This window comes from Moschus berezovskii, chromosome 18 (genome assembly GCF_049115385.1).
Source record: "Moschus berezovskii isolate FMDL1 chromosome 18, NW_MosBer_1.0, whole genome shotgun sequence".
NCBI lineage: Eukaryota > Metazoa > Chordata > Mammalia > Artiodactyla > Moschidae > Moschus > Moschus berezovskii.
In genome coordinates, this window is record NC_142477.1 from 35,938,317 (window position 1) to 36,082,495 (window position 144,179).

A 144,179-nucleotide genomic window follows, 5' to 3' on the forward strand; every position below is an offset into this window, starting at 1 on the left:
TCTTCCTGACCCAGGGATCAAACCTGTGTCTCATCTCCTGCATTGGCAAGCAGATTCTTTACCACTAAGCCACCTGGGAAGCCCCTTATCACCTCACCACACCTGATTAAAACAAATCCCAGGTACATTTTAGCACACCTTCTTTCTCCCCTTAACTGTAAGCATCCAAACGCTGCCTGGGGTTCCAATTCTATGCCTACTCTCAATACGCTTTCCCAGTTTATAGCAACATCCACACAGGGTCCGTTGTGCATCTGAGGTTTTAGGATCACCGAAGCCCTGAAGCTCTGCATACTGTGTGGGCAAGGTTTCTTCCATAATACAGAATGTCTTTTGGGTATTGCAATTTGTTTTATAGTTTTCTTGAGCTAGATCTTCATAGATCTAGCTAGTTTTCTCTTGTTCAAAGAATAAAACAATCTATTATTTTGCTTCCTCATCTTTGAATAGCTATGACGAAAATACAACTCCCTCAATGCAAATCTTACACAACGTGAATCTTTCCCCAAAGCCCAGTAACTGGTCATGTAAAAGATGTGTCAACCAGAGGCTCCATTTGATCTCTGTAGCTCTAGCAGCTTAAAAATAACTCCCGTTGATAAATAGAAGGGTGGCTACTCACGATGACAGTGGGGAACACAAGGACTTTGAAGAACAAGTGATTCACTAGGAGAGGATAAATCAAATAGAATCAAAACCCCATTAAAACAATCTTTTCCTAAAAAAATGAGCTGTGAGATTTTGTAAAAAAAAATGACTTGATAAAATTCAGAATTTAGAACATTTAGAAAATCAGGTCAAATACTCAACAATCACTGAGTAACACCCCCACACACTTCAGGCTCAGAACAAAAATGCTCAAAGTTCTTAATAACATAATGAATGTTGAGACAAGAAGATGTATCCTACTGAGGAATGACAGAGTCGTGATGCCTTAGTTCTTGGTTTGGCTTCCTTGGGCCATGCACTGAACTTGTGATGCTCTCTTGTGTCTGTGAAATAAAAAGATGGGACTGGCTGAATTCTAAAAACCTGACATGTTAGTAATTTACTTAGAATTCACTCTATGACTATTCCATGCTCATTTTTTAGGTCTTACAACAGAAACCCTCAGTAGTAGAGACCTTTCCTCTTAATTATTAGCGGTACCTAACTCTTTTGATGGGTTCCCTTGCTGGCTTAGTGGTAAAGAATCTGCCTGACAATGTAGGAGACATGGGTTTGATCCCTGGGTTGGAAAGATCCCCTGGGGGAGGAAATGGCAACCCACACCAGTATTCTTGCCTGGGAAATCCCATGGACAGAGGAGCAGTTCATGCTGTTGCAAAAGGGTCGGACATGACTTAGAAACTAAACAATGATGATACTTTTAGTATATGTTGAAAAATAAATGCATGCCCTTACATTTTGTAATAAATGAAATGTGACCTGAATTCCACAGCAATGAGGCAGAGCACTGAATCCTACCTATATCACCTTAAAATTGAGAGGAGTGGAGGCTGGGGAAGCTGTTAGGGGATGAAAAAGCCTGATGAATATTCATTGCAGCCAGCACATTGGCCTCTCAATTTTCACCCTCAATAATATCCCCATATCTCACAGCCAAACAAGAAAATAACCTAACATGGGGAGTTGGTCCTTATGTACCTACAAATGCACAGAACAACTCAAATCACATCACTGGTCATAGTAACAGGATTCTTCATCAGAATTTCTTTTTTAAAAAAATTTATTCGGCTGGGCCGGGTCTTTGTAGTGGCGTGAGAATCCTTAGTTATGGCATTTGGGATCTAGTTCTCCAGCCAGGGATGGAACCTGGTTCTCTTGCACTGGGAGCTTGGAGGCTTAGCCACTGGACCCCCAGGGAAGTCCCAGGATTTCTTGATAGGGTCCATTATTTCTCTAATTCTGTGGTGTTCCCATCTCAATATTCCACAGCTGATGGGCCACATTGTAAAGTCATCAATATGACAGTGGGGCAAGCAGAGAGAAAGAAAAGCAGAAAATAGGTGACATACAGAAACGCACACGGGATAGAAAGAGGAAGGAGACATGAGTAGAGATTAAGTCCCTGTATCTGTGCCGAGTCAGGAGATTGCAGTCGGGTTTAGGGACTTCACCAAGTCATGGACTCCTGGACTTCAGTCAGTATCTCAGCTTGTTAGTGCTCTTCACTCACTGAGTTGGCCCCAACCTTTAATTCACAGAGTCTGATTCCTGGCTCAGATATGCTCCTGTGTCTGTTGATCACTTGTATTAATGTGGGAGGAGGCCCCTTCTGGGAGCTCTTGGATTCCATTCATATTTCTCCTGCTCATGCTGTGTTTCAGCATACTGAGTTCCCCTTGATGGTCAGGATCAACCTTTCTGGCCAATTCAGGACCAGTTTAGGACTTATCCCATTCTTTGCTTGTTTACCCATTGGTATGAAGATCCCGAGTAGCCACTGTCAATTGTGAAATCACTCCTTCCTAGGTTCAAAACCAGCAGAACCCAGAGGCACAGAGATGGGAGCGTAAAATTTGAAAGTGGGTCATTAGGAGTAACTGCAAGGAGATCAAACCGGTCAGTCCTAAAGGAAATCAATCCTGAGTATTCATTGGAAGGACTGATGCTGAAGCTGAAACTCTAATACTTTGGCCACCTGATGCGAAGAATTGACTCATTTGAAAAGACCCTGATGCTGGGAAAGATTGAAGGCAGGAGGAGAAGGGGACGACAGAGGATGAGATGGTTGTATGACATCACTGACTCGATGCACATGAGTTTGAGCAAGCTCCGGGAATTGGTGATGGACAGGGAAGCCTGGTGTGCTTCAGTCCATGGGATCGCAAAGAGTCAGACATGACTGAACTGAACTGACTGACGAGTAATAACGAAAGGTGACAATACCGTTTCTGTTCCTTCATTCCTAGATCCATGTACTTTGGCTGTGGGAGCAATAGCAATGTGTCTTGACTGAAACTCAAATAGGTCATTCCTACATACTTGAAAACCTGCTTCTGATCAGTGGTGAGCATATGATAAAATCTGCAGATCCCATGAGTGAGATTATTACCTATCTTTTTTCGTTGTAAAGTTAATTCCTTGGTCATAAGGGAGGGTGTATGGGATACCATGACAGTAATTCCACAGATGGTGGAGCTGGCAAAAGCGTTGTGAGAAGGAGATCAATCTAAATACAGAATAAATATACATTCCAGTGAAAATACGCTGCTACGCAGAGGAAGGGGTTCAGTATAGTTAGCCTCCCTTCAGAGAGGTGAATGGCTCACCCAGAGAATGGTTCCTGCTGCTGTCAAACTGGGTACTCACAATAGCACTAGTTAAGTCAGTTTTGCCAAAATGAAAGCAATGAAAGTGTTAGTTGCTCAGTCATGTCTGATTATTTGCAACCCCATGGACTGTAGACTGCCAGGCTCCTCTATCCATGGGATTTTCCAGGCAAAAATAGTGGAGTGGGTTGCTATTCCCTTCTCCAGGGGATCTTTCAGACCTAGGGATAGAAGCTCGGTCTCCTGCATTGCAGGCAGATTCTTTACAGAGTCACAAGGCAAAGTCTATTTTGTGGCGCTATGCATGAACTCTGCTCCTGACAGCACAGGCACTTATGAGTCTTTTGAACAGCAATGGAATGACTGGGGAAGGGAGCTTGTAGATAAGGTCATCTTTCCCATCTGAATAACTAAGAGTGGATCTGGAGGGGTAGGGGGTGTCTATAGACCCACCAGTGAGGAATGTCTTCAAAAGACTTTTTGGTCTTTTTAAAAGCAAGTTTTAAAAAGCCATACAAATAGCCCAGTTTACATAATACAAGTTATTCTACCTACTTTGATATGCTAGTTAGCATTAGCATTCATATGTATTGACCAAAACTCAAAGAACAGCATAAAAAATATGAGTTGATTCACTCCTGTAAAAGAAGCCTGCAGGTCTATCACTGGGCACTCAGACGCTGATTTTTTTCTTTTCCACCATCCTGAGCATAAGGGTTCCATTCTCAAGTTCATTTCATGGTTTAATATGACTGCTGGAGCTCCAGTGATCATGTACATTTTCCAGGTAGGAAGAAGAGAAAGGACCATGGGCTTCAGTCTATGCCCTTCCTTTAGAAACAACCTTCCTGAAACTTTTACCCAACGACTTCTACTTAAATTTGATTAGTCAAACTTTGTTTCACATGGCCATGCTAAGTGTCAAGGGAGGCCGATCAATATAGTTTTTAAGCAGAGAAGATTGCTTCCTTGAATAAAATGGGGTTCTAAGGACAAAGGTGGAGAAGGCAATGGCAAGCCACTCCAGTACTATTGCCTAGAAAATCCCATGGATGGAGGAGTCTGGTGGGCTGCAGTCCGTGGGGTCGCTGGGGGTCGGACACGACTGAGCGACTTCACTTTCACTTTTCACTTTCACACATTGGAGAAGGAAATGGCAACCCACTCCAGTGTTCTTGCCTGGAGAGTCCCAGGGATGGGGGAGCCTGGTGGGCTTCCGTCTATGGGGTCACACAGAGTCGGACACGACTGAAGTGACTTAGCAGCAGCATCAAGGACAAAGGGAAGAATGAACATTGGATGGACAGCAGCCCTGTTTGCCATAGATTGCTTCCATGGCTCAGAAAAGCTGTTCAATAGATGTCTTTCAGCTTTAAAGAGCTGGCAAAAGCCCAAAGCCACATTGCCTGTATTCTGTCTGTACCTTGAGCTCCTTTCTGGAATATCCATGATGTGGAGCTGTCATGTCACGTCATCCAACATGGGGAGCTGTCATCTTAGAACCCATCACCTCAGTGCTCCTTCAGTCTCCCAGGGTGCCTCGAGCCAGAAGAGCCAACTTTTTTCTCTGGACTTGTCCTACTTGGTTTCAGGTTTTGGCCAGGAAGTTGTATCTCTTCCCTAGGTGACTCTCAATAAAACTCACCATTGTAAGGTAGTATGCTGTGGAAATATCTATCTTCTAGCATGGTAGATTAAAAATTTTTTTTTATTGAGTTATAATTTACATTCCATACAGTTCACTTTCTTTACTTGCACAATTCAATGATATTTGGTATATTCACAGAGTTGTGCAACCACAGTCACATGCAAAAATTTTTAAAAATTTATTTGTTTGGTAGAGCTGCATGTAGGATCTTAGTACCTTGACCAGGGATGGAACCTGGGCCCCTTACTTTGGAAGCATGCAGTCTTAAACTCTGGACCACCAGGGAAGTCCCTGGTAGATTCTTATTTTAATAGCCACCAATGAATCATGGAGGGCTTCCCTGGTGGCTCATCAGTAAAGAATCTGCCTGCAATGCACAGGACACAAGTTTGATCCTTGGGTTGGGAAGATCTCTTGGAGAAGGAAGGAGAAACCCACTCTAGTATTCTTGCCTGGAAAATCCCATGGATAGAGGAGTCTGGCAGGCTACAGTCTATTGGGTCTCAAAGACTCAGACACAACTCAGTGACTAAACAAGAACAATAGCAGTGAATCATGCATCTGGTACTCCTTCCCTTATGTACCTCCTTCCCACACTGACTCTGGCCTTGGCCATGGGACATGCTCTGGCCAATGAGACATCAGCAAATGTTGAGTCAGAGACTTGCTATATGCTCTTGTACTTGCTCTATGCTTGTGTTCTTGGATCACCTCTGTATAAGAAACCCAGGCAATCTTGTTGGAGAGGTTAGCCCCAGCTAACGCAAGTGACGCCCTCTTGGATTTTCCAGCCCCAGATAAACTACCAGACGATGGTAGCCATGTGAGAGACCATAGATGAAAAACCCCCAGGAGGACCACCCAGCCGAGTTCACTTGTAGAATTATGAGTAAATAAATGGTTGCTGTTCTAAGCCATTACATTTTGAGGTGGTCTTTTATGTAGAAACAGAAAACTGAGGCTTATTGGATATTGCTCAGAGAAGTTATGGCTGGGGTGAGGGTTATGGGTTGATCATATCCCCTAACCACAAGGCTGTAGTTTTAGGAATATATTCTTCAGGGAGCACTTGTTGTTTTTGGCCACTCAGCATCCATTTCACCCTAGGTAAGAACACTAAGATTTTACGCAGGGAAATCAATTATTTAATTCTCACATGTGATTCTTTTGGCCACAGTGTTTGGACGACTTGAGGTAGATGACTTAATTCAGACAATTAAAGGTCAGGTCTAGGACTTTTGGTCAGCTAGAAGGCAGACTATGAAGTTATGAAGGATCTGAGGATATTGCAGCCCTCCACTTTGGAAATGAATGCATACCAAACAGCCACTGGAAGCATACTAAATTTTTACTGTAAAGAAGTTCCTGAAGGAAGCCTTCTTGTAGAGCTAGCTGGTGGGAGTGTAAATCGATGCTGCCCTTCTGCTGTAATAGGCCATAATAACCAAAGTAAAAACACATATACCTTTGATGAAACAGCATATACTCCAGGGAAACGCTCATGGAAGTCGATAAGGGAACACAGATAAAGATTTTTAAAGAGCAGTTTCTTGTGGCAGAGAACTAACACAGGTATCAAAAACTAGGAGAATGGAAGTTCCCTGATCGCCTAGTGGTTAGGATTCTGCTCTGTCACTCCCGTGGCAGATTCAATTCCTGGTTGGGGAACTGAGATCCAGGAGGCCGTGCAGCTTGGCCAATATCGAAAAACAAACAAACCAATCAAAAAATGGGCAGAATATGAACTCTAGAAAGATGGTAGTGACGAAACTATTTGTAGAGCTGCAATGGAGATAGACATAGAGAACAGACTTGTGGACATACTCGGGGAAGGGGAGGGTGGGGCAGGTAGAGAGAGTCGCGTGGAGACATATGCACTCAGTTCAGTTCAGTCGCTCAGTTGTGTCCGACTCTCCGTGACCCCATGAACCACAGCACGCCAGGCCTCCCTGTCCATCACCAACTCCCAGACTTCACTCAACCTCATGTCCATCGAGTCGGTGATGCCATCCAGCAAAATAGCTGGTAGGAATTTGCTGTATGACACAGGGAGCTCAAATCTGGTGCTCTGTGACAACCTAGAGGGGTGGGATGGGGTGGGAGGTGGGAAAGAGGTTCAAGAGGGAGGGGACATATGTATGTCTGTAACTGATTCATGTTGATGTATGGCAGAAACCAACACAATATTGTAAAGCAATTATCCTCCAATCAAAAATAAATTAAAAAAAATGGGCAGAAAATGTAAATAGACATTTCTCCAAAGAATACATACAGCTAAACAAAAGCTCATGAAAAATGCTCAGCATTGTTAATTATTAGAGAAATGCAAATAGAAATTACAATAAGGTTTCACCTCACACGGGTAAGGATGGCCATCATCAAAAAATATCTGCAAACAATAAATGCTGGAGAGGGTGTGGAGAAAAGGGAACCCCTCTACACTGTTTATGGGAGTGTAAATTGTTAAAAACATGATGCAGTAAGTATAGAGGGTCCTTAAAAAGCTAAAACTAGAGCATATGACCCAGCAATCTCACCCCTGGGCATATACCTAGAGAAAACTAATTCAAAAGGAGACACGCACCGCAATGTTCATTGCAGCATTATTTACAATAACCAAGAAATAGAAGCAACTAGAATGTCCATTGACATAGGAATAGGTAAAGAAGATGTGGTGCATTTTTGCAATAGAATACTACTCAGCCACAAAAAAGAGTGAAATAAGCCATTTGCAGTGACATGCACGGACCCAAGAGATTGTCACATGGAGTGAAGTAAGTCAGACAGAAAGACAAATATCATATGATATTGTTTATATGTGGAACCTAAAAGAAATGGTACAAGTGAACTTATTTACAAAGCAAAAATAGAGTCACAGATGTAGAAAACAAACTTATGGTTACCAAAGGAGAAGAGGGTGAGGGATCAACTGGGAGACAGATTGACAAGGACAGAGAAGCCTGGTGTGCTGCAGTCCATGTGGTTGCAAAAAGTCGGACATGACCGAGTGACCACACAACAACAACAACAAATATTACTGTATATAAAACAGATACTAATCAGAACCTGCTCTACAGCACAGGGAACTCTACTCAATACTCTGTAATGATCTATATGGGAAAAGAATCTAAAAAAGAGTGGTTACATGTATAACTAATTCCGTCTAACAAAGGTCCGTCTAGTCAAGGCTATGGTTTTTCCAGTAGGCATATATGGATGTGAGAGTTGGACTATAAAGAAAGCGGAGCACCGAAGAATTGATGCTTTGGAACTGTGGTGTTGGAGAAGACTCTTGAGGGTCCCTTGGACTGCAAGGAGATCCAACCAGTCCATCCTAAAGGAGATCAGTCCTGGGTGTTCATTGGAGGGACTGATGTTGAAGCTGAAACTCCAATACTTTGGCCATCTGATGCGGAGAGCTGACTCATTTGAAAAGACCCTGATGCTGGGAGAGATTGAGGGCAGGAAGAGAAGGGGACGACAGAGGATAAGATGGTTGGATGGCATCACCAACTCAATGGACATGAGTTTGGGTAAACTCCAGGAGTTGGTGATGGACAGGGAGGCCTGAAGCTCATGGGGTCGCAGAGTCGGACATGACTGAGTGATTGAACTGATAACTGATTCACTTCGCTATACACCTGAAACTAACACAACATTGTAAGTCAACTATACTCCAATAAAAGTTAATTTAAAAAAATCTAGGAGAACGAACAAGTAAAATATGGTAGAACACTCTTCATTACTCAAAAGTAATAAAACTTTTAAAAAGCTGAGGGCCTCAGTATATGCCCTCCCTTTAGAAACAACCTGAGGTAGGCCAGCAACATGGCAGGCTGGGAGGTCCTAATGCTTACCTCCCCGATAAAAACAACAGTATATCATGTCATCACATTGTACACTTTAAATATGTATGATTCTGTTTGACTATTATTCCATGCTAAAATTAGAAAAAAGAGATGACCAGTTCTAAAAATTAAGTAAAACAAAGCTAACTATATGTAGAATTTTCTTCTAATAGTTTTGTTAAGATCTATCCTTGATACTCTCTGCGAACATAAGAAATAGAATAATACAACTTCTGTACTGGAATAACACATGTATGCACAAGAAACACTCTTTTTCAAGAATATAGACATATATCTATGGCATATATGGAATGTGAAGGGAGAAATGAAGGGAGAACTTAAAATAAGACAAGAACCTTGCAGACTGATCATGAATGTGCCAAGAATGGAGGATATGGTTAATTACATGAAGTTAAACAAAACCCCAAGGTGATTCACTAGAACATGAATGACTCGCAATTTGAGACAATTTGTACATTTATATACACTCAAATATGAGAGATTACCCAAGAGGAGAGTCATTTCCATATTCTACCTCCAGACTTCCAAGAGCAACAGGGTTCAAATTAAAATAACTCTTACTATTTTCCCCAGGGAAAGGGAAAAAGAACAGAAAGACTGAAAAGGGAATATTTTTGTAGGAAGGATGAAGAGAAAAGAAGAGCATTTAATGTTAGAGGAGTTACCAAAAACTGAAGTAACAATGTTAGCTTGATTAAACAGTTTTCTCCATTAATGTCAGGGCGAAATCTGATGTCACAACCTGATCACCAAAAATACGAGAGGGCAAATGTCAAGAATTTTCCTGATGTTTTCCTCATGGCATACTATTCTATTTTAGTCTTATGCATCAGCTATCCAAGATTTAATACCTCATGGAATGTACTTGCTGGAAAGAAACAAAAAACTGTATCTCACAACATTGCACATGATGGTAACACAAATTTTCCTCATCATCTTTAATTACTGTTCATAGCATTATACAAGATAATGATTTAAAAAATTTTTTAGGATACTGCATTTTTCTCTTAGCAAGGAAATAAAAATTAGGTATGAGTGATGAGGTGCTGGTATATCAATGGATGAAGACCTCTTGAAGTTAGTATTTAGGATCTTTGGCTTCTTATATTGCTTGCATAATCATAAGTACAGCATGAGGATATCTGAATGTTTAAAAAATTATTTTAAAAGTTATATCTATGAATATATAAATATGAGCTAATTTCTCTTTGAATTACATTTTTCCTTTCACTGCTTTATTATTTCTCTTCTAAATTCTGTTTTATAGGAAACTTGCATTCTTTGGGTTTATTGCTGGTGAAGTGAAATTTCAAGTGCCTACTTCATCATAGAAGATTAAGGAAAAAAATAATCGCAGCTCTCATGGAGTTTATGTTCTAGTGGATTAGTGTTGATTAATTTGTAGTATAAACTGTTCAATATCATGACATAATAATAACAGGAAAATTACTTTTATATGATTTTTTGATTTTCACAAAATGTAATAAGATGTCCACAAGGTGAACTTTGATCTATTTTTGTCCTGATAATGTTTCTTTTAAACATTGTACATTTGACTATTATGACTGACAGTCACACAGATTTAAATATAACTTGGGTCAGATCATATCTTTGAACAAAAACAAGTGAATGTCTGATGCAATAGGTTTAAGCTATAGAATACCACCATCCTTGACACACTGAAAGTCGCTCAGTCGTGTCCGACCCCATGGATTATACAGTCCATGGAATTCTCCAGGCCAGAATACTGGAGTGGGTAGCTGCTCTCTTCTCCAGGGGATCTTCCCAGCCCAGGGATTGAACCTGAGTCTCCTGCATTGCAGGCAAATTCTTTACCGTTTGAGACAGAGGAACATGGTGGGCTACAATCCACGGGGTCACAAAGAGTCAGACATGACTGAATGATTGAGCTTGCATGCATGCAGGCAATATTCCACTGTGTATATGTACTACATTTTCTTTATCCATTCATCTATCGATGGACATTGAGGTTGCTTCCATGTCCTGGCTATTATAAATAGTGCTGCTATGAACATTGGGGTACATATTGCCCTTTTCAATTATGTTTTTCTCAGGGTATATGCCAGTAGTGGGATTGCTGGGTAATACTGTAGATTAATTCCTAGTTTTTAAGGAATCTCCATACTGTTCTCCATGATGGCTGTATCAGTTTACATTCCCACCAACGGTGTAGGAGGGTTTCCTGGAGAAAGTAGCATTGACCAGCAGACACTATCATGTGTAAAATAGATAGCTGGTGGGAAGTTGCCGTATAGCGTGGGAACCCAGCCTGGCACTCTGTGATGACCAAGACGGGTAGGTAGGGGGAGGGGAGGCAGGCTCAAGAGAGAGGGAACATAATTATATATAATATATAGTTACGGCTGATTCACGTTGTTGTATGGCAGAAACCAACACAACATTGTAAGGCAGTTTACCTTCAGTTAAAAAATAAATTAAGAAAAGATCCAGCATGGCCAAAAATAAATAATTTAGCAACTAAACAACAATAAATAAATACATAATATTCTATTTTAAAAAAAGGTGTGAAAAAATAAAAAAGGTGTGAAGGGCAGCCGTGGGATAACGTCAAAGTGATTTGCCAAAGAGTTCCTCCAAAGAAGCCACTATTACAGAGCCTTATTAAGTAGTCTGTTGTGATCAGGCAGTAGATAATTCCAAAAAGGTATGCATAAGCCATCTTGGTTTTGGGTTTTGAGTTCATTCATTCATTCATTACATGATGAATTTATGGATCATTGTTCAAACACTTACCTGGTATAGTGCTCTTCACCAGGCATTGAAGAGAATGTAATAGCAGCTGCCATTTATTAATTTCCTACTTATACAAAGCACTGTACATCCTTTTTTTTTTTCTCTGACTTTTCTACAACACCAGGACAAGATTATTATCTCCATTTTAGAAGGGGAAAACTGAGGGAAAGGGGAAACTAAAGGGCAGATATGTGAGGAGATAACCTTGGGACACATTGTGAGGCTTCTAAATGCGTTTTATTCCCACAGGATATCACCCTGAGAACTGGATCCCCACCCAGACTGGCTCCTTGTAAATGGAAATAAAATTTCTAGAAATAAAATCGCATGTGATCACGACCCCAAAGGATGCTGTGGGAACTCAGCTGGAAGAAGTGATTGTTGCTGAAGCTTGAAATAGTCAATAAAACCCTAAGAAAAAAAAGTAGGAGAGTAGGATGCAATGGCTGTGCAGTTTGCCTTGAGGAAAATTCTCTAAAATTCCATTTTATATTTTTACATGCCTTCTTAAGTTCTTTTTGACATAACACCATGTACAACTATGTAAACCAATTAAATGGAGTCAGAATTGGCATGGATGAAGTTGAGGCACATACATGTCTCTTTGTGAATCTCATGATTTATATTAAATGACTGGTCTATAAATCAACGGTGAGAATTCTTGATGTAGCTTGCCAATCCCAGAAAACCTCATGCCAGAAACTCAGACTAAATCACAGATGAGTTCTACATTTTTCAGAAGTGTTTCTAATGTCATTCTATCTCAGAACACCTCCAAAGAAATGAAGAGAGATTGTGGTTGATGGAAACTGAGGAGGACAGTTACAAATACAGAAACAAATCTGACCATAAGGACGTAAATCTGCTGGAGCTGCATTTTCAAAAGGGTCCTTTGAGACCACATTTAACTGAATTTTCTGATGAAATTAAATCATGTTTGAATTTAAATAAATATATGTAATTTCTATTATTATAGTGCTGGGAAAAACCTGTAGATTTGTATAAAAGAAGGGAAGAGATCAATTAACAAAGTCTCTGCTAAGGAAAGCTAAAACCTAGAGGCCAGTTTTCAATTTAATTTTTTTGGGGGGCCATTTATTGATTTTCTTCCCATATCTTCCTCTAAAGAATCAATTGTAGTTAAAAACAGAATCTCAGCACTCATTGAATTACAGAAATGTTGTTGAATTACATGTAATATTCTTTCATGTTTTCTGCCTCTAGGGGGAAGTGTGTTTTCAACAATTCTGTTCCCATAAGATACTTTCTTTGTGGGCTACAGGCTTCATAGCATTATTCTTCAATATGACTTCAGGGCTGGCTTAACAAGGGAGAGGAGAGTCATTCTGAAAGTCACTTACTTTAGAAATTGCCGCCAGGCTTCTGAGGGAGATGGTACAGACTGTGACAACTGGTGGAGAAAACTTCCTTCTGATGGCATGTATATTTCAAACAATGGCTGGTTGAGGTTCCCTATAGAATGTTGTTTTCCCTGTTGGCAGAGTAATGCCATAGAGACATGATTTCATTTCACAGATGGAAAACAAACAGCTGAATACTTTATAGAAAACTTGCCACTTGATTTTAGTAAGAAAGTTAAAAAATATGATTTGTAGATATTGATGAAAATCTTATTAAAAGTATATTAGTTTCTATACTATCACATTTAGGGCTAACATTGCTTTTCATTTGGCTAGTTTTATTTTGCAGTATTTCCCTGTAACTTTCTTTTGTTTGCATTCGGCATTGTAGTCAGAAAGAATGCATTCAGTGAAAAGGTTAGTAATCTATTGAATGTTAAAGAAAGTACTTCTCCTTCCCCCTCCTGCCTCCCGTTTCAGTGTTTTATAGAGTTGACGAGAATAATGTTTAAAAATTGAGTCCAAGGCATGAGTTACTCCTGCTTTTTTCTTTTCTCTTACCTACATGGTTTGATTCATATTTATGATCATGATGCTGCAAAAATTAGACGGGAAATAAATGGGGAAACAGTGGAAACAGTGTCAGACTTTATTTTTGGGGGCTCCAAAATCACTGCAGATGCTGATTGCAGCCATGAAATTAAAAGACGCTTACTCCTTGGAAGGAAAGTTATGACCAACCTAGATAGCATATTAAAAAGGTCCGTCTAGTCAAGGCTATGGTTTTTCCCGTGGTCATGTATGGATGTGAGAGTTGGACTATGAAGAAAGCTTATTGCTGAAGAATTGATGCTTTTGAACTGTGGTGTTGGAGAAGACTCTTGAGAGTCCCTTGGATTGCAAGGAGATCCAACCAGTCCATTCTAAATGAGATCAGTCCTGGGTGTTCATTGGAAGGACTGATGCTAAAGCTGAAACTGCAATACTTGGTCCACCTCATGCGACGAGTTGACTCACTGGACAAGACTCTGATGCTGGGAGGGATTGGGGGTGGGAGGAGACAGGGACGACAGAGAATGAGATGGCTAGATGGCATCACCGACTGGATGGACATGAGTTTGAGTGAACTCCGGGAGTTGGTGATGGACAGGGAGGCCTGGTGTGCTGTGATTCATGGGGTTGCAAAGAGTCGGACACGACTGAGCGACTGAACTGAACTGAACTGAACTATTAGTATCTTTCTTACTACGCTGCCAGTGTTCAAAACAGCAACATATAAAATAAATTTTTGATATAAAACATGTTACTCTTAAATGGCATTTAGGTTTGTTCCCAACCCTTTTTTACATGGTATAATAAATATTTGTTTCTAATTCAGTGCCATTAAAAAATATCTTCCAGGGGGTGAAGAGGTATATAAGTATGATATTTATATTCTTTAGCCTAGATTCCTCACGTAGAGAACAAAATGTCTCAGGTTAGGTGACTTCTAAAATTTTTCTAGTCATAAGATTGGAAAACTCCATGATATTCATGATGCTCACACTCACTCTCATCTGCCAGGTAAGTCTGGTGGAAAGAGAATAAACTGGTAAGTCCATATACTTATATTGGAAGTTCTTCCTATAATCTTGTGCCTATTTTCATTTGAAAAACTTTAAAAAAATCCTAATTTCTATAAAATGATTAAGTCATGGCGATGTAATGTACAGCATAGTGACTATAGCTAGTAACACTATATGGCATACTTGAAAGTTGTGAAGAGCAGATATTAAAGTTCTCATCACACAAAAATTTTTGTTTTCTAACTCTATATGATGACAATGTCAACTAGAGTTGTGGAGATGATTTCATAGTATATACGAGTATCAAATCATTGTGTTACATCCCTGAGGTTAATGTAATGTCATATGTCAATTATACCTCAATAAATACATCCTAATTTCTGCTCAATGGAAAAATGTAAGGGGTGTTTTGAGGACCGGATTCTCTGGTTCAGCTGCCTAGTTTGCGGACTCTTCCCTTACAGGGCTTAGTTTGCCAGGGCTCTTGAATGACAAACTGGAAGCTGAGAACTCTGATGCAAAGGCCACTCAGAGGCTGTGATACTCACTCCACGTAAAGGCATTGCCCTGCCCGTGACCCTTGGCGCGAATGGGTAGCGCCTGCAAGGGGAGAGGCGTTCTCGCCCGGGGTCAGCCTAGCCTTTCCGACTAAGCTACGATACACTGTGCGCAGCATCAAATCGCCATTGGCCGATGTTCCCCAGACACAGAGCAGAGCGATCAGTAATAGCAAACCCTGGTTCCTTCACGTCTCCTGGCAACCAGTTTCGAAATCCATTAAGACCCTTGGAATTCGGGATTTAGCCTCTCTCTCTCTTCCTCTCTCCCTTCCTTCTTCCTTTGCTCTCTCTCCTTCCTAGGAGTTCAGGGGGGATTTTTTTTTTAATCACTGCGAAGTTCTAAACCTTAGTTTCCAGTGTGTGAAGACTACGTTTTTTGTGGAATTAAATTGTATACGGATGTCTCGTTTACTACCGGTTAGTAGCTCTAATAAAATAAATGAAAGTTTTCACAGGAGTTAGAAGATGCTACTTGAAGATTCCGGGACCGCAGTGCATAACGTGAAATCTAAAAGCCCTGGAGGGTGAAACGTTACTCATCATTATATTTATGGTGCCAGAAAGAGCGATAAGGAGGGTGCTGGTAAGGCTGATGAGCGCTGATGCCTGAAGTTGGAACGTCTCCGGAAGCCCCAATTTGCCTTTTTCATCCTCATAAATGAGAGCGATTGCTCTTTGAGGCCTCGGCGTTCAACAAAGCGAAAAAAAAAAAAAAAAAGACCAAAAAGGCGAACTCGGGATGATGGCATCGGGGATACAAGTCGGCTACAAGTTTCTGCCGAAAGAGGGCGTTGGTCTAAGACGAATAGAAATTTGTGGACACGGACGCCCAGTCAAATGAAAGACCTTTGAAAACATTTTCTAATTTATTTTAATTCGTGGGACTTAAATATCAGAATTAACTAATCCAATATAGCACGTTCATTCTGCAAATGACCTCGGCGTGTTACCACGATCGAAGGGTCAAGTTCCCTTCGAACCTTCCCTGCAGCTCGGCGGACCCTGGCGAGGCTCCTCCGGCCACCGACTTCTCCACGACCGTGTCCATCCTCGTTTCCCCCGCTGCTGTGCCTGCCTGTGACAAGTGACAAGCGACTAAGTCTTGGCAGCAGGTCCTTCCTCCGCATTGCAGGACCCGGAGCCCCGGGGAGAAGTCTTGGAATTTCCGAGCGCACGGATGGCCGCTGATGACGCGCCGGCACCCGGGGGACCCTCAGGGGTGAAACTTTAGGGAGAAGGTCTGTTTAGTTACCTGACTTAGCACATAAAGCCCAGAGGACGCCTTGGAGATGCTTTTCAAGCTTTCTATTTGCTACCTTCAGAAGAACCGTTTTTCCCTTTGGAAGCAACAAGTTTCGCTTTTCTGCTCGCCGCGCGCCGCGGGAGATGTGGGTGCGCTGGGACACTGGATCCCGCGCGGCACGGCGACTCCGGCGCGAACCCGCGCGGCTCGCGGGGAGGTGGCCGCCACGGGTGGGGAGCGGGGGAAGGGGTGCGAGGACGCCCGGACAGTTGGGCGTTCCAGGCCCTCGACCTAGCCATCTGCCTCGGGACCTTGGTCCCTGTTTCCTGACCTTGCCCCAGGGGACCGTGAAGGTCGAGAGCCTGTCCCAAGGTGGCGCGTCTGGAGAGATTGTGGCTGAAGTGAGAGAGGTGAGAGCAAACGGGACCCAGGGTGTTTGTTTGTCAACCAAACCACCAATTTCTGGGGCCATCCCTTTCCCTTAATCCTGTTTTTTTTTTTTTTTCAAGGCGTGTGTGTGTGTGTGTGTGTGTGTATGTGTGTGTGTCTGCGCGCGTCTCTTTACTTTCAAACACATTTCCATTTTTAAAGCCCGGAGTTGGAGACAGAGCTGCCGCCTGCTGGGCCAGGGAGAGGCGGGGACCCCGGTGGCGGAGTAGTTCGGTGGGGGCTTCCGCGGCTGTAGAAGTGAGCGATTGCGGCTTTAAGGAAAAGGCAAAAGCGCTGGCGGGGAGTGGGAGTGAGGGGCAGGGAACGGGTGGGAAGAGTAGGGGTGCGGGGAGGAGGAGCCCTGATGTAAGAATGTTAATAAGAGACTCCCCTAGCCCAGCCCCCACCGCTCCCACCCCCACCCTCCCCACCCGCTGGAAATACCAGCCCGGCCTCTGCGCGCCTTGTGTGGTAACACGCTCCGCCGCTGCCACGCTATTTAAACGCGGGTTATGGATCCGGGAACCGGCGCGAATCAATGAGATCAAACGCGAGGGAGATGCACCGTCAATTACAAGCACTTGGACAAGTCTAACTTTTTCTTCTTTTACAAATGCGCTTTCCAAAGCAACCTTAGCAACGCCCATATAAGAAGCCACCTCTAAGCAAAATAGTATATATCAAGGGAGGGCTAATCTATGAATTTATAAAAAGTATATATATAAATATATTATAGGAGTACAGGTTTACACCGGTTAACTTTTTCTTTCTGTCTTCTTTGTTTTTCTTTTTTTTAAAAAAAGAGTGGCATTGCAAAGGAGGACTCTTCCTCTCTTTTGGCTAGTTAGTGAAGAGGGTATTCTTTCATTTTTTCTTAGAGCGCCCAAGGGGGCGCAGGGACCTCGAAGAGGAGTGGGGAGGAAAGAGGTAGGGTGGGTGGGGGGCAGAGGGCGAGTCCGCAGCGAGGGCAGGCGCTTTCCTGCGGCACGATGCCGTCCCTACTGGTGCTCACTTTCTCCGCGTGCGTTCTGCTCGGTTGGGCGTTACTGGCCGACTGCACTGGTGGCGGTGGCGGCGGGGGCGCGGGCCCGGGCGGTGGGCGCCGGGAGAGAGAGGCGCTGCCGCCGCAGAAGATCGAGGTTCTGGTGCTATTGCCCCAGGACGACTCTTACCTGTTCTCCCTGGCTCGGGTGCGACCGGCCATCGAGTACGCGCTGCGCAGCGTGGAGGGCAACGCGACTGGGCTGAGGCTCCTGCCAGCCGGCACTCGCTTCCAGGTGGCCTACGAAGACTCGGACTGCGGCAACCGCGCACTCTTCAGCCTGGTGGACCGCGTGGCGGCGGCGCGGGGAGCCAAGCCGGATCTCATCCTGGGGCCGGTGTGCGAGTACGCGGCAGCGCCGGTAGCCCGGCTTGCGTCGCACTGGGACCTCCCCATGCTCTCTGCCGGGGCCCTGGCAGCCGGCTTCCAGCATAAAGACACGGAGTACTCGCACCTTACGCGCGTGGCACCCTCGTACGCCAAGATGGGCGAGATGATGCTCGCCCTGTTCCGCCACCACCAGTGGAGCCGCGCCGTGCTGGTCTACAGCGACGACAAGCTGGAGCGGAACTGCTTCTTCACCCTCGAGGGGGTCCATGAGGTCTTCCAGGAGGAAGGCTTGCACACGTCCGCCTACAATTTCGATGAGACCAAAGACTTGGATCTGGAGGACATCGTGCGCCACATCCAGGCCAGTGAGCGAGGTAAGCAGCAGTGCGCCCCAGGTCCCGGGTCCTAACCCAGCCCCTTTCCGCGGCTCTCCCTACCTGCCTGTCTGCTCCCCTGAAGACCCCACTACTCCCTGCTGCACTGAGGGATCAGAGTAGGGAGCGCCCACCGGGACTCGCCCGAGTGTGCGTAGTCTGGCTGCGACGACCTTCGACCATCACCCATGGTTATGGTGGGGTGTGCGTAGAGGGTCCTGGGGAAGTGATGGAGGCTGTGGGTGGGGCATGTGAGCAGGCAGCCTTCTCGGGCTCGTGCCCTGGTCCAACAGGTGCTGTCAAACCTCTTGGGTTTTTTCTTTCTCGTTCTCCTGTGTCCGGCGCCGGATTAGGGGCTCACTGCGGGTACCCGGCTCTAAGCACGGTCTCAAAGCGTGACAAGGGCCAAAGAACTTGTTACCGGGTCCTTTTCCGACGTGCGCCCGCTCCTAGCGAGGAAGCGTACACTGAGTTCCACAGCCTGCGCGCCGCCTCATGGTCAGGACCGGTCTCCGGGTTTCCCTTGCTGCGCCTTCCACAGATCTCAGCTTTCTTTTAAAGGCTCATTGTATTGCCCTTCTCATTCCTTCCATGGCCCCTCTAGCCCCTTATAAACGGGCTTCTGTGGTTTCCGTAAAAAATGCCTCGCAGTGTCTGGACCCTGGCGACACCCATTGCCCCCGGCGCGCTCAGCGTTGTGGTCTCCAGTGCGCCAGCAGCTAGGCTTTGGGAGAGCGCGCGCGCTGGAGAAGCGGGCATTGGACCTCCTTTCCCTCTCCACTTTTCTCTGTGGGTCTGTGGGGGTTTGAATAACCACGAGACTGGCCAAAGAGTTCAAGGTTGAGGATAGTGGCTATGGTTCTAGCGGATAGGAGGAGAAGCGGGTGGTCCCGGATACAGAAGCGCAGAAGCCCCCACTGCGGCTCATTTTCCTGCCCAGTAGACCTGTGCGAAGGCGGGCGGAGAACCCAGCACAGCGCAGTTCCCTCCTTACCAGTGTTAGGTTTGGGGTGCAAACGCTCGCTCGCGGGATCCCGCCGGCTCCCACTCAGCGCTCACGTGCCTGGATTGTCAGTGGCGCAATCCCAGTAAAGCTCCCCACAACCCACGCGGGGAGACGGAAGGGGAGAGGGGCAGAGCCAGGCGCAGGGCTAGCCTACGACTTGGCACGGCTGGTCACCTGGGCGCTGGCCGTGGGATCAGCGCAACCGGAGGCAGGGGGTCTCGGGAACAGGTGAGAGAAGGTAAAGGCGCCGCGGAAGAGGGCGCTGCGGCCATCCCCTTCCCAATTTGGCCACCCCGCACTCGAAGTGAACGCACTCTTTAGAGTGAAGAGGCGCTAGGTGTTGACAGTGGGGAAGCATGGCCAATTTTTGAGCGTTCGTACTCCAGGCTGTCTGCGCCGAATTCCTGCCAGCCAAGCAGGCAGGGCGCCGGCTTTGCTGATTATGAAAAGGGGCACTTGTATCCAAGGGCGGCGGATTCGCCACGCCGGGCCGAGAAAGTCGTATCTACTTCTTTCCTGTTCTCAGTCCCCAGGTCACTGCAGACCCCGAACAGCGTTCTTAAGCTCTCTGCTCTCAAGGGCTTGGAGCTAGACTTCCCAGCTTGGGCTGGGGATGGGGGTGTGTCCCCCTACCGGCAAGAACCGCGGTTGGCCAACCTGTTTGTGCTGCAGCCGCCCTGAAGGTCTTAGTGGCGGCCGTGACCCCCTGCGCACGTGGCCTGGGATTCGTGGTCGAGGTCAGCCCGGATGAGGGCAGATCGAGGCCACCGGGGGCCCCTCGGCCTCACATGGTGTGGCTGAGCCAGGGGGTAGGGAGGGGTGGGGCTGGGGGGCTTCGAAGAGCTTGGGCTACAGTCTGCTGCTGCTGCTGATTGTTTTTTCAATTCCCAAAAGCAGATGTTCCCAAGTCTCTTTTACGTTTTTTCTTCCAAGTTTGAATTTAGTGGTCAAAGTTTGCTTGGCAGACCTGTATGTTTTGCAGGTGATAAAGTTACGATTCTTACGCTAAAAAATATTTCTGACGGTGACTTGGCAGATGTTCAGAAATGAAAAATCAAAATAATTTCTCCCTTTAAGCCCTCCTCCCTCAGCTGAAACTCCCTGCAGAGCTTTGGTAACAGCTCTTTCTGGGGGTCTCTTTAAGTTTTACTGATCACCTTTACTTCACCAAAAGTGGTTAATGGGTTAAATAGGGGCCCAATACAATGACTGAGCAGAGTTTGAATTTTCAGAGCTCTTAGCCTGCCTCAGGCATTCACTGGCCAGGGAGCTTGGGCTGCTATAAGGCTCCAGTTATAATGGGGGTAGCCAAGCCACAGTCTGTTGTTAAGTCGTGTCTGACTCTTTGACATCCTATGGACTGTGTGCAGCCCGCCAGGCTCCTCTGTCAATGGGATTCTCCAGGCAAGAATACTGGAGTGGGTTGACATTTCCTTCTCCAGGGGATCTTCCCAACCCAGAGATCGAACCCAAGTCTCCTGCTTGGCAGGCAGATTCTTTACCATCCAACTGCCAGGGAATCCCCAGTCAGGGCATATCTACAGAGATAATCTCCTTTCCCACAAAGTGAGACCATACCGTGGGAAGAGAACCCAGATGTGAGAAGCAGACCCTTTGGATCTGGCATCTGCACTCAACTGCTCCAGGGCCTGCCCAAGTCACTTCCTGACTTTCTCAGAGACAGAGGTGGGGTGAGAATTGGGCCTGCTCAGACCAGTGTTTGGTTGTTCGGATTTCTGCTCAAGTGTAAAATGGAACTGTTTTTGTCTTTGAAAATTCCACATTAAACATCATAGAACTAGGGAGTCTTTTCCCTCCCTCTGTAGGAGATAAATTTTTAGCACGTTTTTTTTGGACTTGAAGTTCATCTTTAAAATCAGATCACAAAAGTTTTAATCTCTTAAAGGGTTAAACTAATAATGCCACCGTCTTGATAATATGACTAAAATTTAATTTGGCTATGTGTGTGCTATAGAACGAAGCACAGAGGTATTATTTATTCTTTTTAGGGATTTACTATCAAAGGCAATAATAGACATTTTTTCTCACAAGTCATAGCCAATGTATATCACTAAAATACATGCATGTGAGCATACATTGTTTTTAAAAAGTCAACTACGCCCTCAATATTTAACACTCAGTAATACATTTATTTTTATAAAGGGGTGTATTTAAAAATATTTTTCCAAGCAGTAAAAGTCAACAGTTGCTTTGTCATACATCTCATAAGATGCAGAACCAGAATTATTGTGCACACAACATTTTTGTATGAAGAACTGTAGTTTCATCTTTTTTGGTTATTAATATGTCACTATTTTTGGCCTGCATAACAACTATAGTGATAATAGCATTTAATCAATACAAGAGTGATTTATTTTTAGAATAGGCTGGGGTAAATGACCAAGCAGTTGGTCAGAGTTTTTAACCAAAGATGTTAGACTTTCTGATTCAAGACTCTGTTTTTCTTATCCCTTTTCTTGTATTTACCACCTGTCATTTAAAAAAAAGTTCCTCTTAGTTATTTCTTTGGCTACTCCCAAATACTGCTGAGTTTTAATTTTAAATTTCTCCTGTCATATTTTCAATTTGCAGCACATGGCATATCTTGCTTTGCTTCCATGGGACAACATCTCTTTTCCCTTCTAAGTTTAGAATTAAGTAGAAGATGGATGCAGGCATCAGTTGGAGAATATGAAAATATTTTTATTATTGATAAAAAACCTATTGCAGAACATGGATTTAGATCAGTTACCAAAAAGGGCCTGCCTGCTATTATTTCCAAGAATTTGGCAGGGTCATCCACTGAATCAGAGCTAGTACTGCACACCCCACTCCAGGACAGGCCTCAATACATGGCGAAAGTTGCCCATGATGTGTGCTCTCTGCAAGCAGACGCCCCTCAAAGAGGAAGGAAGAAAGGGCTGAGTCCAGTATGCCCAGTTTTCTCTTCTAGATTCAGCCATCCGACAGTTCTCTCCTTTTCCTCTAGGAATGGGAAGAGGGGGATAAATGAAGGCACACAGAGAGATGAGGAGTGTCCTTCTCTTAGAGATTGCTTCAGGTGGAAAGCTGAAATGGGTGAAAGGGTATCTCCCTCACTCAGATATGCTTCCTGGATTGTTTCAAGGGTCTCCAAATTGACTTCTCTAGCCACCTCTTCGCAAGTGATTGCAAGAATGTGTTGCTATAGGGAGAAACCACTTACAGAAGACATTGTGGGAATCAGGGAGTGGAGGGTGACATGGAACCCCACAAGTTCTCCAGCAAGGAGGGAAAAATGGAGCAAAATGATGAAAAGTCTATCTGGAAACTTGGACTCACACCACCATTTCCTCTTTTAGAAGTTTTAAAAATTTGACCCCAAAAGTTAGTATTTGTATATTTAATATGCTTAAGTATATATTTACATACATACATTTAAAATCTATTTAAGTACAGAAGGAATTATCTGAATTGACCTCCACTTAAGTAGCTTTCAGGATTAGCTGATGCTCTCCTTTTCTCTATAAACTTTTTCGGCTGATGGTGAAAGCTGGATAGCTAGTCTTGCTTCTCACAGGTCTGCCAGCATACTTCTCACAAATCTGTTTAGACCAGTTGTACTTATTATAAGTATGCAGTTTAATTAGTCATTATGTAAACTGATGAAACACAAGAAGAAGAGAAAGCTATTTTGGTGAACACTATTTTAAACCTTCCAAAATATTGTGTAAAGGCATGTTGCTAAAAATACGTGCTGTTGAATTAGGCATGAATGAAAAAGCCATGACAGATTGGGGAGCATCCCACAAATCTAGAAGGACTCTGCGTTCTGACTGCTCGGCCAATGCTTTTAAGTGTTTGCTCCAGCTTAAACTGGGTGACAGTGTGCACTATGGGTTTTCTTTTACGGGAGGAAAACAGTACCTCGCCCACGAAGTTGGGGGTTAGGATTTCCTTTTGAGAGCTGGACTCCATTTGTCCACATGTCCGTTTCATTTGTCATGAAACGGCTGAGATCTAAAATAATTCCAGTCTGTTTAGATAGGCCCAGTGCTGCTCCAGGTCACTCTTGCTCAGTTTAAGCAGGTACTGACATTTAAAGAAAGAATGTGCCCATTGGAGGGGGTTGGTCTTGGTGGTGATGGGGAAAGAGAGAAGGAGATGGGCCAGGGCTGTAAAAATAGAAAAGAAGTGACAGGCCAGTGTAGGGCACGGCCCATCTAGGGCTTGGGGAAGCATGTGCTCCGGCCTGAGGACACAGACTGTTCGGACCTGAGCCAGGTGTAGCTCTCCGACGGATGCTTCAGGTTATCAAGGCCTGATGCCTTTGGATGCCTGGACCCTCCAGCTGACCCTCCTCATCCTTCTTGTATCCTTACTAACATCCTGCTGCTTATAATTTGGCTCCTTAATTGGCACCTCCAGGTCTATATTGACACAAACATATTTGTGACTATTTTGGTCCTCATTGAAATTAATCTTCATTTCAGATTAGCTAAAAATATCTAAGTTAGGTTATTAGAATTCTTCTCTCCAAACACTGACTCTACACTTTGTATGCTAACAGAGTCCGGTTCTGTTTATGGGAAGTGATTTAGAAGTAGACTCTTGACTATGATCAGTTGATAGAAAAATGATGATGGCTGCAGTTGGACAGTCAGCCAGAGCTTCCTGGAGCCTCTTGGGATCTGCTTGTCCAGCCTTAGTTCAGGCTGTTTTGTGGGACACCTCGGCTCTTTTGTCTTCCCAGGTGGTGCTAGGGTAAAGAACCTGCATGCCAATGAAGGAGGCTAAGAGAAGTGGGTTCGATTCCTGGGTTGGGAAGATCCCCTGAAGGAGCGCACAGCAACCCACTCCGGTATTCTTGCCTGGAGAATCCCCTGGACAGAGGAGCCTGGTGGGCTACTGTCCATGGTGGTCACAAAGAGTCAGGCTTGATTGAGGTGACTTAGCTCGCACACATGCATAGGCTCTTATCATTTAAGGGACTAGAATCAAATCAGAGCAGAACAAACATTTAGGTCACAATGAGTAATGAGAAATTTCTTCAAAAACTTCATTATTGATACATCTTGGAATTCGACTATTTATTCTAGATATATAACTATATTTCCAGGCACAAACAGCACTTACTCCTGCAGTTAGACATCTTAAGAAGTTTGGTAGGATTTTAAAAACTTGCTCTGCAGAGCTTGCAGCCTGTACCCTGAGCTGTTATGTCGTAAGAAATGTCAGAGTCATGACCTAACACTCTGAATTAACCTGTGCAGTAAACGAAATGTCAGCAAGCGCCTGGCCCTCGGCGCAGGTTGCCAAGGCGGCTTTGGCACAGCCTGAAGTTTGTTCTGCATCATTCCTCACCCGTGCTTTTACAAAGAACATACACACGGCACAGGGCTGGCGCGTGTGGTGATAATGCGGTTATGGCACCCAGGCCTCTCCTTTCCTCTGTGTGTGCAGAAGAGCACAGCGGGTGCTGTCATGGGGGTCAGGGGCCATCGACAGTGATCCAAATAAGTGGGTGAAGGCCAGGTCTCTCTCCCCTTTTGTTCATTGTAGTTGTTACGTGACAGGGAACAGTATTCTGCAGCTGCTTAAAGCCTCTCGGCTCTGACGGTGTGGATGTGAACCGAGAGCGTGTGGGAAGGGACCTGGAATCTTGGTAACTATTTCCTCTACGTGTTGAGACGGCTTTAATACAGCGTTCTCCATTCAGACATCAGAACGCCTGTGCCACCTGCTGCATCCTCTGATTTGCCAGATGAAAACCCTTCAGGTTGTTTTCTGAGGAAAATGTATTTACTATGCTATGCTGTGCTAAAGTTTCTTCAGTCGTAGCCGACTCTTTGCCACCCCATGCACTGTAGCCCACCAGGTTCCTCTGTCCATGGGATTCTCAGGCAAGAATATTGGAGTGGATTGCCATACCCTCCTCCAGGGGATCTTCCAGATCCAGGGATCGAACCTGTGTCTCTTATGTCTCCTGCATTGGCAGGCAGGTTCTTTACCACTAACACCACTCTGCTGCTGCTGCTTAGTCACTTCAGTCGTGTCCGACTCTGTGCGACCCCATAGATGGCAGCCCACTAGGCTCCTCTGTCCCTGGGATTCTCCAGGCAAGAATACTGGAGTGGGAAGGTATAAAAAGCAGTTGACATGTCTCACTCTCTTATATTGGGCCAATCTGGGAATTTACTTGAAGTATTTTAAAAAGATTTATTTTGAAATAATCTTGTGTTTTTGGAAAGGATGTAGGAAAGTATAAAGCACCTCTGTCTTGCCTTCACACAGATTTTCACTAGTGGTAAATGTTCTGCCACTGTGCTTTGTCATTCCAAATCTCTCCCTTCCCTCCCCACCCCTTCCAAATATATACTCATGTACATATATATGCACAAATATTGCTATCTTTTAATGAACTATTTGAGAGTAAGTACAGTTATCATGCTCTTGTACCCCTAAAAATTAAAGTATGCACTTCCCAAGAACAAGAACATTCACTCATAGGACCACAGTAGAATTATGAAAAGCAAGAACATTAACACAAATATAATACTATTATCCAGTTTATAGACCTTATTCAAATTTCTCCAGTTGTCTCAACAATGCCCTTTATAGAAAAACTTTTATTATTTTTAAGGCCCAGGATCACACAGTGCATTCAGCTTTCTGTTTCCCTGTCTCTGCTAGTCTAGAACGTTTTCTCAGGCCGTTTTTGTTTTTCATGAAAGTGAACATTTTAAAGGGTGTAGGCTCACTCTTCTAGTCACTGTCCCCCATATTGGGTTTGCAGCTGCTTCCTTCTGATTAGATTGAGGTGGCCAGTTTTGAGGTTTGGGGCCCCTGCTGTGTTGCAGCAGGGGGCTCATGAGTCTGTTCACGTGGTGGGTACCATTGGCATCACCTGGTTGTGGAAGTGACAGATAGCTTTCTCCACTGCCAAGTGACCCTTCTGCCCTTTGTAACTCATGGGTAATTTGCGAGGATTCTGTAGGACCTTAGCAGCGCCCTGGTCCACGTCAGATGCTGGCCTCTGTGCAGGGCCATTTCATGCGTCTGTTTTTCCTCCCCACAGTGGTGATCATGTGTGCGAGTAGTGACACCATCCGGGGGATCATGCTGGCGGCGCACAGGCACGGAATGACCAGCGGGGACTACGCCTTCTTCAACATTGAGCTCTTCAACAGCTCCTTCTACGGTAACTGCCTCCGGCTTCCCCTGCTGCTGCTAGGCTGTCAAGAAGGGGTTGGGAGACAGGGCCAATAACTCATTTCAGTCGATACGATTTCCATACATGTTGTTGTGGAGTTGCTCAGTCGTGTCAGACTCTTTGCGACCCCACGGACTGCAGCACGCCAGGCTTCCCTGTCCTTCACTATCTCCCGGAGCTTGCTCAAACGCATGTCCATTGAGTCCGTGAAGCCATCCAGCCATCTCATCCTCTGTTGCCCCCTTCTCCTCCTGCCTTCAATCTCCCCCAACATCAGGGTCTTTTCTGATGAGTTGGGTCTTTGCATTAGGTGGCCAAGTGACTGGAGCTTCAGCTTCAGCATCAGTCCTTCCAGTGAGTATTCAGGGTTGATTTCCTTTCCATAGATAGGATTTTGGAAATGTGTGATTCTGAATACTCCCACTCCTCCTAAGTTCTCAAGCTTTTCTCCACTGAGAATTCAGAACAGAAAGATATCACCACCTGTGAGGTTATGGGACTAAACGATCATAAATCCAGGCCCTGAAGATTCCTCCCCAGTGCATTTTCAACTTTGGGTTGCTACCATGGTGGACTGTTGGAATACTTTTATCAAGATGGATGGAATTTTCAGAAGCATGGAATAGACTAACACATCAACATAATAGAACATGTCAGAGTGTGTCACACATAGCATACGTATGGTTTCATAAAGCTTGCAAGTAATGTGATTGCATGTTTCTGTGGATATATTTATGCATGTTACATATATGTTTGTAATGAACCATAATGTGAAACAAGAAATAAAATGACCATTTCTGTAAACTGAGGTAAAATATTTTGGAAGTTGCTGCTCCTGAGCCCTCCTCCTTCCAGACCATTGTTGTTGTTCATTCACTAAGTCTCGTCTGGCTCTTTGCGGCCCCATGGACTGCAGCACGCCAGCTTCCCTTCCAGATTCAGTTCAGTTCAGTCCCTCAGTCGTGTCCGACTCTCCGCGACCCCATGAATCACAGCACGCCAGGCCTCCTTGTCCATCACCAACTCCCGGAGTTCACTCAAACTCATGTCCATCGAGTTGGTGATGCCATCCAGCCATCTCATTCTCTGTCGTCCCCGTCTCCTCCCACCCCCAATCCTTCCCAGCATCAGAGTCTTTTCCAGTGAGTCAACTCGTCGCATGAGGTGGCCAAAGTATTGGAGTTTCAGCTTTAGCATCAGTCCTTCCAATGAACACCCAGGACTGATCTCCTTTAGAATGGACTGGTTGGATCTCCTTGCAGTCCAAGGGACTCTCAAGAGTCTTCTCCAACACCACAGTTCAGCTTTCTTCACAGTCCAACTCTCACATCCATACATGACCACTGGAAAAACCATAGCCTTGACTAGACGGACCTTTGTTGGCAAAGTAATGTCTCTGCTTTTTAATATGCTATCTAGGTTGGTCATAACTTTCCTTCCAAGGAGTAAGCGTCTTTTAATTTCATGGTTGCAGTCACCATCTGCAGTGATTTTGGAGCCCCAAAAAATAAAGTCTGACACTGTTTCCACTGTTTCCCCATATATTTCCCATGAAGTGATGGGACCAGATGCCATGATCTTAGTTTTCTGAATGTTGAGCTTGAAGCCAACTTTTTCACTCTCCTCTTTCACTTTCATTAAGAGGCTTTTGAGTTCCTCTTCACTTTCTGCCATAAGGGTGGTGTCATCTGCATATCTGAGGTTATTGATATTTCTCCTGGCAATCTTGATTCCAGCTTGTGCTTCTTCCAGCCCAGCATTTCTCATGATGTACTCTGCAAATAAGTTAAATAAGTAGGGTGACAATATACAGCCTTGACGTACTCCTGTTCCTATTTGGAACCAGTCTGTTGTTCCATGTCCAGTTCTAACTGTTGCTTCCTGACCTGCATATAGGTTTCTCAAGAGGCAGGTCAGGTTACTCTCTCTTAAATTTCTCTTATAAAATGTTCAGGAGCCACTAACAGATATGATCCAAAGCATTTAATTCCTTAAAATGGGTCTGGAGAAGTTCCCAAGGTACCTGTGATGGAGGGTGTTTAAGTCATCAAGATCACAGGTACACAACATTTCCTCCCAAGTGCGGTTAGGATTCTCTCTGAAGTCAACAGTGTGTAAGGCTGTGGAGCATTTCCTCAGGTACCACACACTGGCAGTTCCAGGGAAACTGTCAGTGCGTATATCACAAATGGCATATTTACCTGGAGCTCCACTTCCCTGCTATTGCAGTCGAGGTATAGTTAGATGGGATCTAAACCTTAAAGCATGTGCCTCAGTTTCCTGCTTTGGTATACTGGCTTACTTAAGCAATCAGTTCAGGTCAGTCGCTCAGTCCTGTCTGACTCTTTGCGACCCCATGGACTGCAGCACACCAGGCCTCCCGGTCCATCACCAACTCCCGGAGTTCACTCAAACTTGTGTCCATTGAGTCGGTGATGCTATTCAACCATCTCATCCTTTGTTATCCCCTTCTCCTCCTGCATTCAATCTTCTCCAGCATCAGGGTCTTTTCAAATGAGTCAGTTCTTCGCATCATGTGGCCAAAGTATTGGAGCTTCAGCTTCATCAGCATCAGTCCTTCCAATGAATATTCAGGACTGATTTCCTTTAGGATGGACTGGTTTGATCTCCTTGCAGTTGAAAGGATTCTCAAGAGTCTCCTCCAACACCACAGTTCAAAAGCATCAATTCTTTGGTACTCAGCTTTCTTTATAGTCCAACTTTCACATTCATACATGACTACTGGAAAAACCATAGCTTTGATTAGATGGACCTTTGTTGGCAAAGTAATTTTTCTGCTTTTTCATATGCTGTCTAGTTTGGTCATAACTTTTCTTCCAAGGAGCAAGTGTCTTTTCATTTCATGGCTGCAGTCACCATCTGCAGTGATTTTGGAGCCCAAAACAGTAAAGTCTGTCACTGTTTCCATTATTTCCCCATCTATTTGCCATGAAGTGATGGGCCAGATCCCATGATCATAGTTTTCTGAATGTTGTGTTTTAAGCCAGCTTTTTCACTCTCCTCTTTCAATTTCATCAAGAGGCTCTTTAGTTCCTCTTCACTTTTTGCCATAAGGGTGGTGTCATCAGCATATCTTATGTTATTGATATTTCTCCCAGCAATCTTGATTCCAGCTTGTGCTCATCCAGCCCAGCATTTCTCATGATGTACTCTGCATATAAGTTAAATAAACAGGGTGACAATATACAGCTTTGACGTACTCCTTGCCCAATTTGGAATCAGTCTGTTGTTCCATGTCCAGTTCTAGCTGTTGCTTCTTGACCTGAGTGCAGATTTCTCAGGATGCAGGTCGGGTGGTCTGGTATTCCCATCTCTTGAAGAATTTTCCACAGTTTGTGGTGATCCACACAGTCAAAGGCTTTGGCATAGTCAGTAAAGCAGAGGTAGATGTTTTTCTGGAACTCTTTTGCTTTTCCTATGATCCAGTGGATGTTGACAATTTGATCTCTGGTTCCTTTGCCTTTTCTAAATTCAGCTTGAACATCTGGAAGTTCACAGTTCATGTACTGTTGAAACCTGGCTTGGAGAATTTTGAGCATTACTTGCTAGCATGTGAGATGAGTGCAATTGTGCGGTAGTTTGAACATTCTTTGGCATTTCCTTTCTTTGGGATTGGAATGACAACTAATCTTTTCCAGTCCTGTGGCCACTGCTGAGTTTTCCAAATTTGCTGGCATATTGAGTGCAGCACTTTCACAGCATCATCTTTTAGGATTTAAAATAGCTCAACTGGAATTCCATCAGCTCCACTAGCCTTGTTTGTAACGATGCTTCCTAAGGCCCACTTGACTTTGCATTCCAGGATGTCTGGCTCTAGGTGAGTGATCACACCATCATGATTATCTGGGTCATAACAATCTTTTTTGTATAGTTCTTCTATGTATTCTTGCCACCTCTTCTTAGTATCTTCTGCTTCTGTTAGGTCCCTATCATTTCTGTCCTTTTTTTTTCCTATCTTTGCATGAAATGTTCCCTTCCTATCTCTCATTTTCTTGCAGAGATCTCTAGTCTTTCCCATTCTATTGTTTTCCTTAATTTCTTTGCATTGATCACCGAGGAAGGCTTTCTTATGTCTCCTTGCTATTCTTTGGCACTCTGCATTCAAATTACTTAAGCAATAGATCGTTGTGAATGAATGTAATAAATCACACTTCTCATGGGGATAAAGAAAAGTTGTTGAAGCAAAAGTAATTTTTTTCCCTGTAATGGATAAAACTGAAGACTTGTGGCTTGCAGGATAAACACCCAGTTTTTCTCTCCTTGCTCTCATTATTGTCCTTTCCCCTCTCTTTATATAAGCAGAGTGTCAGTTTTGCTTCTTGGCCCAAGATCAGAATGTAACTACATTATTGAATACAATTTTGAATTCATTGAAATAGTGGTAGAAACTTGTGACAAATGAAAAAAATTTACTGAGTTTAGCAAGTTGGCTACTGCAAGCATAGAATTTGGAGACAGTGCGTGAGAATGCAAGTACACAAAAAATTAGGTACTGGAATTCCTTTCATCTCTGGATAAAGCTTGCATTACTTTTTCCTGCTCATTACAATACATGAGTATTACAGAAATTTTGAGAAATGTAGAAAAGCACAGGGAAGAAAATAAGTGACTGCAACTCTACTATCCAGATAAAAGTACACTGATAATATTAAGGTGTACTTCTTGTCTGTTTCATTAAAAATATGTATTTATGGAAAATATTTTTCAATAAAATGATCACATTATCCATAGTATAGTTACATAGTATTTTATAATGCTAATATGGCATCTTAATCAGTCTTTTAGTTTTCGGTATTTATGTTGTTTCCAGTTTCTCATTATAAGAGCAATGTTATACTGAGCTGCCTTGCTGTGGGGATGCATTTGTGCATACACATGCTGTCCTGTGCTTGGTCGCTCAGTCGTGTTCAACTCTTTGCAAGCCCTTGGACTGTAGCTCGCCAGGCTTCTCTGTCCATGGGAATTCTTCAGGTGAGAATACTGGAGTGGTTTGCCATGCCCTCCTCCAGGGGATCTTCCTGACCAAGAGATCGAACTCAGGTCTCCTGCATCGCAGGCAGATTCTTTACTGTCTGAGTCACCAGGGAAGCCCAAGAATACTGGAGTGGGTAGTCTATCCCTTCTCCAGTGGATCTTCCCGACCCCGAAATTGAACTGGGGTCTCCTGCATTGCATGTGGATTCTCTACCAACTGAGCTACCAGGAAAGCCCATACACATACAGACATTCATATGTATGTGTGTGTGCAATCTGAGCTTCTAGAAGCAGAATTTCGGGGTCAAATGTTATATGCATTTACATTTTGATGGATATTGCCAACTTGTCCCTTTAAAAGGTTTGCCAATTTACACTTCTGCAACAACATATAGAATGTCTGTTTTCCTGCATCTCTGTCAATTCTCCATCATCTAACTTTTAAATTATTTTATTTATTAAAATTTATTTTTATGTATATAGCAAAGTCTTGCAGGTTTCTTTATTTGAATTTCTCATCATTCTTGCTGAGTTCATTCTTAGATATTTAATGTTTTCTGATTGTTGTTATGATCCTGACCTCTTCCTATTACATTTTGTAGTTGTTACATAGAAACAGGAATTCTACATATTAAACCTTCTGTTCTAATAGTTTTTAAAATCATTTTCAAATAATAGCAATAACTAGCTGTCCATTTTGATAGTTGAATATTTTTTTTCATTTTTTACTCCATTGACAATAGCTTCCAGAATAATTTTGTGTAACAATGGTGGTACTTAATTTTTAGTATCTTGTTAGAAGTAGATGTTAAAATACTCCTTGGTTTATTAAGTGTGGTTTTAAAAAATTGAAAGTGAGTGATGAATGTTATCAAATACATTTTACCTGTACTGTTAATAAATTTCCTAGTATTGAGCCATTATAATATTCTTGAAATTAAACATAGTCTGCATTTTTTTTAGATGTATTGCCGATGTAAGTTTTTAGCATTTTATTTAGGATTTTTGAATCTACACTCATGAGTGAGATTGGACAATTTTCTTGCCCTTAGGTCATTTCAGTTCAGTTCATTTGCTCAGTTGTGTCTGACTCTTTGTGACCCCATAAACCTCAGCACGCCAGGCCTCCCTGTTCATCACCAACTTCCGGAGTCCACCCAAACCCATGTCCATTGAGTCGGTGATGCCATCCAACCATCTCATCCTCTGTCATCCCCTTCTCCTCCTGCCCTCAATCTTTCCCAGCATCAGGGTCTTTTCAAATGAGTCAGCTCTTTGCATCAGGTGGCCGAAGTATTGGAGTTTCAGCTTTAGTATCAGTCCTTCGAATGAACACTCAGGACTGATCTCCTTTAGGATGAACTGGTTGCATCTGCTTGTGGTCCAAGGGACTCTCAAGAGTCTTCTCCAACACCACAGTTCAAACGCATCAATTCTTTGGTGCTCAGCTTTCATTATAGTCCAACTCTCACATCCATACATGACGACTGGAAACTTAGGTGGTATTGCCCTATTTTAATAGGGCAATATTGCAGGCAGAAGATCCAGGGGATCTTTCCAACCCAGGGATCGAACCCAGGTTTCCCACATTGCAGGCAGATTCTTACTAGCTGAGCCACAAGGGAAGCCCAAGAATACTGGAGTGGGTAGCCTATCCTTTCTCCAACGGATCTTCCCAACCAAGAATTGAACCAGGGTTTCCTGCCTTGCAAGCAGATTCTTTACCACCTGAGCTATCAAGGAAGCCCTATTTTAATATCAGGTTAATATTAGCTTTATAAAATTAATTGGGACACTTTCCATTGTTTTTCTGCTCTAGAACAGTTTGTGTACCATAAGACTATTCCTTGAAAGATGGAAACAATTCAACTTTGTCTCTGGACCTAACTTCTTTTTAGAGGTAATTTTTGGACAATTAAAAAAACTTTTGAAATAATTTCAGATGTTCAGAGAACTTGCAAAAATAACACAGAGAGTTCATGTATACCTTTTGCTCAGATTTCTCTAGTTTAAACAATTTATATAACCATAGTACACTTATCAAAAGAAAACTAACATGGTACAATACTAAGAACTAAGCTATAGGCTTTTTTGAAATTTACCACTTTTCCTCCTAAGGTTCTTTTTCTATTCCAGGATTCAGGCCACTGAGTTGTGTCTTCTTGATCTGTGATAGTTCTTCAATCTTTCTTTGTTGTTTATGACCTAACACTTTGAATAAGTCTGTTATTTTGTAAAATGTTTCACATAATAAGTTTAATTTATACATCTTTGGCTGGAATACTACAAAAGTAGTGTTTGTCCTTCTCACTGTGTAATATCAGTGAATGAGAAGTCATATATATATAACTTACTGTTGGTGACTTTGGGACAACTTTCTAAACTTTTTTTTAATATGGAAAATTTAAAATGTACACAAAAGTGGAAGAAGTAGTGTAATAAATCCCCATGAATCCATCAATTAGCTTCAGGAATTATCAATACATGGCCGATCTCATCTCGTCTATATCATTCTCTTTGGGACAACTTTTTAAAAAATTAAATTTATTTTTAATTGGAGAATAATTGCTTTACAATATTGTATCAGTTTCTGCCATATATCAACACGAGGGACAACTTTTTAAAGCTTATTTTTTCACTAGCTCAGTTTTTCTGCTTGAAAATTTAACTGCATGGAGCTCTGATACAATCTACAAAGTATCCTTGGTGTTACTTTCTTTTTTAAAAAACAGTCTTTATTATTGTTATCTTTTATTAAAAAACATTGGCTGCGCTGAGTCCTTGTTGCAGTACTCAGGCATTCTCTAGTCGAGGCATGTGGAAGCTTCTCTCTAGTTGTGGTGCTTGGGCTTCTCAAGTCACCGCTTGAGGGCTTAGTTGCTCTGCAGCATGTGGGATTTTAGTTCACCAAACACGGTTCGAACCTGTGTCCCCAGCATTCAAAGGCTATCCTTGGTGTTTCTGACTATATCGCCTTTCTTTCCCCTTTTACAGCCTGGTTGCTTAGGCTTTGAGCTCAGCTGTCAATGTGCCTGAGAGGCTGTGCCACAAACCAGCTCTTGGCAAATTGATATCACCCTGCCCTCATCCTCAAGCCTTAGTTTCTTCTAATGATAATAACAGTGCTTATCTCATGGCATCAGGCAGAGTAATAAATGATGTGGTGTGTGTGAAATGCATAGAAAACTTCTTGGAACATGATGAGTGTTTAGTAAATGTTAGTTATATTTACTATTAATTTCAATTTACACCAACAGTTACATATAGTACTTTAAAAATGATAATTTTGAAAAAATACATCTGTACATTTTCCTGTGGTATAGTTTTATAGCTTGATTTAGGCCATACATTTTTCTGTTACCAGATTAATCAACTTTTGTCTAGTACCTCATAAGGACCTGGGTGCATTAGGAATTATATCTGTATGCAAATAACCAAGACTCCTAACTATAGTAATTTAAACAAATGTAGAGATTTATGCTCTCACTTGTAAGTAGTCCAGAGGTGGGCAAACCAGGGCAGAATGATGGTTCCATAAAGTCATCAGGGATCTAAGCCTTTTCGGGTTTTTGGCTACCTCAGTGCTAGTGAATGGCATCCATCCTCAAGATGATGAAATCATGGCTAGAATTCCATGGATTATATCTTAATTCTAGGGAAGGCAGAAGGGGAGCATGAGAGGCAAAAAGAGATCCTTTCAGTTGACTCAATTCTGTTTGAAGGGTTCACTGGAAGCCCCATTCATTATTTTTTGGTTACATATCATTTGCTACCCCTCATTGAAAGGGGGAGGCAGGAAATGTGTGCTTTTAGCTGGTTTCACTGGTACCCCCAGATCAATTCAGGAATCTATTACTAAGGGACATGGGACAATAGATGTAAGGAGGCAACTCTCCATGTTTGTCACAGTCCCTGAAGCACCTTTCCTCCTCAGAGCAGAAGCAGCAAACAGGATCTTATGGAAGGTACAGTGACCTAACCAAGGCTCTGGAGTCTGCTGCTCATAAAGGGCCTTCTCTGAGATTTTATATCCTAAGAATCAGTGTTTCCCGCGTGGCACAATGGTAAATAATCTGCCTGCCAATTAGGAGACACAGGTTTGATCCCTGGGTTGGGAAGATCCCCTGGAGAAGGAAACGGCAACCCACTCCAGTATTCTTGCCTGGAGAATCCCATGGACAGAGGAGCTTGGTGGACTATAGTCCATGGAGTTGCAAAGAGTGGGACAAGACTGAAGTGACTAAACCACCACCAACACATGTTCACGAAAAGTTATCCAACATCCTCCTCTCCCTGTGCTTCTTCACATGAAACTCTACACCACTGCTAGTAAAAGGCTCTATTTTAAATAACCTTTGAGATTTTTTTTTAAAGAAACATATTGATAGTGTGTCTGTATTTACTGATTATCTGATTGTTTTGGTGGGCACTCAAAAAAATTCTCAGGTCTGCCCCCAGTTATATTGTTATAGGAGTTCTGAATTTATTATAAGGAATTCAAGTGATGGAGAATAGATTGAAAGCATAGGTTTTCAAAAAATCTAGAGCTCTGAAGAATTTTGGATAGCACTTTTTGGCGTTTCCATTTCCTGGCATTGTCTTGTCTGGATGTAAGTTTAGGTGGAAAGTCATTTGGGTGATCCTGTCTGGGGCTCTATTGTGTTGTAGCACTTCTCCTGACTTCCTGAGAACTCAGAGCGCACTAGTTAAGGTGAGGATGGAAGTATCCCAGGGCTGGTAATGCACTTAAATTACTTGACTCGCTAACAGTAGGATAATGACAGAGAAACTGGGGAGGAATTGGATTTTATGTTTTGCTGTTTAAGTGATATGTTCCCAGGTGGTGCAGCGGTAAAGAATCCACCTGCCAATGCGGGAGATGCAAGAGATATGGGTTCAGTCTCTGGGTAGGGAAGATCCCCTGGAATAGGAAATGGCAATCCACTCCAGTATTTTTGCCTGAAAAATTCCATGGACAGTGGAGCCTGGTGAGCTAGTCCATGGGATTGCAAAGAGTCAGCCACGACGGAGCAACTGATCGTGAGTGCATGCATGTTCTAGTCAGTTTGGAGTAATGAGAAAAGAGAATTCTCACATAGTCCTGTGGTCTGTGTGGCTCTTGAGGGAGAGCTGACTATTGGAACAGCGGGAAAAGCTGACACCTTTTGTGGGCTATTAGCCAATTTTTGTAGCCTCAAGGCAAAGAAAATTACTGTTGGAAGGGTGGCATGAGGTGATTGGTTAGGATGCTATAGGGTGGGTATGTTTACCTAGTATGGAGTCAGGGAGCTGGCTGGTTTTGATCAGGGTTCTCAGGGCAACGGTTCCTATGCGGCTTGGTCTGTTTGGGAGATGACCTTGGTACAGGGCCTGGCACAAGGCTTTGTATCTGTGACCTTGGTACAGGGGTTGTTAAACCATGTTTAAACACTTCCTTTTCTAATTGTTCTTCCTTTGTTCCTTTTTTTTTTTTAAAGCATTTTTGTTCTCCCACTGAATTTGCAGTTTTATTTATTTTTAAAAATAATTTATTTTTGGCTATGCTGGTCTCATTGCTATGTGGGCTTTTCTCTAACTGTGCAAGCAGAGGCAAGTACCGAGTTGCAGTGCTTGGGCTTCTCATTGCCATGGTTTCTCTTGTTGCGGAGCGCAGGCTCTAGGGTTTGTGGGCTCAGTAGTTGTGGCTCCCAGGTTCTAGAGCACAAGGTCAAGAGTTGTGGCACATAGGCTTGGCTGATCTGTGGCACATGGGATCTTCCCAGACAAGGCATCCAACCTGTGTCTCCTGCATTGGTGGGCAGATTCTTTACCACTGAGCCACCAGGGAAGCCCCCCCCCCCCCCATTTGCAATTTTAAATCTTGGATCATCCTAAACTTTGATTAAGTGAGGAGGAGCAGGCATGGCACTGGTGTTTGGAGGCTGGGCTTGTGTTTGAATCTTGGCTTCCCTGGTGGCTCAGACGGTAAGGAGTTTGCCAGCAGTGCATGATACCTGGGTTTGATCCCTGGGTTGGGAAGATCCCCAGGAGGAGGAAATGGCAACCCACTCCAGTATTCTTGCCTGGAAAATCCCATGGACAGAGGAGCCTGGCGGGCTACTGTCCACAGGGTCACAAAGAGTCGGACACGACTAAGTGACTTCACTTTCTTTTCTGTGACCAAGTGACTTCAGGCAAGTTTAAGTCTCAGTTTCTTCATCTGTAACATGGGGATCATACTTCAGTATTTCTCATAGAGTGTGTATATATATATATATATTTATGGGGATTAAGTAATGAAATGCTCTAGGCAAAGCCGTTCACAATGGCTTTGCTCAGTAAGTGGTTCTGTTATCACTGATGGGAGGAACTGGACCAGCAAAGATCAAGGCAAGCATGTAACGTTTGGAGAGAGTGGCTTAGGCAAGGAGGCTGATGCTTTTCTCTTACTTGAATGTCTGCCAGAGGCCTGGAGCCACAGTGTTCCGCAGCCATCCTGGTTGTACTCCAGGCGTCGTTTCTTGACTGTGGTCTGTGATGTCTCAGCTTGTCGCCCAGCCCACATTTACCAAAGGCTTACTATGTGCTGAATCTTTGGTAAGTTTGGAGAACTACAGGATGACATGGGAATCCCAGTGTGGGTACCACCGGCCTGAGCCAGCTCCCTGGCTGCAGGATTGCCGAGCCTAGGGCTTGCTGCTGAGCAAGTTGTTTCCTCTTTCACAAATACTCTGTACCCTTCTCACTCGAAATGCAAGCCTGAATGCATGTGTGCTGTGCTAAGTTGCTTCAGTCATGTCTGACTCTTTGGAACCCCATGGACTGTGACCCGCCAGGCTCCTCTGTCCATAGACTTCTCCAGACAAGAATACTGAAGTCAGTTGCCATGCCCTCCTTGAGGGGATCTTCTTGACCCAGGGATCGAACCTGCATCTCATGTCTTCTTCATTGGCAGGCAGATTCTTTACCACTAGTGTCAGTTGGGAAACCCAAATGCAAGCTTGGACCTCCACAATGTTTAAAACCAAACCAAAGAAAGAAAGCAAATTCACTTTCCTTTATTCCTAAGAAATCTACCAGAGTCACCTTCTCTGCCTACCCTCTCATTAGCTGCCTTCTTTCATCTCTTCTTAATCCCTTGTTCAGAATGACTGTAGTAGTAAGACAATAGATCCACCACACCTCTGAGAGTGCTGGGTCACCACTGATACCCTCACCGCCAAAGCCATCAGCCGTACCGCAGACCACACTTACATGCCTCTAAAGCAGTGCTGGCCAGTGGAACCTTCTGTGATGCTGGTGATGTGCTATTCTGTGTCGCCCCATACAGGAGCCACATAAGACCATTGTACGTTTAAAATGTGGCCAGTGTGACTGAGGAACTGAAATTTTAATTTTATTTAATCTTGGTTAATTGAAGTGTAAATAGTCATGCATGTGGCTTGTGGCTGGTATATGAGGTCAGCTCTAGTTCTTGTCCTATTGCTTCTGTCCATTTCTTTCTGGAATCCCTGTTTTTTTTAGCCTTGGTGGCACAGCATTCTTCTGGCTTTCTGTTAGCTCCTCTCACTCCTGTGCCCAGTAAAATAGCACCCACTGGAAAAGACTCTGATGCTGGGAAAGGTTGGGGGCGGGAGGAGAAGGGGACGACTGAGAGTGAGATGGCTGGATGGCATCACCGACTCTGTGGACATGGGTTTGAGTGTACTCCGGGAGTTGGTGATGGACAGGGAGGCCTGGCGTGCTGTGATTCATGGGGTCGTGGAGAGTCGGACACGACTGAGTGACTGAACTGAACTGAACTGATCTGAAAGGCTGTGTGTTCACCCTCGGCCCTCTCCTTTTGGGTTCTGAGTGTAAGACACGTGGACGTGACCTCCAGCACTTTCTCCAGCCCTCGTTCTTCTTGCTGGCTTCAGACCACTCTTTCCAGCCGAAGCCTGGTGCTGCCACGTGGGTGTTCTGCAGTCAGTCACCTTGAATTGACCGTGACCCTAACTGAAATCACTGTCACTTCCACATCCACTAACCCGTTCCCGTCCCTCTGGCTCTGCTGTTTCCTCTGACAACCGTTGGCCTTTCCTCTCTGGCATCACCGGTGACGCGCGTCCTTCTCGGCTGTCGTTCACTCCCTCAGTCTTGTGGAGTCTTCACATTCCTCTCGCACAGCCCTCTGCATTCATTCTCAAGGGCTCGACCTCTTTTAATGATTCTAAAAGCACATGCTGCTGAAAATTTGCTAGATTCAGAAAAACACGAAAAGAAAAGAAAACTTGCCTGTGATTTGAACCACCCGGAGACCCATGTACAATTTTTTTTTTTTTTGGTGGGGGGGAAGTTGTGACTTCGCACATGTAACCTCTCGTAACCTCTTGCCTGGATTACTGTGGCTCTGAACCCTCAGTGTCTCCCCAGTCTAATCCACTGCTATTTCCCTAGGCATGAGTCTGATCATGTCATTCTTCTGTTCCGCTCGTAAATCTCCAGAGGCACCCAGTTGTCTGTTGAATTAAATTTGTCCCCACTGGTGGGGCATCACGCCAAGCTGACCTCCGCTTTCCTAGCTTTCAATGGCTCCGTATGGGAAAGGGTACTGACATAACGCAACAAGAAACTCGCTCAAAGCAGGAAGTCATGGTATCAGTTTTGCTTGTGACTATATACCTGTTTAATTTGGCTTACATTTATTAGTCATTTTTGTTTCCATTCTTTTTTTTCTAGAAAACAAAACTTCCAAGTCATTACCTTTTAGATTGTGGTAGACAGCTGTATTGTACCAAATTTCACTTCTTTAAAAAAAAAAAGCTTTTCTCCATATTATCATAGTAACTGAGATAGTTGCTATTTCCGGTTCTATGTGTATTTTCTAATTATGCAACAGAACACCTTATAGAGTTATTTCCTTTCTTGTGCCTTTGGAGAGGACTCATACCCAAAGCTGAGAAACACTGACTCCCTTTGCCCAAGAACCATCATTCCTGCTGACTCTTCATACCTTGAGTCAATTCAAAATGAATCAATAAACATGGATTGCACTAGAAGAAATGGATTCCTCCATGGGCTGAAGATCTTCTGGATGTTCTTAGAAGTTGGGGTCTTTCTAGCAAATGAAATTTGGCCCCTTGACAAAAGGCCATGTTGTCTGTGTCTTGAGCACCCAGCAGGGTTGACCCTGGCCTGGCCAATGAGTGACACACAGCTCACTCGCTCTCTGAGCACTGGCATAGCTGTAGCCTCATCGGGTTCAAGAGGTTTTGTCCGGGAGAAGAAGGAGGGCAACTTCATCGAGTTTTGTCTGGTGGCCTGAAATTTAATCTTGTGCTTATTGCGAACGGATCTAGCCCTTAATGAATTCTGTCCTTGGCTCTATCTTATTTATCTTTTAACAGCTCCTTGGCACATAGTAAGCAATTAATAAATGGTTGCTATTATTAGGATTATGACTAAAGAGAGGTCTCCACAAACAAATTCTTTGTCCCTGTCTTTTCTCCTGCTCCAGACTGAGGTTCCCAGCTGCCCACTGAATGTCATACATGTTTGCACCTTTGCCCGTGCCATTGTAGGTTCTGCCAAGCATGCCTTTCCATCCTCTTCTCATCTTATTAAAATCCTATTCACACATTTCAGGCCAGGTGGAAGCCTCTTCCTGGCATGAAACTTCCTTCATTGGAGCCGGTTGCCTCTTCTTGTATAAGCTGTGTGGTTTCCATGTACCACTGGCTGCCCTGTGTAGTAAGCTGTTATCTTGTAGTGACTTCAGTTTTTTACGTGTCCATCTCTAAATTCCTCTTTTGAAGGTGGTGGAGACCATTCATAATGTTTATGACGCCCACTCTGGTAGCTATCATAGAACCTTGTGTGTAGTTCAGTTAATCCATGTTTGTCTGGATTAAGCTATGATAGAAATTGCAAAGCCACCAGCTCGTCACCAGACATTTTCTGCAAGATTGGTGCGAGGCCCACGAGCCCTGGCTGCACATTCTGGAAACATCCTCACTGTCCCGCTGCTGGGCTCTGGGCTGCTATGGACTGTGGGCTTGGGGGCAAATAAATGACTTGGATGTTGGACTCCAGCCTGTTGAATTCCTTGCTGTATTTGCAGAGATTTCTAGGAATCACAATGATAATTCTCAGAATTACTGTCACTATGGTCAAAAGTCAGAGGTTCCTATTTCCTTTTAGGGTCCTACAAACTACTTCTTTTCTCAAGAATGAAATGATAAAGAGAAGAGGAATGATTCTTATCCATGTAATTTGCCTTTGCTTTTGTGAAAGGGAGAGCCGTAAAACAGCAGGTTTCTGAATGCCTTGGTTTCCAAGAACGCTGGAGTGGGTTGCCATGCCATCCTTTAGGGATTCTTCACAACCTAGGGATTGAATCCAGGTCTGCTGCATTGCAGGCAGATTCTTTACTGTCTGAGCCACCAGAGAAGATAATTGTATCCAATTATCTGTAAAATTGTACCCCCAAATCTGTAAAATTAATATGACCAACCTAGACAGCTATTAAAAAGCAGAGATACTACTTTGCTAACAAAGGTCCATCTAGTCAAAGCTATGTTTTTTCTAGTAGTCATGTATGGATGTGAGAGTTGGACCATAAAGAAAGTTAAGCACTGAAGAATTAATGCTTTTGAGCTGTGGTGTTGGAGAAGACTCTTGAGAATCCCTTGGACTGCAAGGCAATCAAACCAGTCAATCTTAAAGGAAATCAATCCTGAATATTCATTGGAAGGACTGATACTAAAGCTGAAACTCCAACACTTTGGCCACGTGATGCAAATAACTGACTCATTGGAAAAGACCCTGATGCTGGGAAAGATTGAAGGCAGGAGGAGAAGGAGATGACAGAGGATGAGATGGTTGGATGGTATCACTGACTCGATGGACATGAGTTTGAGCAAGCTCCAGGAGTTGGTGATGGACAGGGAAGCCTGGCGTGCTGCAGTCCATGGGGTTGCAAAGAGTTGGGCACGACTGAGCAACTGAAGTGAACTGGAATTGTACCTACAGTCACACAATCTTGAGAGGGTTAAATGAGTTTATACATATAAAGTGTTCAATGATGAGGCTTTTATTATTATTATAATATATATATATGCTCAATAAATGCTAGCAATTTTTATTTTGTTACTGCTGATGCACTGATGAACTTGTCTAATAAATAATCTTTATGATGTTGCCAGCACTAAAGAGATATAAGTTTTCAAGTTCACCTAAGCTACTTTTCAGCCTGAAGAGATTTGCGAAATAGTTCAATAATCTCAAATCTCTTTTTCTTTTAGTACCAACTTTATAATACTTTATAAATTCATTTTCATATGTAGCCATCCTTGCCTTCCACATCTGTATAGAACTGGGTTTATTGTAGCAGGTTAACAACTTGGTTGACCTTCACAGTTGATTGTAGGTATTGAATAACAAGTGAATTTGTTGTTCAGTCACTAAGTCATGTCCAACTCTTTGTGACCTCATGGATTGCAGCACTCCAGGCTTCCCTGTCCTTCACTGTTTCCTGGAGTTTCCTCAGATTAATGTCCATTGAGTCCATAAAGCTATCTAACCATTTTTTCCTCTCTCATCCCCTTTTCTTTCTTCCCTCAATCTTTCCCAGCATCAGGGTCTTTTCCAATGAGTCAGCTCTTCGCATCAGGTGGCCGAAGTATTGGAGCTTCAGCTTCAGAATCAATCTTTCCAATAAATATTCAGGGTTGATTTCATTTAGGATTGACTGATTTGATCTTAAAAAATAAGTATGAATGGAAAGGGATAAATCTACTTCTTACTCCTGCGGTGCTATAATTCTTGAGGGCCTAAAATTCTTGAGGGCCTAAAACTCCAGTTACGTGGTTATTATAAGGCAATGAATCTAACAGTGCTTTTCTCTCTGTCTCACGTGTCTTTGGAACACGTGTCTGTCTTTGGAACACGTGTCCAAAGGGCCTTATTTTCCCTTGATGATCTTAACATTGTCACTTTACACCCAAGTGCAAAACTGTGACAATACCTCCTGCCCCAGCCTCCAAAAGAAACATAGAAGCACATCATGGTAGAAAAGGGAGAATGGCCCCTTTGTGGTGACTGGCTTGGAATTATAAATATTTTTACTTCTCCCGTAGGAGATGGCTCGTGGAAGAGAGGAGACAAACACGACTTTGAAGCTAAGCAAGCGTACTCATCCCTCCAAACAATCACTCTACTGAGGACAGTGAAACCTGAGTTTGAGAAGTTTTCCATGGAGGTGAAAAGTTCTGTTGAGAAGCAAGGGCTCAGTGAGGAAGATTATGTAAGTGCTTGATTAGGAGCCTAGACCTTCAGCATCCCCAAAACAGTCGTCGAATTAAATCAGATGTGATAAAGCACCCTGTTCTAAATCATTCAAAGATTCCTAGGTTCAGGTCTGAATGTCACTGTTGCTCTCCCTGTGTGTGTGTGTGTTTTCCTGGCCAACTTTCCTCTCTCCTCCCCATTGGGCCCCCATCACCCCACCCTTCACTTAAACTTTTCCAGCTGCTTCAGGAAGAGAAATTGCTTTCTGTGGGTACTTGTGGTCATGCTAAGCAGAGGTCTGCAGACTTCCCTCACCTCTTCTGCTAGCAGCATGTTGGGGGAGAAGACAGAGGAAGGGTTGCCAAAGTTTGGCATGCCTCACTTTTCCAAAGCTTGGTGGAGGAAGGTATTTTGGATTTTAGAAGGCTCCTTCTTTTGGCAATCTGTCTTAGCTTTGTGGCCCATCTGCTTCCCTCGCTTGTGGCCCTGTTGCCTCTTTCCGCTGTGGGCTGTTTCCTACTGAAGTATTCCAGAGCATCCTACTCCATTAGTGTGGTTGTTACTCAGCATCTTCCAAGATGCATCTTCTAACTCCGACTGGAGTCAGGAGCTCAGGCCAGGCTCCGGATTAAGCAGCAGGACTTCTCACTGTGTGATCCAGGGCAAATTCCTCAGTCTTCCTCATTTAGACGAGGGTGGGAGGATCATAGATAATCTAGTGGAAGTCTTTAGCACTATCTGGTCAAAAAGTTGGAACTAAATGAATGGTGCCTCTTTTGTACTGTTGTTATAAGATCATACTTGTCTTTGTAGGAATTTGCTGTCCAGTGACATACAAAGGGTCTTATAAAGTAAATGGTCTTAAATGCCATGTATATACATGTATATAACACATCATTTAAAATATCTTTTGATTTTCTAAATCAGCACTGTCTTCTACATATGTAATGTGAACCACAAGTGTAATTAAAAATTTTTTGGTAGTCACATGTGAAAAAGTTAAAATCAGGTGAAATTAATTTTAATAATACATTTTATTTCACTCAGATATAAAAATATTTCAACATTTAATCAGTGTAAGTTATGATTGAGATTCTATATATTTTTTCTTATATGAAGTCCAGTATGTATTTTGCCCTTGTATGCTAAATTGTTTCAGTCATGTCTGATTCTTTACAACACTTTGGACTATAGCCCACCAGGCTCCTCTGTCCATGGGATTCTCCAGGCAAGAGTACTTGAGTGAGTTGCCATTCCATCCTCCAGGGGATTTTCCCGACTCAGGGATTGAACTCGCATCTATACCTTGTGCATTGGCAGGCGGGTTCTTTACCACTAGCACCACCTGGGAGGCCCATTTTACCCTTACAGAATATCTTAATTCAGCTAAAGTGCTTGACCAGTGGCTGCCATATTGGACATCATGGTCTGAATTATGAAAGAAGTAGTGTTTCTGCAATAGGGAGGGGGCTTCCTGGGTGGCTCAGTGGGTAAAGAATCTGCCTGCAATGCAGGAGATGCAGGAGACTCGGGTTCCATCCCTGGGTTGGGAAAATCCTTTGCTGAACTGACTGCAATACAGTAGTTACATTTGGGAAAGCCACCTCACCTCTCGGGCTTCCCTTGTGGCTCAGATGGTAAAGAATTTGCATGCAATGAGGGAGACCTGGGTTCCATCCCTGTTTGGGAAGATCTCCTGGAGAAGGGCATGGCAACCCACTTCAGTATTCTCGCTTGGAGAATCCCCATGGACAGAGGAGCCTGGTGGGCTATAGTCCATAGGGTCGCAAAGAGTCAGACAGAACTGAAGCGACTTAGCTCTCTGTAATAGAGCCCGAGTTTTTTATAGAAACCTATGATAGTTTTGTCATCCTCAGAATCCCTTGCCCCAGGAATATGGAAGGACACAAAGGGCATCATGATTCCTTTAGTCGTTCTGCCAGAGGTGGTCTGTGTCAATATTGAAAGCATCCAAGTCTTTTACATATGCCATTATAGGTTATTTTGCTTTACTAAATTCATATTAATTTTCTGCTTCATATTAAAAACTCAAAAATGGTGTCATCTTGTCTAATGACAAATTTTGTCTTCTTCCTGAAGTTGTTGAAGTTCAAATATTTCAGTGTAGGTTGGCCAACACTGATGATATTCAGTGGGTGAAAGTTGGCATTCCAGTGCTCCCCCAGGTATATCTTCTTGATCATTAGTTATCTTGTGTTCAGAATATTAAATCTTATTTTAATGGTGAAGTGAAAGTGAAAGTTGCTCAGTCATGTCCGACTCTTTACGACCCCATGGACTATACAGTTCATGGAATTCTGCCAGGCCAGAATACTAGAATGGGTAGCCCCTTCTCCAGGGGATCTTCCCAACTCAGGGATTGAACCCAGGTGTCTATATTAATGGTAGTCTGGGCAAGATCTTCCTGAAAGGTGTACCTACTACAGAGATCCAGAATACATTCCAATCAAAGACTGCTGCTTTAGAGATTATTTGTAGTTGTAGATTGTAGTACTGCTTTTCTTTGATGGCAGGATCATTAAAACAGATTTTTTTTTTTTGATACTTAGCATTGGTGTTTATTTATTTTTGCCACACCATGCAACAAGTGGGATCCTAGTTCCCTGACCAGGGATCGAACCTGTGCCTGATGCATTGGAAGCTCTAAGTCTTAACCACTGGATGACCCTGGATCTTACAAATAGATAAAAATGATAATGTAAAGTAGAAATCGGAGCTCCTCCTAATGACTTTGTCTTTCTAGTTATGTGTGTTTTAGCTGTGCTCTCTTGAGTGTCATTGCAGATGTTTGTCAGGTTAGTTTAGACAGGTGGTTGTGGTGAGTACCATGAAGGAGGGAGCTATGGAGCCTGACATTGGTTAGAGCTTGAACTCCTGCAGCAGGAGATGCTGGAGCAGACTAGCAGGACGTGGTGGTCTTCATCTTAAGGCTCAGCTCTTTCCTGGGTCTCTTTCTCTTGTTTGTACTAATGGGTTGTCTCATCTGCTTACCTGGAACTTCTGTTCATGACATTCATCATGAGTTTTGCAGTCCTGGCTATTGATCTCAAACCCAGCAACTTTGGTGGACTCTCTTGATTACTTCTGAATTTTTACTGTGCATTTCCTAAGCAATCACCAGAACTGTGAATGATAACAGTTTTGTTTCTTTCTGATTCTTCTTCCTTTAAGTATGCTTAAGAGCATACTTAATTACATAAGTATTCTGAATTAAAATTAATTAAATAAAAACCTTTAAGGATACTGGCTAGGATCCCAGTGCAGTATTGAATATAAGTAGTGGTGGTGGGTGTCCTTGCCTTCTTCTTAACTTTAAAATGAAGAGCATACCAGGGAGAACATTTTGGCAAGATCTTTCAAAGACACATACTTAGCAAATTTGTATCTAGGGATTTATCTTTTAGTATGTAAAGCACTTGGAACAATAAAGCAAGTGCTGAAGTATAAGCACTGGCATTACAATTGTACAAAGTATTCACTGCAGCATTATTTGTTATGGCTGAAAACTGGAAACAGTCTAATTAACTGCCCATCAATAAGGGACTGTTTATATAAATTATAACATATGCATGCAATGGGATAGGATAGAATTGTGAAAAATAAGAACAAATCTCTGTGTATTCAGGTGGAAAACCTAGTATGATATATTAAATGATAACAGCAAAGTGCAGAAAAATGTATAAATAGTAAAAAAAAAAAATGAAGAGCATATAACACTTTTCATATCTGCTCATTCAAGTGTGATTTGGGGAGAGAGTGGAAGTTCTCTTTTATTTTTATTTGTTGGTGAGTTCTGTTTTGGCAAAATGATGCCCTTTATTAGGATAACTGAAATAAAAATAGCACAGAAAACATCAAGATTCACGTAATGTAGATTAAGGGAAGGATCTGGACACAGATTTTTTTTTAATTGAAGTATAGCTATTTGCAATGTTATATTATTAATTTCTGATGTACAGCAAAGTGATTCTGTTAAAGAATATGAAAATGAATGTGTATATAAATATATATATAACAGAATCACTGTATTTATAGAACATAATATTATAAATAATATATTATAATATTATAAATAATAAATGAATAATAAATAAAATAATAAATAATAAAATATTATGTTCTATAAATACAGTGATTCTGTTATATATATTATATATATATTTATATACACATTCATTTTCATATTCTTTTTGATTAAGGTTCTACAGGATATTGACTATAATTTTCTGTGCTATACAGTAGGACCTTGTTGTTTATCCAGCCTATATATGATAGTTTGTATCTACTTATCCCAAACTCCTAGTCCCACTCCCCTACCCCTCCCTTGGCAAAAATATCTCTGTTCTCTATGACAGGACACACATTTTCATTGTAGGCATTATAAGCTGTTTGATATCCCTGACTCCATGTCATGCATATTAGCATTGTGGTTGTCATATTAGCATGTGGTTGGCATCTTTGGAAGGCTTGCGATCTCAGAATGCAAAAGTTTGAAGCTTTAAAAATTTTATAAGGCTATATTTAAACATTGGAAGGATGGAGTGGCAATAAAATAAAATTATTATTATAAATTTAAAATAAAATTATTTTATTTTAAAAATAAATAAAAAATTTAAATAAAACTATTGTTATATATTTTAAACTTACCAAATTTTATTATCAATGTGATTGTTTCTCCCCTCTTTCTCTCTTTCCTTCTCTCTCTCCATCCATCTCCAACTCTTGCCTTCTCTTTTTTTAAAGTGACTTTTTAATTGAGATAAGAGCAAATTTACATGTAGTTTTAAGATGCAATACAGAGATATTCCTTATATATAGTGCCTAGTTTTCCCAATTGGTAGCATTTTGGAAAATTTATGCATGATCACAACCAGGGTATTGACACTGATAACAAGGCACTGATTTGACTCAAATTTTCTCAATTTTATTTGTACTTACGTGTGTATATACACATGTGTTGGTGTAAGTTCTATGCAGTTTAATCACCTGTATAGGTTGAGGTGATTAAATTTTATCAAATACCTTTTCTACATTTGTTGAAGTAATCAGATTTTTTTCTTTATTCTTTTATAATGTGGTGAGTTGCATTACCAAGGTTTCCCCCCTGAACCCCAGTTTTATTGAGATATAATTGACATATAACAGTATAAGTTTAAGGACAACATAAGGATTTGATATTTATGTATATTGAGAAACGTTCACCACAGTAAGTTTAGTTAACACTGATTACCTGGCAGACTTACAAAATTTTTTCTTGTGATGGAAGTTATAAAAACTATTCTTTTAGCAACTTTCAAATTTACAATACAGTATCATGGTCATGTATGGATGTGAGAGTTGGACTGTGAAGAAAGCTGATCGCTGAAGAATTGATGCTTTTGAACTGTGGTGTTGGAGAAGAATCTTGAGAGTCCCTTGTACTGCAAGAAGATCCAACCAGTCCATTCTGGAGGAGATCGATCCTGGGTGTTCATTGGAAGGACTGATGCTAAAGCTGAAACTGCAATACTTTGGCCACCTCATGCGACGAGTTGACTCACTGGAAAAGACTCTGATGCTGGGAAAGGTTGGGGGCGGGAGGAGAAGGGGACGACAGAGAATGAGATGGCTGGATGGCATCACCGACTCGATGGACGTGAGTTTGAGTGAACTCCGGGAGTTGGTGATGGATAGGGAGGCCTGGCCTGCTGTGATTCATGGGGTCGCGGAGAGTCGGACACGACTGAGCGACTGAACTGAACTGACTGACTGATTGTTGACTACGGTCATCTTATTGTACATCACATCTCCAGAATGGATTTATCTTATAATTGGAATTTGTATCATTGGACCTCCTTCATTACTAGAGTTTTTAAATTTTAATAATCTCCACACAACCTGGAATAATATTTCTGCTCCCTCTCTCCATCAAGTCTTGGAGTCTTCTATTTCTCGGTTCTTATCTTGGAGAATATAATCACAGTTGAACCTATACACGTTTGTCAGGGTGGAGCTTTCCAGACCACTGGCAGCCTGTAGACTAGACTTTCTGGGTCAAAAGTCCGCTCCTGTCTCAATCACCTCTGGTGGGTGGTTGGGTAGGTATATGTGTGATAGGATGGAAAATAAGATCGCTCAGGGTTGGGCTGCTGTTGGGTGTTGTGTGTACAGTAATTGTCTAGTTATTAGCACTTGTATCTTATGACATTGTCTCCACCATCCCTATGGGTGATATAATAGTATTTATTTATTTATTTTTTGGCTGCACTGGATCTTTGTTGTGGAATGTGGGATCTCTAGTTGTGGCAAGTGAGATCTAGTTTCCTGACCAGGGATTGAACAGGGCCCTCTGCATTGGGAGTGTGGATTCTTAACCCCTGGACTGCCAGGGAAGTCCCCATAGTATTTCTAAAGTATATTTGTTCTTTTACTAGTGAATCTGGTGAAAATCTAATCTATTCAATGCGTCATGTTTTAATAGGGCCCATTATATTGGGAGACAGTGTAGTGTTTAAATGTGCCAGTTTCCTTTTCATAGACCTGGATCTGCCTCTCAGTGTTTTTATCCTGAGCATGTTTCTGAAACTGTGCCTTAGGTTTCTGATTATAAAGTGGAGATAATAATTTTTAACTGACAGGTTAAAAGAATTTCAGCATTGTATATAAATATTTAAATATATTTAACATAATGCCAGGCACTAAGTAAATATTCAGTGAATGGTAGCCATTATTTCTCTTCCTTTTGCTTTTTATATTCCAGAGCAGTGTAACCCACGTGTCTGAGGTTCCTGCATATAGTGTTCTTTTTAGCTCCCCTGCTCATCCTTCAGATGTTAACTCAAGTAACACTTTCTCAGGACATTTTTCCTGATACTCCAGACTAACTCATGCACTCTGCTCCATGACATCACAGCCTGCCTCTCTGGTCGTAACCACATGCCTGTGTGTGAGATTTTTAAATTACTTCTGACTCCCTCTACCACACTGGAAGTTCCATGAGATCTGTTTACTCTTGCCTCCCCCTTACTATATGCTTGACACTTAGGAAGCAGCCAATAAGTTATTATTGAACCAGAAGACATCAGACCCAGCCCCCTTCCTATTCAGTGGTGAAGACTGAAGCCCTGAAGGAGGTGAAGTGTGTGTGTGTGCTTTGTCGCTCAGTCATGTCCAACTGAGCCTATAGACCGTATAGATTGTGACCCTGTAGACCATAGCCCACCAGGCTCCTCTGTCCATGGGGGTTCTCCAGGCATACTGAAGTGAATTGCCATGCCCTCCTCCAGGGGATCTTCCCAACCCAGGGATCGAACCCAGGTCTCCCACATTGCAGGCAGATTCTTTACTATCTGAGCCACCAGGGAAGCCCAGGAGGAGGTGGCTTTCCCAAATGTAACCACTGTATTGCAGTCAGTACAGCACTGTTGGGTGGTGACAGAGTCCTATGCTTAGACCTTAGCAGGTGCCTAGCGCTAGGAGTTCAAATCCACTCCAACTGTGGGAGATGGTATTGGGGGGTTAGTAGTGGGTTTTTATAGTGGGGATTCTGAAGGCCATCTGAGGGGGCATCAGAAATCTAAATTTAGCAGTAAAGTCCCATGGGAGAGGCCCTGTAGTATCAGTAGAGCTTCCAACCTGGCTCAGACAAGTGCTCGCCAACTGTCTGTCTAGCCTTCTCTGGTGGTTTTTATTGGGTTGCCCACATGTGCAGTGGCTCTCACTCAAGGGTGTCTTAATGGAGCTGTTTGGCTTCTGCCACCGAATGGTTCCAATTCTAGAGCACTGGTATTTAGTTTTAGAATGCGCTGTGTGGGGGCCAAGCCAAGATTAGTGGCGTCCCCTGACTCCCAGTCCAGTGACTTTCTTTTTCCACTACATCAGTCTGACCTTTTTAACAACAATGTACCCAATATGAGGGCAAACCCATGACCCAGAGATTAAGTGTCTCAGACCCTACAAGTGAGCCTGGCAGGCAGCACAGGCAGGAGCGCTTCCTTCCTTTCCCTGCACCCTGCTTGCCCAAATACACATTTATAAGATATCAGTTTTTCTTTACTCTTTCACATACTTGACAGAGTCTGATCAGGACTTGGTCTTCTCTCCATCTGCTGGGATTTATTTTGCATGTTTTCTTCTAAAGTGTAAACCATCATGTCCTAAGTCATCAGAGGCTGTTTATTGGGCACCCCAGGGAGCATGGCTGTGAACTTGATCCTGGACCATGTAATGGTCCCATCTTGGGTGGGATCTTCATCACCTAAAAATACTTGAGCAAGGATATAAATATCCATGAGCTCTGGGAGCCTACAGAGGCTGCAATTCCTGTGCCAGTACGGAGGTAAAACATCATTCACCTCAGTGTCAGCACTCTGACAGACTGATGGCACTCACACAAGTCTGGACAATTTATCTTGTAGCAGACCAAATGTGGCCCATGTGTGAAAATACCCATGTTTCAAGATAAATGAAATCAAACACGGTGGAGTGGGTTCACTTAGTTCTTTAGCAGGAGGCTCCTTCCAAATTCATCCAACTTTCCATGACCTCTTTACGTGGATGACTTAGGGTGCACTATGGCATGCTGTGATTCATGGGGTCGCAAAGAGTCGGACACGACTGAGCGACTGAACTGAACTGAACTCTATAATTATGTACAAAATTTTGTATGTAAGTGCACATGTGTATATTTCTCTCAAGAAACATGCACCCTTCATCTGACTTTTAATGGGATCAACCTCACAAAAAGGTGAGAATCATTGAATTAGACCAGGGTTAGTCAGCATCTCATTTGACCCCTTATTGTCCCATACCCTGTTTATTCACATGGATAGTCTACAGTGTTGTGTAAGCAGGGCTACGTTGAAAAATCACTCCCTTGGGAGAAAGTGAAGAAACACCTAAATGCCCTAATATTTTTTAATCTTATTCTGAAACCGTTTGTTTTATTCCTGAGATGGAAGAAAGAGATACTATTCATTTAATCATACTTTCATTCTGGACTAAGGAGTCAGTCTAGTCTTTACACCTACCAGTGTTTTCACATCTTTAAGAGGTAGACTTAAATTTGTCCCAGCTACTATTTCTCAGTTTAGACTGAGCCAGTGCTGGAGACATCTTTTCCCCTCTGGCAGCCACCCTGACTTCTCGGTCCTGTAAATCCCACTCTTGGCTTCGCCCCATTCTCCTATTGTGTTTGGCACTTCGGACACCCATTCACTGGCTGGCCCTTTAACAGTTGGCTCTGCTCTTGGGTGAAGCTCACCCTCTTTCCTTGATGTTGTAGTTGTTTAAATCAAAATAATACATGAATTTCTAGATTGCGTACAATGAAAAAAGACCCACACTAAATTAAAAATAAATTCATAGTGCTCTTAAGATAAACATGAGTCTCCCATTCTGCTCTACTCCACTCCTGACACCCATTCTTTTGAGGCCATAATTCTTAATGTTTTTGTTGGTCCCTGCTGTTTCCCTTTATATTTCTAAACTATCTTATTTATATTGATGTTTTTAATATTAAAATTTTTGATATTATGTTGCAATTTCCTAAAACGGAACAAGATTTAACTCCTTTATACATTCTTCCTCTACCAATACTACCCATCTTGTCAATATTTTATGACATAATTTTTAGTTAAAGGTATAGTCACAGAATAAAATCTGAAGAAAGACTAAAAAAATAGAGCTTTTATTATTATGACATACATATATGTGTATATAAATATGTATGTATTTACAACAGAATCGTGTGGTATTCTGTGATTATGTTTCTTTTCCTATGTAGCCTTTTGTTTTTTCTGGAGTTAGTAATTTCCTTGGTTTTTTATTTGCTTCCATGTAATTCTCACTATTTCATTCTCATTCCTTCAGCCAAAATTTTTAGAAAATGATGTGTTTTTTTTTCCCTATTGTCTTCCTGCTCTAGTTTAGAGTAACAGCTTTCTTTAATATCAACCTTTAGTTCTCTCCTGTACCAGATCCTTCTTTTTCTTAGATACCACATCTTCTTTGTTGAATTTCAACTTAGTTTTGAAGGACAAGGAGAATATAAGTGGAAAAACTTTTCAAACCTTGCATGCAATCAGAAAATATTTTTTATTGTTATATTTAATTGATTACTTATCTGGATATAAAATTGTAGTTTGAAGATTATTTTCTCCTAAAATTTTGGGGTCATTGTTCTATTTATTTTTCAGTTTTTGGTATTACCATTCTGATTATTTATCTCTTTCATACTATTTGCTTTTTCTCTACTTATAGAAGTGTTTAGTACTTTCTCTGTATCATTGGTTGAATCAGTTAGGATCTAGTCAGGAAAACAGAGTCTACATAAGATATTTCAACAGAAGGAATTTAGTAGGAGAAGCTAACTTTCAGGTATAAGAAAAGTTAAGATGCCAAATAGAAGAGTAAGGCAAGCCAGCGATTGGCAATAGCAAAGAGCCATTACTGCTTCTAGAGCTAGAAGGCTCAGAGAAAAGACAGTTTTACCAGGAACTCCAGAGTTAAGGCTGCTCATGAGAGCTAGAAGTAGGGAAGAAGCATAGCCCTGCCAGAGAGACTATCTAAGGCAAAGAGAGAGGGAGCACTATCCTGGCATTTCCCTCCTTTCTGGCTCTTTTACTAGTGCTTCTTATTGGCTGAATGAACCAAGAATAAGCTGACAGGGAAATGCAGTCTGGACCAATCACCCTTCTATGGTATAGAACGGAGCAAACAGACATAGGAAGGGAAATGAATTGGAGATCTACTAGGTAGACTGTTGGCTCACTGGTGTTCTGAAATTTCACAATGGTGAGTTTTGGTGTGGGGCTTTATGAATCTGTACTATTCACTTTGTTTGCTCTTTTTGAAACATTTTAAAGTTGGATGTCAGGTCTCCTCGGTTGATTCTCTAATTTTCTCTTTTATTTTTCAACTCTGCCAATTTCTTTTATTTTCTGAGATTGCCACAAATTTATCTTCCAATCTGTCTGTTGAATTTTTAATTTTTGCTATCAAATTTTAATTTACAAGACCTCTTTTTCATTCTGAGTGCCAATCCATTGACCTTGTTTCCTGGATGCAATCTTTTTTTCCTGAGTATACCCTTTCATCAGTTCAAGAATATACTTCTTTTACATTTTAACTTATCTAAAGTTGGGATTCATTTTATAATTGGTGGGCTGTCACAATTTTTTCTGTCTAAGAGCACATAGGAGAAGGAAATGGCAGCCCACTCCAGTGTTCTTGCCTGGAGAATCCAAGGGACAGAGGAGCCTGGTGGGCTGCCGTCTATGGGATCACACAGAGTCAGACACGACTTAAGCGACTTAGCAGCAGCAGCAAGGACACATAAAACAAAGGTGCTTCTTGTAATTGCAGGCATTTCATATTTGTTGATATTTTAAAAAGTTTTATTTCCTGCATTGCCCATTTCTTTCAAGTTCTTTTTAAAATATTAATTTTGAATTTCTTTCTATGTTTCTATGTTTTCTTAAACTGTTTGTTTAAGAAAGTTCTTATCTAAGTTCCTTTTCTAAGTTCTGTGTGCATGGGAACTTGTCTAGTGGTAGATTTTAATGTAGGGAAATAAGATGTCAAGTTGGCATTTTCAAAATGTCATCTCAAATATGATTATGTGGAGGTTGTTTCTCTTAGGCTGGTCAGTTTCAATAAATAATTGTTCTCCAAATATCTTCTTGAGAGTCATAAGGCTGCCCTACATTCTGGCAACCTAGAAAGAGGGGACTCTTACCTTTAGGACTGAGGGCTTTTCACTTATACCTCAATTTTCAGCTGTGATTATACCCTCCTGGTCAGACATTCTTTGCATGAACATTTGGGAGTGGTGGACCTGACATTTAAATGTTCTTTGTACAGATTTTCAACTAATCTCAGTATTTCCCACCCCACTGCATCCCTGCCTCCAGAGGTAACTAGTGTCTCCAACTCTAGAACCTCTAGACTGGAGTTCTCTGCTTCTTGTTGGAGTTCCCTATCATGCTCCCCCACACACTTGGATTTAGGTTTCTCAGGTCTGTTGAGTTACTTACCCCTTTCCAACTTTCAAAATTTTATCAACTCTCCTTATCCACTGTTTCCTTCCTATATTCTTTGAACTTGTAAATTTACATCTTAAAAATTTCATTGTCATTTTAGTGGAGATTTTGCAGGGAATGTATGGTTAAGTGGTTGTGACTACCAGAAGTCTCTCTGGATTGTTGAATTTCAGCACCATGCAAGTAGGTAGAGGTGGTGGTACCATCCTATTTATTTCTGGGAGTTGTGGTAGTTGTGATAATCTCGTTATACTCAAAGCAAAGAAGGGAGGGGAAAAGAGAGAGTGTGCTTGAGAGAGGGAGTTAGTGTATTTCTTTTGGTCCAGAATGCCCTTCCTCCTTTAGAAATTCTCTTTTGGTTATAGTTTCTCTCCTAGTGGCTACTTAATCCTGATTTATTAGCTCAGTGCTTACTTTCTTACTCTCACAGTTATTTCTGTCCTCTCTGATTCTTGAAAAGCAACTATACAGAGGCAACATCCATTAACAATAATACATACTCACTAAGAAAGGGGCTGTTCTTTTCCAGTTTTGTCATACTAATGTAGGAAGACTTCATTTTACTTTGTGTCCAGGGCTTTTTTTTTACTTTAAGACTGCATTTTACTTTGTTTCCTCTAATATCGCTCTTGTGCCAGTTTCCTTTGAAAAGGAACATAGATAAGAATGTTGTCTAGGAATGCTGATGCCAGCACAAGTAGAAGCCTAGGTTTTAAAGTAGATTTTTAAAAAGCTAAGTTGGCTGACTTTTAAGGTTAAGAAATGGGATATTTACATAAAATAGCCTGTTTATGTCCTGGTGGGTTATTTGTAACTTATCACGATGCAGTGGTAGCAGTTTTACACCTTTCATAGAATCAGAGAAAAGTTAAAAACATTGAAAGACATAGACTTGTTTAGAGGGTTCCGACTTGGGATTCAGTCATCTTCCAATGCAGCCTTGGGTAGTAGAGACCATCACCTCTGAACAGAGTATGTTGGGCATCCCTGGTGGCTTAGACGGTAAAGAATCTGCCTGCAATGCGGGAGACTGGGGTTCGATCCCTGGGTTGGGAAGATCCCCTGGAGGAGACCATGGCAACCTCATCCAGTATTCTTGCCTGGAAGAATCCCCATGTGTGAGGAGCTTGGCAGGCTACAGTCCATGGGGTTGCAAAGAGTCGGACACGACTAAGCACAATACCCTAGTGATCTCCAATGTTGTAGGCAGCATTGTTTTAGACCCAGAGGCAATCCAGCTGGGAAAGGAGCTGTGGGAAGAAGGCTGACCCTGGACTTGGGCTGAGAAAGACCTTGGCTGGGTCTCTTTACTTCTTGGGGCTTCCTCTGTTGGACCAGAGGATTTGGGGCCACCATCTCAAGGCGCTTTCCCATTCCTAGGTTTCTATTATTATATGTACAAAGTGTTTTTCTAACTTATAGTGTTAATTTAGAGGCTGTACTTCATTGTCACACAATAAAGCATTCTGCTGCTTATAACATTACATAATAAAAGTCTCTTGGAGATTTTCATTACTCCAACTTTAAAATACAAATGACCAACTGTTCTTCAGCTCCAAACTGGTCATCATTCTGCAGCCTGAAACCATTTGTATGTGCAAAACTCATCTTTGTATACAGAAATTACGTAATTGCAATGTTCTGCATCCAATTTGCATTTGCAAGGCTCCAGCTACAAGTGTAGTTTTGCAAAGACAAAATCAGAGCCTAGTTTTTAAGAGTGGATTAGAAGCTTTTTTTAAAAAAAATTATTTTTCCAATTAATCTCAGAGATGGTTTTTTGACGCTGTTTTCAAAGAAAGGTGTTGTAGTTATAGAGAAAGTGCAAAGTCCATTTTATTTTTATGAAATAATGCTGCATCCTTGGTATTCTGGTTTTCAAATTCAGTTTCATACTTCTTAATGCAAGCTCTGTTTTTGACTTGGGGTAGAATTTGGTAACTGCTGTTTTTATTTCTAACCAGGTATTCTGAGCAGGGGGTGATTTTATAACCTTGGATATTTGCTCATTTGAGGTTAGCAGGCCACCCATAGCTTGTTTTTTCTCCTTATTTAAAAGTTGAAAATGTAACTAATTAAACAAATATTCCGGCCATGTCCGATGGCACAGCAGTATTGTTAGTGAGGTAGGATGTGTACTGGGCAATCCCTTTCTCCCAGGTCTCCCTCTGACACTCAGAAACGAAATGGAGCCCTGAAGTCTACACCTTATCTAGCCACAGTATTTGAACAGAGATAGGGTTTAATAAATCATTGTTTAGATAGGCTAAGCATTGCATTTTGGAAAGTCCAAGATGTTGAGTAGTACACATGTTATTAACTTCAATGAGAGGAAAGCCCAGCAATAAATCTGTCTAATCCAGCTTATGTTTTGACCCTGGTTTTGCACAGAGGCAGTGTGGGAGGTGACATTAGTTGAGAAGTTATCAGTTCAGCAGTAAAATCTTGGCCGGGTCTTTCCCCTCCTCTTGTCTTAAAGTGAAAGTGTTAGTTGCTTAGTCGTGTCCCACCACCAGGCTCCTCTGTCCATGGAATTCTCCAGGCAAGAATATTAGAGTAGGTAGCCATTCCCTTCTCCAGGGGATCTTCCTGATCTAGGGACTGAACCCAGGTCTCCTGCATTGCAGGAAGATTCTTTGCTATCTGAGCCACCAGGGAAGCCCCTCTCCTCTTGTCTTGTATATCATTTAATTGGAACTGTATACTCTCACTGAGGGCTTCCCAGGTGGTGTTAGTGGTAAAGAACCCACCTGCCAAAACAAGAGACAAGAGATTCGGGTTTGATCTCTGGGTCGGGAAGATCCCCTGGAGAAGGGCATGGCAACCCACTTCAGTATTCTTGCCTGGAGAATCCCCACGGACAGAGGAGCATGTTGGGCTACAGTCTATAGGGTCTCACAGAATCAGACATGACTGAAGCGACTTAGCTGGCATGCATGCACACACTCTCACTGAAATTTCCAGTTAGCTCTTCAGTAAAACCAATGAAAGGAGAGAAAAAAAAAAAAAATTCAGCCAAGGCAAGCAGGATCTGCCCCATTTCTGGTGAGAGCGTGCACAGGCCGCTTTTGTGTCTACCAGAGCTGCCTCAGAATAGAGGACCTTCCCCACACTACCCTGCCCTGTGCCCTCACCCCCTTCCTTTCAAGTCAGCCAGAGAATAATTTGTTCAAATGAAAAGACCCTTTCAGGCACTGGAGGGCTTTGCTAATTGTATTTGAAAGAATAAGAGCAAACCACAAGTTGACTTTTAACAACAGAAAAATAATGTGTTCACATGCCAACATATCAATAAGATTAGTTTTATTAGGAAAATGTAATCAGGCAGAATAAGGATGCCAAGAGGAATGGCTTATTAAAAGCCATTCTCTTTCTTCTTCTAGCTAAAGAAATTATCAGTCGACTTTGAAAACACATTTAAATAAAGATGTCCTAAAATCTAAAAAAAAAAAAAAGAAAATCACTTTTTTCCTTGACATAAAAGAGAAAATGCTTTAAAATTGTCTTTCTATAATTTTAAATAGCTTTAGTTGTGCTACTAAATATTAGAATACTAAAATATTAGAATATTAAAAAAAGGTGGGACTCTCCTGGCTAAAGCATTTTTATTTGATTGTAAATAGGCATTCCTCTGCTTGTGATTCCCACATATTGGCAAATGTGTATCTATTCATTGCTGTTGAACTGGTGCAATTGGCAAATGTTCAAGGAAGCTCCACAGCACCTAGGAGAAGTGGTTTTTCCACACAGCAGACTTCATTTGGATCTGTCAAATGACAATCACTGCATTTGTTTTTGTTTTTTACTGTTATGTGCAGCGGTGCAATTTTAGTTAGAAAGGTATTTTGCAATAATGGTGACAACATACTCAAATATGCACAACTAAAATAGCAATGCCGTGTGGAAATGTTTCACAACGAAGGCCAAGCTGCTTTCCTTTTTTTTTTTCCTGAATTGTCACTGAATGGAGTAGAAGGGCCAAACTCTTTAAAGTGGAAGCACATTCTTTTTTGTTAGTTAAAAAAATTCTTTATATTTAATTGAAGGATAACTGCTTTACAATATTGTATTGGTTTCAGCCGTACATCAGCAGAAGCACATTCTTTCTAGAAGAGTTGAATCACTTAAACTACGGACTAGAGACACATTGCCAGTTCAGTTTCCAGAAAGAACATATATCAGTGTGAACCATTGTACCCATTAGTGAAGAAGTGCAGAGGCAGAACTGTAGAGGAAGAAAGCTCAGATTTCTGTTTTCTTCCTTTCTCTTCCCTTTTGATGTCTCTGTGCTCTGGGGGGCCTCAGGGCCTCAGCATCCCCCTTTCTCTACTTGCTGAGGAACTCATTTCCACACAGATATTGAGGGATCAGTAGATTAGCTCTATTACCAGGATATTTCATTTAAAAGAGGAAACTGGAAAGGGAAGACAACGTAAATGAATCTAAAGGTGATATTTTGCTTTTGGGTGGAGGAGATGAGCGAGTCTTTCAGATGTCAGGGTTTAGTTTTTCTACAAGAGAGCTCTACTCAGGAAACATTTCTTTAGTCAGGTCACCCTGTGGCTGGAGCAGTGTGGTGCTTTCTGAACGTTAACTCCTTTACATGAAGCTTAGCATTTTACTAATAGAGCAGCAAGCATGTCACATAACTTGACAGGAATCAGGAAGGAATCTCTTGTGTTCAGCCTTGCAACTTGGGAGATGGGCGGCCAACAGGGCCCTGTCAGTTTCACTCGCCACTGCACTGACAGAGGACTCTGGTGTTTGATGCTGGCAGGAGCCACAGGTTCTGGAAGTCCTCGGGCAGAGCTGGTTTGTAAGGCCTGGCCACGGATGCTGCTGTCCATGTTCGTGGATGTGGCGGAGGAATCCAAGGTCGTGGTTCAATAAATGTTCACTGATGGGCATAAAACAATGGATGACCTCGGGGCATGCCACCTTGTGTGCCCAAGAGTTTAATCTGTGAAATGGAGAAAAACACACCGAGTTGCTCTTGGACATTGTGAAAAATGATTGTAAAAGGGTTTTAGAAGCTTAAGCATTTTGCGTGATGGTGTCCAAAGAAAACAGACCCAACCGCAGAGAGCAGAGCATCCCCGTGGCCCTGTAAGCAGTGTTCAGCAGCAGTGTTGAATGGCATCCTTTTTGGGTCCAGCCGAAAGAGAGGAACTAGAATAACATTACTGGGGGCTCAACCCTCATTCTGGTTATGAAATTTGAAAGTGGCTTAAGGTGTAGGACATTATTTTGGATTAGTCTTTATTATCTGATTTCCTCTTGGAGTGAAATTTCATCATTTTATAAGGTTCTAAAAATCTTGCTCCCACAGACTGCAATTTAGAGGTAGGGATTTTGTGTGCATGCTCAGTCATGTCTGATTCTTTGCAAACCTTGGACTGTACCTGCCAGGCTTCTCTGTTCATGGGATTTTCCAGGAAAGAATACTGGAGTGGGTTGCCACTTCCTCCTCCAGGGGATCTTCCCAAGGTAGGGAGGAAGTGAGCAAAGGATTTTGTGGGTGTTCGTATAATGAGCAATTTAACAGTTGGCATAAATTTGGGACCTGTATTATTTATTTCCTTTGCCCAGTTATCTCTGTTTGGGATAATTACTAAATCACTGCAGTCAGCCAGCTGTGTTTTTATCTTATCCTTAAGATCTTAAAGAGATATCATTATATTTTTTTAAGTAAATTGTCCTACATCAAATTGGCACTCTAATTTGCCCACTGTTGCCCTACAAATCATAGTCATTTCAATTTGGGGCCATTTTTTCTTTTTGTAACTCAGCAGTGACTGAAATCTACTCAACAGTATGTTTATGGTAACCATATGTCTAAGAATTCCTTGGGTAGAACAGATTTCAGATATAGCTCATATGCTATCTATATGCACATGCATTTTTGTTGATCACTTGACCCTGCTTATTACCAGGCATACAGCTAAGCCTGGAGACGGTTGTTGATTGAATGCCCACCACTGCACACTTACTGAGCGCTTCCTTCAGGCAAGGCACTGTGTCCTGTGAAGACAGTTCAGCACGTGTGTGGGCGGCTCTTGAAGGATGGGTTAGAAGAGGTGGTACAGAAGAGCTTCCTCAGAGAGACCGATAAAGGGAATCCCAGCTTAGAAATAGGATGCAGTAGACACATCTAGGGAATAGTAAGCAAAATCACCTGGCTTGAATGGGGGGATTTTGTCAAGGAGGGTTTTGGAAAGGTCTTTCTTCTTTGAAAGTTGCTCCTCCCTTGGCTGCCAAAACATCACTCTGTCTAAGTGGTCTGCCTGTGTTGTAGACCTTCCTGGTCTCCTTTCATGACTCTTCTTTTCCACTACTCCACAAATATTCATGTTTCCTAGGTTCTTCCCTTGGCTCTTTTTTCTCTCAAAACTTTCTGGGCAGCACATCTACTCACCTGAATGAGAAGTTCATCTCGATGTGGATAACACCTACATTTCTATCTCCAACTCCAGACTCGCTCGGAGCGACAGGCACCCAGTTCCACTTGCCCATTGGCACCTCTGCCTGAATACCGTGTCTACCTGTCTCATCCTTTCGTTCAGAATTGCTCCATTCTGAGCTCTGCTGAACCAAGTATAGAAGGGGAGTCAAGCAGGATGGAAGTTTGAGTTCAAAGAATCTGTTCTGTACAGAAAGAAGTAGGAGACTGTAGTCAAAAAGAGATTTTCCAGAATTTTGAAAGTGGAACAGTACTAGGTGGGGGGTGGTCTGTGTACCAGTGCATCAGCATCACCTGGGCGATTGCAGAAATGAGGAGCCCTAGTGCTCTGTCCCTCAGACCTACTGAATCAGAATCTGCACGTGAACAAGATTCGCAGGTGATCTGCGTGCACAGTTCCGAGAAACTTTGTTCTCGGGTATGTGCCTGAGAGTGAACTGAGGAAGTTCAGTGGAGTAGAAATTCATCCAATAATGGCAGTCAGGGAACCAAGAGGCTACAACATTGAATGAATGGATAAAGCACAGGGACATTGAAATGGTTCAGTATGAATGCGACAGCGTGGGTGGACAGGAAGAATTTGAGCTGACTGCCAGCCTCCTCAATGTATTCATTATGCCCCGGAGTGAGGGAGGGGCCTTGCATCAGATGACGTGATATTCAATGTGGGATTTTTGACATCTTAGTTCCTTGAGAACAGAGCTTCTGATTAGGATCTTTCCCCTTTCAAGTTCTGTTGCTGTTGCTTAGTCACTACATTGTCTCTGACTCTTGCAAACCCTTGGACTGTAGCCTGCCAGGCTTCTCTGTCCATGGGATTGCCCAGGCAAGAATATTGGAATGGGTTGCCATTTTCTTCTCCAGGGGATCTTCCTGATCCAGGGATTGAACATGTGTCTCCTGCTTGGCAGGTGGATTCTTTACCCCTGAGCCACCAGGAAAGCCCCTTTAAGTTTTGTACTTCAGTGATTCAAAAATATAGCAAGTCCTTATATAATGGTGAATTGACTTCACAAGCAGTGGGCTTATACAAATTAAGCCCTTTGATCAATTACATTATTTTTTTTTAAAGCAACCCTGGAACTTTAACAATCTGGTATCCAACATCACCATCCCTCCTACTTTTGATTCTGTTTTCCTGACAGTTAATTAAAAATGTGTTTGCTGGGGCAAATTTTTTCTTTCTTTTTTTCTCTCTCCTGATACACATAAAACATCTTGGAAATCTTATACATGTTAGAGAACTCATATTGGTGCTCTATCCTTGGGTGTGGGTTTGGTCTTTAAGGAGGTGCTTTGCCTGATAGACAAATCAACACTGATGATGAAGGTCCTGATTTGGAGTCAGGAAATTTAAGTTCCAGTCGCAGCTCTATCCTTACTCTCTGTGCGACGCTGAATGAATCAGGCAACGGTTATGGCCTTCAGTTTCTCATTTACACAATATGCTGGTTAGATTATATGAGCTCTGAATTCCCTCTGAGTTGTAAACTTGTGATTCCGTAATTCTTTTAGGCTGTTAGGAATGCCTATGAGGTTAAAATAATGCATCTCCCCAAGACATGTGCTCAGGAGTCTCTCTTGTATTGTGGCCAATATATTTATTAAGTTCAGTGTCTTTCTATCCATGATTCCAAATCAAGACACAGCTGCATCTAGAATACTCTGCATGGTTCTGGTAGCTTTCTTAGGAGAAATGAGTCTCCTCACAGAAGAAGAATATGTTAGCCTTAAATATTTTAAAAAAGAAATAGAGTATCTTTTAGTTGCCCAATTAGGTGAAATAATTTCATATTTTCTTATGAAATAGACTGAAAAAGATCAATCTCTTCAAAATGTCTCATGATCCAAACTTGTGAAGACTGTGGGGCATTCCTTGAAATGTGAAGACTTAACTGAATTCTCAAAACTGTAGACCTGAAGGGATACTTTCAGGATAATTACAAGGAATGACTGTTTTTCCTGGTAGTTAGTAAGCATATGAAACTCATTACTTGCCTAGTTTCCAAAGGCTGTCTTCACATGGGTTCCAGAATGATTTAGATGAGTTCATTATGATGGATCCCAAATGGGATTCAGAGCATGTTGATCTTCTGGTGTGAGGCCCCATTCTTCAGAGCTGATATCTGAGATATACAAATGCCTTTAAAAATTATTGCTTAAAAATTTTAGTTCAGTGATAAACTGGATTGGACAAAACAAGAACGTTGACCTTATGATTATGTATTTTCTTATAGTGGCGACTGTGGACAAATTTTCTAAGCTTGTCTTGGAATATTCATTTAGGGGATTAATAAAGAAAACTTTTTACTATGGGAAACTTTCAGTATATACAAAAATGGACAGCACAGTATTGTGAAACTCCATGCTCTCATCACTCAGCTTCAGTAATTAGCCAAATCTAATTTCATCTCTAGTCTTTTCCCCACCCTTACCCTAGGCCCTGGTTAATTGTGAAGCAAATCCAAGGCATCCTCATTTTGTCTTAAACATTTTAACATTTATCTAAAAGATTTGTTTCTTTATTATTTAATTAAAATAAAATTTATACCCAGTGAAATCCAGAGCTCTTAATTGTACAACTTGATCACCTTTGATCCATGTGTATGTCCGTGCAACCACCACTCCTAGTAAGATGTAGATTTGTGTGACCACATAGTTTCCCTGTCCTTTTCCAATTAGTTTCTACCTCCATAAGCAACCCATGTCCTTACCCCCATCTTTAATGAGCTACAACTGACAAATGTGTTTAAGGTATACAAGCATAAGGATTTGGTATATGTATATATTGTGAAGTGATTTCGACAATAAAGTTAATATAACTGTCACCTCATATATTCAGTTACCTTTTCGATTTTTATTTTCTGGTGGTGAGAACATTTTAAGATTTACTCTCTTAGTAAATTGCATGTCTGCAATACAGTATTGTTAACTATAGTTACCATGCTGTACATTAAATCCCCAGAACTTATTCATCCTATCACTTAAAGTTTTTACCCTTTTACCACCATCTCCCCATTTCTCCCACTTGCCAGTCACTGGCAACCACCATTTAACTCTCTTTTTCTGTGGATTTGACTTGTTTAGATTCCGCCCCCATGAGATCATTTAGTATTCCCTCTTTCTCTGTATCGTTACTTTACTTCATATAATAGTCTCCAAATTTATCCATATTGACCCACATGGCAGGGTTTCCATATGGCTGAATTATATCTATCATCCATCTGTCTGTCTTTCTCTGTCACACACATTTTCTTTAATCATTCATCTGCCAGTGGACACAGCTGTTTCCATATCTTGGCCATTGTGAATAATGCTGCGGTGAACACAGAGTGCAAGTGTCTCTTCCGGATACTGATTTCACATGTATACCCATGTACGCCCATGTATACCCTGATAGCCTTATTAATAGGCCCTTTTATTCACAGCTGGGCAAGAGCAACTTTAGCTGAGTCAGAAATCCCGATTCACTTGATCTGAGCTGCTGGTTTAAATGTTTGCTTAACAATGAGCATGTTTCCTTATGTCCCCTCTCCTCTTTTCTTCTTCCATCTTCTGCCCTCTCATTCCATCTCTAGACGTGCTTCTCTCCCTCCCTCATCTTGCAGTACATTGTTCGTCTTCTGTCCCATAGACCCTTGTTGGTCTTTCTAATCTACACACTCAACTTGGAGAGCTCTGCAGCTATTGGCCAGTTGGAAACTAGAGCACAAAGCTGTTTTCAAGTATGAGCTGGCTGAACATATGTGCCAGTTGGATAGATGTCATAACTAGGCAAGACTTGGTTTGGACCCTTACTTAAGAACTTGCCCACTCAACATTTTCTGGAGTTTTGACCCCATCCACCGACCAAGATCTCTTCTTTCTGTTTAGGATGTTAGAGTCTCTATCACAGGATAATAACAGTGTCCATTCACAAAAGTTTTGTAAGGACTAAACACATGCTGTTGTCATGCTCAGTAGCTTCAGTTGTGTCTGAATCTTTGCGACTCTATGGACTGTAGCCCGCCAGGCTCCTTGTCCATGGGATTTTCCAGGCAATAATACTGGAGTGGGTTGCCACTTCCTCTTCCAGGGCATCTTCCCAACCCAGGGATTTAACTTGTGTCTCCTGCATTGCAGGCAGATCTTTCACCGCTGAGCCATCAGGGAAGACCCTAAACACAGTAGAATTTAAATTCTATTAAGTTCAGCTCCTAGAATATAGAAGATGTTCAATATCATAGCTATAACCTGGAAGTAAAGAGCACTGTTTGACTTTGTTCAATCTGGCATTTTGTGAACTTGTTTAACCATGATAGTGCTATTTCTGGAAGCATCTGTTAACATTTTAAGGAATGCTGTTGCTCTATGGAATCCAGGTTGGAAACCCTGAATTAAGAATTGAATAAAATCAAGCTGTTGACTGTTCACAGTGAGTGAATAAATCAGTGCTGCTTAAACTAGAAGTTGGGCTTCCAGATCTTAGCTCAGTCCTCACCACATTTATTGCTTGAATAAAAAGGAGAGGTTTCATTTTAAGACACAAGACAGAATCAAAAATGTGGTGCTAGTGGTAAAGAACCTGCCTGCCAATGCAGGAGACATAAGAGATGTGGGTTCAACCCCTGGGTGGAGAAGATCCCCTGGATTAGGAAATGGCAACCCACTCCAGTATTCTTGCCTGGAGAATCCCATGGACAGGGGAGCTTGGCAGGCTACAGTCCATGGGGCTATAAAGAGTCAGACAAGACTGAGTGATCTGTCTATATGAAGCCTGGATTTTTGCTCATCTCTTCCTGCTAATCACATCTCCAGGTGACTAAATTCAAGGAAAGCTATCTGAAGTTCTCTGGATCAGCTGTCAAGGATGTCGTCAAGTTGGATAAGTTACATGGTCCTTCTGCTTTTGGCCTTTCAGAAACAATGAAGCCAGACACTGTCCTCCCGTGTTCCCTTGTCTCTGTCTCCCTCTGCCTTGGTCACCTTGCTTCATGTCTTGGGGCTGTCTCACTGCTCAGCAGGTGCCTGCTCCCTGCCCCTGCCCTCCCCCTTGGGTGGGGTGTGTGTGTTCACCCACCTTGATGTTGTATCTGACCGAGGAACTCAGATCTCTGGAAAGTGAGGCCAGTGAGTGACCAGATCAGTGTGTGGGGGTTGGGTCCCCAAGCTTTCCGGAGGCACAGATGGTCAAGCACGGGTGGGACATCCAGGCCAAGGACAGACATTGCTCACTTGATCACCTGAAAGCCAGGGACGATTACGTCATTAGGAATGTGCATTTCTCAACTAAGCCTTTAAGAGCAATGGGTGAGGAGAAGCATCCTTATATGACATGTGTGTGTGACACGTTCAAAGGGCACACATATCAGATGACTGAATTCCCTGCGTGAGCCACGGGAGAATTTTAAAAAGTCATTCTCGTGCTTGTGCTCCACACCCACTAATCCCAGGAGTCCAGTTCCAGTTCCAGGAGTCCAGTTTTCCTCCACTTCATTTCTCAGGCGGCTCTCCTGGCTGGGGTTGGTGCACGGATGTGATCCGCAAGCACTGTGACAACTGCAGGCAGTTTGCACTGCTGTTCTCTTCATTAGAGGGATAGCCAGTTGCGTTAGTGTGGAAGATGCATGAGGGGTCAGAACCAGACTTAATGATCTCCTCAGGACTGCTTTTGTTTAATGATCTGTTTTGTCTTAGGTAATGAGAAAGAGAAAAAAAATCTGCTTTATATTTGCAGACGGCAGCCACACTTTAGGCTTGCTGATCTGAGTTAATTTACCAGTCTTGGACATTACTCTGGGGCCCAGAGCCGAGCCTGGGATGGAGACAGATATCAACTTAGGGCCCACTTCCATCCCACGGAAGTCTGCCAGGGGATTTGGTGGTTCTTTGGCCAAGCATAGGGCTGGACCCCGACTCCCTCCTGAATCTGCTGTCTGACTGTTAGAAAACCATTTGCCCTTTGCACTAGGATAGTGTTCTTCAGAGTTCACTAGGATAGGGAAGAAGGTTTTCAGCTTCAGTTTCCTCAAGGCTAAAATCAGACAGCTAGTGACCAAGTATGAAATCCATGAAGGCAGGCCCAACAGAAAAGAGCAGATGTTGGGAGTATCTGCCAGTGAGAGTGAGAACTCCTTTTTTGATGTTGAAGAATTTGTGATGTCACTTGATTTATTGTTACCCTATATTGTAGATTTTTAATTTTATGATTCAAAGAAAATTGCATAAAAATAGATAGCATCTATGTTTCTTGTATGGAGGTCATGTGCCTAGTGTTCATCAAATGCCTAATATCCTTTAACCTTTGACCTCCCCATGCAGCATGCCTGGGCCAATTTTTTCTCATTCAGTGGCCTAGGAGGGCAGGACAAGGTTCATCTTCAGGGTCTTGTTTCTCATCATTCCAGATGAAACTGCCATTGTTCTTGCTGTGATAGGGAGAAGCAGGTCCTGGGCCATGTCTCCTCTTATTTACCTGCCATCAAAATGTCCCTGTCCCTGATGAATGGATACAGAAGCTGTTGTACATATACACAATGGAATATTACTCAGCCATAAAGAGACCACATCTGAGTCCGTGCTAATGAGGTGGATGAACTTAGAGCCTATTATACAGAGTGAAGTAACTCAGAAAGAGAAAACAAATAGCATATTTTAACACATATATATGAACTCTAGAAATATGGTGCTGATGAACCTATTTGTAGGGCAGCCATGGAGATGCAGACATAGAGAACAGACTTATGCACATGAGATGCGGGGAGGGAAGGAGAAGGTGGGATGAATGGAGAGAGTAGCTTGGAAACATATACACTGCCATATGCAAAATAGTTAGCCAGTGGGAATTTGCTGTTTGATGCAGGGAACTCAAACCGAGGCTCTGTAACAACCTGGAGGTGTGGCATGCTGTGGGATGTGAGAGGGAGAGTCAAGAGGGAGGGGACATAGGTATCAGTTTGGTTCAGTTGTTCAATCGTGTCCGACTCTTTGTGACCCAACGGACTGCAGCACCCGAGGCTTCCCTTTCCATCACCAACTCCCAGAGCTTGTTCAAACTCATATCCGAGTCGGTGAGGCCATCCAACCATCTCATCCTCTATTGTCCCCTTCTCCTCCTGCCATCAATCTTTCTCAGCATCAGGGTCTTTTCCAGTAAGTTGGTTCATTGCATCAGTTGGCCAAAGTATTGGAGTTTCAGCTTTAGCATCAGTCCTTCCGATGAATATTCAGGACTGATTTCCTTTAGGATGGACTGGTTTGATCTCCTTGCAGTCCAAGGGACTCTCAAGAATTTTCTCCAACACCAGCACATAGGTATCCCTATGGCTAATTCATGTTGATGTATGGCAGAAACCAACAAAATATTGTAAAGCAATTATCCTTGTGTTAAAAATAGTTTAAAAAAGTATTTAAAAAAAGTCTTTGTCCCTGACTGCCTCTTTGACTGAAGGAGAGGTTAAAGGTCACCTTTTCTTTCAAAAGACTTGAAAAATGCTGCCCAACACCCTCCACTTTCCTCATTTGCACTGGGAACCATTGATTTGTGGTGAGGAAGGTAGATTCACCTGATGAATACTTGAGTTCCTGTATATTCCACGAGCCAAGCTCTGGGACAGCCTCACCCTGTACTCAGCTTTGGTAGGTTTCTCCCAGTAGCCTCTATCTGAGAGCTTTATAGGCTTTCTTGGATATCTAGACAACCCTAGGAGCCAGATACTGCCAGGCTATTCATCCTCACTTTACCGAACAGCTGAGGCATGTAGCGTTCTCTGCTGACTTGTTTGGAACACAGCCACTGAGGAATTCACCCATGAATTTGTCTCCCCAAAAAGAAATGAGAAAAGTCTCTGCCCACTGTTATAGATAGGAGCCATGTTAGAAATGGCAACTCTTTATGCTCAGTTAAAAAAGAACTTTGCCTCTTTTTTAAAAGTTGAAGTATAGCTGATGTACAATGTTATATGAGTTACTGGTGTCAATATAATGGTTCATGATTTTTAAAACTTTAGTTCATTTGTAGTTATTATAAAATATTGGCTATATCCCCTATGTTGTACAATATATCCTTGTAGCTGATTCCATATCTGATAGTTTGTACTGCTTAATCCTCTATATTGCTTCTCCTTCCCTTCTTCTCCCCACTGGTAACCACTAGTTTGTTCTTTATACCTGTGAGTCCACTTTGAAAAAGAACTAGATTTCTATTCTGCCTTCCTCATGATGGAGGATTAAAAAGAAACCACATTAGCAGACAGACATGGCTAACAGGTACTATCAGAGAGAAAAGTCAAAAGGCAAAAATGGCTTTCTTTTACATGGAATAGCCCAACTGCAGAGGATAAAATCAAGGGAATTGAGATGAAATGAAGGGAGAGCATGTTTCCTTGTCCTGGTAAACTCTCCAGAATAATGAAACATGGTGACTGATGATCATCTTATTTGAATGTGATAAAAGCAAATCATTATTACCCGTAGCCGGTCCCTCTTGGGGGTTAACTTCACAGCTGCCTTGTGTGGAATCCATCTACGCACCCATGGGGAGTGGTGGTGCTGTGTAGTGGAGACTGTAGACTCCTAGGGATCATGGACTGTATGGTTCTCTTAACTCCGTTTGGTATCCAGCAGGGGAATGGCTACATTTATAAATTTAGTGAAGGCTTCTTTCTTGCTGGAAAGTGAAAGTGAAAGTGTGTCAGTCGAACAGTTATGTCTGACTCTTTGCAACCCCACGGACTATAGCATGCTAGACTCCTCTGTCCATGGGATTCTCCAAGCAAGAATACTGGAGTGGGTAGCTGTTTTCTTCTCCAGGGACTCTTCCTGACCCAGGGATCAAACCTGGGTCTCCCACATTGCAGGCTGATTCTTTACTTTCTGAGTCACCAGGGAAGCCCTGGCTAGAAATGAGGCTTAATACAAGAACAGGTCAGTCAGAAGAGGGAATCCTATTTTCTTCTGTTGGTAATGACAGCATGCTCTGTCAGTCAGGATTTTGAGGTTTGGGTGTTGTTCTGACCAGAGGCAGGGAGCAGATCAGATAACCTTATAAAGCCTTTCAGCCTGGAAGTCCAGTGGAAAGTGTTCCAAAGGCAACTTAATACTCTGGATTTATTTTTCTCCCCCACTTTTTACAAAAATTTGCACTTCCAATTTACAGTGTCTATAATGTGCTAACGGGCTTTCCTCCCATTAAAAAACACGTGTGGATGTGAGAATGTTTCTCCTTAAGAAAAGACGGTCTCTGGGGCTTTGCTTCTGGCTTAAGGTCCTATGAGGTAGGTGTGATGAAACCTCCCCCGCAGTGGGTGGGGGTGTGAGCGAACCTCACTGGGGGCCAGAAGCTCTCCTGCTAATTTTGGCAGGAGAGGGAGACACTCAGCTACTTGGCGAGGAAAGAAGGTAAATTTTGTGGTTCATTTGCAAATCGAGATAAAATGAGTTTTCAGACATGTGTTCAGAGCCTGTCTATTCTCTTCTACCATTAAACCTGCGTGTGTTTGTGCACGTGTGTGTGTCTGTGTATTAGTCGCTCAGTTGTGTCCGACTCTTTGTGACCCCATGGACTGTAAGCTCTCCAGGCTCCTCTGTCCATGGAGTTCTCCAGGCAAGAATACTGGAGTGGGCTGCCACTCCCTTCTCCAGGGGATCTTCCCAATGCAGGGATCAAACCCAGGTCTCTCACATGGCAGGCAGATTCTTTACTGTCTGAGCCACCACGGAAGCCCTTAAACCTATTAGGACGGAAGTAATCCAAGTTCACGTTTTTCAGTCAAATCATTATTCTTCCCATTCTGGTGCTTTGGGTGGCCAGTGGCAGCATGGTGGCCTGGGATTAGGATTTTGAGACGAAGAAGGAGAGGGAGAAGTGGACAGGTGATGTCTAGCAGCTGAAACTTTACAGTCTGTGTGGAGGCTGTCAGACTCCCAGAACAAGGACTATAGATGGAAAGCTTCCGGAATACTAGAAGGTTGAGAGAGAGTGGTGCTCTTTAGGTCCTCAAGGTAAAGAGTCGATTAGATCAGAGCTTTTTGAAAGCACCTTATATTCACCGTATTTCACTGTTCTGTGATTCTTCCTGCTATAGCTGGGTGATTTTTATATAATTCTCAAAGAGAAGATAGATCTTTTGAAAAAATTTTTATTGTAGCCTGAGGATTAAATCATGCAGCTCAAGTCCACTCATGAACTCATCAGCATGCATACTTTCTCAAGCCATGATGACTTCATGGGCTAAGTGAAAATTTCATTCCTTTGGAAAATTGAATTATCCTAGCCAAATCAGCAGAAAATTATCTTTGACTAGTAGGTGTTATTTCTACACCATTCTGCTTTGCCTAAAAAAAAATAATGACTCTGAGACTTTAGCTTGATGGCTAAGCAATAGAGCCAGCGTCTACCATTTTCTTTCACAGTCCCAAGAACTATTGTAGATGTTTGACACACACTTGTTCATTTAATCCCCAGAAAAGCTCTAGGTGATAAGTTGATACTAAACTCTCATTTAATCGATAAGGAAATTGAAGATTAAAGAGATCAGGCAACCTGTCAAGGCTTGGATTAAACTTTGGGTGTAGTGGCTAAGTGAGGGCTCTCCTGTAAACTCTACTCGTCCATCCTCCACCTCTCCCAGGGGGTCAGTAAAACTGACCAGCTGCACTCATCATACTTGGGTGGAATTAAGGATGAGACATTGTGGAAGATCCCTGTTTGGGATATGAAAGCATAAACAGGGAGTCTTAGTTTCCACGAAAGTGGGTCAGTAAGACATGCTGTAACAGTAAGTAGATCATTTATTTTCTGAACACTGCTATTAGGAATTAGAAGCCTAGCAAGATCCCTAGGTTTATCATTCTCTGTCTCCAAACGATAAGAACAAAAGGTAACTGTGAGTGCTGACGTTTACAGATTTTATATCTGCTAATTCATTTAAAATGACAACAACCCCTTGAGATAGCTACAGCTATCTTCCTCATTTTCCAGATGGGGAAAACTGAGACCCAGAGTGGTGCAGAAACAGCCAGGAAGTGGCAGAGCTGCGTACGAACCCAGGCTGTTTCAGCATTATTCTAGCCTGCCTCTCAGCAGCAGCACTCGGCTTTGGCAATTCTGAAATATTTGCTACTGTGATGCATATAGGACTTAGTCCTTCAGAGTGGGATGAGGCTGAGAAGAACTGGAGGTTGAGCTATGTCTTCTGTGAATGTTCGTGTGTTTGGACCTGGTGACTCTCCTCCTCTAGGTTTTTTTCTAGGGATGGGGCAGGAATGCCCCTCACAGGGCTTCCCTTTGGTTCTCTGTGGGATACCCAATTCACCCTGCTGCCTGAAATTCCGTTCTTGACCCTGTCTTCTGAAATAAGAAGCTGGAATTTGGGGGTACTCTTCTACAGAATCTGTAACTTTGAAGTGTTTCAAGATTGTATTTGCTCATTTCATCTTCAGTGAACTTTAATGGGTTTAAATGTGGTATCAGAACTTGCCAAACAGCGCTGATAGAAGGAAACAGGCTCAGAAAGATTAAGTGACTTCTCCAATTTCACACAGAGTTGTACGTTGCTGAGTGCAAAGGCTATCTTACTTGAGCCAGGACTCAACCGATATAAACCAATGGCCTGTTTCCGCTCTTGTCCTTGGAGCTCGGCAGGGACCGGAAGTAGGGAGGATTCAGATGCACTGGAACTACTCAGAACACAAATTGGAGCAAGGAACTGATGCTGATGCTGATAGAAGAGAGGAGAGAGAGGGGATAGCCACGCCCACTCCTCTTTGCACGCTTAGGCATCTGTGCGCCTCAACTCAGCAGGTGGTGGTATTTGAATATGAATGAATGGGTCCCTACTGTCCTTTCAGTTCTGCTCCATATTCAGAGCGTGGAAAGCACAGGGGTTGGTGAGGGTGGAGAAGACCTCAATGGGGAGACGGCTTCAGGTAGAGAGCAGACATGGGAGTAGAGGGCACGTGTGAAGAGGTATCTGTGGGCAAAGGCTGACTGCACTTGGAATACTTAACCTGGCCCACAGGTACATTTTTCTTAACTTCGGTAATATCTTGTCTTTTCTCCAAATTCTCAAATGGGGAAAGGGTTTTCCTGACATAAGCCAGTGCTAGGAAAATTGTAGCCTTTTCTTTGTTAGTTGCTCTTCTGCACACTTCTGCCATTGCCATGGGCTTCGAGCCTAACCAGTTAACCATTTGGATTCTCTCACATTATTCCCGAATGTGAGTCATGTGGTGTCTGGGCTCACTCACCTGGGCTTTTCTTTCCAGGTGAACATGTTTGTTGAAGGATTCCATGATGCCATCCTCCTCTACGTCCTGGCTTTACGTGAAGTACTCAGAGCTGGTTACAGTAAGAAGGATGGAGGGAAAATTATCCAGCAGACTTGGAACCGAACATTTGAAGGTGAGGATTCAGTCTACGAGGTAACAGCATTCTGCTGCTGATCAAGTTGCTTTTTTCCTGGTTCTGTTTTTCTCTCTTACAACTATGGGACCTTACCAGTGTCTTAGTTTTCCCAGCTATAAAAGGATAATAAATCATGATCAACCTACTTCACAGGCTTGTGACAATTAAATGAGATAAAGGTTATGAAAGTGCTTTGATAGAGTCCCACTGAAATAGGAAGCACCTTATCTCCTGATGGCAACAATTCTGTGCTAAGTCACTTCAGTCATGTCCGACCCTTTGCAACCCCTGGACCGTAGCCCATCCGGCTCCTCTGTTCATGGGATTTTCTAGGCAAGAATACTGAAGTGGGTTGCCATGCCCTTCTCCAGGAGATCTTCCTGACCCAGGGATCGAATCCCAGTCTCTTTGTGTCTCCTGCATTGGTGGGTGGGTTCTTTACCTCTTTACCACTAGTGTCACCTGGGAAGCCCCTAGGCTTCTTTATTTTATTTTTTTCCCTAGGCTTCTTTAAACTTGTCATAAGCTTCATTCACAGCCATCAGTTTGTGAAGAGTTCTGTAATTAGTTTTAGAAGAAATTATCCCAGATACACTTTCCTCTGTTCAAAACCTCTGGAGGTTTGAGATGATGAGCAGGTCCAGTTGAGCTCTCTGCTTTTAATTTTTGAAATGGTGAATACTGGTTGTTGCTTTTTTAAGAACAGAGGAAGTATAAGAACAAAAACAAAAGAAATGGCATGTCATCTCCTCACTCAAGCAATTTTATTGACATTTAAAAATTGTACAAGAATGAGACTATTCTTGGCTGGAAAGTTAAACACTACAAAAATGTACAAAATGAAAAGTGGAAGTTTTCCTTTCCACCCTAGTCCCCTCTCCCCAATGTAATGGCTATTAAAAATTTCCTATGATTCAGCCTAAAAATATTCTGTGCCTTCTGCCAGCACATATACATTTGTATATCTTATCTAAAAAATTCACACAAAAGGGTCATACTAGGAATGCCATTCTTCATCTTAGCTTTTTCACTTGTATGTCAAGCAGAAGAATTTTCTGTATGAGCGCTCATAAATTCAGCACATTTTAAAATGATGGTTCCACATTTTTCCACTGTTTGGCTGTACAAGGATTTCTTTACCCAGTCTCCTATTGATGGACACTTCAGTTGCCTAGTTTTTGCTATTATGCAAAATGCTATCATGAGGTTACACATCTTGATGAATTTCTGTGAGTACATCCAACAGGGAACATTCTTAGTCATGGCCTATCTGGGTCCAAAATTATATCGGTACCTTTTGAAGTGCGTTGTTGTTCTGTCACTAAGTTGTGTCCAGCTCTTTGCGACCCCATGGACTGCAGCATGCCAGGGTTCCCTGTCCCTCACCATCACCCAAAGTTCACCCAAGTTCATGTCCATTGAATTGGTGATGCCATCCAACCATCTCATCCTCTGTTGGCCCCTCCTCCTCCTGGAGGAGGGAATGGCAGACCACTAAAATATACTTGCTGTGAAAACCCCATGAACTGTATAAAAAGGCAAAGTACATTAGATATTGCCAAAGAGCTTCCAGAAAGGTCTACTAGTCCATAATCTTGCTGATGGTGTATAAAATACTAGTTTCCTCTCACGCCAGTTCAGTTCAGTTGCTGTCATGTCCGACTCTTTGTGACCCCATGAACCGCAGTATGCCAGGCCTCCCTGTCCATCACCAACTCCCAGAGTTTACCCAAACTCATGTCCTTTGAGTCGGTGATGCCATTCAACCATCTCATCCTCTGTTGTTTCCTCCTGCTGTCAATCTTTCCCAGCATCAGGGTCTTTTCAGGTGAGTCAGCTCTTTGCATCAGGTGGCCAAAATATTGGAGTTTCAGCTTCAACATCAGTCCTTCCAATGAACACCCAGGATTGATCTCCTTTAGGATGGACTGGTTGGATCTCCTTGTAGTCCAAGGGACTCTCAAAAGTCTTCTCCAACACCACAGTTCAAAAGCATCAATTTCTTTATAGTCTAACTCTCACATCCATACATGACTACTGGAAAAACCATAGCCTTGACTAGACGGACCTTTGTTGGCAAAGTAATGTCTCTGCTTTTTAATGTGCTGTTTAGGGTGGTCATAACTTTCCTTCCAAGGAGTAAGCGTCTTTTAATTTCATGGCTGCAATCACCATCTGAAGTGATTTGGGAGCCCCCCAAAATAAAGTCAGCCACTGTTTCCCCATCTATTTGCCATGAAGTGATGGGACCATATGCCATGATCTTAGTTTTCTGAATGTTGAGCTTGAAGCCAACTTTTTCACTGTCCTCTTTCACTTTCATCAAGAGGCTCTTTAGTTCTTCCTCACTTTCTGCCATAAGGGTGGTGTCATCTGCATATCTGAGGTTATTGCTATTTCTCCTGGCAATCTTGATTCCAGCTTGTGCTTCCTCCAGCCCAGCATTCCTCATGATGTACTCTGCATATAAGTTAAATAAGCAGGGTGACAGTATACAGCCTTGACGTACTCCTTTTCCTATTTAGAACCAATCTGTTGTTCCATGTCCAGTTCTAACTGTTGCTTCCTGACCTGCCATCAGTCAAAAATGAGCATGAGACTCAATATTAGAACACCCAGTTGCTGGAGCCTGGGAATGTCAACTTCATATTCACTCACTCATTCACTCATTCGTCGAGTATTCTTGAGCACTTCCTATGTGCCAGACACTGGGTTAAGGGGCTGATAACTCAGCAGTAAATTAAAGATGTTCCTCGCAACCAGCTGAGGTTCTGTGGAATAAATACACCACTTCAGGGGCTGGAAAGTGAGTCAGGTTAAGGGAGATAGTGTCGGGAGGGGTATAGTAGGGCTACTAATTTAAATAGAGTTCAGTGAAGGTCTCTCTGATAAGTGGCAGTTGGGTACAGACTTCAGGGAACTGAGGTAGCTGATACAGCTATTTACGAGAGAATAGTCCAGAGGCAGCAGCAAACACAGAGGCCCTGAGTGTAGCTGGGGGACAGTGGTGAATGCCCTGGGAAGAGCCTGTGGGCCTGTGTGGCTAAAGCAGTTTGGGAGTTGCAGTGTGAAGTGAGCCAGAGACAGTGTGTAGTAGGACCAGACCCTGTGGACCTGGAAGCTTCATTCAGGACCTTGAATGAGATGGAAACCACCAGAGGGTGTCAAGGGAAACAGGATCTGGCTTGAGTCTTTAAAAGGGAGCCCTCTGGGGTCTGTGTGGAAAATAAACTGTAGGGTGTGTACAGATGTGAGAGTTGGACCATAATGAAGGCTGAATGCTGAAGAATTGACGCTTTCAAATTGTGGTGCTGGAGAAGACTCTTGAGAGTCCCTTGGACAGCATGGAGATCAAACCAGTCAATCCTAAAGGAAATCAACCCTGAATATTCATTGGAAGGACTGATGCTGAAGCTCCAATACTTTGGCCACCTGATGTGAAGAGCCAACTCATTGGAAAAGATCCTGATGCTGGGAAAGATTGATGGCAAGAGGAGAAGGGGATGACAGAGGATGAGATGGTTGGATGGCATCACCGACTCAATGGACATGAGTTTGAGCAAACTCAGGAAGATAGTGAAGGACAGGGAAGCCTGGTGTGCTACAGTTCATGGGGTCACGAAGAGTAGAACACAACTTGGCAACTGAACAACAGCAATGCTGAGGGATATCATCTGAGGACCACTGACATACAGGCCACTAACCAGGTCAGAAAACCAGCATCCTAGCCACTGATTGTCACATCAGTCCTTTCATTTTCTCCTTGGTCACCTGTACCAAGAGGGGTTGGATCAGCTGATGACTGACAAAAGCCCTTTGAATTCTGCATCATGCATAGAGTTTGAGTCCCTGAATGTATTGGGGCGTGCCTATCTGCCTTACCAAGGCTAGATTCAGGGCACATACTGTTTTTCTCACTTAGGACTCTCCTCTACTCCACTGCCTCCCCTTGTCCTTGGTCATTAGAAAGGGTAAGATGGTGTAGAGAGGTCAGGTTCCAGCAAGAATTGTCTGGGCAAGCAGCTGTGGTGACAGTTGGTGGATTTCATTTTTCCTTGCTAGTTTTAGTAGATGCCACATTTTACTCTAACCCAGAGTGGCATCTGCTTTAACTTTGAAGATTGTAAGGTGTGAACAAATCAAATAACCCTTCAGGGTTGTCTTGCTTGACCTCTGACAGCTTTAGCTGAGGAGCTGAAGTCAAATGGGATCAGTCAGGGGTCATATTAGGACAGAATCAAATTTCCCAGAAGTTGTGTCCCATGCCCTGAGAACTGGCATATGTGGATACAACCTTGGTAGGCCACATCCCGTTCCTAGCTCTTCCTCTCTGCATGGTGTGGTCATTTGCTCTTGGTCTTCCAAGGGAGGTTGTTAAGGGAAGGGCAGGTGCCCATGATGGCTGGAACTCAGTTTTGCATAAAGGGCATGGACTGAATTTTCCTCTGGGCCAATCTGAGGCTTCCATTTTAGAGCTGAGTCTACACAGGCAATACTAAATGAGTCCCAGAATAATCAACTGTATAGTTCAGTCCAAACTTAGATTCTCATCTGTCCAATGTAAAGATAACTGAAGCCAAGCTAAGTGTTGACCTTGAATTGTTTGGGGAGCTCGTTCTATTTGCTAAATAATGATCAACCTGAGGGTAAACCCCCAAAGAACTATAAAAAAATCCCTAACTGTTCTAAAATTAAAAACAATTAAAATTTTAATAGTTGCTGTAACTGACCACTAAGTAGTCAAGGGAAAAATACTCTGGATGTTATTTGACAAATTTGGATTTTATTACCGTGAAACTTATGACCGACTCTCAAGACTTTCAATAAATGGCCTGGGAAGAAGCTGAATTTCCTCACTGTGGGAGAGGTCAGGGTGACAAGGTAAATAGGACTGTGGTTCAAACCCTGAGCTCCACTGCAGGCCAATAGAAAGGAGGGTAGAAAGTCTAATTACTTATGTACAGGAAAATTCTGCTGTCAGCCTGACACTCTCACCTTATGTATAATACTCTCGGGTGAAGTCTCACTTGCTAATTGGCCACCCTGAGGGTTCACACCCCATTTCTTGGCAGAACTGTAATAGCTTAAAGTGTAATGAGGTCTTGGATTACTAGGGCCACCTTGTCTTATAAAATACTCTGCAAAACACTTAGCAGAACACACCATCATAAACACCTCCAAACAGAACGGCAGATGGTTTCGGACAGCCAACATGTTTGGAGATACATCTGTATCTATTTTTCAGTGACATTTATTACTTGAAAGTTGTATAGACTGTCAAGGATAAGCTAGCTTGAGATACGTGTATCCTCTGTAAGCAGACTCTATTAAGAAGACCAAAAAAAAAAAAAAAAAATTAGGATGAATAGTAGCTCCGTTCTGTTTCCGGCAACGTAGACCAAAGTCTGGAAAAATCAGAGGGCCTTCAAACCACAACCCAAAGGAGAGAAAACCCAAATACTTGCGCTCTCCAAACCACACTAGAGGATGGAACTTTCCCCTGGGACTCCTTTTCCCAGACGTTCATTTTATTTCCGGTGAGAACCAAATCAATAGAGACCCCAATTAAGAACTATACTGAACTCTGCCACAGTTCAAAATGAGAGAAAACAAATACTTAGGATGTGGCTGACACATATATTCTCATACTTCGTTAAGGAAAATGACAATATAGACATATTTAATATCAACTAATGATATGTTTGCTTTTATTGATTAGCTTCTATAAGCCACCATAGCTAGCCTAAGCAAACCTAACCCTTTGTGTGGCTCTCCATGTCCTCCATGCTCTGGCCTCCCTGCTTGAGATTTACAGCTCACTGTTCCCTTCCGTACACATGGGCCTCCTCCCCCCAAACCTCTCTGTCCCCTTGATTCCTTTCAGCTTTTGTGCCTTTGTAAATACTCACAAGGCTACCTTTCTGCCTAGAACACTCTCACACCCTGCTGGCTGCTTGTCCAAATCAGAGGCTTCACCAACATGTCTACTAAAGGCCTGCTCTTCTACTGGGTCTTCTGCGAGTCTCTAGCTAGATGTTCCAGCCCATCCCCTGAGTGGTGTGGACACCATCCTAGGTCCTCTCCCAGATTCCAGGCATAGCGATAGTAATAACAAAAGAAGAAAACAACTGATTTCTCTAAAACCCACAAGTACTTTACCTGTGTTAGCTCCCTTAATCTTTTCAGCAGTCTCTTGGCAGAGAGGTACTATCCTGCTTTTTTCCCAGTTCTGGAGACTGGGGCTCAGAGGTCTAAATCCTTGCCCAAGGTCACAGAGCTAGGAAACGTGAAAGCTGGGATTCGGATGCAGGTGGTCAGATTCCCGCGCCAACAAGATAAATTCCTAGTCCAGGCTGCTTTTCTCTTGAGCAGACATTGTGTCCAGTTCATCTTTGCCTCTGCTGCAGTATTGAATTCAGCCCCTAGTAATTGCTGGATAAACAATGAATGATTTATTGTATCTATAGGAGATGATGAGTGTTAACTAAACTCATTTCACAATATTTTTGTCAAACCTTTATGCTGGACTCTTGAAACTTACACAGTGAGATACGTCGATTATATCTCAATTTAACTGGAAAACACAAAGATAAAACCCCTCAAAGAATGGATGCATGAACACACGTGCGATAAACTAGCTCTTCTTTGGTTCTTGGCTCCCATGACCTGTGAAGCAGGCCCTCTGCTCTCCCGTGCATTCAAGGAGCCCACACGGAAGCACATTCATTGAATCCTTGCCCTGGAACAGGTTTTCCTTTACAATGTTTGTCCGGCGATAACATGAACCCATGACAAGTCTAGGAACGTGCTACAACTCCGCTTCTTACTCTGCATTATGAAAAAAACAAAACTCTGGGATAAGCATACTGCTTTCAGGATTAGCCTTAGCCTTTTTTTTTTTTTTTCTTTAACATATTCCCCAAAAAAGGTCATTTGTTTCTTTTTCTTTTCATTTTTAAATGGAGAAATGTTAAGAATTTAGGAATGCAGACACAGATGAAATTACAATGTCTTTCTAAATGCCAACAAAAATGCTCCGAGTCTGATGAGATTCCCTGTGGCATGAGTTTGTTTAAAGAATCCTGTCAATTCATTTTCTTGTTTTTGTTGGCGGACAGAGGTATTTTAAATAACCAACTGGAGCTCCTTGCATCTCGTCTTCTAGGTATTGCTGGGCAGGTGTCCATAGATGCCAACGGAGACCGGTATGGGGATTTCTCCGTGATCGCCATGACCGACACAGAAGCGGGTACCCAGGAGGTAAGCAGATGGGACCTCCACCCCAGCCTTCTCTGCTTGTTGAGATTCCAAGGAATGTATTTGTCCTGGTATCCAAACAGCTGCCCCCAAAGCAGCCTCAAAATAAAAATGAGCTGAACACTGGGAGTTTCCAAGTGAGGGGACTTCCTTCTGGCTGAGGGTATCAGGGAAGGCTTCAGGAAGTGGTTCCTTGTTCATCCTAAGTGGGGACATCCTACCTTTCAAGTGGCCGAGAATCACACCTCAGTCCTAAGATGAAGGACAGCATCATCGGATGAGAGACTTAAAGTGAATTTGTGTATTTATTTCCTCCCTTAAAATTTGAAAAAAAAGTTTTTTTTGGCAGGGAGTGGTTACAAATTGGACCATGCATTAGTATTTCAAAGGATGATGGAGTTTCAGGATAGCATCACTAGAAAGAAAAGGGTGCCCTGGACATAGAGATGAGTCTCTGACACTTACTGGGGTACAAGCTCTCTGCCTCAGCTTCCTCGGCTGTAACAAGAAGATTGTCATATCTCCCTTGCTGACCTCACATGGTGATCATGAACACCAGATGAAATGGAACCTGGAGAAGTATATAAATTTTGCATGATAAATATATAAATAAAGAGGATGTGAATACACCGTGTTTGAGGTCAGATGATGCAGTTCCTTCTTTAATTCTCTGATGGCTCTCACCCAGGGTTGATGACTGCTGTCACACTTCATGTGACCTGGCATGAAGGGCTTGATGTTCTTCTCTTTGTCCACATGGACCTGGCCTCTGTGGGAGGGGCCAGGACACCAGGCTCTGTACTGGCTACCTTTGCTGTAAGATTTTTTTACCCTTGATGGTCTGAGTCTCATGTATATTCCAGTCTTTCCTCTATAGAAGGTGGCTAGTAATAGTCTATAATAGAGAGGGTCATGGTGAGGACTCAGGCCTGAACGTGTGTAAGGTACTTGGTACGTGCTCAGTACATGCCATTGACTGTTGGAATTTGGGGATTATCTAGAATTCTTTTCATTCCAACATGAGAGCCTGTGGGGCCTCTTTCAGGAGAGAGAAGGCAGGGGGTGTCACCGTCCCCCAGGAGCAGGGTCTCGCTGTCAAGACAGTAGGGAGGTGGATCCTCAGAACCTGGGTACAAAGGTAGTGCTAGATCAGGGATCGGTAGCTGATGAAACAGTTGTTTCATCAGAAGCTGAGGGTAACCCTTGAACTGAGCCATGAAAGAATACTGATTTTTCAGGGGCCACAGGAACTAACTGAAAACAGTTCAGCTTGGAGGTGGGGTGCAAATAGGGTGTGTTCAGCAGAGAGGAGAAGGTAACCCTCAAAGTCAAGATGGAGAAGAGCCTTCGAACCAGAGGAAGGTGAAGTGGAAGGTTCCTAAAGAGGCTCTCTGACGCTTGAATTCTCTGTCAAGCTCACTGAGCAGAGTGAGGCCTGCTTAGCCAGGGAATAAGATCGGTCATGACCTCCCTCTTCCTGGAACAAACTGGGGCCTGACAGATGGCTGACCTGCAGGCGGGAGAGGCACCACTCTCTCCCAGGAGCAAGGGGAAAGCCATACCTTCCGAGGTTACTGCTTTCTGTATAACCACCTTCCCCGCCTTGGGGAGCCTGTGCTTTCTAAATTATGCTCACTTTACAAGCACTGTTGGCACCTTGATTTACAAAGATTTCAGGAACACACTATTGTAGTCAGCCTGGAGGGTCTGGGGAGCTACTCTAGGCCTCCTTTGCAAACAGAGAACTTCGGCCTTTCAGTTTGTGCATTTTGTTTTTTTTTCTTTTATACAGGTTATTGGTGATTACTTTGGAAAAGAAGGTCGTTTTGAAATGCGGCCAAATGTCAAATATCCTTGGGGACCTTTAAAACTGAGAATAGATGAAACCAGAATGGTGGAGCACACGAACAGCTCTCCTTGCAAAGCATGTAAGTTTAGAGACTTAATTCACCCTGTGTTTCGTCATCTGCAGTATCCATATAACACAGGGGTCATTCAGGAGTTCCTGTTCTGAAAGAATAGATTTCTGTCTCTGATGTGGTAAAATCCACGGCTGCTGCTGCTAAGTCGCTTCAGTCGTGTCCGACTCTGTGCGAGCCCACAGACGGCAGCCCACCAGCCTCCCCCGTCCCTGGGATTCTCCAGGCAAAAACACTGGAGTGGATTGCTATTTCCCTCTCCAATGCATGAAAGTGAAAAGTGAAAGTGAAGTTGCTCAGTCGTATCCGACTCTTAGCGACCCCATGGATTGCAGCCTACCAGGCTCCTCCATCCATGGGATTTTCCAGGCAAGAGTACTGGAGTGGGATGCCATTGCCTTCTCCGAAAATCCATGGCAACAGTTCACAAACCAGCATCCACCTTCATCAGAGGCTTCTAGGTCCTTCTTCCTTTCTATCCTTTTCCAAGATGGTAGAAGGAGTCTTCCTATTTTTACATCTCTTACTATAAGCTCTTAGTATTTGACATTTTATACTTTTAGGGAAAATTAAAATATCAAATACTAAATGTCACTCACTATTCATCTATTGTTTCAAAGTTTGTATTTATTCTCTTACCCACCCAGAACCAAACAATGTTCCTTAGACACCTAAAAATTTACAGATTAACAAGTAAATGTAAAATATGTTATTTATGAGTTCAGTTCAGTCGCTCAGTCGTGTCCGACTCTCTGCGACCCCATGAATCACAGCATGCCAGGCCTCCCTGTCCATCACCAACTCCCGGAGTTCACTCAAACTCATGTCCACAGAGTCGGTGATGCCATCCAGCCATCTCATTCTCTGTCGTCCCCTTCTCCTCCCGCCCCCAACCTTTCCCAGCATCAGAGTCTTTTCCAGTGAGTCAACCCGTCGCATGAGGTGGCCAAAGTATTGCAGCTTCAGCTTTAGCATCAGTCCTTCCAATGAACACCCAGGATTGATCTCCTTTAGAATGGACTGGTTGGATCTCCTTGCAGTACAAGGGACTCTCAAGAGTCTTCGCCTTGTCATAAATGTAGAAGCAAGTGGAGGTTCTTATAAAGCTTACAAATAGGAAAGTAGTTGGAAATCATTGCTTTGGAAAGACCCTTTGATAAGCAAAGTGGGAGAGAGAATTAAGTGAGTATTGACCTTTCAGGGAAGTGGTTCACTTTAATATCTGGTGGCGATAAAGAATCTGCCTGCGATGAGGGAGACCTGGGTTCGATCCCTGGGTCGGGAAGATCCCTTGGAGGAGGGCATGTTAATCTACTCCAGTATTCTTGCCTGTTGAATCCCCATGGACAGAAGAGCCTGGCAGACTACAGTCCATGGGGTCACAAAGGGTTGGACACAACTGAATGACTTTCACTCACTCACTCATTCACTTATGTGTGCTCCTTATGTTTTGGGAATAGTCTTCAAACTGCGATGTATCTGTGTTTATGCAATAAGTGGAAAGGCATACGTGTGTTAAGAGAACAGTCTCTGGAGTTATTGGGCCTGGATTTGAAATCCCATCGTGGTCACTTAGTGTGACCTCAAGATCATGTCTTCATTTCTTTAAGCCTCAGTTTTCTCATAAGTAAAATGAAAGAAATGTACCCAACTCTCAGGAATGCTTTGAGGATTAAATACAAGAATATGTTAAAGACTGTGTCCTAAACTCCTTCTACACAAGCTAGCTATTTATCATTTTTATGTAATATCTGGGACACTGCAGAACTTGACTGTTTCAAATTGTTACATTTTCACAAAGCTATATAAGACATTTTGACATGAAACTCTGGCTTTGGTGAGAGAACATCTAAAAACAGAACATTATCCCAATAGATTTTTCACCAAATCTCCCAGCACTTGGAAGTGTCATCATCCATCTGTGAAAATGGGAAGAGCCGGCTCAGTCCCATGGTCCAGGTGGTTGTCCTCTCTGGCTGGAAACTCAAAAGAATGTGCATAGATATGAAAACTTCAGTTTCCAGTTGTCTTCAAATCCTTCTTGAACCTGCTCGGTTCCCATTGTACTCACTGTTTTTGTAACAGTTTGTTCATCTAGTATTTTCTTAAGTGCTTTTAAACTTTGCACTTGGTAAAAAAAGAAACCCATACGAAATCACCACCACCACCACCACGACCACCACTGCCATCACCACCATGACCACGACCAGCATTGCTACCATTACCATGACCACCACCACTGCCACCACCATGACAACCATGACCACCACCACCACCATGCCATCACTGTCACCACCACCACCACCACTATGACTACCACCACTACCACAACCACCACTGCTACCATCACCACGACCACCACCCCTGCCACTACCAAAATGACCATGACCACCACCACCACCATGCCATCACTGTCACCACCACCACCACGACCACGACCACCACCACCACCACCAGTGCCACCATCACAAGCACCACCACTACCACTATGACCATGACCACCACCACCACCACCACCAATACGACCACCACCACCACCACAACAATGAACAGGATTGCCTAGAAAAAATTTCTTAAAAAGAAAGGAAAATTGGAAAATTTGCCTCAAGTGGTAAACCGTGAAATATCTTCTAAAGAATGAAAATTTTCAATGAATGAAAAGTCAGAGTGAGGCATTTATAGCTGTTTTTCAAAATGAACTCAGATTATCTATGTTTCTTTTTCAAGCAGGTGGCCTAGAAGAATCAGCGGTGACAGGAATTGTTGTGGGGGCCTTACTAGGAGCTGGTTTGCTAATGGCCTTCTACTTCTTCAGGTTAGCACTGCTTTATAAAGTTTTAAAATTTACTCTCTTTAATTGCCTTTGTCATTTGCCTTTGCACGATCCTCCTTGTGACTTGTCCATATCTTGCTCTTACCCAAAAAGCAAAGTAGTGAAAAGAGCTAAACCTTCCGTTGGTGTGACTCTGGTTTGGGGGTCAGGGGGTTAGCATACCAGGCAGTGGATCAGGGTTTCTACTGTATCCCACTGTGGGCCACAGAGCCATTGCAATCTTTTGCTCACAAATATTCTGACCTGAATTCCTCCCACCCACCCCATGCATAAGTGGAGACAGAATCTGGACAAAGGGGAAATCAACTTCCCCAGTCTCAGGCTTCCTTCAATTCAGAAATAGGTGGTGAGTTCACATTCTGTAGAGAAGGAAGTGACTCTGTACAGTCCACACTCTCAGGAAGTCTGTGCTCAGTCTTTGAGAGCCCATATGCTTTGTGACCACTGTGGTTAAGCCCTGAGTCTTATAAACTTGTAATATTTATGTGTGTTCAAGATACTGACAGTTTCACCTCTTGAGGGCTGTCCATTCCTTTGTAATCTTTGGGGGTTGAGTTTGAGGTTTATTAAGTCATTGGACCATGATTTTTTCATTTCTGCATGGCAGTGTAACTCTGGGTGTGTATAACTCTTTGTGGGAACAATTGCATTCCTGTATACTTCATCTGATCTTTATCTAGGTCATATCCTGGGAGCTGGGGGGTGTAATGTGGCAGAACAGACAGGACTTAACCCGCGAGGCACCCAGGGAAGAACGGGAAGGCTTGTTCTATGGTATTGGGGAAGCAGGCCAATTTTCCTCCTTGAATAAGGGCAAGTACGCCTTGGGGCATCCCACTTTAATCTCTGACCAGGGATTCATGTTCTGTCACTTCTCATTTATCAACCCAAACCCAGACGTCCCTTGAGGGCATTCTTTGTAAGAGAAACCATAGTATTTTGTAGCCAAGTGAGGTTTTATTGCTACATTCACTTTCCCTCTACCCAGGAAGAAATACAGAATAACCATTGAGAGGCGAAACCAGCAAGAAGAAAGCAACGTTGGAAAACATCGGGAGTTACGGGAAGATTCCATCAGATCCCACTTTTCGGTGGCTTAAAAGGAAGTCTGTTCTTTTGGCTTGAGATTCTTTAAGGAGATAGATGGGATGAAAGACATCAATGGAATAGAAGGGGCGCTCTTGAAAAACTCATTCTTTTAAGCAGTTAGTCATTTTGTTATAAAATTTCTTTAGAAGCTCAGGAACTATTATTAATCACCATATGCCTGCTGGCCTCTCATCTCATGACAAATACAAGAATATAACATCACTGCTAAATGTTGATACTGTTTCAAGGGCATATGATTAGATTTGTGTTCTGAAAGTCTGAGGTCTCCATATCTTGATGGTGTTTGGGGGCATTTTACACAAAGCTATAAAATGTGTTTTACACATTGAGATGTTTAATAGCTAGAATAAAATCATTTTTACATGTAGGATATTATTGAAAAGAATTTAACCCCAAGAAGAAGAAGATGTAATGAAAAAGCTCAAGGTTGAAAGTGCAGCATTCCTCTCTCTAGGGCTGGTGGAGGGATCTGAGGTCAAGGACTGCTCTATCTGATGTATGCATTCAGGTCCTGACTTTATATCTTGAAAAAGAATTTCCCCCACCTCTCTCAGTGTCTTGTAAGAGCTACTCTGGAAAGTTATAACTATGAATGAGATAAGAGGATTTATGCAGAAAAACCAAATCTAAAATATTTCATTTTTTTAAATGTAAAAAAATCTTATTTCACACTAACATTTTATTTTTTAAGTATTTTAATCTTGTATTTTGCTATTAGAAAATGTGTCTATTTTTTCATTTTGAAGATTAAATTTCACTTATATTTTAAAAACATGGATAATGTGTACAGCAAACCAATAATGATGAAAGATGCCTCTCTTTTTTTTTTCCTCCCTGTTTCCCTCTTCCCTGTGGCCATAGCCCAATACGAATTGCTGCTTTAACTACAGAGATCTAGAAATGTATTCAGATTGTAGACTCTACAGGAATACATCAATTTACTTGTTTTTACTTGTTTTAAATGCAAGCTATTTTAGGGTTAGTCTCCTTCCAGTTCTGGCCAAATGGCGAGTATCAGGATCAAGGATGAAATTTATTAGAATTAAGTCAGGTTTTATAAAGGGAAGCAACCTTTTTTTTTTTCTCAAGAAGAACTTTACAGAGAGTTAGAGTTTGGCAGTATGCATAGAAATGATAATTTAATAAATGACACTTTACCAAAATTGACAATTATGATTTTGGTTAAAAGAGGGAATCTAAGCAGCTACTATGTTCCCTTTTGGTAAACTCCACAGAACTTTGCAGTCATCCACTAATAACTTGTGTAACAGGGGTTGGGTATGGATATCAGGAATTGGGCAAGGTTGAATAATTATTTACCGAATCTCAACTTTGCACCTAGTACTCTATGTATAGCTTTAAGCTTAGTTTGCCACTTTCATGTATAATTTGTGGAGAAAACAGACAGTGAGGGAAGAATGGGAAGTTGCCAGATCAGTGTACTATCTTATAATGATGTCGTGAAGGTCTTTCCTCAATAATCTTTTGAGCATCTGGAAAATAGTGTTAAAGATTGTCTTAATGTCTATAAAAGACCATCTACAGGAGGAAAATAGGACAGCTTAAGAAAATAGGGGGATTCAGAAATTGGAGCCATTCCTAGGTAGTGATGGAAGCTGTGGTTTACACTGGTAATGGAGGTGGAGGTAGGGCATGTGAGAGCTGTGTGGCCTGGAAGTTGGCCTGAGCTTGCTTCCCTGGGGGCGTCCGTCTCTTCTATTCCAGCTAGTCACAGTGAATGGATTATTTCCGTGTAAGGCACATTTCCCCTATATTGTTTAAAAATGGAATGCATGCAGCTGGAGACCATGATAAAAGGATGAACTCTGATCAACTGAAAGAGCTATGTTGTAGCTCTCCATGCTGAGTGCAGTGGGAAAAGTGCTGAAATCAAAACAGGAGGGAAAAAGAAGGCAAGCGAGGCCAGCTCCAGAAATTCTAACATAGGAAGAGAGCTTGGGAAGAGAAATCCAGGAAAGCGAAGTGTGTAACATCTCAGGACTGCTCAACATGAGAACAGAATGGAAGGGTTGCATCTGTCTTATTTTTGTGAATTGAGAGTTTATTTCTATTTTTATTTTTCAGTGGTGTTTTCCATATATTTTAGAAGTACTCATTTTCTATTATCTTGTGTTTGTAAAAAAAAACATTTAAATTTGAGCCTATGTACTTATTACAGGGAAAAAATGCTCTACCTGGTTTGCAGTCTTTGGGTGGAAACATTTCTAACCTTTCTAGAATTTTAATAGGGGTGATTAACTCTAATTTTTTTTATTTTTTAAATTATGAAAGCATGATAACACATTTATAGGTGACTTGGAAAATAAAGAACAAAGTTACATGTAGTTCCACTATATATTACAATTATTTTTTAAGTAGATAAATTAAGATTTTTAGTTGGAGTTTCAATATCAAATTCTCAAAAATTAATAGAATGAATATACAAAGAAGTAGGTGGAAAACACTACCTAGAGTGTTTCAGCAGAGCTGAAAAACACTATGAACCAATTTTACATAATTAAGATTTATACAATTTTCACACAACAGTAGAATACAAATTCTATTCAAGTTCCCATAGACTATATACTAGGAGACATTGGAACACAGCCAGGGACATAAGACCAGGTGCAAAAATTTGATGGTCTAGAGATATTGAAATCATGCAGAATATGTTCTCTTGTTACTGTGGAATTATGTTAGAGATCAATATCAAAAGATATTTGAATATAACAACTCTAGTATTTTTAAAGCAGATATCTTTTATTTCTATTTCAGGTAGAAGAATAGTAGTAAACTTAATATTATGAGTCCCACATAAAATCTTAAAAGTTTTAAAGGATAATTTAGTCTTTTAAAAATGGTAGAGCCAATCATGACATTTATGATATGTGGATGCCATTCTCTTCCAATCTTAAAGCAGTTCTACAGTTCTTGAGGTTGATTGCTTATTTACACATCTGTTGTCTATCCTTTCCTCCTTGAAATTGTCATATAAGTTATAGAACCCTATTAAGTTTTGAAAAGTTGGTAAACCTTTGCTAAATGTGTAGGTGTTTGGCTCAAGGTTACCCTGGTTTAAGACTTCTGGAGATTTACAACTCAGGATTTAATTTTCTAACTGCTAACTTCTTTGACAACTAGTCACTCATACTTTGCCAGTAGCCACTTATCATATGGTAAGATAAACAAGACTTTAGCTGTTGAATCATTTTATAAATTATTACCCTGAAATCCAGGGTGTTCAGATTCCAAAAGGGGATACTTTGTCAGTATTTTTTCATCTGGTCTAACATAAGTTGACATCGATACAGGTCAAAATGAGTATATACTTTTAGTGTATTGACTCTTGGTATTGGAAATAAGTCTAGGTTTTTATGGTCATCATCATCATTTTAGATTTTTTTCTTTGCTGGACTCAGAAACAAAAGTTTCCTCTAAATGATCACTTCTATCCAGGAAGAACTTCCTGTATAGAGTGTGTATCTGCCCCCACAGGTTCCCGGAGGAAATCCATGTAAACACTCATTTCTCAGAAGAACCATCAGCTTGTCCTTTCTTGAACCACAGACATAGTTCTGCAGGCTTTAAAATGGTTCTTGACTCTTCAGGGAGGGGAGAAACGTATGGAAAGTTGATGCCTTCTTTTCTCCTCTTCCTTAAATTCAAAGACTTACTTTGGAATGTTAGTCACATCTCCCTATTCACAGGATCCTGGGATCACTCACTAATTCAAAGCTCCTGTGCCTTTTGCGCCCATAACTGACCACTTCCCTTCTGGTTGCTGCTGATTTGGGGAATGTGATATTTGTCTTTGACCATGGAATTAAGGCCATTGTATAGACCTTAAACAGATAGAGACAGGAATGCAGAGTAGGTCCAGTGGCCTTACCACCTTCTTGTGAGTGAGCATGAAGTGTCTTTTTGTGAAAGTCTCTTTGGGAGACCAAATAGAATATTATGCCACTGGTATTCAGGGAGTGTCTGTAAATTGAAAGGAATACATACCTATACTTTTTGGGACACAAAGCATTCAGATCCTGAGTGGATGCAGTCATAAGGCCAAACACCAACTAAAATCAAGTCCCTTTCATGGGTTTTGTTTAGTTATGCCCTGTGGTTCAGTGCTTCATGAGAAAGCTGAAGGTGAGCTGAATTTACTCCTTAGTGAAAAAACAGGAAACTAATAACATGGACTATGTTTTGGGGGCAGTGTGAAAGCATAGAGAGTAAGATGGTGCTGTTCAGAGGAACCGGTTTCTTTTTCAGTGCATCTTTAGAACTACCTATAATTCAAAATCACCTATCGATTCACCTTTAGAACCACCTGTAATTCAGCTCCTCTCCCATGAGAAGAGTTAGGATCAAGCTCTTCCAAAAGAAATGGAAGAGGGTAGTGTTGCCAGCTGCCGCCATATTTACCACCCCTTGCCCCTCCCCCATCCACTGTCCATCATGGCCCCAAAGATGCAGCAGCTTCATGCCATACAGGTAGCAGCCTGTGAGTAGGACCTCCATATGTCCTCCAAAGGCAGAAAGAAGACAATGTGCTGGCTGTAAGAATGTGACTGACTTTTGATCAGAACCCTTACCTAACTTGACTACGTGCTCCTGGGGCAGTTCAAGCCTCTGATGTGCATATACTCCAACAAAACTGGCTTCAGTTTTCAGCATGGAGCTCTCACAAATGTCTCTTGCAGGTGTGCCCCCATAGCTAGATTCTAGGATTAAAATGACTTTCAAGAGGTGCCGGATTGGAGTTTGTTCAGATTTCTCATTAACCACTAATGTTCATTCATACCAAAGGCAAAGCAATTTTAAACCAGCTGATGCTGTTAATGTTCATATTTTAAGCTACTTCAAACACAGTAAAAGGGTTTCAATGGGAGCCAAGGCTCAGAAGTAAAAATCCATATGTTATAATAGCTCTTTGATGTACTAGGCGGTGATTCCCAGGGGACATATTTGAACAAGCAGAATTAAGAGTTAGCAAAAAGTGCTGCATTGCTTTGAGTCACATGTTTAAAGACCTAAATTTCTATGTGCAAGGAATAAAGGGCCCATTCACCAGCAGAAGTCACAACATAGGCTACCGAAGTGTTTTTTATTTGCTGGGAGAACAAAGCTGTCACGGCACATAATACCAAGGCAGAGAAGGTTGAGAAACAGGCAAATTTGGATTTTGAGACATGATGTCCTATTTATTATTCAATGTCAAGATCTTAAAGTGTGTAGTGTGGTGTGTCTTACAAGACAGCAATGAGGTGCCGTTACCGCCCTGGAGATGCTGTGAGTTTGCAGATCTTTCTGCTGGATCCTGGGAATCTGAGCACTGTTCCCTGTGCATGGTTAGTAATTGAATCCAAGAGGACACAGAACAGACATTGTGGGAAATTACTTCTGCAGCCCTTGTCTTCCGGGCCATATTATTCATGGGTAATTTACATATTGGACTACCGAACATTATACACTTACCATGAGTCTGGTAGAAAAGTGAAAGTAAAAAGCTGACAGCTACATACAGTTTATTATTCTAATGTAAGTAGAACTATCTGCATATAATGTGATTTAATTTATTGTTGTTTTGTGTAGAAAATGAAAATTAATGACTGTGGATATAACCCCTGTTTTGTATATTTTCTTTCTGGTGCAAATTGGTCATTGAAGATATCTTCATTTGGTGTTTGGATATAAACGTGTATGTGTTCTTGTAAATGTTTCTGTTAAGCAAGAATGCCGCATACTCACAGGATAACAATGTGTTCTCATTAAAAAATACATCCCACCTAAATCCTTTCCTGTTTATAATTCAACCAACATACACTGCAAATATTCATATTCTCTGAGGACTTTCTGTTCTCCTAAGACCAGTTTAGAGAAAGTGGATGTGTTAGTTGCTTAGTCGTGTCTGACTCTTTGTGACCCAGTGGACTGTAGCCTGCCAGACTTCTCTGTCCATGGAATTCTTCAGGCAAGAATACTGGAGTGGGTTGCCATGCCCTCCTCCAGGGCATCTTCCCGACCCAGGGATTGAACCCTGGTCCCCTGCATTGCATGTGGATTGTTTACTGTCTGATTTACCAGGGAAGCCACAGTTTAAGTACAAGAATATTCTACAGATGTGATGAATTGGGCTCTCTGAGGGGTACCCATGAAAGAACTCAAGAATTTCTTCCCAGAAAAGGGAAATTTGTAGAAATAAGAGGATATATTATTAAAATGAGGCGTAAACCCTGAATTGTCAGGTAAGGGAAGAAATCTTTGTGAATGATATTTTAAGTCTCTGCAGCCTGAGAACACTGCATAGCTACATGTTGGCCCCACTGACTCATATTATTATGTCCCTTGCCAACTTTGATGAGGTCCTAAGTCAGTTCTGTCACTCTAAAGTGCTTTTCAGGCTCTAGTGTACTGGACAAGTCAACAGCCTCAAGCATCTGCAGGCACCTTTGGTTTGTAAAAAGTTGTTTCGCTCTCTGGGAAGTTAGTCATGATTTACGTTAAGCCCAAGAAATACACAGTGATTCTAGGGCTGGATCATTTGTGCCCCAGGTTCTGCTTCTGCTGCTGCTGCCACTGCCAGTGAGGTCCCCTGGCGATGCCATTGATGTCACTCACACTGGGCACCAGAGTTTGAGAAGATTCTGTAGCAGGTGGGGGTGTGGGAATGGGAGGCCGGGATGTGGGTGGGTGTTGCAGGAATGAAGGGTGAGGCCAGGAAACCTCCAGAAAACACAGGGTGTCTCAGTCCATCCGGACTGCTGCAACAAAATACTATGAACTGTGGCTTACAAGACAAAAATGTATTTCTCATTGTTCTGGCAGGTTTGGTTCATGGTAAGGGCTGTCCTCCTGGTTTGTAGATGGCTTCCTTCTTCTTGTGTCCTTACATGGCCTCTTATATGTGTGTGTGTGTGTGTGTGTGTGTGTGTGTAGAGAGAGAGAGAGAGAGAGAGAAAGGGAGGGAGGGAGGAAGAGAATGGGGAGGAGGGAGGCTCTTTGGTGTTTATTCCCATGAGGACACTATTCTTATGATGGGGCCCTATCTTTATGACCTCATTTAATGTTAATTGCTTCTTTGGAGGCTCTGTCTCCAAATACAGCCACACTGGGGGCTGGGACTTCAACGTATGAATTTTGAGGAGGAAACATACATTCAGTACATAACAGTGTATTTCCACTCCTTTCCTACATCACTTTGGGGACCATGGCTTTCCTGAATCTTTCCATTCTCCATCCTGCTCATTTTGAATTTCTTCATGAACACCCAACACTCCACAATAGGCCAAAGATGCCTCATGACTGTGGCTAATGGAGGAGGGTATGTCTCTGGAAGAAGCCTTGGGAGTTCTGCATACAATTGATTTAGGACCTCATCTTAACCCTAAATCTTGGGCTTCTGAAGTTGATTTAAATAGCAGCTGCTATTGGGAGAGGTACCAATGGTTGTGCATCTTTAAAAGAATAGCAGCTTAATAAACCATCTCATCACCAAACGAGAACCAAGAAAAATAATTCCTTTTGCAGGCTTTATGTACCCCTGACTATTAAAGCTCCTGAAGCCATGTCGTTGGCACTTCCTAGTTGAGGACACATGGAGCCGGCCTCCTGGGGTTTATATCCGGGTTCTGACCCTTGTGGCCCATGTCAGCTGCATGACAATGGTGCTGAGCTCATCGGGCTGCTGTGAGGACTTCAAACCTAAGCATGTGGTGAAGCCGTCAACAGAACTATGCCCACACTCTCCCGCTTCTTTGGATAAGAAGGCAAAACCCTCAGCTGGCCATTTTTGAGGCTTTTCCAGGCAATTTTGCTTGATGATATCTAGTCCTGCCCTCTTAGAGGATGAAATCGGAGACTACGGAAAGAAAGAGGTCCCTTTTCTGTACACTGTCCCCCGACAAAGGGTCCAGACAAGGCCTAGAGGGGACAGTCACAGCCTCACGGCCTGCAAAGCTCTCACAGGGCTGGAGCAACCACATTCAAGCCTGTTTGCTCCTCAGCTGGACCAGTGTGTCACACCTGTTGCACAAGTCCTGCTTCCCGCCCCCCACTGGGAGGGCCCGGGGAACCCCTCCCTGGACTCAGACCCCTGGACCATGACACTAGCTTCTGGGATCAGTCCGAGCAGCCCCTGCTCCCCATCCCACCAAGAAAAAGGACCCTCACTAGGGGCTGCCCTCTGCCCTGGTCTCCCTGCGAAGGCTGGGATCTTGTCCCAGATGCAACAGCAGCACCTCATAAGTGTGTCAGTGGATGGGGGGATTTGCCAGTGTAGACAAAAGGGGGTTCTTATTCCACTACCACTTCAGTTAGCCAAAGAGAGACCAGGCGTCATGAAGACTGGTGCAAAGTGACCAGCAAAGCCCCAGAATTCCTGGTGCCTGTGGGGCTTCTCCCCCCAGGCCTAGGGCCCCAGAGACCAGATGAAGACAGGGCGGTCTCCCCAAAGGCTGCCAAGTGCGGGGAGTCAGCCAGGCCAGTCTGGGAGGCTGCATTCCAGGCTCCCTCACCTCCTCCACATCCCTTCTCTCAGGAGCCAGTGCAGGGCACCCTCTGGCAGGGGTGGGGCGGAGGAGGGGTGGATAGGCTCCAGTAAAATCTTGAGAAGCACCAGCTGTGTGTGAGAGCTGTACTCCCCTGGGGGGCCAGCTTCATTGCCGTCAAAGGTATTTTATGCTTTCAGACAAAAATCCAGCCAGAGACTCTCTAAATAGGACTTGCCACCTGGTGTCTTAGTTGTGTAACCTTGATAGCGATTCTTGGCATTTTATTCAGAAGGAAAACGAAGCATGAGCAAGACTGCGTGCCCGTCGCCATCCAATTCCAGTGGCTGTTTATGGAGAGCACTCTACAAGCCACGCCTGCACCGAGCACCTGAACTGGGATCATTTATTTCACCAGACGTGGTTATCCATATGTCACCCCCATTAAGCGGGACTGTGGTCATCCCCTCACTGTGTGTGTGTCTGTGTGTGTTAGTTGCTCAGTGGTGTCTGACTTTGCAACACTATGGACTGTAGCCCGTCAATTTCCTCTGCCCATGAGATTCTCCAGGCAAGAATACTGGAGTGGGTACTCATTCCCTTCTCCAAGGGATCTTTCTGACCCAGGGATCGAACCTGGGTCTCCTGCATTGCAAGCAGATTCTTTACTGTCTGAGCCACCAGAGAAGCCCCCTCGTTATTTTAGAGGTGGGTAAACTGAGGCACAGGGAGGCTAAGTAACTTGCCGAAGGTCTCCCAGCTACTACACAGCAGGGTTGGGGTTTGAAGGCAGACTGGTGACCCTATCAAGGACCACGCCAGACTGCTGAATCTTGTGGCTGGTGATCACGTTAAGTCTCCCTCCGTAGATCTCATGCCCTCTTCATTACCTTCCATGTTCAATCAAATTCCCTATTTCTTCTTCTCTGTTTTTACAGCCATGAAACAAGGCCTTTATAACCTCACCCCACATGAGCAGGGAGAAGCCTCCTAACTATTCTGATTTCTAAGTTCTCCTCTTTTAACTCATTTTTCTCAGTCTCCCTGTCAGTCTCCCTAAAATACTGCTGTGATAACACTCTTGTCCTCTTTGATAACCTATAATAACTCCCATCCTCAGAGGTCGATTGCATATTCTGTGTCTGGTGACCCAGCCCTCCCCCTTCAGTCTCTCTCTATTGCCTTATTATTCACTACCTCTTGTTCAGTCGAATGGTGCTGAAATTGACCTGCTCAAGTTGATTTACTTGTCATCTACTAAACATTCCTTGCGCTTTCCTGCCAGCAATGTTTTATTCCCATTGCTCCTCCCACCTGGAAAACACTTTGCTTTCTAACTGGGCCATGCATCCTTCACCTACAGTTTACATACCAGGTCTTCAGTAAGCTCCCTCATCCACCCTCGCTAGGCTGAGCTCTACCCTATTCTGTGACATTTATTGTCTCAGGGGTTATGAATGGGTGGTCTGCAGATGTGTTATGTCTGGCCAGTCAGTGTTTAGACAGGAAAAAAAAAAAAAAAGAAATTTGAGTGTTTTGAGATGGGACAAATGCTCTCCAGTTTGCCGGATCCCTGCACTCTTGATTTTCTTACACCCAGTTTTCTTGGGGCTTGCAAACTCCGCCTGCACAGCTAATTGGGCAACTGCGTGGAGGATCCCTTCTACTGCCACCTTACTTATCTTTTCAGCATCATAACTTCCAAGTTGCTGGTCTTCAAAGAATTCTCTGACACTTGGATTTGTTTCTCTTCCTTTACCATCTTTGTCACATACTAGGTGACTCTGAAATAAAAGATTTCCTGTCTCAGGGGAATTATTACCCCAAAAGATTCCATGTAGTTTTGCAATGTTAATATTCAATACATAATGTTTCTGCTTTGTGAAATTTTTTAAAAACTGGGATATTCTTAAATGGTCTCCCACAAGGAGGACTCTAGAGCTTAAATTCCTGCTTTTCTGTGACTAACTGTGGGGCCCAGCAAACCCCAAAAGGCTGTGAGGCCTTCCCAAGCTTCAGTTTCCTCCTTTGTACAATCAGGAGAATAATAACCACTTCATCGGGTTCACGTCGGAGAAGGCAATGGCAAGCCACTCCAGTACTCTTGCCTAGAAAATCCCATGGACGGAGGAGCCTGGTGGGCTGCAGTCCATGGGGTCGCTACCAGTCAGACATGACTGAGTGACTTCACTTTCACTTTTCACTTTCACACATTGGAGAAGGAAATGGCAACCCACTCCAGTGTTCTTGCCTGGAGAATCCCAGGGACGGCGGAGCCTGGTGGGCTGCTGTCTAAGGGGTCGCATAGAGTCGGACACGACTGAAGCGACTTGGCGGCGGCGGCGGCGGATTCACCTGGCACCTGATATGACCAGAAGCTCAGTAAATCAAAGCTGCTACTATTTTCATGAGGCATCCTTATTTAACATCTCAAGTTCTTGGGGTCCTGGGGTCAAGCCTGGCCATCAACTGAGACCATGGGGTCTTTTGGCACGGACCTTGACTGGTGGCTCAGATGGTAAAGAATCTGCCTGCAGTACAAGAGACTCAGGTTTGATCCCTGGGTCAGGAAGATCCCCTGGAGAAAGGAATGGCAACCCACTCCAGTATTCTTGCCTGGAGAATTCCATGGACAGAGGAGCTTGGTGGGCTACAGTCCATAGGGTCGCAAAATGTCAGACAGGACTGAGTGACTGAGCGCACGTACGCGTGCACACACACACACACACACACACACACACACACACACGAGTGTGAGACTAAATCTTGCCTTCTGGGCCAGCCTCCCCTCATCTCCTTTGTGCATCCCAGGAGCTTAAAGATATCCATTGAGTAAATCCTCACTGGCTGATTCTTTTAAGGGCCACACAAAACCTGTGTCCCAACGCAGGTTCCTGATAGTTCATCTTTGCTTTCCTTTGAGTGATCCCTCACATTCTGACTAGTTGGGATCAACAAGTTATCTTCAAACCAAAACTGTTGGCAGAGCAAACCTCTCAGACTGAAACTCTTTTCTTCAAAGGTTTCATAGCTGTTTCTCCAAACCAGTTTCCAATGCTGAACTTAGAGCAGCTCAGTTTAACAAGGCTTAGAGGTTTCAATATGATGGTTTGGAAGGCTACAGTAAGTGGAGTGGACATATTGTTGCATGATTGTCACTATCCTGATTGTTGTTATGATAAGCTGATCAGTAGTGATTTGTCTTACTATAGAAGCTGCTTGTAAAGTAACTAAACAGTAAACTCAGGTCTAGAAACCAGAGCTTCAAAAGTCTATTTTACTTTTTACACTAGCAGATGAAAGACACCACATGCCCTAAAAAGAACCTTGAATGTTAGGATGAATTTCCCAGCCTAATAACAGCCCTGGTGAGAGTTCTGCCCTGAGGGTCTGCTGGGAGATCAAAGATTTTGATTCTTTTAATGGAAATCCTTACAATATGAATATGTTTTTGTGATCTCAGCTAAGATTCCCAATTGTCCCTCAGTATTTTGGTGAGGTTGTGCATGCATTGCAAATTGGAGGATTGTTGCTGAAGCTGAAGTCCAATACTTTGGCAACCTGATGCAAAGAGCTGAATCATTGGAAAAGAACCTGATGCTGGGAAAGATTGAGGGCAGGAGAAGAAGGGGACAACAGAGGATGAGATGGCTGTATAACATCACCGACTCAATGAACATGAGTTTGAGCAAACGCTGGGAGATAGTGGAGGACAGAGGAGCCTGGTGTGCTGCAGTCCATGGGGTTGCAAAGAGTGGGAGAGTCAGACACGACTTAGTGAATGAATGACAGAAGAGATGGGATTTTTGAGAGGGAATCAGGATTAAATGAGAGCACAGGGTGAGGGTACAGCCCCTATGATGGGATTAGTGCCCTTAATATAGCTCTTTTACCAAAAACAAAAACAAAAACAAACAAACCTGCTCTTTTTCATCTCCCCAGTACTCCACCAATTCAGTCAGTCACCATATCTTCATTTTGTCTTTGTAGTATCTACTGAAATGGTCACTTCTCTGTCTGCACCAACACCAACTTAAGTCATTAGTTATTGGTGGCCAGAGTGGTAGCCATCATTTCTCAACTATTAATGCAACAGTTTACTCTCTGGACTTCTGGCATCCACATGACTCTTTCTTGGATCCCCTCCAACTCTTTTTCCTGCTGTCACAGTAATCTTTTGAAAACATAAATTTGATCATGTAAGCCCTCTACTTAAAATCTTGGGCTTTCTGGTGGCTCAGTGTTGAAGAATCTGCCTGGCAACGCGGGAGACGCGGATTCGAATCCTGGGTTGGAAAAATCCCCTGGAGTAGGAAATGGCAACCCACCCCCATATTCTTGCTGGGAAATCCCACGCACAGAGGAGCCTGGGGTGCTACAGTTTGTGGGGCTGCAAAGAGTCAGATATGACCGAGTGCCTGAACAGCAACAACAACGGGGAGAATGAGACAGAAGGGTGAGACTTAGAGGGAATCTGATAATTGGAAACTTTGCTGTTGAACTTTTTAGACCCTCTTCCCACCTCTTTAAATGTACACTCACTCCCACACATCATATAGCACATGTGGTAAAGTTGGGAACATGATGAAAAAATATAGAAAATAAAAATTTAATTCAAAACAGTTGAGATAAAGTAGGCCTTCCAAAGAAGCAGTCCATATCATTTGCTCATCACAGAAATGGTATGGACCTAACAGAAGCAGAAGATATTAAGAAGAGGTGGCAGGAATACACAGAAGAACTGTACAAAAAAGATCTTCACGACCAAGATAGTCACGATAACATGATCACTGACCTAGAGCCAGACATCTTGGAATGTGAAGTCAAGTGGGCCTTAGAAAGCATCACTACTAATAAAGCTAGTGGAGGTGATGGAATTCCAGTTGAACTATTTCAAGTCTTGAAAGATGATGCTGTGAAAGTGCTGCACTCAATATGCCAGCAGATTTGGAAAACTCAGCAGTGGCCACAGGACTGGAAAAGGTCAGTCTTCATTCCAATCCCAAAGAAAGGCAATGCCAAAGAATGCTCAAACTACCACACAATTGCACTCATCTCACACGCTAGTAAAGTCATGCTCAAAATTCTCCAAGCCAGGCTTCAGCAGTATGTAAACCGTGAACTCCCAGATGTTCAAGCAGGTTTTAGAAAAGGCAGAGGCACCAGGGATCAAATTGCCAACATCTGCTGGATCATGGAAAAAGCAAGAGAGTTTCAGAAAAACATCTATTTCTGCTTCATTGACTATGCCAAAGCCTTTGACTGTGTGGATCACAATAAACTGTGGAACATTCTGAAAGAGATGGGAATCCCAGACCACCTGACCTGCCTCTTGAGAAACCTGTATGCAGGTCAGGAAGCAACAGTTAGAACTGGACATGGAACAACAGACTGGTTCCAAATAGGAAAAGGTGTACGTCAAGGCTGTATATTGTCACCTTGCTTATTTAACTTATATGCAGAGTACATCATGAGGAACGCTGGGCTGGAAGAAGCACAAGTTGGAATCAAGATTGCCGGGAGAAATATCCATAACCTCAGATATGCAGATGACACCACCGTTATGGCAGAAAGTGAAGAGGAACTCAAAAGCCTCTTGATGAAAGTGAAAGAGGAGAGTGAAAAGGTTGGCTTGAAGCTCAACATTCAGAAAACAAAGATCATGGCATCTGGTCCCATCACTTCATGGGAAATAGATGGAAAAACAGTGGAAACAGTGTCAGACTTTATTTTTTTGGGCTCCAAAATCACTGCAGATGCTGATTGCAGCCATGAAATTAAAAGACGCTTACTCCTTGGAAGGAAAGTTATGACCAACCTTGATAGTATATTAAAAAGCAGACATTACTTTGCCAACCAAGGTCCATCTAGTCAAGGCAATGGTTTTTCCCGTGGTCATGTATGGATGTGAGAGTTGGACTGTGAAGAAAGCTGATCGCCGAAGAATCAATGTTTTTGAACTGTGGTGTTGGAGAAGATTCTTGAGAATCCCTTGGACTGCAAGGAGATCCAACCAGTCCATTCTAAAGGAGATCAATCCTGGATGTTCATTGGAGGGACTGATGCTAAAGCTGAAACTGCAATACTTTGGCCATCTCATGCGACGAATTGACTCACTGGAAAAGACTCTGATGCTGGGAAAGGCTGGGGGCGGGAGGAGAAGGGGACGACGGAGAATGAGATGGCTGAATGGCATCACAGACTCTGTGGACATGAGTTTGAGTGTACTCCGGGAGTTGGTGATGGACAGGGAGGTCTGGCGTGCTGTGATTCATGGGGTTGCGGAGAGTCGGACACGACTGAGCGACTGAACTGAACTGAACTGATCTCTTGTGACATTTTCAGTAGATATTATATCATAGTGCTCAGTTCAGTTCAGTCACTCAGTCGGGTCCGACTCTTTGCGACCCCATGAACCACAGCACTCCAGGCCTCTCTGTCCATCACCAACTCCAGGAATCCACCCAAACCTATGTCCATTGAGTTGGTGATGCCATCCAACCATCTCATCCTCTGTCGTCCCCTTCTCCTCCTGCCTCCAATCTTCCCCAGCATCAGGGTCTTTTCGAATGAGTCAGCTCTTCGCACGAGGTGGCCAAAGTATTGGAGTTTGAGCTTCAACATCAGTCCTTCCAATGAACACCCAGGACTGATCTCCTTTAGGATGGACTGGTTGGATCTCCTTGCAGTCCAAAGGAATCTCAAGAGTCTTCTCCAACACCACAGTTCAAAAGCATCAGTTCTTCTGCACTCAGCTTTCTTTATAGTTCAACACTTACATCCATACATGACGACTGGAAAAACCATAGCCTTGACTAGATGGACCTTTGTTGGCAAAGTAATGTCTCTGCTTTTTAATGTGCTATCTAGGTTGGTCATAACTTTCTTTCCAAGAACTAAGCGTCTTTTAATTTCATGGTGTAGAAGCTATTTAAGAACACTCATAGTAGAGCAAAGAAATTTTCAGGGTTTCCACAGAGTAATGAATGCATGCATACATCCATTCATTCATACACCACTCTAGTGGTGTCCAACTCTTTGTGACCCCATGGGCTGTAGCCCACCAGGCTCTTCTGTCCATGGGATTCTCCAGGCAAGAATACTGGAGTGGGTTGCCACTCCCTCCTCCAAGGGATCTTCCTGACCTAGGGATTGAACCAATGTCTCCTGTGGTTCCTGCATTGCAGGCAGATTCTTTACCCCTGAGCCACTAGGGAAGCCCAGAGTAATGGATAAAATTTCCTAAACAGAATGAGAAACCCAGAATCAGCCTCCATCTTGGAAACCATTTATATGAATAACATAAACTCTGAGACTGGCTACCATCTTTTTTTAATCTCTTAGAGAGCAAACAGTGTTTTTAATATACTCTCATAAAGTCAATAAAATGAATATAATAACATAATAAGTCGATTTCCAGGTTATTATCTGCATGGCCCAGCTACTGCCTCAAAGGACTAACATTTTCCTCTCTCTTCCCTCACAAATGCTTAGTTCTCTACGGGCATCACAGCTATGCTTCCATAATGGTATTTCTGACTCAGTTTTCGACTCTCAGTTTCATATCCAACCTCCAACCATCCAAACTTGACCTCCTTTTCTATCTTAGGAACTCAGGTACATTGTAAATATTCCTGTTGATGAGCTCAATGTACAGTGTTAATAGGGTGTTCACATAGATGCAATGCTATGTTTAATAAAAAAGAGCAGGGAATGTTCTTTGCATCAAGCCAAGGCATGGACTCACATTTGGGTATTCAGATTGCAATGATCCCTGAAGTTTCAAGTATGAGTGATTGTTTCTGCTGCACAAATGAAGGGCTGTGAATAGGCACGAAAGAGTGAGTGCAATCCACTACCCTCTGCAGGCATGGGGCCACTTAGATGTTCATGATTCTCCTCTTTACTATTATCACATACAACCAGGATGTGGGGAAGTGTCGGAAGATTACACTGCTAGTATAACACAGAACTCAAAGAGAAATCTATCTGAGTATCCTCGGTAGACTTTCTATCGCTGTTCTCACATATCATGTAGAAGATAGAGCGTCCAGGCATGGCTCACCTCAATGAAAATCGCTCTCTAATTCTTTCACTCTACTTGGGGAGGAGATCCCCGATGTAATCTTGGCTCCTCACCCTTTGCTTGAGAAGCCCATGGTAACTCGCTTCAACTGGTTGGTCCCCAAGGGCTTCATTCTTTAAATCCCACTCGAGCATGTACAGGAGACATTCCTACAGCCTACTTAGGAAACTATTTCTTGAGGAACAGTCATCACATTTCTGAAAAATTATGGTGGCAGCTGATCCAAAATCTTGGCCTTGAACTCCAGCCAATGTTTTCTTGACTCCAAAGTGTCCTGCCAAAACAAAGTAATCGCACAGCTGACAGAACCTCTCTTGTTACCTCTTAGGAATGACCATAATTTACAGCCTGCACTGCCAACGGGGGTCTCCCAGTGAACATACAGCTACTCTGGGTGCGTTTCAGTGAGTCATCTCAGGGCTAATAACCTCATGTTTACCTTCTCAGGGAAACACGGAATTCCTTGTTTGAGGAGAACGAACATCACCGATAAGGAACTCTGTTTTTACTGTAACTGTGTGCCCCTTTTTCCCTTCCAAGGTGCCTTACTGGTTTCCTGACCTGACAGTTTGGTGCCATGTCCTGAGGCCTCCAATTTTTCTCCCAGATGCTGGTTCCAGACTTGAGGGGGCCATGACCAAAATTGTCACTATGGAGACTTTTTAAGGGAAACACATCACATTTGGCTTTAAAAGCAGACAGACTCCCTCCTTCTAAAAGGAATAATTGTATAATTTTCAGAAAGAACATTCTAGTCTTGGCTATTTATTTTAAGGCAGAGTAGGCTCTGGACTGAGGACCCTCTGGGCGATAGATTCTAGACGCTAGGAGCCTGATAGTGGGGCAGGCAGGAAGAGTGAAAGATGTAACCATCAACTTTGAGAACCTGGGTGAGACGATAAGGAGCTAACGGCTCCTGAGAGACTAAATGCCCAGAGCTACAGGACTCTGAGGGTCTCTAGGGTTTTTTAGGTTGTACTGAAGTAGTTTCAACGTCCTCTGCCTTCTGATAAAGATAAACATGCCCAGAAGACCCACTGGAGAAAGTTCACCATGTCCTTCCTCAGGACTAGTCAATGGGAAGAAAGATCTGGGCGCTAGTTCTGACCAGAAGGCTACAAGTCACCCAGGGTCACCAGAGAGACACCAGGTCACGGCGTATTTTCTCAGAAACTTTCATTCTCTATTCCTGGATGACTAACACCCAAGTTCTGGTTTCTGTAAACTGGCAGATCCCTACCCTCTTTGTACCAGGGTTCATGCTTCTACTGCGCCAGTGTTCATTCCATTCCTTACGCATTTTGAGCCCCTGGAGTTCTCCACTGATTTTTTTTTTTTGGTGAGCTCAGGCATGCATTTGAAAGAATGTTTGTTAGCGTTACCCAGCATTTCTAACTGTTCTGCAGTGGGAAGTCTCCAGGTAATCCTATCTTCTGTACTAGCAGAAGTGAAGTCTTTGAAATCTGATGTAAAGGGAACTGAAAGAGATCAACAATGGATATGCCTTCTTCACTTTAGTGGAAAGTGTCAGACACCATGAAGTCCCAAATCAAGGTCTTCGAGGTGAGGTAAATTTCTGTAATGGGTGGTCTGTATTACTCCTGCGAGGAGCTTTCTGACAGAGGCATCAGTCACATTTTGTGCAGGGCTTCTGTGTCTGCTGCCTAGACTTCATCTGTTGGTCACACTTCCCACCTGGGGAAGGGAGGCTCCTATTCATGCCTATGGTCCAGACTACTGGTCCCTGTTTCTTAGACTCTGACCCATTGGCTGGCCTTCTTTTCATTTTTTGGTTATCCTGTGCCTGAATGTTTTGAACCATCACCTTGCTCCAAGCTAAAGAACCATGATATTCCACCCTTAGAGTGCTCCCCTGAGTCCCAACCTGCTCCCGTGTTCTAGCTCCCAGGATGCAGCACCTTCTCTGAGTCTTCTCCCCAGCACAGACAGAGGCACAGCATATGAAGACTCTGCTTTGACAGTTCAGGTAGTATGAATTTTAAGGAGGACGGAGGGAGTGGGTCTGTGGCATCAAAAGATGCAGATCTACCAAGAGATTCAGAGTTGAGACCTGAAGTTAGCAGATAGGAGGCCTTGCATAAGCCTTTTCAATCCCTTTTATATCCAAGGTTACTGTCTGTGCTCTCCATTCCTTCTCTGCAGACTCAATAGTAACCAAGTTACCGGAAAGGACAAGTCTAGGGCCCTTAAAATTCTCCGTATTATTTCCCCTTTCCGTCTTCCTCTTACCTGTGAGGAAACCTCTCTCCAATCTCTCCTGAAGTTAATTGTCAGTGAAGGGAATGGTAATGTCTTTCTGTTGCGGTGGTGGTAAAAAACACACCGCATAAAATTTACCATCTAAGCCACTTTAAGAATACAGTTCAGCAGTGTTAAACACATTCACGTTGTTGTGAAATAGATCTCCAGAACATTTTTTAATCTTTCCAGATAAAAGTCTTTTTATCTTAATTCTATATCCATTAAACAGCAACTCCCCTTGTCCACCTCCCCATAGGCCCTGGTAACCACCATTTTTCTTTCTATTTCTATGAATTTGACTACTAAATGTCTCATATAAGTGGAATCATACATATTTTTACCTTTTTGTGACTGGCTAATTTCACTTAGCATAATGTCCTCAAGGTTCATCCATGTTTTAGTATGTGTCAGAATTTCTTCTTTAAAGCTGAATAATATTCCACTGTGGGAATACATCACATTTTGTTTTTACTTTCATCTGTCAATAAATGTCTAGGTTGGCTATTGCTAATATTGCTGATATAAATGTGGATGCAAATATCTCTTTGAGATCCTGCTTTCAATTCTTATGGATATATACACAGAAGTGGGATTGCTGTGTCACAGTTCTATTTTTAATTTTTTGAGGAAGCTCTGTACTATTTTCCATAGCAGCTGCCTATTCCCACCAATAGGGCACAAGTGTTCCAAATTCTCCACATCCTTGCCAACACTTGTTATTTTCTGTTTTTTTTTTTTTGACAGTAGCTATCCTAATGAATGTGAGGTGGCAAAGTTTTTCTTATATTTCTTCATAAAGTTCCTGGAATTATGGATGTTTTGAAAGTATCCCATCAGTCAACCTCTAGTTGTTCAGTTCAGTTTTCAATGGTGATGGGGATTCAAGTAATCTTCAAAATTCAAAGAAGTTGTTACAAATTAAGAGTTTTCTGACCAAGAGTAAAAACATCTAGAAAGTTCATGTTTGCTTTCCATCCAAAATTATCACTCAATTAATGTTCACCACCAAATTCCACCTAGGTTCATTACATAAGTTTTATAGAGCTCTCCTTACAAGCCTTCTGTGTGTTTTCTTAATGATGGAAAGACCTTTCCGTATTGGCTTCTGCTTTTCTTGTGCCATGTTTTTTTATGCTTGGACTAGATGAGAACTATAGGAGTCCGTTACCTTCTGATTTTCACTTTTGATCTCTCTCCTCAGTCAGGGATTGTTGGCTTCTTTTTGGAGGTCACAAAGGTTGCCTTGGCTACCTTTAAGTAATGACTACAAGCAACAGAGCATTTTTATTGCAAAAGACTTTCCGTTCATCAAATTTCATTTGCAGTTGATATTGGATTAGAACCTGGTGATTTAGCTTGGCAAGCAGGTTCCTGTCAACATCATGCCATTTCCAAGGAGGGCATCTTATGGTGTTTTCTGCCTGGTGTGACTCTCTCCAAACATGGCTCTGAAATGAGAAATTATCCCTTTTACATTCCCATCTATTTCCTTATTATCTCTTTAGTTACAGCTCTGTACCCATTCAACAAAACAAAATCCACGGCAAGGGGAGAATTTATGACTTACAATCAATGAATATTTTATCTTATTGGGAGATAGCCTGAAGGAAATACAGTGTGCCAACCTATGCTTGACCCAACACTATTAAACATTTCAGTCAAGTACAACTGAATGCTTCTGACCTTGAAACTCATTGGTAGCTGGGACTTTATAGATTAGTTAATCTGGGACCATGACACTTTTTGGTTATGTGACCAGGGTGGTAGTTCTCAAAAATATGCACCTTGGGGAAGCAATGTATCCCATGAACCCTATTTATTCACACTTGAAAATGCCTTTCAAAAATGCCCTCACTGTCATTAAAGGATAAAATAAAGACACTTTAAATAATAATTCAGTGAGGGATTGACACAAGAAGAAAATTTTTCCTTCATGACTAAAACAATGGTGAACATAAATCAGAAATCTTAAAAAAAATTCAATGGCAGAAAAGAAAGATGGAAGAAAATTGGATCCTTGAAGAAGCTGATGATCCATCTGGGGCCACCATTACAAGGACTTCTTCTTGTTAGGTGATATTATTATTATTTAAGCTAGTTGAGTGGGTATTCTCTGTTATTTGCAGCCCAAAGCATCTCAAATCATGAAGGCTTGTATAGGGTTTGGTGTTTACTGAATGAACAATTGGAAGCTGTTAAGGGATCTCAGGAAAAGTGTGACAGGGTCAGCCATGAGCTGAAAAAAGATCTAATTTCAGTGTGTGGAGACAGGGTTGTAGGGGTTGAAGGAAGAATGTATGCTAAGTTGCTTCAGTCATGTCCTATTCTTTGTGATCCTATGCCCGCCAGACTCCCCTGTCCATGGGATTCTCCAGGCAAGAATACTGGAGTGGGTTGCCATGCCCTTCTCCAGGGGATTTTCCTGAACCAGAGATCGAACCCATGTCTCCTCTGTCTCCTGAATTGTAGGTGGATTCTTTACCACTGAGCCACTGGGAAGGCCCAAGGAGAAATACAGGGTCTAACTATTAAGGCAAACTTGGAAAACTATTAAAAGCAAATTTGGAAAACTCAGCGGTGGCCACAGGCCTGGAAAAGGTCAGTCTTCATTCCAATCCCAAAGAAAGGCAATGCCAAAGAATGCTCAAACTACCGCACAATTGCACTCATCTCACACGCTAGTAAAGTCATGCTCAAAATTCTCCAAGCCAGGCTTCAGCAATATGTGAACCGTGAACTTCCAGATGTACAAGCAGGTTTTAGAAAAGGCAGAGGCACCAGGGATCAAATTGCCAACATCTGCTGGATCATGGAGAAAGCAGGAGAGTTCCAGAAAAACATCTATTTCTGCTTCATTGACTATGCCAAAGCCTTTGACTGTGTGGATCACAATAAACTGTGGAACATTCTGAAAGAGATGGGAATCCCAGACCACCTGACTTGCCTCTTGAGAAACCTGTATGCAGGTCAGGAAGCAACAGTTAGAACTGGACATGGAACAACAGACTGGTTCCAAATAGGAAAAGGAGTACGTCAAGGCTGTATATTGTCACCCTGCTTATTTAACTTAAATGCAGAGTACATCATGAGGAACGCTGGGCTGGAAGAAGCACAAGTTGGAATCAAGATTGCCAGGAGAAATATCAATAACCTCAGATATGCAGATGACACTACCCTTATGGCAGAAAGTGAAGAGGAACTCAAAAGCCTCTTGATGAAAGTGAAAGAGGAGAGTGAAAAGGTTGGCTTGAAGCTCAACATTCAGAAAACAAAGATCATGGCATCTGGTCCCATCACTTCATGGGAAATAGATGGAAAAACAGTGGAAACAGTGTTAGACTTTATTTTTTTGGGCTCCAAAATCACTGCAGATGCTGATTGCAGCCATGAAATTAAAAGAAGCTTACTCCTTGGAAGGAAAGTTATGACCAACCTAGATAGTATATTAAAAAGCAGAGACATTACTTTGCAAACAAAGGTCTGTCTAGTCAAGGCTATGGTTTTTCTAGTGGTCATGTATGGATGTGAGAGTTGGACTGTAAAGAAAGCTGATCGCTGAAGAATTGATGCTTTGAACTGTGATTTTGGAGAAGATTCTTGAGAGTCCCTTGGACTGCAAGGAGATCCAACCAGTTCATTCTAAAGGAGATCAATCCTAGGTGTTCATTGGAGTGAATGATGCTAAAGTTGAAACTCCAATACTTTGGCCACCTCATGTGAAGAGTTGACTCACTGGAAAAGACTCTGATGCTGGGAAAATTGGGGGCGGGAGGAGAAGGGGATGACAGAAAAAGAGATGGCTGGATGGCATCACCGACTCGATGGACATGAGTTTGAGTGAACTCCGGGAGTTGGTGATGGACAGGGAGGCCTGGCGTCCTGTGATTCATGGGGTCGCAAAGAGTTGAACACGACTGAGCGACTGAACTGAACTGAACTATTAAGGAGAACCAGGCTTAAGGGGGATGATTATGAGGTACAGCTTGAAAATGCTGCATTTTCCTGCTGGAGATGCCTAGTAGGCAGTGAAATATATGGAACTTAGAGATGAGATTTTGATTAGAGAGATAAATTTAAGAATCATTGATATTTATAGCTCTTGAAGTCTTGGGTATGGTTGAAAGGGGCTGAGATGAATATTTGAGGAACTTCAATATTTAAGGACAGGATAGAAGAGGATGAGTCTTCAAAGGAGACAGAGAATGAAAGGCAATGTAGAGGGTCTAAATACCCTAAAGTCAGTCCATGGTTTTCTACTTAAGAACCCACTGGGTAGAGGATTGCTCAATGATTTCTCAGAATTTTCTTATTTCTGAGATCCTTGATTCTAAGATAAATCTTGATTTCTCCATATTGTGAAATCAATGAAAAATACTGTTGAATATTTTTTTGACTCCTGTCAATCCCCAATAATCCTTTTGTCTTCAAACTCACATTGAATATTATCTGTCCTCCTCTTACAGTATACCTTACCATGTATTGTGGTTGTACATGACTACGTCTCATTTCTCCAAGTAGAACTAGGTATTCTTAGAGGCCAAGAAATATGTCTTATTTATTTCCCTATCTATCTCCCCAAACTGCTGTCCCTAATCAGCAAGACATTTTGAATGCAGTTGGACACCAATACATTTTTTGGCAAATATATATTTGGCACATAATTCAATATACTGGGTGAAACTGCTAACATTTAAAAAATTGAATTCTTGAGCATGAACTAGAAAGTCTGAATAAACTCAAAGGTTTATAAAAGAAAAAGCCCATCTTGAAGAGATCTTAGGTTATGAAACCTTTCCCTGAAGTCTTCCCTCTGATGAGCATGCAACTGTCTGTTTAAGATGGTAAGATCACTACAAATTATTGGCTTCCAATTTTTGATTCAGTTTAATTATCAAGATATACAAGAGATAAAATAATCTTTACTTTGACCATGGCAATCTTATACCCCCCAAATTTCTCATTTTCCTATCTCTTGTAGTTCTTCCAAATTAGATCCTTTCTCAAATGAGGAAGAAAGGGATGTTGCATTTGACCAAAGCAGGCTTCACAAATGGCTGGAGCTTCAGAGACTGATATAATCTGCAATCTGGGTCAATATTCTCAGCTTTGTCTTACTTTGTCTTGTTTTGTGAGTGTGTTTTTAACTGATGTCCATCCAAAACAGCACATTTAACATTCAGCTAAATTCATTATAAAATCTAAGAGTCAGCAAAGAATTGGTCCATTATTATGGGGCATTTGAATAAAGTGCAGAATGGAAGATGACACGTACATTTATTTTTATTTTTAAATTAAGAAATTTAACTTAAAAAATTAAAGTTAATTTACAATATTGTGTTAGTTTCAGATACACAGCAAAGTGCTTCAGATACATTCATACATATACATATATATAAAATTTTAGATTCTTTACCATTACAGGTTATTACAAGATATTGAATATAGTTTCCTGTGCTATACAGTAGGTCCTTGTTGGAAACTTACATTTATTGATACATTCTATTGTTGGGCTCTTTAATAGTATTATTTCATTTGATAAGAGGAATAAAAGTATATGTATATTTGTTTTCTGGTTTTACCTAAATGTTAATAGATAGTTAAGAATTTTGAAAATCACTAATCCAATTACATGATAAATTTAAGATAAAAATTAAACTAAATGATTTAAAGTTATGGGTTTTTTTTTTAAGAAATCTAGATTGACTCTTCTGCTTTCACACATCCAACAGCCCCTCAAAATTCCCTCTTTCTTAAGCCAGCAACCATTAAGTTACTCTTAAACCCACACTAAGTACTATTTAACGCAGGGGATAGAAAGCCAGATAGGTCTGGTTTTTGGTATCAGTAGTGTCTTTGTTGTGGACAGATGTCAGTTTCCAAATTCTCACTACACTGTACAGACTTGTGTACCTCAGGCAACTTTATAGCTCAAACCCCACTCCTTGGGGACTTATAGCAACTTGTAAATCCATGAGGAATTTTTCAGCAAAGTTCTATTTCTTAGTTTATTCATGGATTAGACTTGTAAGAGTAGTTTCATTCTAAGGCCCTAATGAGCAGGGCTTTTTTTTTCTTCCACACTGAAAAGAACACTTGCTTCTATTTTTCCAACATTCAGCTTATGATGGTTTTAGAATTTATGTTCTCAGTTTTATCCCTCATTGACTTTGAAATCTTAGAAAATACTCACCATGGTTCTTCCCAGAATCCAGTACTGTTCAAAGCCTTTCTTTATGTAGCATTAGAAAATGGAGACCCACAAAACTATTTCACATGAGCCTGTTGCTCTGGTTTACTTCTAGGAACACTGGCTCTGCTCTTCCGACTAACCAGAAGTCATGACAGTGGTCTAATAATTGAGCGATGCCTGTTATTAGAGGTGGAGAACATGAAGAGGATTCTCACGCCAAGTTTCTCAGAGCTGGGCTAAAGGTAAGTTCTTTTTTCTTTCACTGGAAAAGATTTGATCTAGATTAAAACAACAATAACAACAAAACTCCCAAATAATAGATGTCTTTGGAATGAGGTTCATAGAAACAAGATGGGAAGTATTAATCCCATTGTCCACTTGGCTGCATGTGCCAGCATCATGTCTGCAATTGGTCTGGGGCATTTCATTGATTTCTATGGAGTCATCAGTGTATGGGCTTTTAAACTTTCTATTCTAAGCTAATTTCCCTTTAGTTAGTTAGTTAGTTAATTCAGTTGCTCAGTCGTGTCTGACTCTTTGCGACCCCATGAATCACAGCACGCCAGGCCTCCCTGTCCATCACCAACTCCCGGAGTTCACTCAAACTCATGTCCATCAAGTCGGTGATGCCATCCAGCCATCTCATTCTCTGTCGTCCCCTTCTCCTCCCGCCCCCAATCCTTCCCAACCTCAGAGTTTTTTCCAGTGAGTCAACTCTTCGCATGAGGTGGCCAAAGTATTGGAGTTTCAGCTTCAGCATCATTCACTCCAATGAACACCCAGGTTTGATCTCCTTTAGAATGGACTGGTTGTATTTACTCATTTCTGTTCCATTATTCCCAAACTTCATCCTTTTCTGCTTCATTTCAGTTCAAATGCATTTCACGGGTACTGTCTTCTTTGGGGGCCATAGGACATAAAAAACGAGCTGAAACATTTCTTAGAATTCACCCACTATGATGTCTTCATTTTACAAATGAGGAAAATGAGGCAAAGGGAAAGGAAGGAAATTGTTGGTCACAACTTAATAGGATCTTAGCTCTCCCGAGTCCTGATTCAGCTACCAGAGCAAAAAGGCAATATAATTTGAAGCAGAGATCAGAATAAAGGCACATGTCTGGATAGTTTGTTCCTTCACTCATTGAGCCAGTCAGCTACATACTCAGTCATGTTTGTCTCTTTGCGACCCCATGGACTGTTTTCTGCCAGGCTTCTCTGTCCATGTAATTTTCTAGGCAAGAATACTGAAGTGGGTTGTCATTTCCAACTCCAAGGGGTCTTCCCGACTTAGGGATCAAACCCGAATCTCTTGCATCTCCAATATTGATAGGCAGATTCTTTACCACCTGGGAAGCCTCTGATTCCCTCACTATATGACCCTATATTAGCTTTCTGTGCTGTGACAAATCTCATCATAGTATCTTAAAACAATATACATTTACCTTGTCACTATTTATATATATAAATAGATATATATATATAATATAATATTTGTGTCTTAGTATTTCTATGGATCAAGAATATATATCAAGGTTTAGCGGGATTCTCTGGATTCAAGCTGCAATAATTGAAGTATTGGCTAGGTTGTGTTTTCATCTGGAGGCCTGACGAGAGAAATAGCCTCTTCTGAGCTCTCTCAAATTGTTGGTACAAGTTATTTCCTTGTGACTGTGAGACTGAGGCCCTACCTTCCTTCTGACTGTTGCATAGAGGCTATCCTCAGCTCCTAGAGTCTACCTTCACCCCTTTGATATGCAGGCTTTCTATCATGGCCACTTATCTCTTCAAAGCCAGGAAGGGAGGAAGTCTGTAGCAAGCTAAAGTCTTATATAATTTAACGGTCAAGTGGAGACATTGCATCACCATTGCCATAGTCTAATGCTTAGAAACAACTCACAAGTAGTGCCCAAATTCAATGGGAGAGGATTATACAAGGGCGTGAATACCAGAAGAGGAATGTTGTGGGGTTCACTTTACGGTCTATCCACTAGAACCCCAAATGATTTGCTTGGGCTGGTATAGGAATAAATTCCACATGAACAATATTTTCACTGTGGATCACTGTCAACTCGCAAACATGTTTCTGTGGTGTGTCTCCAAACTCCATCCTTTATCTCATTCAATGATTTTATTCTTTTTACAGATGACCCCATGAAGATACAAAAGATAAACTTTTCAAATTTATGGGTGAAAGAGATAAGAGTGTTAGCAAATAATTTGACACAATTATGGCCCATTTTTATTTTGATGCTAATGTAATCGGAATAGCATTTTTCACTTATTTTAACATAATTCCGGTATTTGAATTTCCTGGTATGTGACCTTCTGTTTCTCTATAGGTACCATTTGCTTTGGGGAAAATTAGAATTTTTGAAGCAGGGGGCAAGGACAAAAGTGATGTTGAATTTATAAATTCCAAAATGGAAGTTTTGAATTTACAGATTGACAATATTTTGAAAGGGGCTTTGATGAGAGAGAATAGATTGTCTAAGATTCTTTAGCTCCCAAGAACATTTTCATTACTCCAATAAGAAACCCTATACCTATTTGCAGCATCCCCTCTCTCCCCCAGCTCCTGGCAACCCTACTTTTGTCCCTAAAGGTTTGCCTATCTTGGACTTACATATAAAAGAAATGATAGAACATGTGGTCTTTTGTTACTGGATTCTTTCACTTTTACCAATGTGGTAACATGGGTCAGCAGTTCATTCATTTTCATTGCCAAATAATATTCCTTTGTAAGACAGGCCACATTTGACATATCCATTCATCAATCGATGGGCATTTGGGTTGTCTCTGTTTTTTGGCTATTATGGATAAAGCAGCTTGAACATTGCTGAACAGATTTTTGCATGGACATAGGTTTTATACCTCCTGGATATATAACTAGGAGTTCAGTTGTTCCTCTTCAAGCTTTGGTGTCAGATCATTGAGTTTTATTATAAGTAACAGGGCAGAGGGAACTTAGGTATGAGGTCTTGGAATCTTCTTCCACTAAGGAAGGAAGGAGAGCTCATCCCTTGCAACCTCAGAGGGCTGTGGGAAGGAGGAAAGAGCTAGAATAGGATACAGAGGTCAGAAATCAGGGCCTTGGGGACAGTATTCAAAGCCCAAAATTCAAGGGCTGCACAAATATCCAGATAAGTATACAGAAACCTAGTCATATTGGGATGATTGGTCAGTTTCCTCAGATGAAGTTCCAATACTTTGGCCACCTGATGTGAGCAGCTGACTCACTGGAAAGACCCTGACGCTGGGGAGGATTGAAGGCAGGAGGAGAAGGGGGAAACAGAGGATGAGATGGTTGGATGGCATCACCGACTCAATGGACATGGGTTTGAGCAAATTCTGGGAGATGGTGAAGGACAGGGAAGCCTGGCGTGATGCAGTCTATGGGGTCGCAGAGAGTTTTGGAACTGAATAACAAGCCTGAGGTAACCTGCAGAATTCTGGAACTGGCCTCGCAATGGGCTGGGCAGCCATAATTTTTAATGTGGTGTAACCCTGACAGAGAGGTTGACCAAAGGATCAGACACACCACACTGGTCTCTATAATCCATTTGGGTAATTTTCAGAGCCCAGACATTCTCCCATGCCCCAAAGAGGGCACATGGAGCAGCTAAGAAGGCTTAGAACAAAAGTTCACAGTGACAATGTTAGACCTCACCTAAGCCCTGTGATCCTGAAAAACAAATGAATGGTAAGAAATCTCCTATCCTTTCATATTCTAGGAAAGGGATTGCTACAAAGAAACACCCTCCCTCATAGGACCTAGCAAAAACTGTTGTTGTTTTTTAGTTGCGGCATGTGGGGCCTAGTTCCCTATCCAGAGACTGAACCTGGATCCCTGCATCGGGAGCAGAGTCTTAGCCACTGGACCTCTGAGGAAGTCCCCCAAAAGACTCTGATGCTACCTGGTTTATCTGCAATAAGACTGGACACACACTCTCCACAGTCTCATTTTGCCTCATAAAGGATTAGCTAAACTGCCTGCGTCTACAGATCAATTGGAACAAAATAACTTGTTAAGCAACATTTAGTTAGAGTTCGGATTCTCTCCTTCCTTCAGGTCTCTGAACATCGGCCAGCCCTCAGCCTCAACCAGCAAACAACCCCTCCTGAGAATAGGCTGGCCTCAGGGTATAATAATACTCTCTGCTTAGCCTTGTTTACTCCTGCCTATAAAAGAAAAATTCTTGCTAAACTCTTGAGAGAGAGGCTTGCAGACCTATGGTCAAGAAGTCCTCCTATTGCAACAGCTCCTTCTCCTGCGTAATAGCCCTTCCCCCTTTTGCAACAATCCTTTTGGATAGTCTCTTCTTACTAAGTCTGGATTTGTTTTTATTTGACAACAGCAAATGGCGAGTTTGTGACCAGAGGCAAATGGCTACCGATCCGGCTGGGAATGCCAGTGTGGTAACTCCAGGCTCAGTTGGGGCAATCGATCTCTCAGGGATGACACTGGACAAGCTGCTCCTTGGTATGGACCAGTGGGAACCAGAGAGTGCCTTGTGGACTTGGGGCTGCTTTTCCATCATCATAAAGTCTCATGATTCCTTCAGCCAGTGGGCATCTGGGAGAAAAGGGACTGGAGTGCCCCCAAGGACTGAAAATTTACTAAAAAAAACTGAGTCAGTTTCTTCTGGCTTAAAAATCTTTTTTAATGAGACATCATTACCGGAAAATTTATTTTTTTTCTTGCTACCCAGCAGGGTCTTACAAGGGTGACTAGCTCTGTTACCAAAAATTTACAAAAGCTGCATTTTCTTAGCACAACTGAAGGTAGTGTGTGCAAATTTGTGACTGGCTACACTAGAATTATGAATCACATAAAACCAGATGATGTTCCACAGCAGTAAATGTAAGATCCTGCCTTTGAATTCAAAAATACGTAAGTACAGGATGCGAATATTTGGTTTAGGAGCTACACAGCAACACTCAGGAAGAAAAAATTAGGGGTTGTATTAGTCAGGAATTTTTTGGTTGCAACTTACAGAAGCCCAGTTGGAATTAGGCAAAAGGGCAGAGAGGGAATTTATCGGCTCTTAGACTCCAAGAACAACCAAACTGAGGGAAGGAAGGGAGGCAGCTGGGTTTCAGGAATAAATGGGGCAAGGGACATGAGAACTCCAGGGCTCTCTACATTCTAGTCTTGGCTTCTCTTTGGGTGGCACACTCCTTTGGGTTTTCGTCTCTCTCACTACAGACCATCCTTTTGTATTGAGCAGAGTCATGGCCCTGAAATGCTTAAAAATCTTCTGACTTTTGCTATTGGACTTGAGAGAGGCTCAGAAAAATTCTGTGGAAGCTTTCTGATAGAAAACCTGGTAAGGTCTCTCCTGTAACCACGGAAACAGAATCATATTTTAAGAGGGCAGCTCTCAAAAGAGCCATTTAAATTCCCAAATTTTAAGAAGTAAAGGGAGTTTCTGGATAAATAGCCCCCTATAGTCCAAGCATAAGTGTGTGGTCAACGTTGTTAATATTAAGTCAGAGAGAAAACATGTTTTTTTCAGTGACGCTGATGTGGCCGGAGGTTGGGTCTGTGGATGTGGAGTTTTAGGTGCTGAAGTCAGTATACCTGGAGGTGGGGGTTCTGTTATGGGGGTTGTGCTCAGAAGAGGTTATAGATCAAACAGAGGGCATTTTGAGGGAAGCAAGAAGATTGGTGGGGCAACTTAAACCATTCCATGCTATTCCTCATGTAGTTGCCTCAAGGAGCCCCTGAAAACACTGAGGATGTTCAGACTGGAGAGGAGACGGCGCAGGAACATGGCAGCTGTTGTTAGCTGCTCCGATTCTTTATGGACTAGTACACAGAAGCTTCAGGGTAATAGGCTTTGATTCAACATCAGGACTTCCTCACAGCTAAAGCTGTCCTGGATGGATGTGGGTATATGATGAAGCAGTGGGATAACAACATGAGGCAGTATTGGGTTCGTTTATTCGCTCCTTCAACCCTTCATTTATTCTGCAAATATTTATTCATTAATGAATAGACAACATTACCAAATAGACAGTGAGTTCTACAAAGCAGCTCATCACTGCACTGCATTACTTAGAGTGCTAGCACCATATTAATGTCTGTCAACTGAACTGAAGAATACACCAGTGAGCAGATGGTGTGATCCCTGGGCTGGGTACTAGAGATGGCCACAGGAGCCTCATGGAGCTCACAAATCTCAGCAACCAAGGTAACCGATTGAACAGCGGTGCTGCTTTGTACGCAGTGCTCTGATGGATGTATGCACATGTCGCTTTGAAAGGGCAGAGGAGTGGGACTGGCAGGAAGTGCTCCTGGGGCCCAGAGAAGGGCTGGTAGAGTTGGAACCTTCTTATTGGAAAAGGTGAACAAGGTGGAGAGGAATGGGATGAGCAGTCCCAGAGGGAGAAAGAGGGGAGCTAAGGGAGGGAGGTGGGGCTGGGGGCAGGGCGGTGAGAGCTTCTGCTCCTGGGTTGCTCCACAGCCTGAGGAAGTTCCTTCTGTACTTCCCATTCCTGCCCCAAGATACATGCTGGGGAGGAGGAGGGTAGCCAGGGAACTCGGGGTATACTGAGGAGGTCTTCAGCCTGGTTCATCCCCACCTTCATATGGGGAGAGTGCAAAGATTTAGGGTCACCAAGGTGCCCCACCCTCTTCAGAAGAAGCCTTATACTCACTTCTTCCTTGGAACATTCACATCTTTACTCCCACCTCCCCCCTTATCCTACCTGACCTCCTTTCTCTACTGTGTGATATGATGGATGTGGGGTGATGTAATGGAATAGACTCAGAATCATAAAGGTGTACGTGATGGATCAGATTTAACCTCTTATCCATACAGTTTTCATTTACATTTTAATTAGAGAGACTATTTTATCCTCAAGGGCTTCCAGGGTGGCTCAGTAGAAAAGAACTGCCCGCAATGCAGGAGATGCAAGTTTGATCCCTGGGTCAGGAAGATCCCCTGGAAAAAGAAATGGCAACCCACTCCAGTACTCTGGTCTGGAGAATTCCACGGAAAGGGAAGCCTGGCAGGCTACAGTCTATGGGATTGCTAAGAGTTGAATGCAGCTTAGCGACTAAACAAAGCAATGACATCCTCAGTGGGAAATTCTGAACATCTCCAACAGAAGTGAGAGGACTTAGAGGATTTGTGATAAGGATTGACTTCTTTATCCCCCACCCTAAGAGTTTTTTTTCACACTGTGAGTAGTGGTGGATTGGGAAATCAATTTTGTGGGTCACAGCTAGAATTTTTAAAAGAATGAAATGTAATTGAATACAGTGGAATGTAAGAGTTGAATATCAGAATTCATAGCATGTAATAAAGGTAAGCTATGTTTAACAAAATATATTTCAGGCAAATATATATGTGAATGTAAATGATAAAAAGTTATATTTTTGCTGTGGGTTACAGTAAAAACATTGGAAGGACTGATGCTAAAGCTGAAACTGCAATACTTTGGCCACCTCATGCGACGGGTTGACTCACTGGAAAAGACTCTGATGCTGGGAAAGGTTGGGGGCAGGAGGAGAAGGGGACGACCGAGAATGAGATGGCTGGATGGCATCACCGACTCTGTGGACATGAGTTTGAGTGAACTCCGGGAGTTGGTGATGGACAGGGAGGCCTGGCGTGCTGTGATTCATGGGGTCGCGGAGAGTCGGACACGACTGAGCGACTGAACTGACAGTAAAAACAAAAGTTTGAAAAATGCTGTCTTAAGTTTACTCTCTAGAAATGCACAATTTGATTTCATCTGAATGAGTTCTTGGCTTTTTCTTAGAACTGGGACAATCGTGGCTTGTGGTGGATTCTAAGCAGAATATTTTGATTTTTTTTCTATGTCCTATATCAGAGGAGCGGAAGTCTCTCAGTTTTTCAAGTCCTCTCAGGAAATGAAACAAAATGAAATACTAACAATTGTTTCCTGCCTACCTAAGCAAATGATTTTTGCCTGAGATTTCCCCCGGGACCATTATAAGAGATGAAAACTTGACTCAGTGTTTCTAAGAGACTTTGAGGATTAGAGTCAATAGTGCATATCTGCCATCCACAAGAGTAAATGTGGATTTCCTACTGGACGTTTCCATTTGTTGAAGGCAAAAAACCAATGTGGTCTCTTTAAATCAAATAAGGTCACTGAATAACTAATCTTGAGGAAGAAAAGTGAGATCCACTACTAGTATCACAGAGCATTCCACTGCTCCCAAAAGCAAAGCAAGGTGATCTCTTAGGTCCATAGCACCAGATGACGGGAGCAGAAGAATGCACAGAAGAGTTTTAAATCATTTGTCGATTTTAGGGTAAATGCACCTGTAAATAATAAGCTTCGAAATTTTCTTTTTCAGAAAAGCTTTCTGAGCTCTGAAGAAACACATGGAAAATTCCATTTCACCAGGTTAAGAGGATGACTGAAAATGCCAAGTCTATTAGGTATAAGGTGATATAGATCCCACCAGAAACTCAGAGGACACGTTTGAGAATTTCTGCTCCAGGGAAACCATCCAGAATTGTAAACTGGTTGCTTATGTGATGTAACTTGCCCAGAATCTGTACCACCCAGATGCAAACCCCCTCAAACAAACAAACAAACAACCCACCCCTAAAACCCAAAACTCACACCAAAACAAAAACCACAATCCTCCCACCCTCAATTCTTTGGCAAAATTGATAATGAGTGTGGTTAACAAAACATTCTTTTCCTTGGCTAGACTTCCAGAAGAGAGAATTTGTTCTCCCAGGTGACTTAAGGAGGAACATGCCTTTGTGTGTCTTTCAGGAGGGTTGTAGGTGGAGTGACAGTCTCTCTTGTGGTGGAATTCCCTGTTGTAGGTGGTCTTTATGGCTCAGGCTGCCTCCTAACTACATTCTGATCATTTAAAAAGTGAAACTCTATTTTGTTTACCATTTCCTTTGCTGGGCAAAACCTTTTAAGTTTAATTAAGTCTCATTTGTTTATCTTTGTTTCTATTTTCATTACTCTAGGAGGTGACTCATATTCATTGGAAGGACTGATGCTAAAGCTGAAACTCCAATACTTTGGCCATCTTATGCGAAGAGTGGACTCTTGGAAAAGACCATGATAGTGGGAAAGATCGAAAGACAGAGGAGAAGGGGATGGCAGAGGATGAGATTGTTGGATGGTGTCATGAACTCAATGGACATGAGTTTGAGCAAACTCCCAGAGATAGTGAAGGACAGGGAAGCCTGGCATGCTACAGTCCATGGGGTCACAACGAGTCTGACATGATTTAGTGACTGAACAAGAACAACAAAAGAGGTGAGTAAAAAAAGACATTGCTGTGATTTATGTCAGAGAGTGTGCTGCTTGTGTTTTCCTCTAAGAGTTTTATAATATTCATCCTTACATGTCGGTCTTTAATCCATTTTGAGTTTATTTTTCTGTATGGTGTTAGGGAGTGTTTTTATTTCATTCTTTTACATATAGCTGTCCAGTTTCCCAAGCACAACTTGTTGAAGAGACTATCTTTTCTCCACTGTATACTCTCACGTCTTCTGTCATAGAATAGCTGACCACAGGTGTGTGGGTTTATCTCTGGACTTTCTATCCTGTTCCATTGATCTATATTTTGGCTTTGGTGCCAATTCCATACTGTTTTGATTATGGTAGCTTTGTAGTATAGTTTGAAGTTCAGGCACTTGATTCCTCCATCTTCATTTTTCTTTCTCAAGATTGCTTTGGTTAGTTGAGGTCTTTTATGTCTGTGTTAGTTGCTCAGTCATGTCCAACTCTTTGTGACCCCACAGACTGTGGCCCGCAGGCTCCTCTGTCCATGGGATTTTCTACCAAGGATACTGGAGTGGGTTGCCATTCCCTTCTCCAGGGGATCTTCTCAACCCAGGGATCGAACCCAGGTCTCCTGCATTGTAGGCAGATTCTTTACCATCTGAAACACTAGGGAAGTCCTAGTAAAAGAGGTCTTTTATATGGATGTGAGAGTTGTACTGTGAAGAAAGCTGAGGGCAGAAGAATTGATGATTTTGAACTGTGGTGTTGGAGAAGACTCTTGAGAGTCCCTCAGACTGCAAGAAGATCCAACCAGTCCATCCTAAAGGAGATCAGTCCTGGGTGTTCATTGGAAGGACTGATGCTAAAGCTGAAACTCCAATACTTTGGCCACCTCATGTGAAGAGTTGACTCATTGTAAAAACCCTGATGCTGGGAGGGATTGGGGGCAGGAGGAGAAGGGGATGACAGAGGATGAGATGGCTGGATGGCATCACCGACTCGATGGATATGAGTTTGGGTAAACTCCAGGAGTTGGTGATGGACAGGGAGGCCTGGTGTGCTGCGATTCATGGAGTTGCAAAGAGTAGGACACGACTGAGCAACTGAACTGATGTTTCCATACAAATTGCAATTTTTTTTTTGTTCTAGTTCCATGAAAAATGCCATTGGTAATTTGATAGGGATTGCATTGAATCTGTAGATTTCCTTGAATAGTATGATTATTTTGATAATATTGATTCTTCAATCCAAGAATGTGGTATATCTCTCCATCTGTTTGTGTCATCATTTATTTCTTTCATCAGCATTTTATAGTTTTCTGAGTACAGATCCTTTTGTCTCCTTGTCTCCTTTTGTCTCCTAGGTAGGTTTATTCCTAGGTATTTTATTATTTTTGTTGTGATGGTAAATAAGATTGTTTTCTCAATTTTCCTTTCGGATCTTTTGTTGTTAGTGTTTATAAATGCAAGAGATCTTTTTGTATTAATTTTGTATCCTTAAACTTTACCAGATTCATTGAAGAGCTCTAGTAGTTTTCTGGCAGCATCTTTAGGATTTTCTATGTATAGAATCATGTTATCTGCAAACAGTGACAGTTTTACTTCTTTTCCAACTTGGATCCCTTTTATTTTTTTTTCTTCTCTGATTCCCATGGCTAGGACTTTCAAAACTGTATAGAATAATAGAGGCGAGAGTGGGCACATTGGTTTTATTTCTGATTTTAGAGGAAATGCTTTCTGCTTTTCTCTATTGAGAATCATGTTGGCTGTAGGTTTGTCATACATGGTCTTTCTTATGTTGAGGTAGGTTCCTTGTAGGTCCACTTTCTGGAGAGTTTTTATCATAAATGGGTGTTGAATTTTGTCAAAAGCTTTTTCTGAACCTATTAAGATAATCTTATGGTTTTGTATTCTTCAATTTGTTGATGTGGTGTATCAAATTGTGCATGTTAAAAAATATTTGCATTCCTGGGATAAGTCTCACTTGATCATGGGTATTATCTTTTTAATGTACTGTTGGACTGGGTTAGCTAGTATTTTGTTGAGAATTTTTGCATCTATGTTCATCAGTGGTATTGACCTCAGAATGGGAGAAAATATTTGCAAGTGAAGCAACTGACAAGGTATTAATCTCCAAAATATACAAAGAACTCATGCAGCTCAATATAAAAAAGAAAAACAACCCAATCAAGAAGTGGGCAGAAGATCTAAACAGACATATCTCCAAAGAAGACATACAGATGGCTAAAAATCATATAGAAAGATTTTTCAACATCACTAATTATTAGAGAAATGCAAATCAAGACTACAATGAGCTATCACCTCACACTGGTAAGACTGGTCATCATCATAAAATCTACAAACAATAAATATTGGAGAGGGTGTGGAAGAAAAGGAACCACCCTACACTGTTGGTAGGAATGTAAATTGGTACAACCATTATGGAGAACAGTATGGATGTTCCTTTAAAAACTAAAAATAGAGCTACCATATGATCTAGCAATCCCACTGCTGGGCACATATCCAGAGAAAATCATACTTCAAAAAGACACATGCACCCCAGTGTTCATTGCAGCAGTATTAACAATAGCCAAGACATTTAGGAAGTAACCTAAATGTCTATCAACAGAGGAATGATAAAGAAGACGTGGTACATATATAAGATAGAATACTACTCAGTCATAAAAAAGAACAAAATAATGCCATTTGTAGCAACATGACTGGACTTAGAGATTATCATTCTAAGTGAACTAGTCAAAGACAAATATCACATGATATCACCTATATATAGAATTTAATAAAGATGAAAGAAAAGAAAACAGACTTACAGATCTCAAAATCAAATTTATAGTTACCAAAAGGGAAACATGGGGAAAGTGATAAATTAGGAGACTGGGATTAACATATACACTTTACCATATATAAAATAGCTATTAAGGACCTATTGTATAACATATTGGGCATAGTACACTCAACTCAATATTCTGTAATAACCTGTATGGGAAAAGAATCTGAAAAAGAATGGAGACAAACACAAAACAGACACACACACACATAAAACTGATTCACTTTGCTGTACACCTGAAACTAATACCACATTGTAAGTCAACTATACTCCAATAAAAATTATAAAAAGAAAACCCTGGAATTCCAGGAAGCAGGGTTAGTCAATCAGTTGTGTCTGACTCTTTGCGACCCCATGAACTGTAGCCTGCCAGGTTCCTCTGTCCATGGAATTCTCCAGGCAAGAATACTGGAGTGGGTTGCCAGAATCTTCTCCAGAGGATCTTACCACCCTGGAGATTGAACCTGGATCCCCTGCATTGCAGACAGACTCTTTACTGTCTGAGCCACCAAGGAGCTGTGGTGCTGAGCAATTCATCTCATTTCTCAGAGCCCTCAGACCAGGGCAGTAAGTGGTTACTTTAATGTTATATTAATATTTCACGAGCTTCAGAACATACCTGGATGCTCCCTTTCTGAAACTCCACCTTACACTGGCCCCGGTGAGAATTCCATATACTGGAATAAGTCACCACTAAGCCTTGTTGTTCACTCACTAAATTGTGTCTGACTCTTCGTGACTCCACGGACTGCAGCGCATCAGGCTTCCCTGTCCTCCACTATCTCTAGAGCTTGTTCACGTTCATGCCCATTGAGTAGGTGATGCTATCTAACCATCTCATCCTCTGCTGCCTTCTTATTTTGCCTTCAACCTTCCTCAGCTTCAGAGTGTTTTCCAATCAGTGGGCTCTTAGCATCAGGTGGCCAAAGTATTGGAGCTTCAGCTTTAACATCATTCAGCATTCTTTTAGCAATGAATATTCAGGGTTTATTTCCATAAGGATTGACTGGTTTGATGTCCTTGCAGTCCAAGGGACTCTCCAGAGTCATCTCCAGCATCACAATTTGAAAGCATTAATTCTTCAGCACTCAGCCTTCATTATGATCCAACTCTCACATCCATACACGACAAATGGAAAAACCATTTGACTATACGGAACTTTGTCAGCAAAGTGAAATCTTTGCTTTTTAATGTGCTCTCTAGGTCCATGCTGTCTCTAAGTCTTACCTGTTATCTAAATTTTAGTACGAAAGACTTTTTTTTTACTTATAAGGACAAGGTTGGAGAGGGCTGGGAATATAGCATGTTACAGTATTTCTCTCACATTTGGCCCCATGCAATTTGAACAGATTTGTTTATAGTTTAATAAATAAATGCTTATAAAGAAGCAATGAAATTAAAAATAGCAGGCAGGGTTGCGGGGATCACTATTAATATTTTAAGGCGATTCAGACCCTCATGATCATCCGGAGGCAGGATGATGGCAAGCAGGGTTGTGGGGATCACTATTAATATTTTAAGGCGATTCAGACCATCATGATCATCCGGAGGCAGGATGATGGCCATTGACAACACTGACTGAGAAATGGCGAAGCCAACCTTTTAAGTAGAGGTTTGCTTGGAAGCAGGGCTTCGCTGGTGGCTCAGTTGGTAAAGAATCTGCCTGCAATGCAGGAGACCCCAGTTCGATTCCTGGGTCGGGAAGATCCCCTGGAGAAGGGATAGACTACCACTCCAGTATTCTTGGGCTTCCCTTGTGTCTCAGCTGGTAAAGAATCTTCCTGGAATGCAGAAGACCTGGGTTTGATCCCTGGGTTGGGAAGATCCCCTGGAGAAGGGAAAGACTACCACTCCAGTATTTTGGCCTGGATAATTCCATGGACTGTATAGTCCATGGGGTTGCAAAGAGTTGGACGTGACTGAGCAACTTTCACTTTCACTTAGAAATAAATGGTCACACAGGGAACTCTGCTCAATACTCTGTAATAACCTAAATGGGAAAAGAATTTGAAGAAGAATAGATACATGTATATTTATTACTGAATCACTTTGCTATACATCTGAAATTAATACAACACTGCTAATCAATGATACTCCAATATAAAATAAAAATAAAAAAAAGAAATGAATGGTCTGTCTCAGATTCTAGCAAAGTTATAGGAATTATATCAGATATGATCCAAGTTTCACTGGAAATGATTTATGAACCCAAGAAGTATGTTTGGAGAGACAGTTGAAGAAAATTAAGTAAAAGCTATGAAATGTAAACGAACTCTAAGAGGCTGGAAACTTCCATGAATGCCTGTAAGAAGTCTTTCAAGTAGGATTATTTTGGGAATGTAATTCTGGATTCTTGTTTTCATCACTTGGAGCCTAATCTCCACATCGCTTCTCTGTATGAATTGGATGTGTGTACTCGTAACGTTTCACTCACTCCCCAACACCGCTTAGCAGACTGCACGGGTTCCAAGGATAAAGGCCGAAAGGAAGGAAGGAAGAATGAAAGGGAAGGGAAAAAAAAGGATACAAGGGAAAAAATGGAAGGAATGATAAGAAAGTGCGTATAAAGAAGTAAGTGCTGTTAGAGCCTAGAAAAGAGAATGCAGACCGAAACAGAGGCAGGCTTTGTCTTGTTCACCATAAGTCTGCAGTGGGGACTGAGGTCTGCTTCCTTGTTTGGGAAGCAGAGAGGATCTTCTCCCTCTGGGGTATGACCAGGAGTGGGATTCTTAATGAGGAGAATCCACAAGTCTCCCTAGGAGAGATGGAGTGGATTTAGAGAGGTAAGAGAAAGAGCAAAGGGGAGGAGAAGGCCCCGAAGGTGTTATGCGGGAAGAAACGAGGCAAGTGAGTCTATATCCAATGCACAGCAAATGTTTTGCAGGTTGTGCAAACTAATAATAGATACATGAGTTTGGTCTTGGCACAGAGCGAGTACTCAGTAAATCGTCACTGGGTGAGGTCTGATCATGGAAGCTGGGGGTGGGCAGAGAAGTAGGTGCTAAAAGATTTAAGGGGATGAATTAGTTTCAAGCGTAGTGGAGCATTTATATTTTGAATTGATCTGCCAGTTATAAATCTTTTTCTTGTGTGTGTGTGTGTGTGTGTGTGTGTGTGAAGTAGGATCTTATTGGCAGCATGCTCTTTTGTTCTGCTGTGGTCATCACATGGACCACTTCTTAATTCAGGACTGAAGTATTTCCTGTTTTGGAGGCCAAGCCCGAGGCTGATCTCCCTGCCGGCATCACTGCTTCTGTGAGACGCCACCTTTCCCTCCTCCTGTTTCCTGAATCCCCATTTCCTCCGTTGTTTCATTCAGCAAGGATGGGGACCATTATATGAAATAATGGACGTCTGCCGCTGCTTGCTGAAGTTCACTTACGCCCTAAGCTTCTGTGGCTGCCATCACCCCAAGTCTCCCCATGGGATCCCATTTCTGCTTTTTTGGGATCTCCACCTCACTGCTGCGAGTCTCACAGACTGCCATGGTGGAACGGGAGAGTACCAGCAACTGCTTCCTGATGTCCTGAGTTGGAACTTGCCATGTTTTTATTTCAAAAACACCGTTGAACGTGGTGATGAGATTTCATGGAGCTCTTAATGGACTGCTACACTCCGGGCACAAAATGTGTTAAGGAAGCATTCTGGGGTTGGCTCAGGATCTAACCACAGTGTTTCTAGGGCAAATTGACTCCTAATTTGCCAATAATCAACTTAGACATGACTTTTAGAATCAAGACACATTCACTGAGAGCTAACCAAACTATTTTAGCTTTTGCACAAAACTCAGATGGTTGTAACTTGTCTGAATTAGGGCCTTCAAATAAAGTAGATTGAATACATCCTATGCCAACAGGCTTGCCCTCATCACAGGCCAGTTTGCCCATAGGGAAAGAGGCAATAAAGTCTGATATTCTGGTGGTACTAACACCTTCTGGATGTTTGTAGAAGGAGCAACCTTGGGCCAAATGAACAAGAAAAGAGGAAGTTCCTGAACCACTTGCAAAGGGTTGAGGCTGAGGAACAGATGTCTCTGGGCTGCCCAGACGTCTGCCACATGGCCCAGCGGTGCTCCTGCTGCCGAAACCCCAAGGCTACAACTCAGGGTGGTCTGGAAAGGAAGGATTGTTTTCCTGAGAGTGGTTTCAAGAATGTAGCTCCTCACCTAATAAAAGGAATGTGCAATGATTAACCGAGTCTAATATTAGCATCTGCAAAATAAAGAGCAATTGGGCCTGCCGTGAAAGAGAACAAACCTTGCATGCACCCACTGCCAGGTAAAATCTGTTCTTTTTCAGTCATAAATCTTTCTTGGAAGCTGAGAGAAGGATTTCACTTCCGTCAGAAACTGTTGGGTGAAGCAGAGAGCAGGAACATGATGTTTTGGAGATGAAAGCATCTCAAGTTTAAAGCTCTTGTCTCTTCTGCCTGTTTTGCTGATTGCTTTCTGATGGTGTCCTTGACTTGGCCATACCTTGCATTGTTTTTCATAGGATGGAGTGGCATTGGGGAAAGGTCTGGGTGGGCCATTTGCTTCTGGCTTTAGCTTCAGTCAGTGGACTAGCCTCTGACATGGAATCTCACTGTATCCAAGGCGTGCCTGGGTTAAACTTCTCTGAATACCAAACCTTTGATAACTGGGAAGAATATATTATAGACATTTTAGCTATAAGGGACCTCAAAGATCCCATATCTGATAGCATATAATAAATTCTTTAGTGGTAATTTTCCTACATCAGTGGTCCCCAAACTTTAGTATGCATCAGAAGCAGCTGGAGAACTTGCTAATACACAGATAGCTGGCCCAGTAAGTCTTGGGGGGAACCCAAGAAGATGTATTTCTAGCAAGTTCTCGGGGGATGCTAACATTGTGGAGACCATACTTTGAGAACCACTGCCCTACATCATGGAGAAGGCAATGGCAAACTACTCCAGTACTCTTGCCTAGAAAATCCCATGGATGGAGGAGCCTGGTAGGCTGCAGTCTGTGGGGTCGCTAAGGGTCGGATATGACTGAGCGACTTCACTTTCACTTTTCACTTTCATGCATTGGAGAAGGAAATGGCAACCCACTCCAGTGTTCTTGCCTGGAGAATCCCAGGGACGGTGGAGCCTGGTGGGCTGCCGTCAGTGGGGTCGCACAGAGTCAGACACGACTGAAGTGACTTAGCAGCAGCAGTAGCAGCAGCCCTACATCAAAGGGTTTCCTGAAGACAAATTAAATAATACAAGTAAAGTGGCTACTACTAATTTGAACCTCTGGTTCAGCAAGAGTGGTAACCTTATGGGATGAACAAGTCAATTCAATTTCATCTCAGTTACTGGTGTTCTAGAGTTTAAGAAGGCCATAAAGTCTATACAATCTCATCAGTTGGTAGCCACTTCACTCAGGCTGGCTGATCAAAGTGCTCTACTGCCTGGACATAACGATAGGTCCAGAGATCCCAGCAGGACTACTGAGAACCCTTGGGGTGGGGGAGATGAACATGAGTTCTATGAAGGAGCGACTCTCCCTATTCCCAACTTGGTGAGCACCAAGAAACCTGGTGTTCCTGGCGCTCACAGCTGAACTTGAAACTTCTGGGAGGCCCATTTGTTTCCACACAGAGATAATCTGCCTGGGCATGAAGCCAACTCAGAGGAAGGCAAAGCCATATTTTGGAGGGAGAGAGGGCAGGGAGCTGATGTCATCTTTTGAATCTAGAGCTTCATCATGCCTTGAAACCAGAGTCCATCATCTCCTTGGACTTTATATTTAATTCAACATTCCCTGTGAATATCTTGACCTAAGAACCTGGGGACATTTATATTAATGACTTTTTTCATATTGCAAAAGTAAGACATACACCTACAAATCTGAACTTAGTAGAACTGTGTTATGCAGAAAGTTAAAATCTCTTTTGATTACCTCCACTTCCTTGAAAATCACTATACATGGTTTTGTGAATATTCCTTTAAATTTTTCTATCAATATACTAATGAAGTGGGATGTTAACTGAGAATTTTCTTGATGTCTCAGTTTTCCTAGGGGCTCATAAAATCAAGAATGAAACAATAGATGTGAATGCCTATATTCTAAAGTAAGGCTATCAGACCATTTTTGCTGGACTTGCAAAGTGAGTGATCCAAATCTGCTATTATTAGCTCATATAAGAGGTTATATATATATATTTTTAAAAGGCTATGAACTAATGAGGAGATTGACAAGATTAGCAGAAGCACATCCCTGGAGAAGATTTTCACATGATGGGGATAACCCCTGTCCTGGGGTGGGGGGCGGAGAATACTCCCTTTCACCCTAAGCCAAATGGAAGAGGGGACTTCAGGAAAATCACACAGACGACCTTTAACACACCACTGGAATTTGGGACATCGGTACCTGGAATCTCATTCGTTCCTCATTCTCACCTGCAGGGCAGCAGAGGGAAGAGCAAGACTGAACTCATACTTTGATTTGATTTGATTTGACTTGATTTCCTCTCTGACAGCCTGCCAACTGTTTCCAATTTGGAACCGTTGCAAAATGTGAACTCACGCAGGCAGAATGCATCTATCTGGTTTGGTTGACACTACGAAAAGTTTCCTCTATCACATCCAATCATATATTTCTCCTTCAAACCCATGACCTTTCTTCTCTCCTGAGTCATTGCTCCCATCTTGGGTTGCTTCCACTCAGCTCTCAGGCACAGCACAAATGGGGGTATAATTGTATGAAGAGATCTTGTGGGACCAGCTGCACGAATGTTGACTTGCACAGACACTGGAAGTCTTTACAATAATATCCAGGCCTGTGTCCTAGTAAACAGGCCCCCAGGTGGTGGCTAGTGGTAAAGAACCTGCCTGCCAATGCAGGAGACAAAAGAGACTTGGGATTGATCCCTGGGTCTGGAAGATCCCTCAGAGGAGGGCATGGCAACCCTCTCCAGTATTCTTGTCTGGAGAATCTCATGGACAGAGGAGGCTGGTGGGCTACAGTCCATAGGGTCACAAAGAGTTGCACACGACTGAAGTGACTGAGCACGCAGGCACACAGGTACATCCCAGTTAACATCAGAAATTTCGGGAACTATCATTCTTTTTCTGCCCTCTATATCACCTTTCCATTCTTGGTTTCTTCTCTTTGTACCCACATGTACTCAACTGTAGAAAGTTTTGAATTCTGCTTCTGATATTTCCTTTCACTGAACCCCCTCTTTCCTGAAACTCTAGGCTTTAGGTTCTGCTCCCTTATGAGTATTGCAAGAATGCTGTTTATAACAACCATTTGTCAACTTTAAAAAGTGTGTTTTTGATCTCATTTCCTCCTCAGAACACCCCTGTGAGGTGTTACCATCTCCATTTTGAAGATAGGAAAATGGAGGCTCAGAAGGATTGAGTGACATGCCCAGCATCACACAGCAAGTTAGCAGTGGAGGTAGGACAAGAATTCAGATTTTCCTGCCTTGCAAGGTCTCTGTTCTTTTCCTTACAACCCTATCTCCTCAGTTGCGTACTTCTTGAAGCCACAGGACTACATTCTGGTCCACAGGCTTCAACCATTTCCCTCTTACAGCTCCGTCATCTCTCCTCAAACTCCCCAGAGTTCCTTAAGAACTCTTTCAGAAGTCTCTAGTACAGGGAATTAGATTTCAAGTAGACTAACCCTGGTCAGACTGAGGTATGGTGGTCTACAAAGGAATTTGGAGGAACAAATTTTTCCTGCTGATCAACCCAACTTGAATATTTGAGATTTCTGTTCAACTAACTTTTCTTCATAGTTTTCTTTTGTTTTGTTTTTTTAATAAAAATGTTTCCTTCTGGGCAGAACAGAGTTGAAATCCCCATTTATAAGATGGAAGAGATTTCTTAAAAACTAAGACTTTTCTAAAAAATAAGAAGTTGCGCAAAAATCTGAAAAAAGTTGGTAAATTAAAATACTCACTCAAAATTCCTTGTTGCATTATCACCTTGTATATGTGTAACATATTTACTTTTCCTCTTCCCATGTTGATGCCAGTTATTGACTCGATGGACTCAAGTTTGAGCAAGCTTTGGGAGTTGGTGATGGATAGGGAAGCCTGGCATGCTACATTCATGGGGTTGCTGAGTCAGACATAATAAGCGACTGAACTGAACTTCCCATGTTACTCTTGGCTAGTATCTTTAATGAAATCTTTGTTGTATGTAATTGTGTTTTGGTAACTTTTCAGGTAAAAAGAAACAAAAGGATGATGTTTATTAATATTACTTGCTGTTGATAGCATTTATTTAAAAATAGCTGACACTGTTATAATGGAAATAAAGAATTAAAAGGGCTATTTTTGCTTGTATATAACTGCTTGAGCAGTTCCCAAGTCATTTGTACAGCTGATTTCAGAATTTAAATCTTTTTAAAAAATATACTTTCAAGTATGTTAGTTTTTATCTTAATCTGTTTGAATACTAGGCTTCCTGGTTTACATGTTCACTGAAAGTGGTTTGGATTAACAGTATTTATTCTTGGTTCTTGGAAAAAAAATGACATAACTTAATTTCATATGTCCGAAAACATGAGTCTCAAAACATCATTTACAGTAAATGTTTACATACATAACCTCACTTGACCTTTAAAACAACACAGTGAAAAATTATTATTATTTACAAGGTAAGAAATCTGAAGGTCAGAAGGCCCTCATTCTGTAAACATTGATTAAGCTTTACAGGGCCTAGGAGAAGAGGGGGTTCAATGAGGCTGTTTGGCCCAATCTGCAAGCTGTTCATTCTGGCTGCTATTAAGTGGGGATTTTGTCTACGGAAATAGGGTCTGTCCTTGTCCCTGATGACAACTTTAACCTATAATTACTCTTCTTTCTCAAAAAGTCACATTGCTGTCATTTCAGAAACTGTGATGGTTACTCAGAGGTCCTGGGAGACGGCAAGCTGGTAGGATTGCCAGATAAAATATAGGACACCACATTACATTTGAATTTCAAATAAACAATGAATCATTTTCAATATAAGTATGTCCTACACAATATTGGAACATACTTATACAAAAAAAAAAATTCATTGCTTATCTGAAGTTCAATTTCAATTGAATATGCTCTATTTTTAATGTGCTAAATCTAGCAAGCCCCACAAGCTGGCTTCCAAGGTAAGAAGCAGTTGGAGGCGTGGTCCAGGCTTTAAGGATAGTGAATCCATGCAAGGCAGACAAATGTAGACGCTAAAGCAAGACTTGGTTGCTTGGGTTCATGTTCTGGTTCCACTGCTTACTAGCTTGGCTCACTTAAAAAAAGTTTTTGTGGGATATTAGCTCCCCAACAAGGGATTGCACCCACACCCCCTGCATTAGAAGGCAAAGTCTCAACCAACGGACTTTCAGGGAAGTCCCTTAGTTCACTTTCTTGAGCCTCAGTTTCCTCCTCTGCGAAACAGCAGATAACAGTCTCTATTTCCTTAGGATTGTTGGGAGAATTAAATAATCTAGCAAACCTTTCACACAAAAAGTGCTCAATAAACCTTGTGTTAGTATTTTTACATTACTTCTTGTTTTCAGAGAACAAAGAGATGATAATCCTTTCAATTATCCATAATATATCTTTATATCTAAGCATTGTGGGATCGTGCAGAACTGCAGAAAATCCAGGGGGCTTATAATTTTTTTGAGGGTGAAAAGATAGGGGGATAAAAATACATAAAAGTAACCACAGTAAAAGCAGCAAGTGAGACAGGACTTAGGATGAATACTGATAATGAAGGTATGCGATTAGATGCATTTGCCCGATTACAATAACAAGTGATTGATCCAACTACAACATTTAGCAGTGATGACTCGAGGTAAGACACTTTACTGATGAGGTTTAATTTTTCTTTTCCTTTTGTTTTTTCTCTTCTTTTCCCCTCTCCTTTCCTTTTCTGCTGGATGCAGCCTCGCTCATTAAGATCAACATGAAGGGTGACATTTTAAAATAGTGTCTGATGCATGACATCACTAAATAGTATGCTTTAATTTAAAAAATGTTGGTTTTCAAAAACTGTGAAGTAATCCCCACCCCATCCCCCATGCCAAAGCCTGTATAGTCAACCTATGTTGATGGGATTTGCTGGAAGTCACCAAACCCTTCATCAAAGTAATCTGTCAGTGTGCAGCCAGAGCCCCAGTAATGTTTCCACCTTTGTCTCAGTAATCCTACATGTAAGCAACTAGTTTAAGAGAACAATACAGGGAAGTTCTACACACATGAGTGCATGTACCCTCTGTTTATCTAAATCCATATGTTTAGAGAAGCTTGTAGTTTTTGGCTTCATATCTATATTCCCCATATTAGAAGGAAACAGGGCTGGCTTCGTGAGTTGGTGTCCAGTACAGTTACACAAGGTCCTGCGTTCACACATGGGCTCTGGCTTGGAGTTTATTGCTCTGTGGTCGCCATCTTTTTTTTTCTTTCTTTCTGGACTTTAATTTTTATTACAACAAAAATTGCATAAAATAACTGAAATATTTTACCCTTGACCAGCATCTCCCAATTTCCTCCTCCCCCTGAGACCCTTGAAACCTGCATTTTATTCTTTATTTCTATGAGTTTGACTATTTTAGATTCCTTGAAACTATTTGACTATTTTAGATTCCAAGTTGCTACAGACTGAATGCTTCTGTCCTGCTTAAATTCGTATATTGAAACTCTACTTCCCAAAGTGATGGTGTTAGGAAAGGCTTTGGGGATGTAGTTAGGATTAGATGAGGTCGTGATGGTAGCCCAAGTGTGTGTGTTTGAGGCACTTGAGGCCAAACAAATTGAAACGTTGGAGTTTGGAGCAGGGCCAAGCAAGGAGATGGGTGCCTCATGCTCTAAACAACCTCAAGCTCCCCAAAGGGTTTTGGTTAGGCATTTTCATTTTGTTTTATTTTTAAAAACTTAATTAATTTATTTTAATTGGAGGCTAATTATTTAACAATATTGTAGTGGTTTTTGCCATACATTGACGTGAATCAGCCATGGGTGTACATGTGTTCCCCATCCTGAACCCCCCTCCCACCTCCCTCCCCTTCCCATCCCTCAGGGTCATCCCAGTGCACCAGCCCTGAGCACCCTGTCTCATGCATCAGACCTGGACTGGCGATCTGTTTCACATATGGTAATATACATGTTTCAGTGCTATTCTCTCAAATCATCCCACCCTCGCCTTCTCCTACAGCGTCCAAAAGACTGTTCTTTACATCTGTGTTTCTTTTGCTGTCTCACACATAGGGTCATTTTGACCATCTTTCTAAATTCCATATATATGCGTTAGTATACTGTATTGGTGTTTTTTTTTCTGACTTACTTCACTCTGTATAGTAGACTCCAGTTTCATCCACCTCATTAGAACTGATTCAAATGCATTCTTTTTAATAGCTGAGTAATATTCCATTGAGCATATATACCACAGCTTTCTTATTCATTCGTCTGCCGATGGACATTAGGTTGCTTCCATGTCCTGGCTATTGTAAAGAGTGCTGCGATGAACATTGGGGTACACGTGTCTGTTTCAATTCTGATTTCCTCGGTGTGTATGCCCAGCAGTGGGATTTCTGGGTCATATGGCAGTTCTATTTCCAGTTTTTTAAGGAATCTCCACACTGTTCTCCATAGTGACTGTACTAGTTTGCATTCCCACCAACAGTGTAAGCGGGTTCCCTTTTCTCTGCATGTGGTCGCCGTCTTGAAACTCTTAATTTTCTGTTATAATTTGTGTTTTGTAAGTGAAGTCCAGTGGGACCATGGAGCCTGAACAAGGGGCTTGGAGCCTTGATTTAGTTGTGCTCCTATCTCCTGCCACCTCTGTTGGATGAGTTTGGGGCCTCCCACTCCCTAAGATGGCCCAGTTATTGTTTCTGTCTTCCACCTCTGGTGGGCACATGAATGTGGTGGAGAGAGGTTTAGGGGTCAGCATATGCAACCCATATTGTGGGATGAGGCTCTAGACACCTATGCAGCTCTCTATTCACCTCGAACTGCAGGGTTGCACATGCTGACAAAACAAACAAACAAACCAAAAAAACCCCACCTTAACAGAATGAAAGCGAGACCACAGGAGAAACACCTTTTCTGCTTTTGTGGACAAGGAACCCACTTTGCATCGGGACCCATAAATTATGTTAGCCGACTCTGGAAAAAAAAAGCTAGCAGGTGAAATTCAGGAGGCTTAGAGTCCAATACAGCTTTACCAAGAAGTTATTCTAGATAAAATCAGACAAAAGCAAAAAAACCCTAGCTTCAGATCCAGGCAGCAGAAATACTGCCAGGAAGACAGAGAAAGAACACAGAGCTCAGGGCATTCCCGTGGGCAGAGTGGATGGCTTTTCCCACACTGGTAAGAAAGGGTCTTCAACTTTTGGCCCTAGGAGTTATTGCCCTTCTAGGGTGTGTGTGCGTGTGTGTGTGTGTGTGTATAGGAGGGAGATGTGGAAGTCAGTGCTTCCTGAGTCATTTTCTGCAATCTTTCTTGTGGTTTGCCTCTTTGTTTCCCTTTTCTTCCATTTAGAGGAATTATTCCATTATTCGACATGAGATTTGTCCCAGAGCTTTAACTCTTGTGTGTGAAGAATTTTCTTCAAAGAACAAAAGAGAACTAAGGTAGATTCTGCAGGCTGGGCAGACCCATCAATCTTGCTGGTAATTGAGTCTGCCATTGGTGAGTAGCCACTTGGGAGGAAATTGCTCACCCATGTGGAGTGAATGAACTCTTTCAGGGCGCGGGGCTCCAGAGAGGGCTGCCCTCTGGCCTCCTGCCAGACAGAGTCCTCACGGTGCCTGGCTCAACTGCACACTCAGGTACAGACCAGGCAGCAATTTGTTCCTCTGGTCCTGCAGATAAGCGTCTGTTTGCTCTCCCTCTTCCTGGTCCTTCCTGGTTTAGCAGCACTGAGGTCCCTTTTCAGAGATCTTGACATTTAAATGCATGAGGGCTTTTGGTGGTGAGAATAAAAAAGTGGACCTGCCAAGAGCTTGCAGTCCCTTTGTTTGACAGAGGGAGAAGCAAGAAACAGTAGCTTTATGACATCAGAGTGAAAGCTGATGAGGCCATTCCTACTTCCAGTCAATTAATCTCTGGCCCATTTGAAGCCAACTGTTTAATAAAGAAATGCCAGCTTCATTGGTGGTTTCTCCATAATTGTTTTAAACCACTGACTTTACTTTTCCTTTCCTCTAACATATTCCAAATAAAGCCTTGTTGCAAGCGAGCTTTAGTTACCCATCTCAATCAACAATGTGAGATCACCTCTTTTATCTGTTGGAGGCATTGGAGATAAGTAAATTGATAAGGAAGTGGAATTCCTGTGTTTATACTTTCAGAGGATTTAACTAAGAGAACATTTAGCTGCCCCTCCTTCCTGTTTTGAAAGAACCCCTTGCTTAGGGGCCAATGACTGAGTTCACATCTTCAATATTCTACATAAAATCCTTCAAGAGAAGAGTCCTCCGCTCCTCTTGAATGAATTCCATGGCACAAAAGCCTTTGTGCTTCTTAGCTATTATTTGGAATGGCATGGTACCTTGGAGAAAAGAGTCAAAATCTCCCAATGATCTTTATGAAACAGCAACTATGATGGAACTATGCTGTGCTGTGTGCTGTGTCGATCAGTCATGTCTGAGTCTTTGTGACCTCATGGACTGTAGTCCACCAGACTCCTCTGTCCTTGGGGATTCTCCAGGCAAGAATACTGGAGTGGGTAGCCTAGCCCTTCTCCAGGGGAACTTCCCGACCCAGGAATTGAACTGGGGTCTCCTGCATTGCAGGCAAATTCTTTATTGGTTGAGCTATCAGGGAAGCCCATAATGGAACTATGATAGAGCAAACAGCTTTGTGTAAGATACACTTAGATTTTCTAGGCCCGTTCATTAGAAAGAATAGAGGATAATGCTCTTTTCTGGAGAGGGCTGAGCTAAAGGAGACATCTTTATATTGGGGACACTGTGAAGAGTATAAGAAGGTAAGAGCATAAAGATGAGTTAATAATTTAGTTGTAGACAAGATTGTTGAAAAATAACCCCAAAACATGTTGTTCTAAATCTCAGCAATAATCAGCTTGGATTATAGTCTTGTGTTGACTTGTTGACCTCTCCCACTTGCTGAAGTCCTCTAAGCTGAGTATTTGGAACAAATATAATCCTTAAAGGCTTAGTAAGAGAAAGAATGAATAAAAAGACTCGTTTCTATATGTTATGAGGTATAGAATAAGAAGAAGCAGTCAGGGTGTGGTGACACCCAGAGCAAAGCACTCGATTCGTTCTTAAGGCCTTTGCCTCCAACAAGCCAAGATGAAAACATTCAAGGAGAAAAGCACTCCCTGAAGGGAAGGATGTATTGGCAGCACCCTGCTTGTCTTAAGCAACATTAAACAACGTACAGCTCTTGATAGATGAGCTAGGAATTTGGAGTGTATATGCCCCTGGGAAATCAGCCAAAACCCTGCATGGCTATATATTTTAAATCTATAGCAACAGCACTGACGAACTGAGGTTGTTCTCAACTCTGACCCTCCTAGGGCTCCTCCCTGGCCAAAGCTGCTTTCCCTTTCCCCTGGTGTTCTCATTTCATTGCCTGGAAGAGAACAAAATGTTCCACGTGGAATTTTATCTTTAAATTTCTGCAGGCAGTGAGGAGAGCTCAAGGGCACATCTCGGGAAATAGAAGGACCCAAGTGTGTAGCCTCTTTCTCACAGTGACAAACATTTAACACTTCAGTGGTCTAAATCAAGCATGTTTAACTTGGGGCCTTTGTCTAATGAGGAAAAAAAAAAACATGTTTTGACAAATTTTACACAGTTCAAGTAAAATCAAGCCTGTTAACCAGAATTAAAGGTGACAATCAACCCTCCTTAGTATATCTAACCTGTCATCTAAATAGATGCTTGAGAAGACGTGGGTGTCTGGAGTAATGCTCTTTCTCAGTCCAACCTGACATGACAGGGATGATTATCAAGGAATGAAACTCCTGCCAGGCATGAACATGTTCAGTGGCCTCCTTCAGTGCTTCAGTGCCGAGAGCTTGACTGTGTCACAGCACAGGACTGTGCTTGCATACCTGGTTTACCAGAAGATCATTTTGTGTCTGACAGCTGCTACTGTAGAATCCTAACATCTTTCTGATTCCTCGGAGGCAGATTAAATTGTCTTACTTGCTTTTGCCTCATACAAAGAAGAGCATAGTTTTATGGACTTGGCTGGCGTGGTGAAAGAGCAAAAGCCTGAGGCTCTGAGATCCTTCCCTCCTGGGCATCTCAGGTGAGGCTGATTTACACCCCTGACCTGAAACAGAATGGGAATGGTGGTTCCTCCAGAATAATCAGTTCCTTCTGAGTTTCCACTAGCCTCATCCTGCATCCAGACCCTAGGACTGAAACAGAATCTGTGTTTGCAGATGAGGTATTGTTAAAAGATGAAAGGGGCAATCAGGTTCACCACCTGATAGCCGTGACTACGAGCCAGGTTAAGAGGCCTGGTTGGGGAGTTAACAGATCTGGGTGCAGGTCCTACTCTTATTTACTGAGTTTGTGTATTACTAGGTTTTTAGCAGGAAACAGAAAAGTGAAAGTGTTAAGTCACTCAGTCATGTCCAACTCTTTGTGACCCCATGGTCTGTCCATGGAATTCTCCAGGCAAAAATATTGGAATGGGTTGCCATTCCATTCTCCAGGGGATCTTCCCGACCCAGGGATAGAACCCAGGTCTCCTGCATTGCCGGCAGATTCTTTACCACTGAGCCACCAGGGAAGCCCTTAGCAGGAAATAGAGGATACATTCAAATCAGGTGATTTGAGGAGAGTTCGATAAAAGGACTATTTACAAAGCAAGAGCCAAGTTCAAGGAAAACAACTGCGATATTTGGGGCTATTGACATGTTACCATCTCTAGGACAGAAGGAGAGAGGGAAGGGGCCATGTCTGGAATACAGAGGATGATTCAGGGGGTAAAGAATATGCCGGCAATGCAGGAGACCTGGATTCTATCCCTGGGTTGGAAAGATCTGCTGGAGAAGGGAATGGCAACCCACTGTAGTATTCTTGCCTGGAGAATCCCATGGACAGAGGAGTCTGGTGGGCTATAATCCAAGGGGTCACACAGAATCGGACACTGTTGAGCAACCAATACTAACACTCACTGGAAAGGAAGTATGTTGGCTAGAGGAACAGAACTCATTCGCTGAGATCTGGTAGGAAGGGAGCAGGAGAAATAAAGATGGAAGGGCCCACTCTCTGTTGCTTGCCCCCTCCTCCCAGGTTTGCATTGGCTGAGCCCAGTGAGAAGCCAGAATCCCAGGGGTTGGTTGCTGCAGGCCAAGGGCTTTTCAGGCACAGCGGGCAGAGTAGGAGAAGAGGGTGGTGAAGGGCGGAGAAAGGGTCTAAAGTGATGAATGGAAGAAACTGGGCAAAGGACCACGGAAAGACTTGAGTTTAAGTAATTTGCCTCACTCCTTGTGAAGGGAGCTCCACTTAGCCCATTGAATGGGTAAAATACATAAAAAAATGATTTGTAAGTGGTGAACTGAAATATAGTTTAATTGAAAATATTTACTCATTGTTTCCAAGAGTAGGTTATCAAACAATTCAACTCGTGTCCAGATCTGGGAAGAGTTGCAGGAGACAGTGATGCTGATTCAGTAGCAGAAAATCACTCCCATGCCTGCTGGCCGTACTACATTTTGATTAATTAGACGCTGTGGGTTGGAAAGGCCAGCTTTCAGAGTTGTGACCTTGTGACCTGAAATTTCAGCTCTTTTTCATCTTATCCATAAGCATGTAGCACATTTTCTTCTGTGAGGGCCTTTAGAATTATAAACCACAAGTGTAGCATTATTGGGAAGAATGTCGTCACTTATTTGCTCAATACTCATCAAAAACAATCTATGTCATAGCTTCGCTACTCTTACCATAGCTTTCCTCTCCTTCCCAGTGGAAGTTGGCAGGCTTTCAAATCTTGAGTAAAGAAAATGTGTGCAGGCTCAATATCATTTGTGGGAAAAGAATACATAAAAAGTTGATTTTTTTAAAAATTTTTTTTCGTGAAGGCTTATCACTCTAACTTAAAAAAAAGCTATTTATTTGGCTGTGGTGGGTCTTAGTTGTGGTTTGTGAGATCGTCTATCTTTGTTGCAGCATGCAAGAATTTTTAGTTGTGGCAGGTGGGGTCTAGTTCCCTGACCAGGGATCAAACCTAGACCAAGTCCATTGGGAGAGCAGAGTCTTAGCGACTGGATCACCAGGGAAGTCCCTGAATTTTGTTTTTAAAAACTAATGATTCTCTCATTTATTTTTTATTACATTTAAATTTTAACTCTGTTATTTTGCTTGTGTATATGTGTGTGGATACACGAGACCTAAAAAGCTGGAGAGTCTGAATTTCCTGTGTGTGTGTGCTCAATTGTGTTCTTGACTCTGAAATACCATGAACCATAGCCCACCTAGTGCCTTTGTCCGTGGGATTTCCCAGGAAAGAATACTGGAATGGGTTGCCATTTCCTTCTCCAGCAGATCTTCCTGACCCAGGGATTGAACACCATGTCACGAGTCTCCTGGATTCACAGGTGGATTTTTTACCACCGAGACACCAATTTCCTGAGTCTCTTAATAAAGGGCACTGAGGAATGTGTGCTTCTAAAGCAGTTTTGTCATTTCATTTCCTTTTCTTTCTCCTTCTCCTCTCCTTCCCTCCTTTCTTATTTCATTCTCTTCTCCACCCCTGCTTCTTCCTTATTCCACACAGTCAAGCATGAGCACATTCGTTTAATACCAATTCACATCTACCAGGCACTTTCCTAGGCTGGAGAGATACAGCAATGAACCAGTGAGAAAAGCTGCTGCTTATATTCTAGAGTGGGAGATAGCCGATAAATGTACAAGTACATGTGAGATGTTGGCAACTGCTTGGGAGAAAAATAAATGAAAAAAGGGAAATAGGGAGGGTTGAGCTGCACTTTTTCAAGAAGTGATCAAGGATCTTTCATATTTAACAGTATAGAGAACACTAAACCAGTGTAAGATGAACTTATACTGTGTATTAATATTGCAAACAGAAACAATTTTGGTTCTTAATCCTTTAACAAAGACCTCTGATAACTCAGTGAGGTTCTCTGAGTCCTGCGTTTCCCACCTGCAAAGTAACAGTAGTGGAGTGGGAGTAGGGAGGTAGAAGAGTTCTGACTACAAGGGAGATGAATCTAGCGCCACATGTAAATGTCATACTCAAAATCACAGCCAGTTCTCTTGGCACCACTGTCAACATACATCCAGAATCAGATCACTGCTCCCAGGGCCTTGCTACCACCTTGGTCTGAACCACCATCATATCCAGTCTGGTTTATTACAATGGCCTCCCAGCTCCTAACTGTAGGTGCATCAGCTAGAGTGAGCCTTGAAAGAGCTGGATCTTGTTGGTTCAAACCCTGCATTGGCTCACAAAGTCCTTTCAGTGGCTGAGACCTGCTTTGACCTTCCCACACCCTGCCCTCACTCACTCCCCTCCGGCCATACTGGCATCTACATTCTCTCTTGAATGTCAAGAATTGTCTGCTTTTTAGGCTTTCATTTTATCTTTCCTCTGTCTGGAACCCTTTCCTTGACTTAGCACTTCACTAGCAGCCTCATCTTCGCTCAGTTCTCTTCTTTTCCTGAAGTCTACCCTAATTCGACTTCTCAACTCTCCCCTTCACCCTGTCTACACTTGACCCCCATCTCTGGCTTGACTTTCTTCTTGGCTTCATAGTACTCACATCTGATAACATTTCTAAATAATTGCCTTATTATGTTTATGTGTGTTGCCACTTGCTGAAATAACTCCATGAGGGTGGCCCATATTGCCAGGAACAGTGCATGGTCCTGAGCAGGTGCTCAATAAGTATTTGTTTAGAAATAATTAATGCCATACTTTCTGTAGGGAGATTAAATACACACACCAAAAAACAGAGAACAAGTCAATGCAAACTATAATCAAACTCTAAAAATTGTCATTTATATATATATACTTTCCCTAACTCCTTATTTTCCTTGGTTCAAATCACTTTTCCCCACATTCTTTCATCATATCTTACTGCTATGGAATGAATGTTTGTGACCCCCTGCCAGATTCATATGTTGAAGGCCTAGCACAAAGTGTGGCTATATTTGGAGAGTGAAGTGAGTGAAAGTGAAGTCGCTCAGTCGTGTCCGACTCTTTG

At 42.4% G+C, this 144,179-nt stretch overlaps 1 protein-coding gene and 1 long non-coding RNA gene across 3 annotated transcripts; both read left to right on the forward strand.

Moving 5' to 3' along the window:
- Positions 1-16,750: 16,750 nt before the first annotated feature.
- On the forward strand, positions 16,751-93,696 carry NPR3 (natriuretic peptide receptor 3). 2 transcript variants are annotated; one of them, XM_055422213.2, is made up of 8 exons: positions 16,751-18,471; positions 26,535-26,657; positions 43,763-43,929; positions 74,661-74,796; positions 81,965-82,059; positions 83,849-83,984; positions 86,706-86,790; positions 87,797-93,696. In XM_055422213.2, exons 1-8 carry the CDS (start codon positions 17,715-17,717, stop codon positions 87,906-87,908), a joined length of 1,611 nt encoding a protein of 536 aa, XP_055278188.1. In that variant the 5' UTR covers positions 16,751-17,714; the 3' UTR covers positions 87,909-93,696. The 2 variants fall into 2 exon arrangements, with proteins under 2 accessions (XP_055278188.1, XP_055278187.1); XM_055422212.2 differs by having other exon boundaries at positions 16,752-18,471; positions 86,703-86,790.
- A 19,304-nt stretch (positions 93,697-113,000) lies between these two features.
- Positions 113,001-129,179, forward strand: LOC129553066 (uncharacterized). Its single transcript, XR_008685389.2, has 5 exons — positions 113,001-113,181; positions 117,295-117,419; positions 121,275-121,359; positions 121,912-122,206; positions 128,209-129,179. It is a non-coding gene; the product is annotated as an uncharacterized LOC129553066 (long non-coding RNA).
- The last annotated feature ends 15,000 nt before the right edge of the window (positions 129,180-144,179 follow it).

What these genes read in the sequence shown, in the direction of transcription:
- NPR3 (XM_055422212.2), top strand. Translation starts at nt 17,715, where the DNA reads ATGCCGTCCCTACTGGTGCTCACTTTCTCCGCGTGCGTTCTGCTCGGT. An exon ending in CTTCAACAGCTCCTTCTACG is followed by an intron (nt 26,658 to 43,762) that starts GTAACTGCCTCC and finishes CTTCTCCCGTAG; the next exon opens with GAGATGGCTCGTGGAAGAGA. An exon ending in CAGAAGCGGGTACCCAGGAG is followed by an intron (nt 82,060 to 83,848) that starts GTAAGCAGATGG and finishes TCTTTTATACAG; the next exon opens with GTTATTGGTGATTACTTTGG.